At 47.9% G+C, this 117,245-nt stretch overlaps 30 protein-coding genes and 1 non-coding gene across 31 annotated transcripts; 14 read left to right on the top strand and 17 right to left on the bottom strand.

The window, feature by feature from the left end:
• Positions 1-10,848: 10,848 nt before the first annotated feature.
• F5J12DRAFT_781659 (uncharacterized protein) lies at positions 10,849-11,927 on the bottom strand (the record flags this gene model as incomplete). The annotated part of the gene is made up of 4 exons (XM_051742580.1): positions 10,849-11,088; positions 11,178-11,215; positions 11,321-11,782; positions 11,900-11,927. The coding sequence occupies 4 exons, from the start codon at positions 11,925-11,927 to the stop codon at positions 10,849-10,851; spliced, it is 768 nt and encodes a 255-aa protein (XP_051601991.1).
• Positions 11,928-22,513: 10,586 nt separating this feature from the next.
• On the bottom strand, positions 22,514-23,348 carry F5J12DRAFT_820836 (uncharacterized protein). The gene is made up of 3 exons (XM_051745278.1): positions 23,209-23,348; positions 23,025-23,099; positions 22,514-22,964 (listed from the first exon to the last, which is right to left on the bottom strand). Exons 2-3 carry the CDS (start codon positions 23,054-23,056, stop codon positions 22,745-22,747), a joined length of 252 nt encoding a protein of 83 aa, XP_051601990.1. The 5' UTR covers positions 23,057-23,099; positions 23,209-23,348; the 3' UTR covers positions 22,514-22,744.
• Positions 23,349-27,044: 3,696 nt separating this feature from the next.
• Positions 27,045-28,940, bottom strand: F5J12DRAFT_740372 (uncharacterized protein). The gene is made up of 10 exons (XM_051742016.1): positions 28,674-28,940; positions 28,426-28,602; positions 28,203-28,369; positions 28,128-28,145; positions 27,903-28,075; positions 27,758-27,840; positions 27,504-27,701; positions 27,309-27,447; positions 27,179-27,263; positions 27,045-27,104 (listed from the first exon to the last, which is right to left on the bottom strand). Exons 1-10 carry the CDS (start codon positions 28,789-28,791, stop codon positions 27,051-27,053), a joined length of 1,212 nt encoding a protein of 403 aa, XP_051601989.1. The 5' UTR covers positions 28,792-28,940; the 3' UTR covers positions 27,045-27,050.
• A 110-nt stretch (positions 28,941-29,050) lies between these two features.
• F5J12DRAFT_552242 (uncharacterized protein) lies at positions 29,051-30,325 on the top strand. The gene is made up of 4 exons (XM_051740032.1): positions 29,051-29,241; positions 29,294-29,632; positions 29,669-29,690; positions 29,753-30,325. Exons 2-4 carry the CDS (start codon positions 29,494-29,496, stop codon positions 30,201-30,203), a joined length of 612 nt encoding a protein of 203 aa, XP_051601988.1. The 5' UTR covers positions 29,051-29,241; positions 29,294-29,493; the 3' UTR covers positions 30,204-30,325.
• Positions 30,326-30,781: 456 nt separating this feature from the next.
• Positions 30,782-31,463, bottom strand: F5J12DRAFT_891110 (uncharacterized protein; the record flags this gene model as incomplete). Its single annotated transcript, XM_051747454.1, has 4 exons — positions 30,782-30,928; positions 30,978-31,209; positions 31,261-31,348; positions 31,415-31,463. The coding sequence occupies 4 exons, from the start codon at positions 31,461-31,463 to the stop codon at positions 30,782-30,784; spliced, it is 516 nt and encodes a 171-aa protein (XP_051601987.1).
• A 956-nt stretch (positions 31,464-32,419) lies between these two features.
• F5J12DRAFT_683938 (uncharacterized protein) lies at positions 32,420-32,742 on the bottom strand (the record flags this gene model as incomplete). The annotated part of the gene is made up of 2 exons (XM_051740283.1): positions 32,420-32,578; positions 32,647-32,742. Coding segments are annotated over 2 exons (255 nt in total), but the record flags the coding sequence as incomplete, so codon positions are not given.
• A 987-nt stretch (positions 32,743-33,729) lies between these two features.
• Positions 33,730-35,752, bottom strand: F5J12DRAFT_552366 (uncharacterized protein). Its single transcript, XM_051740033.1, has 9 exons — positions 35,388-35,752; positions 35,206-35,328; positions 35,047-35,148; positions 34,904-34,996; positions 34,765-34,848; positions 34,613-34,705; positions 34,468-34,554; positions 33,827-34,414; positions 33,730-33,773 (listed from the first exon to the last, which is right to left on the bottom strand). The coding sequence occupies exons 1-8, from the start codon at positions 35,490-35,492 to the stop codon at positions 34,043-34,045; spliced, it is 1,059 nt and encodes a 352-aa protein (XP_051601985.1). The 5' UTR covers positions 35,493-35,752; the 3' UTR covers positions 33,730-33,773; positions 33,827-34,042.
• Positions 35,753-38,114: 2,362 nt separating this feature from the next.
• Positions 38,115-38,589, bottom strand: F5J12DRAFT_891107 (uncharacterized protein; the record flags this gene model as incomplete). Its single annotated transcript, XM_051747453.1, has 2 exons — positions 38,115-38,283; positions 38,396-38,589. 2 exons carry the CDS (start codon positions 38,587-38,589, stop codon positions 38,115-38,117), a joined length of 363 nt encoding a protein of 120 aa, XP_051601984.1.
• A 591-nt stretch (positions 38,590-39,180) lies between these two features.
• F5J12DRAFT_781654 (uncharacterized protein) lies at positions 39,181-44,291 on the bottom strand (the record flags this gene model as incomplete). The annotated part of the gene is made up of 18 exons (XM_051742579.1): positions 39,181-39,230; positions 39,418-39,511; positions 39,581-40,294; positions 40,347-41,343; positions 41,453-41,858; positions 41,899-42,155; positions 42,211-42,321; positions 42,391-42,415; positions 42,478-42,596; positions 42,940-43,064; positions 43,133-43,207; positions 43,262-43,339; positions 43,393-43,455; positions 43,510-43,704; positions 43,761-43,853; positions 43,911-44,002; positions 44,071-44,153; positions 44,209-44,291. 18 exons carry the CDS (start codon positions 44,289-44,291, stop codon positions 39,181-39,183), a joined length of 3,660 nt encoding a protein of 1,219 aa, XP_051601983.1.
• A 507-nt stretch (positions 44,292-44,798) lies between these two features.
• Positions 44,799-45,758, bottom strand: F5J12DRAFT_820768 (signal recognition particle, SRP9/SRP14 subunit). Its single transcript, XM_051745277.1, has 4 exons — positions 45,699-45,758; positions 45,575-45,647; positions 45,397-45,506; positions 44,799-45,319 (listed from the first exon to the last, which is right to left on the bottom strand). Exons 1-4 carry the CDS (start codon positions 45,720-45,722, stop codon positions 45,032-45,034), a joined length of 495 nt encoding a protein of 164 aa, XP_051601982.1. The 5' UTR covers positions 45,723-45,758; the 3' UTR covers positions 44,799-45,031.
• Positions 45,759-45,800: 42 nt separating this feature from the next.
• On the top strand, positions 45,801-48,082 carry F5J12DRAFT_820766 (uroporphyrin-III C-methyltransferase). The gene is made up of 6 exons (XM_051745276.1): positions 45,801-46,242; positions 46,304-46,417; positions 46,440-46,617; positions 46,640-47,298; positions 47,350-47,494; positions 47,520-48,082. The coding sequence occupies exons 1-6, from the start codon at positions 45,949-45,951 to the stop codon at positions 47,993-47,995; spliced, it is 1,866 nt and encodes a 621-aa protein (XP_051601981.1). The 5' UTR covers positions 45,801-45,948; the 3' UTR covers positions 47,996-48,082.
• Positions 48,083-48,138: 56 nt separating this feature from the next.
• F5J12DRAFT_820764 (RecF/RecN/SMC N terminal domain-containing protein) lies at positions 48,139-54,243 on the top strand. Its single transcript, XM_051745275.1, has 24 exons — positions 48,139-48,340; positions 48,444-49,213; positions 49,281-49,400; positions 49,452-49,643; positions 49,696-49,875; positions 49,934-50,269; positions 50,324-50,431; positions 50,490-50,618; positions 50,677-50,719; positions 50,882-51,087; positions 51,173-51,217; positions 51,266-51,424; positions 51,476-52,155; positions 52,233-52,491; positions 52,553-52,618; positions 52,644-52,727; positions 52,780-52,889; positions 52,940-53,178; positions 53,234-53,445; positions 53,510-53,644; positions 53,695-53,739; positions 53,792-53,913; positions 53,970-54,034; positions 54,094-54,243. Exons 1-24 carry the CDS (start codon positions 48,247-48,249, stop codon positions 54,150-54,152), a joined length of 4,458 nt encoding a protein of 1,485 aa, XP_051601980.1. The 5' UTR covers positions 48,139-48,246; the 3' UTR covers positions 54,153-54,243.
• On the bottom strand, positions 54,244-55,964 carry F5J12DRAFT_820763 (kinase-like protein). Its single transcript, XM_051745274.1, has 6 exons — positions 55,807-55,964; positions 55,579-55,752; positions 55,109-55,518; positions 54,865-55,055; positions 54,706-54,833; positions 54,244-54,646 (listed from the first exon to the last, which is right to left on the bottom strand). Exons 1-6 carry the CDS (start codon positions 55,819-55,821, stop codon positions 54,263-54,265), a joined length of 1,302 nt encoding a protein of 433 aa, XP_051601979.1. The 5' UTR covers positions 55,822-55,964; the 3' UTR covers positions 54,244-54,262.
• On the top strand, positions 55,965-56,999 carry F5J12DRAFT_820761 (uncharacterized protein). Its single transcript, XM_051745273.1, has 5 exons — positions 55,965-56,040; positions 56,093-56,213; positions 56,420-56,596; positions 56,664-56,800; positions 56,857-56,999. The coding sequence occupies exons 1-5, from the start codon at positions 56,010-56,012 to the stop codon at positions 56,889-56,891; spliced, it is 501 nt and encodes a 166-aa protein (XP_051601978.1). The 5' UTR covers positions 55,965-56,009; the 3' UTR covers positions 56,892-56,999.
• Positions 56,981-60,716, top strand: F5J12DRAFT_740363 (uncharacterized protein). Its single transcript, XM_051742015.1, has 6 exons — positions 56,981-57,591; positions 57,663-58,259; positions 58,308-58,578; positions 58,638-58,855; positions 58,910-59,427; positions 59,493-60,716. Exons 1-6 carry the CDS (start codon positions 56,997-56,999, stop codon positions 60,450-60,452), a joined length of 3,159 nt encoding a protein of 1,052 aa, XP_051601977.1. The 5' UTR covers positions 56,981-56,996; the 3' UTR covers positions 60,453-60,716.
• A 1,517-nt stretch (positions 60,717-62,233) lies between these two features.
• On the bottom strand, positions 62,234-62,548 carry F5J12DRAFT_891100 (uncharacterized protein; the record flags this gene model as incomplete). Its single annotated transcript, XM_051747452.1, has 1 exon — positions 62,234-62,548. One exon carries the CDS (start codon positions 62,546-62,548, stop codon positions 62,234-62,236), a length of 315 nt encoding a protein of 104 aa, XP_051601976.1.
• Positions 62,549-63,051: 503 nt separating this feature from the next.
• Positions 63,052-63,847, top strand: F5J12DRAFT_820722 (uncharacterized protein). Its single transcript, XM_051745272.1, has 4 exons — positions 63,052-63,073; positions 63,150-63,265; positions 63,324-63,544; positions 63,599-63,847. Exons 2-4 carry the CDS (start codon positions 63,234-63,236, stop codon positions 63,811-63,813), a joined length of 468 nt encoding a protein of 155 aa, XP_051601975.1. The 5' UTR covers positions 63,052-63,073; positions 63,150-63,233; the 3' UTR covers positions 63,814-63,847.
• Positions 63,848-64,020: 173 nt separating this feature from the next.
• F5J12DRAFT_781649 (uncharacterized protein) lies at positions 64,021-64,734 on the bottom strand (the record flags this gene model as incomplete). Its single annotated transcript, XM_051742578.1, has 1 exon — positions 64,021-64,734. One exon carries the CDS (start codon positions 64,732-64,734, stop codon positions 64,021-64,023), a length of 714 nt encoding a protein of 237 aa, XP_051601974.1.
• Positions 64,735-66,209: 1,475 nt separating this feature from the next.
• Positions 66,210-67,020, top strand: F5J12DRAFT_707440 (uncharacterized protein; the record flags this gene model as incomplete). The annotated part of the gene is made up of 2 exons (XM_051740584.1): positions 66,210-66,382; positions 66,429-67,020. Coding segments are annotated over 2 exons (765 nt in total), but the record flags the coding sequence as incomplete, so codon positions are not given.
• Positions 67,021-69,203: 2,183 nt separating this feature from the next.
• Positions 69,204-70,556, top strand: F5J12DRAFT_820697 (histone H3). The gene is made up of 7 exons (XM_051745271.1): positions 69,204-69,363; positions 69,425-69,449; positions 69,508-69,563; positions 69,624-69,773; positions 69,841-69,949; positions 70,012-70,021; positions 70,094-70,556. Exons 1-7 carry the CDS (start codon positions 69,349-69,351, stop codon positions 70,143-70,145), a joined length of 417 nt encoding a protein of 138 aa, XP_051601972.1. The 5' UTR covers positions 69,204-69,348; the 3' UTR covers positions 70,146-70,556.
• Positions 70,557-71,874: 1,318 nt separating this feature from the next.
• On the top strand, positions 71,875-73,744 carry F5J12DRAFT_820680 (uncharacterized protein). Its single transcript, XM_051745270.1, has 8 exons — positions 71,875-71,937; positions 72,003-72,029; positions 72,091-72,163; positions 72,215-72,370; positions 72,439-72,546; positions 72,606-72,844; positions 72,911-73,316; positions 73,376-73,744. Exons 1-8 carry the CDS (start codon positions 71,901-71,903, stop codon positions 73,524-73,526), a joined length of 1,197 nt encoding a protein of 398 aa, XP_051601971.1. The 5' UTR covers positions 71,875-71,900; the 3' UTR covers positions 73,527-73,744.
• Positions 73,745-74,366: 622 nt separating this feature from the next.
• Positions 74,367-75,883, bottom strand: F5J12DRAFT_781646 (uncharacterized protein; the record flags this gene model as incomplete). The annotated part of the gene is given in 10 exon segments (XM_051742577.1): positions 74,367-74,502; positions 74,576-74,746; positions 74,831-74,988; positions 75,046-75,057; positions 75,108-75,232; positions 75,252-75,348; positions 75,415-75,492; positions 75,535-75,718; positions 75,766-75,845; positions 75,869-75,883. The coding sequence occupies 10 exon segments, from the start codon at positions 75,881-75,883 to the stop codon at positions 74,367-74,369; spliced, it is 1,056 nt and encodes a 351-aa protein (XP_051601970.1).
• A 1,917-nt stretch (positions 75,884-77,800) lies between these two features.
• Positions 77,801-79,574, top strand: F5J12DRAFT_820655 (uncharacterized protein). The gene is made up of 9 exons (XM_051745269.1): positions 77,801-77,867; positions 77,954-78,033; positions 78,054-78,087; positions 78,136-78,291; positions 78,360-78,467; positions 78,526-78,681; positions 78,704-78,765; positions 78,832-79,246; positions 79,298-79,574. The coding sequence occupies exons 1-9, from the start codon at positions 77,827-77,829 to the stop codon at positions 79,446-79,448; spliced, it is 1,203 nt and encodes a 400-aa protein (XP_051601969.1). The 5' UTR covers positions 77,801-77,826; the 3' UTR covers positions 79,449-79,574.
• Positions 79,575-80,209: 635 nt separating this feature from the next.
• F5J12DRAFT_781644 (uncharacterized protein) lies at positions 80,210-82,649 on the bottom strand (the record flags this gene model as incomplete). Its single annotated transcript, XM_051742576.1, has 12 exons — positions 80,210-80,363; positions 80,437-80,851; positions 80,934-81,160; positions 81,407-81,574; positions 81,616-81,688; positions 81,744-81,770; positions 81,837-81,888; positions 81,948-82,019; positions 82,078-82,188; positions 82,361-82,377; positions 82,431-82,441; positions 82,543-82,649. The coding sequence occupies 12 exons, from the start codon at positions 82,647-82,649 to the stop codon at positions 80,210-80,212; spliced, it is 1,434 nt and encodes a 477-aa protein (XP_051601968.1).
• A 70-nt stretch (positions 82,650-82,719) lies between these two features.
• On the top strand, positions 82,720-85,224 carry F5J12DRAFT_551287 (heterokaryon incompatibility protein-domain-containing protein). Its single transcript, XM_051740030.1, has 5 exons — positions 82,720-82,876; positions 82,961-82,972; positions 83,035-84,769; positions 84,826-85,052; positions 85,161-85,224. The coding sequence occupies exon 3, from the start codon at positions 83,038-83,040 to the stop codon at positions 84,760-84,762; it is 1,725 nt and encodes a 574-aa protein (XP_051601967.1). The 5' UTR covers positions 82,720-82,876; positions 82,961-82,972; positions 83,035-83,037; the 3' UTR covers positions 84,763-84,769; positions 84,826-85,052; positions 85,161-85,224.
• Positions 84,938-86,580, top strand: F5J12DRAFT_551200 (uncharacterized protein). Its single transcript, XM_051740029.1, has 11 exons — positions 84,938-85,052; positions 85,161-85,227; positions 85,278-85,362; positions 85,412-85,662; positions 85,713-85,753; positions 85,812-85,829; positions 85,883-85,994; positions 86,050-86,106; positions 86,152-86,187; positions 86,238-86,311; positions 86,371-86,580. Exons 2-11 carry the CDS (start codon positions 85,165-85,167, stop codon positions 86,546-86,548), a joined length of 915 nt encoding a protein of 304 aa, XP_051601966.1. The 5' UTR covers positions 84,938-85,052; positions 85,161-85,164; the 3' UTR covers positions 86,549-86,580.
• An 861-nt stretch (positions 86,581-87,441) lies between these two features.
• On the bottom strand, positions 87,442-90,388 carry F5J12DRAFT_820628 (uncharacterized protein). The gene is made up of 10 exons (XM_051745268.1): positions 89,877-90,388; positions 89,746-89,817; positions 89,579-89,687; positions 89,491-89,517; positions 89,346-89,418; positions 89,135-89,290; positions 88,951-89,058; positions 88,640-88,890; positions 88,165-88,582; positions 87,442-88,091 (listed from the first exon to the last, which is right to left on the bottom strand). Exons 1-10 carry the CDS (start codon positions 90,087-90,089, stop codon positions 87,941-87,943), a joined length of 1,578 nt encoding a protein of 525 aa, XP_051601965.1. The 5' UTR covers positions 90,090-90,388; the 3' UTR covers positions 87,442-87,940.
• A 4,498-nt stretch (positions 90,389-94,886) lies between these two features.
• F5J12DRAFT_820615 (uncharacterized protein) lies at positions 94,887-95,672 on the top strand (the record flags this gene model as incomplete). Its single annotated transcript, XM_051745267.1, has 1 exon — positions 94,887-95,672. A coding segment is annotated over one exon (783 nt), but the record flags the coding sequence as incomplete, so codon positions are not given.
• A 2,489-nt stretch (positions 95,673-98,161) lies between these two features.
• On the bottom strand, positions 98,162-100,496 carry F5J12DRAFT_912106 (uncharacterized protein). The gene is made up of 12 exons (XM_051749057.1): positions 100,269-100,496; positions 100,105-100,194; positions 99,946-100,047; positions 99,836-99,895; positions 99,691-99,777; positions 99,553-99,633; positions 99,320-99,501; positions 99,227-99,259; positions 99,002-99,174; positions 98,860-98,942; positions 98,603-98,800; positions 98,162-98,546 (listed from the first exon to the last, which is right to left on the bottom strand). The coding sequence occupies exons 1-12, from the start codon at positions 100,384-100,386 to the stop codon at positions 98,404-98,406; spliced, it is 1,350 nt and encodes a 449-aa protein (XP_051601963.1). The 5' UTR covers positions 100,387-100,496; the 3' UTR covers positions 98,162-98,403.
• Positions 100,497-101,738: 1,242 nt separating this feature from the next.
• Positions 101,739-102,945, bottom strand: F5J12DRAFT_551025 (uncharacterized protein; the record flags this gene model as incomplete). The annotated part of the gene is made up of 2 exons (XM_051740027.1): positions 101,739-102,326; positions 102,379-102,945. Coding segments are annotated over 2 exons (897 nt in total), but the record flags the coding sequence as incomplete, so codon positions are not given.
• A 6,497-nt stretch (positions 102,946-109,442) lies between these two features.
• F5J12DRAFT_t84 lies at positions 109,443-109,515 on the top strand. The gene has a single exon. It is a non-coding gene; the product is annotated as a tRNA-OTHER (tRNA).
• Positions 109,516-117,245: the final 7,730 nt, after the last annotated feature.

The raw sequence follows: 117,245 nt of genomic DNA, 5'->3' as shown, positions 1-117,245 counted from the left end.
GTCTGTAACTCTTCTTGGTTACTCTGTTGATACCTTTTCTGCATTGATCAATTCTGGCTCTTCTCATTGTTTTGTAGACCTGTCCATAATCAAAAAATATGCTATTCCTGTTTCCTCCATTTCTCCACCAGTTCCACTCCACTTGTTTGATGGTAGTACAAATGCTGTCATTTCCCAAGAAGTAGATCTTTCCCTCCACTTTCCTTCTGGTGATGTCAACTCTGTTTTGTTTTATGTTACTCCATTGGATTCTTCATGTTCACTGGTATTAGGACACAACTGGCTCACCTGCTTCAATCTGTTGATTGACTGGGTACTGGGCAGTATATTGTTCAAACCATTGTTACAGGGAATGCTGACACCCCAGGTGCCTTTGTCTCCTTCCACTGTGACCTCTGCTCTGGATCTGACACCCCCTGCTCTGTCTGCAGTTCTGTCTGCACCTCCAACAGACTTGCTGTGCTCCACTCTGCTCATCTCACTCATCAATGCTGCTGCATATGTCAGAGCCTGTGCTCTCCCTGGCTCTAGACAGTTCTGCTTGCAGCTCTCCACTGATGATGTGAAGCTTTGTGCATCCTCTACTTCTTCTCTGCCTCCTGACCTCTCCTTGGTCCCTCCTGAGTATCACAAGTTTGCCAATGTCTTTAGTAAAGACAAGGCTACTGAACTTCCACCACACCACTTGTTCAATCTCAAGATCAACCTTGAGGAAGGAGCTTCTCCACCCATTGGCACAATCTACTCTCTGTCTCTGCCAGAGGTTGAAGCTCTCTGCACCTTCATTGACAAGCACCTTGGCTACAGTTTCATCAAGCAGTCCACTTCTGCTCACAGTGCCCCTGTCCTCTTCGTAAAGAAGAAGGACAGTTCACTCCACCTCTGTGTAGACTATCAAGGAATGTCTAAGAGGTTCCATCAACTCCAGTTTTAGCAGAATGAGACCATCCCACTATCTCATTTTTTAAGTTTCAAGTTAACTATTCTACATTGCAAAGCCATGCATTTGTTAAGCTTCCACCCATCAGGATACATCAGTGGTTATTTTAGTAGAATGAGATTATCCTTTGCAATTCTGTTGGCTGTCTAGCCATTATTTTCTTTTGCTCACTCTGAAATAATGGTTGAATATACAATGTGGCAGGAGTGGTCAATTAAAATGGAAATATAAAATCACATCATATATACCATGGAGGAGTAAAATGATAGATGGCCTTGTTCACCCTGCTGTCCTATCTGCCAGAGGCCCAAAGAGATTGATGAGGTCATCACCCAATGGTTGACCATATACCCAAATACACAGAGCCTCCAGCTCACAAGCCATCCTGTCCAACATCTGTGTGGTCTCATCATGTTGTATTTGGAAATCATCCATTTGATCCTCATAGTATTGGCAGTGGGCCTCAGCATCATGGAGTTGATGTTCCAAATCTTGGATTTCTTCTTTGAATGTGTTGGACATTTGCAACACCTTGGCAATTGGGGCATAGATGGGTGATGGTGCACTGGGAGTTGCAGCAGTTGTGAGTTGGACAGGTGCTGCTGTTGTTGATGGGTGAGTGTCTGCTTTGAATACAAGGGTTAACAACAATACTTAGTGTAAATGTGCAGTGATTAAACATACCTGCTACCATAGATTCCCCTGCCTCCTGCACAACAGATGGGCCAGCCTCAATGATTGAATCCACTTGTACAGTGGCTGGGATTGGGCAGGAATCCCTGCATTTGAATGCAGGCATACAAATCTCTGAATAAAATTTGAGTCAGTGGTAAATACATGGAAATTGAGAACATACTGAGTGAAGATCCCTCAGGGATCATCTCTCCCTGGTTGGAGGGCCCAACCCCAGCATTGATGGAACATGTCACTTTGGGGGACATTCCTTTGGGCTTTGGGATTCTTGGGCCTCCATCATCAGGGACAGACTTTGAGCTCACTTTTTTCCCCTGGCTTGCAATGGATTCTGTTGAGTTGGAGCAGCAATGCCACCTTTGGCATGGCTGCATCAAATCTTGTGACCATCACATGGGAAGCAGGACTTCCTGGGGTTCCTGTAGCATTGGACCTTGCATCTGTGGCATGACTCACAGGAATGGGGGTTGGGGGAAGGCATCCTTCTGGCAGCTATGGCAGCACAACTGTATAGTCCATCTGATGGTGAATGAGGCTTGCATTTCAATTGGCCTTGAGTTGGAACATTGTCTTCATCATTGGTTTCCACTGTTGCCTTCCTAGAGTGGGATTGACCTCTGGATTGATGGGACATCATTTTTGTGGCAGCTTTGTGCTTCTACCTGCCTCATGCTGGTTCTTCCTCATTGTCCTCCTTTTCTGGCACCTCATCTTCACCCTCATCATCCACCTCCATCCTGTGCAAGCTCTCCACTATCACTTGCTCCACCTCTGCCTCAGTCACTTTCTGTTTTCCTTTGTCACTCCTAGGCATTTCAGTCTCCTGAGCAGGTGGTGATGGTGTTGGCACAACACAGGGCATAGGGAGGCACAACCAGTGGTAGTCATATCATTGCTCAATGATGTCAAGCCACTTGTGGTTGGCATCATTGGTTTTGGAAGGGGATAGGGTGGTCTTCCACTCAGGCCACAGGTGGTCAATTGAGCCAAGGTCTTCATGCCACTTTAAGAATGTGTCAACACTGATGAGGGTCATCAGAATCTCATCTGTCCTAGCAATGAGGTCACATATGGCATCCTGAATACATCAGTTAGTGAAAAAATGTGATGACACTATGATGCACTAGTTCATCATTTATTGCCTTAATGGCACCTCTCCACTTCACAATCTTTTCCACCTTTCCCAGCTTGCTGCTTTCCACAATATCCTTGAAGTAAATTTGAAGGATGCACTTGGCCACAGCATCAAGCTCAGGTGATTTCTTGAAGAGCTTGTGAGATGATGATGAGGACATGTTTCTGATGATGAGACAATGGAGTAGTTCAATGGTGAGAGTGATGATGGTGATTGGAGAGTGGAAGAGTCAGAGGTTAAAGATGGACAATGAGATATGTAGATGTCACATTTTTTATTCCACCTATGAATGATTCCCATGACATGATGGCAATACTGGTACAAGTCCATAACCCTGAATGCATATATGAAGCAGAGGCTCAGATAAAAATATTATGCATTGTTCTGGAATAACATTGCCATCTGTTTTGCATGTTTCCTGTCTGCCCCAATGGCAGAGTGCTGGCTCACAGCTACATAGACCAGCACCTGAGATTCCAACTGAATAGGCAAATTGTCCAATGCAAAACACAATTTATAGTGGGAAATTCAAATACTCTATAGTGCAAGAGGTTCCACTTTCTTCATTTCTTGTCTTCCTGGGCCCATCTTATATTGTGACAGGGGGATAACCCAATATGGATTGGCCTGTCCATTTGTGGTGAGCTATCTATGATATGACAGATTGGCCCACCTTTTGTGGTGCCAAGGGTTTGTAATCCTGCAATGGACAGATCAGCCTGTCTTATGCTGTAACACTGGTTTTTGTTTTCCCTTATCTGCTGCCTGAGAATACCATGGATGGGCCTGTCCTTATGTAGATCCCTTTGATCTCCCTTTCTGCTGCCTGAGAATGCCTTACACAGGCTGTCCTTATGTAGATAGCTTGGATCTCCCTTTCTGCTGGCTAAGAATACCATACACAGACTCATCCTTATGTTGCAACAGGGGTGCATCTTGCTAGATGGGCCCATCCATGTGTTGTGATGCTATTAAATGATATTACTGACAGGCCTGTCCATATGTTGCAACAATATAAATAATACTACTGAAGGGCCCATGATTATGTTGTGATGCTATTAAACAACATTACTGACAGGCCCATCTTTATGTTTCATCAGAGGTACATCTTACTATGGATGGGCCCATCCATATGTTGTGACAATATAAATAATACTACTGGAGGGCCCATCCATATGTTGTGACACTATTAAACAATATCACTGATGGGCCTGTCTTTATGTTTTGACAGGGTACACCTTACTAGGGCAGGGCCCATCCATATGTTGTGACAATATAAATAATACTGCTGAAGGGCCCATCCATATGTTGTGATGATATAATTGATGGTGATGAAGGGCCTGTCCATGTGTTGTGATGATGTACATGAAATTACTGATGGGCCCATCTTTATGTTTTGTCAGAGGTACATCTTACTGTGGACAGGCCTGTCCATATGTTGTGACACTATTAAACAATATCACTGACAGGCCCATCTTTATGTTTTGACAGGGTACATCTTACTGGGGCCAGGCCCACCCATATGTTGTGACAATATAAATAATACTACTGAAGGGCCCATCCATATGTTGTGATGTTATACATGAGATTACTGATGGGCCCATTGTCACACACCAAAGGTGTTTGGTGAGGTGGACATGGATACAGCTGATGAGTGGAGGTGGAGACCATAGCCCTCATGCAAAGAAGGACAGCCAGAAATGTCAGCAGTCATCCCTTGCACAAGAACAAGTCATCAGTGCCAAAGAAAAAGAAAGGGAGCAAGTTAAGCACTGGTTAAAATTCTTAAGTGCCTGTGTACAGCATTCCAGTTTTTGACATATCTCTGCCATTTCTGCAGATATGGAGACCATTCCCACACTCGCTTGTAGTGCTTGGCCATGCAATCTTACCTTCCAAAATTGGAAAGGATTTGTGCACTCCACACATTTCTACAGTACTCCCTCCAAAAGATGCTCATTTCACTAAATTCTTCTGATATGGCTGCCTCCACATCAGTCATTTCACTTGTCCCCTTTGCTAGGGACCATGGCTACATATATCTACCAGGAGTTCCTACCAGCTTCTGTCCTGAAGCATCCTGGTACATCCCACCCTTGTCTGTGCCCTCTCAGCCCATCCAGCTTGGACAGTGTGTTCTTTTTGTCAGTATGACCTCTAGGAGGACATTCTTTGGTCACCTCAGGTCTGTCATTCACTTGGAAAGGTCTGATGTGGTCATTTCAGTCTCTCCAGTCCAAGAAGCATATGGATCCTTCCTCCCTACTCCCTGCAATGTCTTCATACCAGTCTCATCCATCATTCTTCCAAGATTGTGACAGCTACAGTATAATCTACTGTTCTCCACTCTCCCTGATCGCATCCATGATGAGTATGATGCACATCTTGCCTCCTTGTTGCAAGATACGGCAGAAGACATTCCCCCTTCATCCTCTCTTCCAACAGAGCCACATTCATGAAGTTTTTGTTTGCTTCACTGAGAGGATGGTTTGGGGGGGAAAGTTGCAATCCCCTATGCTCCTGTCACCCCACAGACCCCCAAAGCTTGACCCCTGTTGACATCTGACTCACCCTGTCCACTTTTGGATGTACTACATTGGCATTAGATTGGCACTGCCTCTCTGTCATCCTGCCTTGGCCTAGAAGTGATCTCTTCAAGATGTTACATGCACAGCTTCCCCCTAATGCAATTCCAGTGCGCTTTCCCAGTTCCTGACATTACTTGACTCATACTTTGACATTCTGACTGTCTCTGACTCACCTATTGCCAATACTTACCAATCTTTTGACTTTGCTTACTGATTCTTTGCCTTTTGGCTTGCTAATCCTTACCAATGCTTTCCAAGATGATTACCCATTGCTTACATTCCTTACTCATCAGTTACCAATCACTTACCAAGTGTTTGCACCTTGTTTTCCAAGGGCAACACCCCTGTACTGTATATAAATCACTGTACTTAGATAGCAAAAAAAAAAGAAGACATCAGAGAGCCCCTCTTGCTCACATTTTATCATCACTCAGTAATTCATTCAGCAGCTTTGATAGTTGAGACTTAATTAAGGGTCTAACTATCATCTACTTGGCTTATCCTTGTCTATCATCAATATACTTCACTCCAGGCCCTCTCTGAGCTCAGTGCAGCTTAGAACATCAAATTAAGTTGCCATCCATCCTTCTGTAGGCTGACAGCAGTCTACCCTATCACTTTCTATTGCATTCTTGCTCCCTCTTCATCAGGAGCACCCCCAACCCTCAGCACTCGTCCTTGAGTGTTGTAGCTTGCAAAAACCCACCCAAGTCAAAGGTTCTACCATCTAGGTACCACATAGGCACACCACCACTTGCTCTTTTTGTCTTTTGTGTTGGTGTTGGTTGGTTTTCACCACTGAACCACACTTTGACTCACACTGTCTTTATGTTTCATCAGAGGTACATCTTACTGTGGACAGGCCTGACCATATGTTGTGACAATATAAATAATACTACTGGAGGGCCTGTTGTAGGAATAGGTAATTGATGAACCTAGAAATAGAAATTAGTCAGTAAATGGGCAAATATGCACTCAACCCAAAAGGGAGATCCTGTTTTGGAGACACAAAGTGTAGTAAAGGTGTAAAAAATGCAAACTGGAAAGACTACTTAGCTTTGTCCATCCAATACCTCTTGCCAGTCCTCCTGGCCCTTTGGGTACTCCCCAAAGTAATAATTCTAACTTCAAAAACTTGCTGAATTGTGAGATGAAATCACCCTGCTACTGAGGGCCTGTGACATGAACTGCTTGTATAGTAAACTGAACTTGCATGAACACAGCACATGTGCTTAGTCAGCAACATGGCCACTTGCCACTAAGTCCAGTGGTACAAACATGAAAACAAAAGCAAGAAATAAACAAGTCCCTCAACCCCTAAACTCCTGACCAAGATTTCTCCTAGGGAACTTGAACTTATTCCCTACATCTGAGGGGTGGTTTAGAATTTGACCATCCTCAGTTGCTCTTCTCCTTGTGCAAACACCCTTGCCCTTTGCATTTACTTCCCTTGACCTTGCCCCATATCCTCACCCTCAAACTTCGCACTACCCAGGCATAACCCCCTTCTTTCCAAAGATCTGCTCCTGACCTCGCAGAACAACCCTCTCAACCCTCAAAACTCCTTGCCTCCAAATACAGCTCCTTCCACCCAGAACCACCACCTGGCCTCTTGAACATGCACCCTGCCTCTCGAACTCCTCACTCTCCTTGCAGATGACCCCTTCAACCCTCAGTCACTCCTCAGCCCCCAAGTTTCTTGAACTGAATGACCCCAGAAGTAACTCTGAGCACACAAACAAGCAAGTAATAAATCAAGTGCAGAACAGAGCAGCTGCTGCTCCTTGAGGCACAGTTTTCAGCCCTCTATGAAGCACCTCAAATACATATATGTACCTAAAAAGACTCCCAATCAGTTGCATATTTACTATCCTTGTACACATGTGGCCTTGACTCCTTTTTGTCCTTAAGATGATCTAGTACAAGGAAAAGCAACAAAACTTGAAAATATACATCAGGGTGAGCTGAATCACCTGAGGACTAGTGCAACTCAGTTGAGCAATGTCGCTTGAAGCAAAACTCATTTTAAAAGAAAACTATATATTGACACACTCACCAGGACTTTTTCTATACTGTCCTTCTCATTCCCATACTACTGACTCTTGGCATGCACACATGGTTGACTTCTCATACTTTGTCTGGTACTCCATCAGGTGGCCAAAGCCCTTGCACCAAGAGTCACTGAGTGACTTTGAGTCACCCATCTTCATTTACTACTTGTTCACTGCTAGAAACAAAATATCTCAAAGCAGCACATGTTTGAACTATAATAAAAGCTGTCACCTTAAGTCTGTGGATCCTCAAACCCTCCTCAATGATAGGTCTTCGACCCTGACAGGTGTGGGCACTAAGTTCACTCAATCTTAGTTGCTGGCCTTCAACCCCACAGTTGGGCAGATGGAGTCTTGATACTAAGTGCCAATGAATGGCTTCGAGCATCCACCCCTGTTGATTGCCTTCACCTTTGCACCAGGGTACCTGTACCTCGCAGTAGATAATGTTCAAATCAAAACCAAAAAGGGCACCTTGGCTTTGAATTTCCCCTTGCTGAGTTTCATCAATAGCTCTTTACACTCTACCTGTGAACTCACACCATCTTCTTTTCCTTCGGATATCAGTGGCCACACTTCAACTTTGTTGAGTACCTTAGTCTTGGGCTCGGTGCATGAACCCAAGTCACTTCAAACATATTGAGTGCTACTTTGTTTACCTGGCAGTTGATCTGCATCAAGGTGACTTAAAACTACTAGAAGGAGAACATGTGGTAGGAGTGAGGTGAGATAAGAGATTAGATAGGATGAAAAGAAAAGGAAAGGAAAGGAGAAAGAGTATGTATTGTAACAAGGAGGCACACAAAGACATAAGTAGTATTCTTGCAATCATGGTGATCACAGTCAGCATTGAAGAATACATGGTAGTGTTGGTCCTCAACATTGAATGATTTAGAAATGATCACAGTGCCAGCTGGAAAAACAACTTGATCTTTGGTGATGCTTATATCATAGTTTCTCTCAGGATGGATCCACAAAGCTCCTTCTTGTTGTGGCCCACCAGTCTCTCAGTCAAAGTAGATGACAATGATGGGGGTAAGTTGCCTGAGTTTTTGTCACTGAAAAGAATCCTGCAGTTAGCAGGATGGCTAAGAAGCCACTGGACAAGTATTTCAGTACAAGGAGTATCCCAATTGATGTTTTTCAGCTGGATACTTTCCATCGAGGAGTCAGCCACTGGCTGCTTGTTGGATGCTGGGCCCTTCCCTTTACTCCCACTCCCAGGTACTTGTGAGGACAATCTACCACCAGTAGTTGCAGTTACAGAAGACCTTCATTGACGAGCTTGTCCGCTTGATGAAGCCATGGGTTTTGATAAGAGTGACTGCAGGTGAGCAGACTGTTGAGGGTGTCGTCAATAGGGAGGCATAATTTTCAAACTCTGTCATGGCATTGTTCTCAAATTTGCCACTTCCAGAGTGCTTCCAAAGCCACCTTGAGTGCCACTATAGTTTGCCATAGGTTCTTGAACCACAATTGCATAGATATAGGTTGCACTTCATTGTGTACAGTTGTTTTCCCTTGAGCCATTGGGCTCAGTATTCATGCTCATTGCATATCATATCCTCAAAACTTGCTGTTGCAGTTCAAACTGTACCCCACACTTGACTTGTGGTACTTCCACACAATTTTTGATTAAAGATTGTCATAGAGTCTTGCATCATGATTGCTTGGTTGTCAGTCACTCCTTGTCACATGTACAAGCTTTCCCTAGAATGGCATAGATGTAAGTCAAGTGTTTCGGAATCAAAATGAACTTCTGAGCCATTGAGCTCAGTACCCATGCTCCTTGCACCTTGTCTCCATAGAACAGCTCTTCCAGCCTTGCACAACCTTCAATCCTGTAGAACTTTGTATTCCCTAAAATGTGGTAACTGTAAGTAAAATGCTTCAACAAAAAGAGTAAACTCTGGGCCATCAAGCCCAACCAATGTGACTTCGACACTGCTCACATGTTGCACATCTTGCTGTGATTCTGACACTTGTTGTCATGCTACCCTTGGTAGCTGTCCTCAGGTGTAAGTCCACAAAATCCCTTTGAATGTCTCTCTTTGGGCACTTTGTAGTTGCCATAGTTGTCATGCTGTATATTTCATAGCTTCTGTACTAGACAAAAAGAAAAATACCACCTTTGAGGCTTCAGCTTGCTCTGACCACTCACCCCATTCATATTAGCTTTGTCAGATCACTTTGCATAGCTTCTCCTCAACAGTCCACTGACTTTCCTTGTAGGTCATCACAGTCCATTGTATCACAGCTGCATGGATGTGGCTTGAGCATCATCTCACACATCTGTTTTTCCTAGAATAAGGTAGTTGTAAGTAAAATGTTCTGAAATCAAAACAAACTGATGAGCCATTGAGCTCAGTGTCTGCACTCTTTGCACCCCATCTCCATCAAACAGCACTTCCACTCTCACATGGCTGTTGATCTGTACCAAGTCTAATCATCATCTTCATTCCTTGTATTGAGATCATCTGGATGTCAGATGCTCTTCATCATATATAGCCATGTCCCCTAGAACAAGGAAATTGTAAGTAAAATGCTATGGAAAGTAAATGAAACCTTGGGCTGTCAAGCCCAGTACCCACACTTGTAGTGCCTTGTTCCCATCGAATGGCACAGTCAATCTCAACTGGCCATTGACCTGTGTTAGGTCTAGTCATCATCATTGTTGCTACTGCTTGAGTCACTGCCATTGTCACCTGTGTCCTTGTCTTTGTTGCTATTGCTTGTAATCCCAGTAGCTTCTGTACAATATTCTGTAGAACTTTGAATTTCTCCTCACATGGCCATCATCCTGTGCCAAGCATCATTGTCATCATTCTTTGTATCATGATTGTCTGGACATTGCTCACACATTGTCATATATAGCCATTTTCACTAGAATAATGTAGATGTAAGTAAAGCATTCCAAAGTCAAAATGAACCTCTGAGCCATCGAGCTCAGTACCTGCACTCCTTGCACTCCATTTCCATAGCATGGCACTTCCTATCTTGTATGTTTATTCCAAAAAATTTGCAGGTGGCTGTGCTTACAGCCACTGCAAATTCACTGACTAAGTGGAAGGTGCACATGCAAGAAAGTGAGGGTTGGGAGACTTGTGGGCTGTGCACAACCCTTGCCTGTACATCTGTACTCAATTCAATGCTACTGGAAGCCACTCTATGTTGGCCATGTAATTATTCATGACATAAATGGGTATTCTGCAAAGAGACCTGCCCAAATTTGCTAGATGAGTGGTGTTTGGGCATGGGAAGTGGTCACATGATCATGCCTCATGTGTGGTGCTTGTGCTTCAGGCTCAGCTGTGTGTGTGTGAATGTGCACTTGCAAAAAAATTGGCATGGGCTGCCCTTCCACCTGGGAAAATTTGCTTATCTGGCTGCAAATTTCCCAGTGCTAAGTGACTCAGCACACTTTACAATGGATTTTGCACTTTACAACCCATTCCTGATGCAAATTTCCCACTTTTTGTTGGTTAAGAGCATATATAAACACATGTAGGATGTGAACAGAGTTCCTTGGCACCCTCCCAAGCCATCCCACCCAAGCCCTGACAGTGTGATGCCCTGCAGGGCCCACTCAAATGCCCAAACCCCCTCCCTGCCCACCTGCCTGAGGGTGGTCTTTCCTTTTAAGGAAGTTCCCACAGCATCGCCACATGCAAATTTTTCGAACTAAGTAACATTGTCATCATTGTTGCTGTCACTCTGTTTGATGCTGCTGTTGCCCTCGCTCTGGTTGCCATCACTCATAACTGCAGTACCTCATGCACAGTACACCTTTTGCCCCATTCTTCATATCCTGCAATTGTAGTGGTCTTGAGTAGTCAGTCTATAACACTAGAGTCATCAGTATGTAGTGTTACTTGCATGTGTGTGGCATTGACATGCAGAGCAATCACATGACTTTGCTTAGTCAACATTGCAGGACTTTCTGCACAAGTCCTAATACTGAGTGTGCACATCAATACTCTCAATGGGTTCTCAAATAAAACATCTATTGCCAACACTGCATGGCCATGGAATTCTTCAGGTGCAAGGGCATTCCTCACTACATGCTTCAATATTTCAACTTGCAAAACCTCTTCTGGTGGCTTCCTTTGTATGTCTGATGTCAACAGCCTTTCAATCTTGATCCTTCTTGCTATAACCTTTGCCTTTGTATGATTCATGTGCTTCAGCACCCTGTGTGAGTCAGTGGTTTCTCCATACACCAACCTCTCTGCCTCAAGGCTGCTTGCAAGCATTTCAAGCTGCTTGACTTCAACTCCTGTGGGCTTCATGTGTTCTTTGAGCCTCTCTGCTTCAAACTCGAGCAGAATCTTCAATACAAGTGACTTGTCTGCCAATTGCTGAGCCTCTTCACTGACTGTGGGAACCTTGATGGTGTTTTCTTTGAGACTTCAACATCTTAAACTGAAAGCATCAGTAGCTAGTTGAGAAATTTGGTGAGAATGAAATGAAAAACCCCCTTGAGCATGCTCACTTGCCTCAAATTCAATTGGCACCTTCATTGTGAGTAGTTCTTCCACTACTACAGGTTCAACTTGCTGGAGTTTTGGTGCTACCTGTAACTTGGTAGTCAGTATTTCATTTGTGCTCGAAGACAACTCTTTTGTCTTGAAACAGGCTGCTGCCACTGCTTTGATGAGCCTGCCTGGGCTTCAGTCTTCACTCTTTGACTTCTCAGATGGACTGTGTGGCTGTGCACAACTTGTTGAAGCCATTTTTGGCACTTTCTCACATTCTATGTATCTTGATAATTCTGTAGATCCCTGCATATTGGCTGTCAGCAAGTCATGTGTAGCTGTAGATGAAAAACACTTCATAGGTAGATGTTGCTTGTCCGAACTCAATTCCTGGTCACTTTGTGACCAAATGTACTGTTCTGTGCCTCTCTGAGGTCGCTCTGAGTGGATCCTTTCTGTAGCAATTTTGTAGCCACAGCTGTTACTTGGTCCATGGGCCATGGGTTGTCAGAATGTCACTGTTGATCGTCACATCGCATTTTCAACACAATTTCATGCCAAAATTCTTTGTCAAAACCCTGTAAATAGAGGTCTTCAAGTTCATCAGCCTCAAGTTGCTTTGAAACCTGTAGATATGTTGCCAAATCTAGAAAATAAAGTCTGTAGTTCATCAGCTCCTCCTCTGTATGAATCTCTCTCCCCACTCAGCTGTCAACAAGGCTGTAAAGGTCACTTCTTGAATGCTGTTGATCCAATTTCCAGGACCCAGTATACAAACATGCAATGGCCACCATGAATTTGGGCCAATTCAAAAAACCATACCATGAGTCAGCAACTTCACTGCCTGCATACCAGCAAGCCCATTTTGCCCATTCTTGGTCATTGAAGCATTTCTCATGCTTGCAAAGACTTTGAACCTCTTCAAAATACATAAAAAGGTCAGATGCACACCCTGAGAACCATGGTGCATCCCTCAAATGCCTTGGTGGCATTCCCTCGAGTTCCTCTGGCACATTCTCATGGCTTCTTCACAGAAAATCGACTATTAATTTGCCTTCATATTTGTTTCTTGACTCAAGGGATCTTCAACTTAGACACTTGCTCAACATTTGCTGCTCAAAAAATAGCTCCGAAAATTTCCTAAATTCCTGAGTGTAGACTGTAACTAGAATCAAAATTCTGAACACTTAGCTTGTCCAAGCCTAATCCAGAAAAATTTTTGTGCAGTGATAAAGTGGTGGCTGTTATGCCTGTGTTAGTGGTCTTTCCTTTTTCAACTTCTCATGGTCACATGTGTCATGTGCCTTGTCATGTCCCTAATAATCATCACCATTCTAGGGGTTCATATGCTTCAAGGCTCTCTCAGATCTCCCGCTGTCAAGGTATTTCCAATACCTGTCAAGACTGGGTCTATGCTTTGATCCAGTGTTCCACTGCCCTCTCTGATGGATGACATGTTGTCTTCTTACTTTTTGACTTGCCTCTGACTCATTTATATTGCTCTTATGTTGTATTATAGCTCCAGTGTCTGGCTCCTCACTGCACATTGATGGTGCAGTCAGTATAGCCTTTGTTCCCTTGACTATCCCCATCATCTGACACCATATGACTCTGCCTGACTTATTTATTTGACTGATCGTTCTGTTGATTACTGCAGATATGCATCACATCATGTCTGGGCATGACTGGTATGGTACTCATACTTACAGGTATATAGTCTGGAGTACTTCATCCTGTATCCTCAGTTGTTTGATAGCTTGCAACTCAGCTTCATCCCTTTGCTTTCATCCTTGTTCCTTCCTCCATGTGACAACCTTAGGGACCACCAGAAGGATCAAACCTTTGTTGGACTTCAGCAATAACTGAGCCATAGGGGTAATGACAAGTTCAGCCTGTAGACTCCCCCTCATGCACTTTGTGCCTATTCCATTTGAAGAAGTCACTGTGCTTGGGCATAACAAAATCAAGAAACTCAGCACAGCTTTCAGGACTCGTTGACCTCTTCACAAAAGTCTACTCATCCCTGGTTACTGAACTTCAACAAACCATTCTATCCATTTACAAGGCTCGCTGGTTTCCCTACATGTAAAAACTGACTCACCTTTGTCTGCTTATCAGATGAGATTGAGAAGCACCCCTCTACCCTTAACCAAGTTCACTGCTCTACAGGCAGCCACTAGGCTTTAATAGATCACCTCCCTAGAGCCAGTGCTCATGTCTCCCTATGTGTAAAGTCACTCACACACCATCAAACACCCTTATGCTGACAGGTTTCTTTTGAGAAATAAATCCTCCCTCAGCCTTCATTGTCACTATCTGTAAAAGTGTCTAACTCTCAGAAATTGAGACCACCAGTCCCTCCTCATCCTAATCCACTTGGGTTCAGTAGAAATCCACCATTACCACCCATCCCACTAGGAAGACTCAGTCCTTCAGTACCTGCCACTAACCCCCAGTTATCTTATCTATCCCAGTTTAGGGATTCAGAAGTCACACATAGTTCAGAAGAAGAAGACAATCAGAAGTCCAAGACTTCTTTCAGATCAGTCCTCAAAGAAGAACAAGAAGCTCACAATCAAGAAGAAATGTCCATGGCAATTGGTCACAGAGATTTGGTTCCTGAAATGCCCCTGAGGACCATTTTGGAAGAGGAACTGAGACAGAGGTTGGAAGAACAAAGAGTCATAATGGTGGAGGAGCTTCACTGGGCAATGCATGCAACTACAAGCGACCCATTCCCAACAAGTACGCCTACTGACTTGGCTTTGTGAGAATGGTATCATAGGAACTTTGGAAAGGCTGTACCCCCAGAGCTATCCACTGGTGGTAGCAGTAAGGGAAAAGCCAAAGCCAATGAAGATGATGACTACTCAAGCCACCCACCCAACAGAGGTCAGGAGTTTAATGTCAGGTGTCCCAGAGAATATGATGGAAGCCACAATGGGCTTCAGACCTGGATTATGCAGGTCGAAGGATACTTGAACCTTAACAAGCACATCTACAACACAGAGTCCCTCAAGATTTTGTTCACACTCACATACATGACCAAGGGTGCCACCATGTCATTCACCAAGAACTATCAAAATGAAAACAAGATGCTTGACAGCACTATCTATTACACTGACACCTTTCAAAGGTTTGTTGAAAGACTGAAGGCTACCTTTGAGTTGGGAGATCAAACTGCCCTCGCAATCTTATGTCTCTCAGACATCCAACAAGGCAAATGAGAACTTGAAGTGTATATTGCTGAGTTTACAGGGCTTGTCAACAAGGCTCAACTGAAGGAAGAATCACATGAAGCAGGGATCCTCTTCAGAAAAGGATTAAATAAGGAGTATCACAACTGGGTTCTCAATTCTGGATGTGCCCCTTCCACAGTCATAGAGTGGATACAGTGTGCAGGAGAAGCTTGAACCATGATCACAACAAAGCATATCCTAGAAGGGAAGGAATCATGGTATGAATGCAAATTTTTTCATTGCTGCAGAGGTTCCTGAGATCCTGATGCAATGGATGTCGATAAATGCAAATGGAACGTTAGATGTTCTGGCTTGGAAATTAAGTGCTTCAACTGTGGAGCCAAGGGTCACATCAAATGTGACTGTAAAATCAAGGTCAAGACTCGACTGTCTAATGTCCGCATTGTATTAGCCAAAGATGGCACGAAGACTGCTTATGTCAGAGATCATGAGGCTAATGCAGAAGAGAAGAAATTGTTGGGTTTTTAAAGGGGACTGATGAATCTCCTGCATCAGTCAGTCCCATTTCAATTTTGTCTGCTAAATGTACTTCTATAGATGATGAATCAAATATGCAAATTCATTCTCCTCTTGGGTTGGTCATTTTACCGGACTTCAAGGCAGGAATATGGGCCTGTATTGACTGAGGCACTGAAGTTTCCCTCATCTCAGAGAAAATGGTCCAGAAACTCAAGATTCCAACCTCTCAGGTTGAAAAGAAGTTCAAGACAACCTTGTTCACTGGCAAGGATGAAGAATGGGTAACTCACAAGGTAACCCTTCAGATGGAAATCAAGGAGCACACAGTTAGGGTCAAGTGTTATGTGGGGCCCCTTGTAGGAAAGGAACACATTCTTCTCAGAATGCTGTTCCTGAAGGAGTTCAAACCAAGAATGAACTGGGAAACTGGCAAGATTACTTGTTGGGATGATGGGTATGTACCCCTAAAAGGAAGCTCATGCTTGGTTGGACAGGTATTGTTAAATCCTATGGATTTGGGTTGTATGAAGGAATCTTCCAATCCTCCCTTGGAAGTGGTAAAACTGGTTTCAGGTGAAACCCCTGAAGTAAAAATTAACAAGACTACTTTGTCTACAGAACTCAAGGCTGCCTTGGTGGCAGGAAAAGAGGAAGTCAAGCTTCCAGAAATCTACAAGGAGTTCACCAAGGTGTTCGCAGAAGACAACATACCACTCCTGGCACATTGGCCAGGATTAGATCATGAGATCAGACTCCATGAAGACTTCAAGCTGAAGAAAGCAATGGTATATCTGATGTCTCCTGATGAACTTGAAGTTTTAGATGAGTTCTTGGATGAAAACCTCAAATGCAAAAAGATTCAACCATCAACATCACCTCAAGTGGCACCAGTATTCTTTGTGGTGAAGAAGGATGAGAAGAAGTGGTTAATTCAAGACTACTGCTACCTCAATTTGTTCACCATCCCAGACACACACCCATTGCCTAATGCACAGGCTCTGTTTGACAAGCTAGTGGAGTTGAAGTATTATGCTAAGTTCAACATTCGATGGGGTTTTACTAACCTACAGGTCAAAGAGGGTGATGAATGGAAAGGAGAATTTATAACACCAAGAGGGCTGTTTGAGCCCATGGTAATGTTCTTTGGTCAATGCAACTCACCACCCTCTTTTCAAAGGTACATGGATAAGACCTTTGAATCTCAACAAGGAAAACAGGTCAGTTACATGGATGATGTAGCTATCCATGTGAAGACAAAAGAAGAACTTTGGGAACAGGTTTGCAAGTTCCTGAAGATCTGTGAAAAGGAAGGTTTGTGCCTCAAGATCAGCAAGTGTTGCTTTGAGGCTGAAGAAATAGAATTCCTCAGAATGATAATAGGAAAAGGGTGTATGGAGACTTTGCCAACAAAGACCAATGCCATCAGTACTTGGGAAGCCCCTGACAATCTTATGGGACTTTGCTGCTTCCTCAGATTCTGTAACTTCTACTGAAAATTCATCCCCTCCTTTTCAAGTGTCACTAGACCCCTTCACAATCTTACCAAGAAAGGGGTTTCCTACCAATGGACTCCAGAATGCAATGCCACATTTGAAAGGTTGAAATCTTTGTTATGCTCCTCTCTGGTCCTCACCATCCCCGACTTCTTGAAGCCATTCACACTGTTCACTGATGCTTCGAAGCTCGGAACTGGGGCCATTTTAGCCCAGAAGGGAGTTGACAATGAGTGGCACCCATGTTCCTACCTTTCTCAGTCCTTGGTAGGTGCCAAACAACATTAACAGGTCTATGACTTGGAAATGCTGGCTGTCATCCAGGCCCTCAAGGCCTTCCACCCCTACCTGCTTTCCCCAGTCAAACCTACAGTGGTCTTTACTGACCACAAGAACCTCAAGTACTACCACAAGCCTCAACAGCTCACCCCTTGGCAGGCCCACTGGGCTGCCACTATCCAGTCCTATCCCATCTGGTTTTCCTGGCAGGCTGGTTGCCTGCAGGTGCCGGCTGACACTCTTTCTCAGAAGGGAACTGCTGAGGAGCCTGCCCCAGTGGCCATGGTCCTTCCCCCGAACCTTTGGCTTTTGGAGGGGGTGGATTCCTGGGTTCACCTTGTTTCTCCCACCTTTTCCCTTACAAAAATACAAAAACATCTAAAAATTAACCACCTCATGTGAATAGGACATCTTCTGGCATGGATACAGCACTCCAAAAACAACTCAAAGCTGTACTCTCACCTGTCTGAGGAAATGTCAAAGGAGGATCAGCTGCCTGATGCTCACCCTTTGAGGAAATTAGCCAAAGGAGCATGGGGAGTTTACGCTGTGTCTGTGGAACTGTATGAACGTGTCAAGAACAACACAAAAAAGGATTCTACAGATCCAGAACCAAAAGATAATGTTACTATCACAGAAGATGGAACAAAATGATTTGGAACCATGCATCTGTACATTCCCCCCAAAGATCACCACCACTGTATGCGCTTGTATCACAATCACAAGTCAGCAGGACACCCCGGACAGAAGGCAATGTTCACAAAGATGCAAAAAGAGGTCTGGTGGGAAGGTATGGGTAAGGATATATGAGCTTACATGGCAGGATGCCCCATTTGTCAGACCACTAAGGTCATGACTCATCCACCTACACCACCTGTCATCCTCCATGATATGCCCAAGGCCACATTCCCATTCCAACAAATCTCCATGGATCTCATCACCAATCTCCCAGTCTCAGGAGAACAAAAATACAACTTGATTCTCATGGTTGTCAATCAGGGGCTGACAAAAGCTGCCCTGTTTGTTCCATGTCATAAAACAATTGACTCTGTTGGAATTGCCCAGCTGTTTCATCAACACATCTATTCCCAGTTCAGTGTCCCTGAATCAGTAATCTCCAATCGTGGACCACAGTTCGCATCTTCCTTTACCAAGGAACTGTACAAAGTGATAGGGGTAAAAGCTAAACTCTCAACAGGTTACCATCCCCAGACTAATGGAGAAAGCAAGCACATCAACCAAGAGGTTGAAGGATATCTATGCCTGTACTTTGCCAAGGCCCCAAACTCTTGGGCTGCCAGGCTCCCTTCGGCAGAGTTTGCCCACAACTCACAGGTACACTCTGTCCATCAAATGATGCCATTCTTGTTGCTCCTGGGATATGACCCCTCCCCCTATCTGGAAGTTTGACTCACTGCAGTCCCCTCAGTAGATGAAAGGTTGGAAAGACTGGCCTCAAACCACAATGTCACCATTCTTGCACATAAAAAGGCACAGGATCTGATGCGTTTGCACTCAAAAGGGTCTTATGTCATGCCCAAGGTAGGAGACCAAGTTCTCCTGGATACCAGGCATCTTCGCATCAAGAACCAGTGTGACAAAATTGTGCCCCAACATCTTGGCCCCTTTGAGGTGACTCAGGTCATGTCACCTGTGGCCTTCCAATTGGACCTTCTGTCCACCTGGAAAGTTCACCCCATCTTCCATGCCTCTCAGATCTTCCCCTTCACCAAAAATGATACTTATGGTGCTGCACCCACAATGCCTCTACCAGGACTTGTGGATGATGAAATTGAATGGGAGGTCAAGTCCATAATTAATCACAAGATTGATGGTCACAGCAGTAAGTGGAAGTATTTGGTCAAGTGGAAAGGGTTCCCTCATTCATCAAATACCTGGGAGCTGGAGGAACATATAAAGGACCATGCCTCTGAAGCACTCAACCAATACAAACTTGCCTGCCATCTTCAAAACTAATGGACTCCCCTCACTCCATAAACACTGAAAATGACTATGCTGGCCTCCCCCTCACAGAATCCATTTATGACCCTGCAGCCAACAGGGACAACTTGTTCATCCCTCCCATCACTGTCTATGCCCCAGCCTCACCTCCAACAACCACTGCCAGCTTTCCTGACTTGTACCCCTTGTCCCCCATCTTGCAGCCTTGCCTGACATCACCCCCTGTCGCCTGCCCTCTCTGACCATGTCCACATGTGTCCCTCTTGGTTAAGAGGGTCCCTGCCCCCAAGGCCAGAGTCTCCCCTAGAGGGGACAGTAACCAGCAGGGAAAGGGAAAGGGTAAGGAGAGAGCTGACAATGACACTGATAGTTGAGCAGCCAAGGCTGGTCCCTCTGATGCTCCTGAATCTGCCAACTTACACACTGCCTTCTCCACCTACTCTGACAGAACACACCACACCACCCTTGATCTCCTTGTGTCCACAGCCCTTGCCAGGAATGATGAGCCAAGACTACCAGTCTCAGCAGCTGACTACCTGGATGTTGTTAGGGCACTTGACCTCTTCAACAATGGGGACCACATTGACAGGTGCACACCAGAACAGGTTACATATTTTGGGATGTTGTCTGAAATCTACAGAGCAACAGATGTAATCAACTGTGCTGTCTCAAAGATACATACTAGGAAACTCAGTGGCACCACCCCACTTTCAGAGGTCATCATGATCAACATGCTAGAATGAGGATCTTTGGAGCTTTTAGAAGCCATCATGGGTGGAGCATATCATCATCTTCTTCATCAACAGATCAGCAAGTTCCTTGCCCCACCTGCTTCCCAACTTCTTGATTGGATTTGCCCAAAACAAGAGGAACCATTGGTTTCTTGTGAAGAAAGGCAGGTGGAACAAGAGAAGATTGACAACTGGAGGAAGGTCAAGTTGCATTTCATCAACTCAGGAGACTTGTATAAGGAGGTTGGTTCTTGTCTTGGGACTGGTACTCACAACTCTGCTTGGGAGGTATTATTGCAGGATGCATCATGGGCCAGACTTCACAAACAGTATCATAATGCTGTCCACTCTACCAACCCTCTCCCTGCTACTCCCTTTGTCCCCATCCCTCTCAACCAACTTTGGTTTTACCTTGGAGGGCAGTCCCCCATTCCCACAGACCATGTCCTCTATCAACATGCATGCTTCCAGTGCCATTACTTGGGACATTGGTCATGCTGCAATGGACATGGCTCCCACTTTACTCTGGCCCTCGAGGAACTGCCTACTCCATCACCATCATTGCCCATCTCCTCACACACTTGTTCCTGCATCTATACTACTCATCGACCCCTTTCCACACACCCCACCAACATGCCCAGTCCGTCCTCAAGGGTCTGAGGACCTTAGAGGGGGGGTGATGTTATGCCTGCATTAGGGGTCTTTCCTTTTTCGACTTCTCATGGTCATGTGTGTCACATGCCTTGTCATGTCCCTAATAATTGTTGCCATTCTAGGGGTTCATATGCTTCAAGGCTCTCTTGGATCTCCTGCTGTCAAGGTATTTCCAATACCTGTCAAGACCAGGTCTATGCTTTGATCCAGTGTTCCACTGCCCTCTCTGATGGATGACATGTTGTCTTCTTACTTTTTGACTTGCCTCTGACTCGTTTATATTGCTCTTTTGTTGTATTATAGCTCTGGTGTCTGGCTCCTCACTGCACATTGATGGCACAGTCAGTATAGCCTTTGTTCCCTTGACTATCCCCATCATCTGACACCATATGACTCTGCCTGACTTATTTATTTGACTGATCATTCTGTTGATTACTGTGGATATGCATCATGTCATGTCTGGGCATGACTGGTATGGTACTCATACTTACAGGTATATAGTCTGGAGTACTTCGTCCTGTATCCTCAGTTTTTCAATAGCTTGCAACTCAGCTTCATCCCTTTGCTTTCATCCTTGTTCCTTCCTCCATGTGACAACCTTAGGGACCACCAAAAGGATCAAACCTTTGTTGGACTTCAGCAATAACTGAGCCATAGGGGTAATGACAAGTTTGCCCTGTAGACTCCCCCTTGTGCACTTCATGCCTATTCCATTTGAAGAAGTCACTGCACTCAGGCATAACAGTGGCTTCTTTCCCCAAAATGAACAGAACCCCCCTTGTGGTGGGCTCCAGATGTAGGAATTGGTAATCAAAGGTACCTATAAATAGTAATTAGTCAGTAATGGGCAAGTATGTGCTCAACCCAAAAGGGAGATCCTGTTTTGGAGAAACAAATTGTAGTAAAAAGTGTAAAAATGCGAAAAAGAACCAAATACTTAGCTCTGCTTGCTGTCTGCTATACTAAACCTCTTGCCAGTCCTCCTGGCCCTTTGGGTACTCCCCAAAGTAATAAAACTATCCTCAAAAACTCACCAAAATGTGAGACAATATCACCCTGCTGCTGAGGGCCTCTGACATGAACTGCTTGTATGGTAAACTGAACTTGTGCAAACACAGCATGTGTGCTTAGTCAGCAATGTGGCTGCTTGCCACCAAGTCCAGTGGTACAAACATGAAAACAAAAGCAAGAAACAAAACAAGTCCCTCAACCCCTAAACTCCTGACCAAGATGAATTCTCCTAGGGGACTCAAACTTGTTCCCTACACCATCCATATGTTGCAACAATATAAATAATACTACTGAAGGGCCTGACCTTATGTTGTGACTCTATTAAATGATATTAGTGATGGGCCCATCTTTATGTTGCAACAGGGGTATGGCTTATTATGAATGGGCCTGTCTATATGTTGTGACACCATAAATGATATTACCCTGGGCCCATCCATATGTTGCCAACTTTGTATTCTAATCATAGATGGGCCCATCCTTACCCACCACAGGCCCTCCCATATGTTGTGGTAATGCACTTATGGGCCCATACATATGTTGCTCTCACTCTAGTCCCTTGGGCCTGTCCACATGTACCAGCTAATCTATTTAGGCAGGCCCATCTCATGGTCTATATAAGTGTTGGTGTTTTGGCACACAGGCTGCCCATGTGTTGTGACTAAGTGTGACTACACTATGTGGTGTATGTTGGGAGGTGCTGGAGCCTTGGCTGATGGAAAGGGTCATTTTGCTGATGTACTGAAAGACTAAGGTAAAATTTATTACAACTAAGTGTACTCTAACTGCTTATTAAGCAAAGTGGTCACATGCCCAAATCCACCAAGGACTGGGACTGTTTCACTCCAACATACTTGAGCCATCAGACTATATATCATAAGGGACCAGACCATGAGGCATCTGTATGTATGGAATATGCCATTGGTTGAACAATGACTACACATGTCAACAGTGAGACAAGAGACAGTAACACTACTGGTGGAAGTAAAGAGCCATCAGAGCAAAGAGAAGATGGCTCAAAAAAAGAAGAAACAGTCCAACAATTCAACATATGGTAGAAATGAATGGAAATAGGGGGTAACAACACATGCTGTCACAAGAGGACACATCAAGATGAATAGCCACAAAAGAGGGTGAGTCAGAGTCCAGAAATGGAAACATACAGGGGTGCTGTGATGGAAGACTAAGGTGAAAATCAGACACAAAAGCTGTGCACCATGTAACACAGTGCAAGAGCTAAATCAACATACCAATTGAGGAAACAACGAATGGAATTCTGCAACAATATGAACTCACAATACATGGCCCCTATCAAGTAGTTGATACATTAAACTCTGTCATTTTTTTTCCACTATTTTGGCAGCTGCTTTGCTGAAAAAACTAATTGAGCATGTCTAACTTACAAAGAAATGATAGCTTCACATCTGATTTGCCTTGGCAATATCCACAAGTATAGGGCACAAAACTTCTACATTCTCACCATGTGCTTGAAGAGCTGCTGCAATGTCATCAACAACTCTTTTTTGGATACCTGACTTCTGATACTCCTTGACAGCCAATGACAAGTATTGTTTGAGGTCATCTTGATTTCCCTCATTGGCTTGCAACAAGAAGTACAAATACTCAACCACCAAAATTGATCCTGTAATGATAAGTATATGTATGTGTATGTCTTTGAATGGGAAAATATGAGTCACCAATGCCATGCTCCACAATATATCTCATTGAAGGTGGCAAGGCTGTTGACAACATGGGCATTGACACAGAAGCTGATTCAAGTGATACATGAGGCTATCAAGTATTTGAAACTTTGTCAGAGTAAATAGCTAACAGACAGATCATGGAACCTACCACCTGGGATATATATCATGACCATCATGGCTTGCAATGTGGATGAGAAACAATAGATACAAACCAACTAAAATGTCATTAGTAACCATTGGCCATTAAGATTGAATGAAGGACTCATACATGCTGTAAGAGGTAATTAGAAGCAGCAGTAGCCCAAAGTTAGAGCAACTGACATACTGATGGTTGTATGGAGAAGGATAAAGTTGAAGCCAGAATCCACAAGGGGCTACTTACATCCTGAAGGCAGATCATTGGCATGCTTGGCATGCTTACATGAAATGAACTTACAAACTATACAAGGTTATAAAATAAACATCAATCACACACAGGAAAACAAACCTTCTATCAAACCAAACCCAGGACATAGTGGCAACTATGGTCAGGACATATCCATCACTGCCTATCTTGATTTCACTCACATCCTATACACCCATATCCACAAGGATGGGAGGAAAAATGATGAGCATGCACCCAGACCTACTTGCCATGATTCCACTTACTTCCTACCAACCCATAATGTGATGTCCACAGTGGTGGGAGAAACTACAGTCACCAGTCATCCACCACCAATGACCATGATGCAACTCACAAACTATGATTGACCCATATCCAGAAGAGTGGGAGCAAAGATAGTTAGCATACATCCACTACCACATGCCATGACTCCACTCACTCGCTATCAACCCAAGTCCACAAGTGTCAGAACAAACACAGTCATCATACATCCACCACCTCCTGCTATAATTGCTGCACTTACCACCTGTTAACCCAAGTCCACAAGGGTGGAAGCAAACATCATGAGCATGAATCTACCACCACCTATCAGCCATTACTGCACTCACACACTATCAGCACAAGTCCATGAGAATGTGGTCAGCATACATCCTCCTCCACCTGTTGCAACTCCACTTACTGGGTATCAAGCCATGTCCACAAGGGTGGGGGCAAACATAGTCAGCATGCATCTATTACATACCACCATGGCCACACTCACATCCTATCAATACATGAGCACAAGGGTGGGAGAAATATGATGAGCATGCATCCACCACATCCTGCCTGACTCCACTCACCTTCTATCAACCCATGTCCACAAGAGTATGAAAAAAATGGTCATCATTCATCCACTGCTTCCTACCATAAGTCCACTCACTGGCTATTTACCCAAGTTTACAAGGGTGTGAAAAAACATGGTCATCATGCATCCACCAGCTGTCATGACTCCACTCACTTCCTGGAAAGCCATGTCCACAAGAGTGGGAGTAAACACAATGAGCAAGCATCCACCACCACCTGTGACAACCCCACTCACTTCCTGGCAACCCATATGCACAAGGGTTGTAGTAAATATGGTCAGCATGCATCCCACCACCACTTGCAATGACTCCTCTCACAAACTATCAACCCAAGTCCACAAGTGTGGGAATAACCATGGTCAGCATACATCCATCACCAACTGCCATGACTCCTCACTTTCTATCAACCCATGGCCACAGGGGTTGGAGTAAATATGGTCAGCAATGCAACCTTGGCCAACTGTCTCCCATAACTCCACTTACAAACTATCAACCCAAGTCCACAATTGTGGGAACAAACATGGTCATCATGCATTCACCAATAGCTGACATGACTCCACTCACTTCCTATCAACCCATATCCACAAGCATGGGAGTAAACATGTTCATCATGCATCCTTCATCACCTTCCATGACACCACTCACTTCCTATCCACCCATGTTTACAAGGACAAGAATAAACATGGTCAGCATGCATCCACCACCTCCTGCTATGATTGCACTAACCAGCTATACCCATGTCCACACAGGTTGGTGTAAATATGGTCAGCACAAATCCACCACCAGCTGCCATGACTTCACTCACAAACTATCAACCCAAGTCCACAAGGGTTGAAGCAATCATGGTCAGCATGCATCCACTACCTACCATGATTCTGCTCACATCCTACCAATCCATGCCACCAAAGTGCAAGAAAACATGGTCATCATCTATCTACTACCACACTGCAAGGTCACTCACTTCCTATCAACCCATGTCCACAAGCATGGGGTTAAACATGGTCAGCATGTACCCATACCTGCCATGGCCCCACTCACAAACTATCAAGCAGTGTTCAAAAGGGTGGGAGCAAACATGGTCATCATTCATCCACCACAGCCTGCCATAATGTCACTTGCTTCCTATTAACCCATGTCCACAAGGGTGAGAGAAGACATGGTCAGCATCCACCACCTCTTGCCAGGACTCTGCTCACTTTCTGTCACCCCATGGTGGGACCAAACATAGTCAGCATGAATCCAGTACCACCTGCCAGGACACCACTCACAAACTATTCCCCCCATGTCAAACAGGTGGGAAAAAACATGGTTAGCATGCATCTTCCTCCACCTGCCATAACTCCACTTACCATCTATTAGCCCATGTCCACATGGGTCAGAGCAAACAGGTCAACATGAATCCACCTGCCATGACTCCACTCACTCCCTATCAGCCAATGTCAAGAAGAGGAGGAAGAATACATGGTCATCATACATCCTCCACTGCCTGCCATGACTCCACTCACATACTATTCACCAGGTTCACAAGTGTTGGAGTACACATGATCAGCATGCATCTTCCTCCACCTGGCACAACTCCACTCACTTGCTGTCACCCCATGTCCAAAAGGGGTGATAGCAAACATGGTTAGCATATTCACCACCTCCTATCATCACTCCACTTACAAACTGTCATCCATGTTCACATGGGTAGGACCAAACACCATCAACATGTATCCACCACCTGCCATGATTCCACTTACATACTGATAACCCACATGTATGTGCAAGGGTGGGAGCAAACATGGTCAGCATGAATTCACTATCTACCATTGCTCCACTCACTGCCTATCAATTGATGTTCACAAGGGGTAAGAGTAAACATGGCCATCAAACATCCACCACCTCCTGTCATGACTCCACTCACTTGCTATCAACCCATGTCCATATGGATAGGATTGAACATGGTCAGCCTGTATCCACCACCTACCATGACCACTCTCACCTGCTATTAACCCATGTCCACAAGGGTGGGAGCCAACATAGTCAGCATGAATCCAGTACCACCTACCATCATAGCACTCACTTGCTATCATCCCCAAGTCCACAAGGGTGGGTGCAAATATGTCAGCATGCATCCACCACCACCCACAATGACTGCACTCACTTGCTATCAACCCAGATCCACAAGGGCAGGAGCAAATATGGTCAGCATGCATCCTCTACCACCTTCTACTACCCACTCACTAACTATCAACCCATGTTTACCAGGGTGGGACCAAACATAGTCAGCACTTATCCATCACCATTTGCCATGACCCCACTCACTTTCTATCAACCCATGGTACACAAGGGTGGGAGGACACATGGTCATCATACACCTGCCACCTACTGCTGTGATTCCACTTACTCGCTATCAGAAAACACAGTTAGCATACATCCACCACCCCACCATGCCTTTGCTCACTTGCTATTATCCCCCAGAAGACAGAAATTGGCAAGTCAGTGTATGCTCATCACCTCCATTCATGAAATCCTTCATACATATGGAAACCATATTGCCAGAGCAGCTGCTAGTCTTGTTGGCTCCCAATGGTATAATCTCTGCTCTATGCATCCCTTCAATGCCCTTCATGTTGTCAGTACATGTCAGAGTTTCAGCTGTAGAACTTACTTCATTACAGCAAATTCAATGCACAGTTCTAAGTTGGACTGCTGTGTTGATATAAGAAGTATTTGCAGGTTTTCCTCATTGAGGGCTTCTGCTGTACACTTCAGTAGGGCAGTACAATCTGCATGTTCTTGTTGCATCCCTGAAGTGACCTCTGATTAAGTCTGCTATACATCAAGGCAATGACAAAGCACTTCCCTGTCAATGGCAAGATGGCACAGGGTGGAAACTGGAAATCATACAACCACCCCCTAACCTTAGTAATATTCTCTTTCAACTTCCTTCCTTCTATCTCAGCAATCCATGCCTTATCCATCCCTAATCCACACTCCTCAAGCTCCTTAATAGCCTCAAGCTCCAATGTGTCTGCCTTTGTTAACAACACAATCACAGGCACTATGAAAACATCAATTCCACACAGGCAAGCATAACAAGACATAGTGTAGACATACCACCACCTGTGTCACATCCATCAAAAAACCTCCTTTCAGCAGTTGTGACCATCCTGTGGTTGTCAGTCAATGGGATGCAAAACCTGACCAATCACTTCATGAGGAACATATCACTCTATTCAGGTGTCAGCTATGAAACTCTTACCAGATAGCATGTACCCGCTCCTCTAGCTTGGGAGTCTTGGCACGATCCATTACGAATTCCTTCATTTTCTCGAACTGTGCCTCGCTTCCAGCTTCGAAACCACAGGAGTCATGAAACACAAAACCAGGGTTACTCTCGAACACCAGCTCATACTCGATGTTGTGGTATCCACGCTGAATGCCATCAATACCATCTTCTATACAATCTAGCGATGGAAGATCTCACCCCCTCTGAACCTTCAACCTAGACATGGTCAACTATACTGATAAGGTACAGGGAACTACAGCACGTTCCACATACCTTCCTTCCTTCACCATCGAAAACTTCCGGCTGATCTTTTGTGTTACAGAGCCTCTGCAAGATAGTTGTTTTACCTGCATTTGCTCTGCCCATCAAGAGGACACGGAAACGATTAATGCGCTTTACATGGCTTCTAGCTTCAGTGGGATCCATGCGATAAGTAAAGGCTGTCACCAGTTAACGATATCAGACTTCACCCCACTATCGCACATAAAATACTTGCCCTTGGGTGTCCCTGCAGTTGATGGAGGGACAGCATCATCCGCACTGCCCTGGGGAGAATGTGCACGGGAAGTAACATCCGTTAGGGCAGGAAATCCCACAGTGGCTACAGGAGAATTCGGATAGGTAGTTCTGGTAGGCGCAGGAACAGCCACGGTTGGTGCAAGAGCATGACCACCTGCATTGGCGGGGCAGAACATGGGCAAGTTAACGCCGACCAGTAAATATTCTCCTAGCTAGTAGGCGCACCTGTTTGAGTGTCGCCAGTGGAAACGATACCCGTTTGTGGAGTAACCACGCCGCTGTTCAGAGATCGATGAGGGCGCTGCAGTAGGCGCCGCAATATGCCGCAACACCCAGGAGCCATGAATAATGCAGTAATGAAAATCCAACTGAAAAGGAAGCTTTCAAACGTCCTGCGAGGTAGTGGGCGTCGTATGACTGAAGAGAATAATGAGTAGACGATTGGGAAGGGTTGGTAGAGCTGTAGACTCCGCAAACACGCGATCAACGCACCTGCTAGGTGTGTTCAGCGGGCACTGCCACAGTGTCAGCAGTGCTGAGTCAGTGACAGGTGAGTATCCCGAACTGAATCGAGTTCATTGCATAGCTATAGCTTGTTCATTGTTCGGTGCGCCTATGACTGTCCCCCCATCGCCGTGCTGGCACATCCTATGCTATCCCATCCTCCTGCGGATATACCAGACGGGAAACACCATGTACGAATGCAAGATTCAGAGTAGCAGAGTTCGCTCTCGATGAAATACAAGAGATCGATGGCATTGCATTTTATCAAAGAGATTATGCACTGGGAAAAGTACGTCCGTCATAAATCGTGATTTCAGTGTACGAGACGCATTTGTCTCCAGTTTTGATCAAGAACATAGAATGCAGGAAGGAGAGAGACGGGACAGAGGGGAAGATCTGGTCCCTCTTCATCCCAGAGCGGCATCACACGTCTGCCCTATCACGTTACGTCGGACAGAGAAGCCGTGGACTCCCTTTCTCAAGACGCTGTGTATCGCGATGACTGGTCGTTGACGCTGAGTCGCAGGTCACCCAGGGCGGAATGGGTGGGGCGATGCCTACGACGACAGCGTCAAAAGACAATATAGGCGGCACTCAGTTCCGAAGACCACAGCAGCCACCAGTTAGTCGGAGAGAACGGTTGTTTTCCATCGGATTTGGTCTACCCCGTGTTGCGTTGGATCTGTAAGAAAGAACCAACGCCGCCGTGAACTCACGTAGTTCAAGCATCCATCAGGGGTATTGGTGCAATACTTATCATCGGTGGTGATATGACACGAGTGTAACGGGCATCTTCGCAGGGAACAAGTGGCGTACCTTTCTTCTCCACAGGGGGAGCTATGCAACTTCGAATCATACGGTGATTTTAACCCTGTGGATGGTATTTCTAAGAACTCAAGCCTGGGCATGAATGTAGCGGCCACCACGCGATCAGGGCAGTCAGGTACTCCACCTCCGTCGTCCATCCTAGCCACCCGTTCGACTCCTGCTCAGGCTACTCTTTATTCTGCGCAGTCGCGTTCTCGATCTCGTGGTCACTCACATTCTCTATCTACTTCACACCCACCTACATCTTTGCGAAACCCGCGAGACCCATTTCAACACACATGCTCTTGTTGGGCTGATTATCTGGGCTCCGGTAAGCCAGGATGTTTTCTCGTTGCGGAGTCGATTAGCAGGCGTACAGCTGCGTCTCCATCGCTGGGGCCACAACACGGAGTCAAGGGGATGAGGAATATGAGTGCATCGTGAAAGAGCGTGGTGACATTCTGTCTCCGCGGCTGATTATATATGCATATGCATCCTCGTCGCCAGGGGATGCAATATTCCAAGGCACCGTCAGGTTGTCTTGGCATCCGGAGTGATTATTAGATCACGCAGACTGCAATCTTTCTCCTACGAGACATGTAATTGCGGTCTTGGACAGGGTTCCATAGAGTTGGTTGTACCTGGTCGTTACTTGAGTGGAGGCTCAATTGTCCGAAAGTTGTCAAATCATGTGGTCGTTGCCTTGAACACCCAAAAAAAATAACAAAAATAACAGCGGGTTGCTACGACGGTTACCAGACCTTTACCACCTCGCTCCGTAACGTAGTCCGCAGGACCTACTACAATATCCCTTCGTACGTACAAAGCACCAACGTCCGATGTTGTCGCACAGTACATACCAATAAACCGAAGGAATAACTTCAACGGAAGAAGAAAGGGTATAAGACGAGAATAAAAAGTTGAATAAAAAGAAGTAACAACCGGCTCCAATATAACCCGGGCAACAAGAGGAGCCGGAAAAAAATGCCGTACGAAGTTAGAGGGTGAGGGCCTTAGCGCACTTAATCGCACCATGGGAGATCGTCATCGTCACCACCGTCGCCTGAAGGGTTGGCAGGAACCGCTGTTGGAGGAGGTTGAACAACAGATGGAACGGGAGAACCACCTGGAGCAGGGGGAACCTCGACCGTACAGGCGGTACACAACACCTGTTTCAAGAATCTAACACCCGAAAATACCGCGAAAAAAGCAACGTACCTCTCCAACGTAAATATTGGAACAGTCCTCGTTGATCTGGGGGTTGTTCATGTATAAAATGGTGGTATTGACGCCGTAAGCAGAGGAGATATCATCGCAGGTGTCCCCGAGTTGCACCACGTAGGTGGTCTGACAGTCTTCGCCGGCAAAGCCCAGGCAAATCGACTCTCCGGGAGTGAGATTGTCACACTGGGGGTCGACGTTCCCGTAGTTTACAACAGCAACCTGGTACCTGGGATCGTCGTGAGACAACAACTATGTGAAGTGGATGGGGATGGCATACGTGGAAGCGTTGTTGGCGGCAGAGATACTGTCGCACGTGTCGCCCTCTTGAACGGTGTAAGTGCGACTGCAGCTTTGTGCGGCGGCGACTACAAGTTAGGGCGTCGATGGGTCAACAGGACTGAGAATGTATGGGACAGATAACGGACACGTACTCTGAGCAGCAAGAAGGACAGCAAAAGAAACGACAGATTTGAAGAACATGACTGTGAGTTGGAAAGAGTGCGTTGTTTCGAACGAGCGAGAAGGAGACGGGGCGGGGGAAGAAGACAAGTTGAACTGCCAGCTGAGACACTCCATCGGATTTATATAAGCCGACACCTATTTTGGCGCGTGGAAATATCCGAGAAGCACTAATGATCAGTTGCCAGCGCCCGTCACTACGTGGTCTTACATCTTGTCAACGTCCTACCAGACAGTGAGGCGGACTCGCGAAGCCCCAGGACTCAGAGAAGCTTCTGTTTCTCGTTCTGGAAGTGGAAAAAGGTAAATCTCTTGAGGAACACCGTGAACTCCTGTCAAACCTTGGGAGGTAAGTAACAAGCTTTCAGGCGTTCCAATTATTGTTGGTTGACAGCTGGGGACCACTGGCAAGTTCAACATTCAACAGGTACAGCCTGTGGCATATCTTTGATGTAAGTCAATTCCTCGTGGAAGATCACCGGTTTTGGCGTCCTCGTGTTGCCATAAGTCACGAAGTCTTCGCAGATCTCACTTAGGGTATCATGAAGTATAACTTTATTGTAAGGGACGCAACGACCATATTCTACACGTGTCTTCCCGCAACTTCCCACTCAAACTCAACTGGTCCAAAGGTGTAAACGACCTACCACGACGGCTAGGTGCATGTGCGTGGTTATGGAGTATCATACTTCATCATTACGTTCCAGTTCTCTGCGACGTTCAAGTTCCCCACCTCTGCTCTTACTGCGATCCGTTACTTCCAGTCCAAAACCCTCGGAATGATCCAACACATTCACATCAATGATGAAATTGACTACGCATCACAATGAGGTCCCCCTATACACGCTAAGTTGACCTTTACCCAGGCGTACCATGCCTGTCCACTGGTTTAGCTTGCGTGTCCGGAGGAAGCTTAGAACTCGCCCACTTTGGTTATCTATGATGATTGCAAAGTTGGCTGAAAACATCTGACCGCCACGTTCGAAGTTCTTCATGGACTCGGCCCCGACAGTCTTGCGGTACTCCTCGCTCGTGAAGACCTCCATGAGGGTTTCGGAAGTAGTCATCCCATCGAATGACGCGACGATGAAACCAGAATCGACAAGAGCGTTGGAGACGACCTCATGAGCATGAGCCTGCGTGGACGTGCCGAAGCCACCAGTTCGGCGTCGATCGATGATACCCATATCGAACACGTTCCTACTTGCTCATACTTGAGGATCTTGATGATCTCAGGCGGGTTAAACAGCTTCGGGCGCTCGCTGAGCCAGAAGTCCTCAACGTCCTCTTTGGAAACACCTTGAGGCTGCCGGTGATGAGGACGTGGTCCGTGCGGAGAGACATTGTGGGTACGAAGGTCGCAAGAAGACTATCAGAGTATATGCAAGTATACGATGCAGAAGGGACGATAGTCCTCCACTCACGAAACTCAAGTAAAGAGTATGAACAGTGCTTTGAGGCCTTCTGGAGAACAGCGGGAGAACATGCTGGGGTACATATGCTCCCTCGGATACCTGTGCGGTGTACTAGGCACGGGGAGGGGTATCGTCAAGATTGTTGTCATCAATGGCGACAGTTATTTATCGTTGTTGGACAACCCACGGCGAGGTTTGCACAGGATCACTGGGTGAACGACCAAGCGGGCACCGTCGTTGTACATGTTCAGCTGTCTCATATAGACGGCGGATGGACAGGGGGGGACAGACGGAGTTGACTGCACTAGAGTTGAAGGGATTAAGCCATCAAGCTGTAAACCTCGGGTTCTTCATCGTAGGTAGTGTGGGCTGATTCCTGAAGCTCTCAACTATGACATCGTGCTCAGCACTCACATCTGTTAATTTGACGGAACGATCAAAACCTGTGTATATCGTGTATATCACATCAAAGCAAAGCAAGCATAGCGAGGAATATCCAGATAACTGTGTGACGCTCTTTATATCTCTACAAAGAGCTTGATATATGTATGGTATATGCATGATGGGGTATGGTTGTTATAGATAGCATAGTTTATGACAGGGAACGGAATGCAGGAGCCGGTGAAGTCGGCGATGGAACGAAGTTGGAAATATCACATATAGTTGTGCGGATCACTGCAGCGAATGGCACGCGGTCCTCGTGCGTAGTCGCACGATATTGAAGCCGGTTACGCCTAGTTGTCACCTTTGTCGAACTCGACGGGATCGCAACGCTGTTGCGCGCAATCAGCAGAGGAGTACAAGAGAAAAATAAGACAGACTTGCGTTTGAAATAGCACACATAACAGCATCCGCCATGTTCTCCGTCATTTGTTTGTCCACTTCTGTTGTCCGCCGTAAATGTTGCGGTGTCCGACTACAAACGTGTAAAAAATCTACGAAAAGCAAACCGAATGCAGAGCCGCCTACCCGATATAGTGATGTGTCGATGCTATTCCGACTATCTCTGTGTCTAATCGAATGCCGGCTCCCGTCTCCCATAGACGTTACGTGGCGGCCCTAAGAAGACCTTAGAGAACTACAAACAGTAAGTAGAGTGCAGAGCAACTTACCCGGCCCATATTGCTTGGCTGCCTTTCGCGTCTGTCTTCTTTAATAGGTGCAACTACCAGCGGCTATATACGACTATCCTCCAGCCGTATGATGTTGAGGACTCACATTTTTGAATTTCGCAGCTTGCATGATCTCCGGCGAAACCCGTTTTTGCTCTTGGGTACCCCGAGGAGATTTTCGTCTCCGAAAAAGTTTTGATAACTTTGAAAATAGACCAGTCTTGCGGGGTTCAAGGTTTGTGCCCGGAAATACTGGTAAAGGGCCTTTAATGTCAAGCTTCCGAACGGAAGATTCTGATACGGAAGCTGATGCCACAGAAGGGGGATCTGTGCAGGCGTGAATCACACATGTATTCAGTTCTGACTCTCCGCTTTCCATATGGAAAGTATGACTCTGCGGAACAGTGTCTTCTCGTCCCCGCACTACGTCTTCTGACCGGAAAACCTGCCCATGGATGGTTACAAGCGGTAATTTAACATGGAGTGAATGACACATACTTCTAATTCCGACTCGTTGCTTGCTATCTGGGGGATGTACGCTTTAGCGTCTTCTCGCTCGTCCCCTGCCTCGCCCTTCTGGAAAACCTACGAAACCGCGGAAGGTTATGAAGTATGGCCTAATTATGGCACAAATCACGCGCACTTGCGATCCAAACACATTTTCTTCTGTTTGGGGGGGATAACAGTCCGGAGCAGGTTCTTCTCTCTCTGCCCCTACCTTGATGGGAGACGAAACCTGACGTATCATACAAGGTCAGAACGGGAGGACGATCGTGTCAGAATCATCCGTATTACCGATATCAATTCGTCTCCTTCCGCATGGGGAGAATTCTGATGCTCAGCGTCTTCTTGCTCGGTCTCTCCTTCATGCCGGAAAGACTGTGTCGTCAAGACGGTTATAAAGGGTGGGTCGCAATGGTATAAATCGACCCACATCTGATTCTTGCCCGTTCCTTTCTGCATGAACAGAATCCCTGTGCGAGTCAGCGTCCTCTCGTTCCTCTCCGATCTCTCCCTGTCGGAAAATCTGTGGCATAGTGAAAGGATCATAAAAGAGAGGATTATTGTGGTACGAACTGCACGTATATACGATCCCGAGTCGCTTCTCTCTATTTGCAGGTTATCGCTCTGCTCACCAGGGTCTTTTCGGCTCGTCTCCGCTTCATCTGGGGGCGAAACCTGTGATGCCATTCAAGGTCAGAATGGGAAGATTATCGTGGCGTGGATCATGCGTACCACCGATGCTGATTCGCGTCTGTCTGGATGGACGGTATCACTGTGTGAGTCAGCGTCTTCTCGCTCCTTTGTTGACTCTCCACTCTGGACGACTGCTCCCCCTACCTCGCTCTGCCGGAGAACCTGCGAAACCACGGAAGGTTATAAAGGTGAGGCCTAATTATAGCACGAATCACGCGTACTTGTGATCCCAACACGTTTTCTTCTGTTGAGAGGGAATAGCTCTCTGGATTAGGTTGTTCTTGCTCTGTTCCTATCTCGCCTGAAGATAAAACCTGTCGTGTCATACAAGATCACAATGGGAGGAATATCGTGGTTGGCAGGATTATCCGTATTACTAATTCCAACTGGTCTCCTTCTGTATGGAGAGAATCATTCTGAGGATCAGGCCGCCTCTCCATCTTGCGGGAAAGCCCGCGTCGTCAAGACGGTTATAATGGGAGAGCTAGGATGGTGCAAATCAACTCACATCTAATTCTTGCTTGTTTCTCTCTGTATAGACAGAATATTTGTGTGGGTCAGCGTCCTCTCTCACCTCTCCTACCTCTCCCTGTCGGGACATTTGGAACCAGGAATATTCTGGGGAAAGCACAACCTACTGAGAGGACATGAAGTATGGAGAGTTAGCCAATTACATCATTTGTGGAAACACGCTAGAACCACAGTAATCCAGAGTAATCCCATACATACTACTGCATTCTGGTTACTTGATTTTTAAATAACCTCCCATAGACCTCTCGAGTGCCCATGCTTCCTCATAATGTATACTACCCCATGGCCTATCCTGAAAGGGTACAGACAGGGTACCTAGATTTTTCCGACATAGGAATAGCACATGTAACAGATGACACACATGGCCGGTGCAACGTAGTTCCAGCCATTTTGATCTTTAGTATCCTTATCGCCTTCAGAATCTGCATGCGGCAACAGCCAGGTGTCAACCAAACGTATCCCTAACTGTCTGGTTACGAGACCAGGTACAGCATGCTGGCAGTTGGCACAGCAGTGCTGGCGACTATATCGTCGTGTAAATCGAAGGAAATAACACATGTAACAAATGACACACTTCACTGTTACACCACCAAAAATTTCAGCCACTGGCCCATCCTAGGAAGAAGGCACTATCCAGATATCAGTAGGTTGCTAATTAGTCATGCTCATATGTGCTCACTACGAGTCAGAAAACACCGAGAGGAGAGAGTTAATGTGTTGTCAAGATCCAGGGCTGAAACTCTCAGGATTGCACGTACAGGTCTCTCAGCACCGGGTAAAACATAGGGCCTGCTGTATTATCCACTAAGCCAGAGGAAATGGTACACGAAATGAAAATGACGCACTGATTTATAGGTCCAAAATAACGCGGCAGCGGTAAGTTGCCTTGGAAGGAATTCATTATTGTTTATCTACGGCCGGGTAACAGCTTGTTAGGGATGTTCGATGATCACCTCATGGAAACTCACAAGTGAACGAGAGGGGCAAGGCAAGGAAGTGTTTGTGTGAACGAGGCATGCACCGCCAGACTAGTTACATATATAATGACCCTCGTAGCACAGCAAACACAGCAAGTCTTATCATAGTAGTCTGGATACAGTTCAGCAGGTATACGTAGGTACCTGCCTGTCTACGAAGCATGTCAAACTGTCAACACTAGTGCAGGGGGGCAGAATTGTTTTCGGTCAATATGTGCCAGTACGATAGCACAACGGCATCTGGCGAAATGTCACAAGGTGGCAGAATTACTTTTATGGTTTTCCTGTTCACCATGTCTAGAACCATTGTAACTGAGTGATGCGTGATACTAGAGACCCTTCGATGATATCAGTGAGCCAATGTCCCAAGCTGCGGTGCCTTCTGATTGGTTTTCTTGAGTGCAGTAATCTATAATGTTGCAAGGGACGCAAGCATATTCTACACGTGTCTTCCCGCAACTTCCCGCTCAAGCTCAACTGGTCCAAAGGTTTAATAGCGCAAGGCGAAGCTAACTGTGCGCACCTGCTCGGGGTAGAACGGCGAGTCTATCTCCACACGAATATCTTCCCTCTTTTGACCTCCGCATTAGAAGCTGTCCATCGTGGGGTGGTTGTTGACAGAAGGCCAACTAAGATCAATCGGCGTCGGCCACAAGCATGGATGTTGGTGGGTGCTGTTCACGTTGGACGTCATGCAGATCCTGAGTGAATAGCGCTGATTATCATGGTCCAAATATTGGCTCTCCTATTGCTGATCTGAGTATGCTTGGTTATGGCATGGAATTGTTATGGTAAGGTCCGTTGAGTCATTTAATTTAGGTTGCAGACGTACAGGGGGACGATGCAGGGTCCAAGTCGAAAGAGTCGAGCCTTCAAGTTGGAAACGGCAATTCGTCATTGCACGCAGACAGTGAGCTGATTCTGAACAGTGAGATCATGCATAAGTTAGACGTTACATTTACCAGTGTTTTCCGTAAATCGCGCGGCACGAGCAGAAGCCTTGGGAACGATCGATTGACAAAAACCTTGTCGTCATCCCATCGCAGCAAAGCGACCATAGCTATAAGTAACCACGAACGAAGGGCCGGAGGCTCTTTCTTTGTGAAGAGCTTAGCCCAGTCCTCGCAGGCAGTCATGGTACTCTGAAATCAGTTGCACTTAGCTATCACTGTATCGGGTTTGGCTGCCTCGCAACGCTGTTGCAAGCAGTCGGCGGAGAAGCACAACAGAAATAGTAGAATTCGCGTGTGAAAAGCATACAACAGTATCCATCGTGTTCACCGTCCCTTGTCCGTCCATCTCTGGTACGAGTGGTAGATGTTATGGTGTCAGGCTGTAGAGACATTAGGAATGTACTGAAAAGCAAGCGTGGGAAGTGTGTTCGCATTTCATTCAGAGTCTTTAGAGGCAAGCCGTCAAAACCTGTCGCAATATACAGTATCATACTGCCCTCGCAAACCTATCCTTGATCTGTTTCACGATATCACGAAGTTGTGCCTCTCCAGCGGCTTCCATGACGTCAAGGTTCCAACGGTTAGCAGGTGCAGTATCACTGACTCCTAAGATGGGAGCAGGGACAATCTCCGCACGGCTGCCCTGCGTATCGAGGCTGTAGAAACATAATGTCGTTCCCAGAACGCTGATAGCGTAGAGAGTATCCTAGGGGGCAGGCGGCTGCAAACACATGTTTAGATGACGGACGACATCTGAGTACAGATTACCTACCAGCAGTGTCGGTCATGCGACTTCTGATCTGCTCATCTGCCTTCTCACGTTCTGATGGGATATCGAGGTAGCTTGGATGCCTCAACTCCAAGATTAAAACCGGTTTGTTCTTCAGAAGAATCTGGAACACGAAGACAATGGGGTGTTGAGACCCCTTCGGCTGACAGGAACCCGACTGTGAAAGGTCCATCTGGGGGAAAGAGGAAGTTGAGAAGCTTGTTATAGGGGCCAAAATAGTCCCCTTCGTTTGTATGCGGTGCGAAGGATGTTAAACAGGTAGGCAATTTGTTCCGGCCACATGGTGGTTGGATGGCAGACGTTTGCAGGTGCAGCGGGAGAAAGGTGGCAGTGCCAAAGTTCCAATGTGAGTGCAGAGTTCGGGCTCTGGGCAGAAATGAAGGTGCGACCACGAAAACAGACAGTGCGGTCACAGCTGACTCAGTGCCCCGTCACAGTGAGGCTGACCCGAAATGGTAGAACGGGGGAGCGCTGCCAGCGACCTAAACAGCCATGGCGCAGGCCTACGGACATGCAGACACCCTGTGAGCAATCGTGCACCTCCCCCCCCCCTCGCTGCACTTGTTGCTTCCTAATATGTAAGTATTACTAAACTGAACCATTACGTGACCTGTGAAGTCGACGAAGGCTTCACAACCTAAAGCGGCCAATCACACGTTGAGTCTGTTACACATGGCAGCAACTTTTGCAATAATACTTTCATGCGGAATCATTAATCAGCTTCCATGCGACAGAATGGACTGCCAGAGACCCACGACAATCTTCAATTGACCATGCACTTCTCTGTGTCGTTAAAGGGGAAACCGGACCTCCCTGGAGCAGTTGAGTAGGCATCATGTGACAATAAGTATAGGCCCCACGAAACCAAGCCAGAGGAAAGCCAACGGAAAGTCAAGGGATATCAAACTATCCTACCGGTCGTGATGTGGAATGGTGCAACACTAAATGTGACCATGGACATGTGGCCTCATGCAATGGTAGGGGAAGACTTCCCACCCACTTTTAACAGAAAGTCGCGCTGTCCCAGAAGTCCAGTAGCCGGTACGGAAAAGTGGGATAGGGATCGAGTCGATGGAGGGTCGAAACAGTTGTAACTTGCGACACGCAAGCAGGTAATGGTCTTGATATCATAATGCCATGACTGTCTACACAATTTCAAATACCTTTGCTTCGCTTTGCAGAATGCTGGCTGAGTCTATGGGCTGAGCGGTAATTAGGGTGGACGAAGCGATCCTTTTGTACTCGTATTGAAGTAATTGGGTCAACAAAAGAGCGTTAAAGGGCCTTCCCAGTGTGGAAAACAGCTGCTCTTTGGATGTGGTGTACAGCTCGGCGGGTGAACCAAGCAACTTCGGATGCCAAGGACGAACGAGCTGCAGAGCACCTGACAATATTGTCGCATTTTCTAGCTCGCTTGGCAGTGTGATCTCGAATGGCCTCAGACCGGAGGCCTGTATTTCATACGTGTAGCTCGGGGCATGTGGATCTGCCGTTTTCAGCTGAATCGCAGTAACACGATGAGCTATACATGGCAGTATAAGGCGGTGGTTGAGAAATCGTGGAAGGGGCAGCTCAGTGAGCGAGCGATGCAGCTTTTGCAGTGCTGTGGAGGATGGCATGGGCTGCTGACCCATCATCAACATATGCTCTTCCGCACTAGCTTGACATGGAGAAAATGGTAGCGTTTGATACGAGGTGATGTCGGCAGGGAAACAGCTATGATAGGGTGATGCGTATCCGACCCAATCCAGAATTGAGATATCCCCAGATTGTGATATGATTTCTGCTAGGAGACGGCCGAGGGCATTTTCAGCAGATTCGCCATACAGGATGGGTAGGCGGAGATTAAAGATTCCGGAAGAGTGCATAGGCGATGTCTTCAGGCCGCGTAGTACGACACAACGATGCCCATCGGAGTCTCGAGCGTACATCTTCCATACCCGGAGAAAAGTTGGTGAGGAACCGGGCCTCTATTCCGGTTGCTCTTTCCAGCTCTTCCAATACAGAGACTTCTGTTTTATGATTCGAAGACTTGAGGTTCTTGTAAAGGGACCAGTCTTGAGTGTAGAAAAGTATATTCTGGGAAGCCAGTAGTTCTTGAAGAGTCCACCCACGTGCGAACCATATGCTACTCTCGAGCGAACCAGTGTTGGGAACGTCAGAAAGATAAACGATGGTCAGGGCGGACCGTCGATACCATGCGAACATTGATCCTATTGCTTCTTGGAACTCGACACTACTGTCTTTGTCTACACAGCATGTGTCGCTCCATGCCCATAAGTAATCCCGCTCCAAAGCAACACGACAGAAGGCTTGGAGCTTTCCAAGGCCCCCGTTTGTCGGTATGCCATCTATCGGGTGGTCTTCGATGTCACGCAATAATGGCTCGCTTTCACCCCAGTGGTGAGAAAGCATGATGTACTGGAAGTATTTTGGAATATTAGCACGAATGATTTCCATTCGCAAATCCGGGTCGCACGTTGTGCAACAAGACAGCAACTGATCATACAGTTCACTGCTCATAAAATGCGACATCTGTGCCTCCCGGTCGCACAGAACACCAGTACTTGTATGTAGCAGCCTAGTTGGCATGGTTTTGAGGGTCTCAGAGATGATATTGTGAATGGCATGCTTGACCGTAGCATGTCCTGCAAGTATGAGAGTTGCATCATGGTCAGGATGCCCCAGTGGACAGAGCTCCAGTGCTGCATGTCCGAACGCAACAGCTTCTTCCAAGTCGGCAACTACTCGCTGGTTATCGTATTTCTTCAGAAGGCAGCGAGAAAAATTGTGGAGTGACGAAGACCGATCGGGATGTCCAGAGGGACATAGCTCCAATACTGCACGGTGCAGCTCAATGACCTCCTCCAAGTCGCACATTTCAGCTTGTTTCAGGAACCTCTTGCAGAGGTCACAAGCGAGACTTCTGAGAGATATGTGATGATCAGGATGCCCTGGGGGACGGAGCTCTAGAGCTAAACGTCCGAGTGCGACTAGCTTCCTCCAAGTCGGCAGCTACTCCCAGATTGTCGTACCTATTCGAAAGAGACAGGGCAAGATTATAGAGCGATGAAGACCGGTCAGGATGCTTGATGGGGCGTAGTTCCAATGCTGCACGGTGCAGCTCAATAGCCTCCTCCAGGTCACACATCGCAGCATGTGTCTGAAACCTCTTCATGAGGCTGCAAGCAAGATTACTAAGAGATGCACCGCGATCGGGATGCCCTGGGGGACGGAGCTCTAACGTTGCCTGTCTAAGTGTAACAGATTCTTCCAAGTGGGCAACTACTCCTCCATTGTCATATTTATTCGAAAGACAGAAGGCAAGATTGTGGAGCGATGAAGACCGGTCAGGATCTCCAGGGGGGGCATAGAACCAATGCTGCACGGAATACCTCAATCGCTTCATCCAAGTCAGGTACTGTGGCTTGTTTCTGGAACCTGCTCATGAGGCAACAAGCAAGATTGTTAAGAGATACACTGCGATCAGGATGCCCTGGTGGGCGGAGCTCTAGCACTGCACGATCGAGTGTGATGGCTTCCTCCAAGTCGGCGACTATTTCCTCTTTCTGGAATCTGTCGTAGAGAGCCGTCACCAGGTTGGAGAGGGCGGCACCGCGGCCATTATGTCCTGGAGGACAGCGTTCCAACGTTGCCTCGCTTGCGGGAAATGACGACTGTCGGATCCATTGAATGCCGTTGTGCTGAGAGGATATACAGGATAAGAAATGGTTCTGCCTTTGGGGCAGGTTCAGTAACGAGCCGCAATCAGACAGGTATAATAGAACCACACCTTGCCCTTGGCAACGAGAAAGCAATGGGGTCAAGCAACCTTGTATGCCAAAATGCAGCGCGATGATGGTTCTGTCGGAACTTCACCGATTGATGCGGGGGTGAGGGTTGACTGGAGAGAAGAGAGAAAATTTGCTGCTTGAGTAGGTCACGTAGATTGAAGAACTTGGGGGCAACTTACCAGTGGCCCAACGGTTGATCGTCGTCTATAAGTGAGAGTGGCCGTTGAACGCAGAGCACAGGATTGCCGCCCATAGCTCAGCCTCACCCTGCTTGGCCAACACGTTTCTGGCATCCGTATTGAAAGCTCCACAGTGAACATGCCGGGTTATATATACTCGTTCCGATAGGTATCCTGCGTGTTGGGCATCCCAGGGAGGGGTAATACTTGGTAATACGCCCAGCCTCGTCGTTATCATCAATGTCAACATTACCGGCGACGAGCCTTGTACAGGATCACTGGGCGAACAACCAACATCACTGCACTTGTTGGGTTGCATCGTTAGATCACGGGTGATGCGAGGTCTTGGGGGGTTGAAGTTGAGGGAGCCATCCTGAGAGGGCTTTCACAAATCAAGAAAGTATATGCAACTACAAGTAGAGAAAAGCATCCAGATCGCTGCAAGGCATTCTTTCTCTACAGAAAAGCGTCGATATGGATACATGACGGGGTATGGTTGTATGTAGATAGCATGATTTACAACCGGAATGGGTGTTGGAGTATGCGCACCAATAGTCTGCGAGCTGCGAAACCGCGACGCGGTGCATAGGCCGCCCACAGTCGCAGTCGCACCCCTCTGAGATCGTCTCGTAATGCCTAGTTGCCACTGCATCGAGCTTGACTCGATCGCAACGCTGTTGCATGCAATTAGCAAAGAAGCGCAGCAGAAAAAGTAGGACGACTCGCGTTTGAAACGGCACACATAACAGCCTGATTCGTGTTCACCATCACTTGTCTGTCCAACTCTGGAGTCAGCCGTGGATGTTACGGTGTCGGACTATAGACACGTTAGAGGTCCGCGAAAAAGCAAACGGAATGAAGAGCCACTTACTCGATGCAATGATGTGTCAACGCTACTCTGACGGCCTCTGTGTTGACTGGAGTGCTCGCTTTCATTAGTCGTGCGGCGCTATGAAGACATTAGAGAACTACGAACAGCGAGGAAAATTTTCAACAAGCTACCCGATCTGTCTCGCTTCGCTGCCGCGCCCACCGATCTGCTTTCCAAGGTAAAACAATCAGGAGCTATACGTATCATCTCAAGATGTGGGCAGTACTAAGGCTATATTGAAGACACACCTCCTTGCATCGCGCAGCGTATACAGTTTCTCGTGAAGTCCGTGTCTTCTCTTGGGTACAATGAGACGATTCTCGCCTCCACCACGAAAGCTTTGATAGTTTTGATATCAAGCTGGCCTTTTGTGGTTTGAGGCGTGTGACGGGAGGTAAAGGGTTGGCTTCAAAATCCCAAAAGGCAGGCCCTGGCCTGAAGACCTGTGATGCACCAAAGGTTACAAATAGGAGTCCGTAGTGGTGTGAGTCACGCATACATGGGGTTCTGGTTCTCTACTTTCTGGGTAGAAAAAATCAACCTGCTGGTCAGCGTCTTCTCGCCCTGTCTCTTCCTCGTCTGGCGGCAAATTCTGTGATGCCATCTAATGTCACGATGAGAGGACTATCGTGACGTGGATCATGCGTACCACTGATTCCGACTCGTTTCTTTCCGTATGGGAAAAATCACTGTGTCCTTCGGCGTCTTCTTGCTCCTCCCTGGCTCTCGTTGCCAGATAACCTGGTATCATTGAAGATTAAAAAGAGAAGACTGTCGTGACCTGAATCATGCATACTCCTGATTCTGACACTTTTCTGCCAATATCGAGAAAATCGCCGTGTGCTTCTCGCTTCCTCTCTGCCTCTTCCGTTTGGCTTGTGGCTGCATGCTGCTGGAGAGTGGACATCCAAAACGCGAAGGACAGAATATCAAAAACTAATACTTACACGCGAAGCCCGGAGATGCCGTAAGTGACATTCCCTGATGTGTCGAATAAAATTATGTCGACCGATTTCCACTCCACAGTCATGCCATTCACAGCGAAGGATGGCAGATCGGGACATGTTCTTGATTCTATGCACAGAACGGAAGTGTTCAGGAGCAGTCGCGCAGTTGATTATTTGCAAGCATTGATTGCAGTTTGGATCCGCATAGCGGCAGACACTTGGCGGACAACTAGTATAAGAGTTGCTGTATTATCATGTAAATCAGACGAAAGGGAGACTGAAATGCAGATCCATACCCATGTGCTACCGGTAGTATGTCAGCCTCGGACGAAGACATCGTTTAGCTGCAACTGGATATGAGCCTGTTAGAGATGTTCAAAGATCATCTTGTCCAAACTCACAAGCGAAAGAAGCCCAGAGAGGAAACGGGAAACACAAAGCGTCAGACCAGAGTGGCACGTGTGGATAAGGCAAATTGGATGGCCTGTGCTGGAGGTGAGTGGATGGACGACCTCGACCTATATACTTTCCCAAGTGGCACAGCAACTACAGCGCGTGTCTTGCCATGAGGCAGACAGCGAGAATCTGGACCCAAGTGATGAGCTTAGCCTAATGTGTAACGGCATTTCTCTTCGGGCAGTACTTATGATTGAGTGCAGGTCCAACAAGTTGAATGTGAACGTCGGCTGCGAGTAACAACACGTTGGGAGTGCACAAGTTGCGGAGGACAGAAGTGAGATACTAAAGTCTGATCAATAGTGTCACGACGGGCGTAGTGCTCCTGTACATGTCTACAAACACAAGCATTACCGTGAGTTGGAAGCTATGCTGGAAACTGTACTTTGCTTCTCGTCTCTTCCTTCTTAGCTGCCCGTTCCTTCGCGGCCTCTAGTTTGATGGCAGCCTTGACTTGTCGTTGCCTCTTCTTTCGTCCATTGCCCCTCTTTGGACCCTTGATGATGACAGGCTCCGCCATACGTTGTTTCCGTCGCGCAACTTGTTCGGCGCGATGTTTTTCTCGCTTTTTGTCTCGTTTGCGAAGAGTGGTGAAGGACGCTTTGAGGAGCGATCCATAGGCAGCGTGAAATTTCATTAAATCTGCGGGTTTCACCTGGAATAGTTAGCCGCAAACGGGACAGACCGATCGCCTCTATATATCACGATCGCAATGGTGGGGGATGGACATACATGTGTGGAAAACTGCGTTTTGTTGCCATCTGTGACCCGCACGAGACAGAGGTATTCCTTGTTGGATTTATCCACATCATGCATCACTACGTCTTCCCCATCATATGTCACTGTATGCAGACCACGCGAACGCATCAGAATGCATGATCACGGTGGTGAACGAGACTCGAATACTCACGTCGCTTATGGGTGAGCCATACAGTCCCCTTGTCCTTGGTCGCTTCGAATAGCTCTTCAAGCCGCTTTATGAACTATCGGAATCGTTGATGGTTGGAAAAGTAAGTGATTGCGGATATGCTCACAGTGTTGTTGTCGACGAGGTGCATCAGACGGCTTGCAGCGGAGCGAGCAGCTAAGACAGATGATATGCTGACTAAGCGCTTAGCAGCATTGCTCATGATGACGCTGCAAATGTCCTATCTGCTTGACGTGGAGGTGTTCAATGATAATGACGCCGCAGGGGCGACTCAAAGATAACGAACGGCCAAGCCTATCTTTCTGCCATAAAACCTGACCTCTTTTTCTTGCTGATAGTCAAACGACCCTGTCGAGATGGAACCATTCTCACCATTCACAGGCGGGGCCTCACTACTTCTGTCGTTCCGGGTTCAGAAGAAGACGGTGCTGGTCATCGGCGGGGATGCACTTGCTGCATCCCGTGCTTACGTGTCTCTCGAGGCAGACGCGAATGTTGTCGTGCTCGTCCGAGGGGGTTTACAGGCCGTTTGTGACGAGTTGCAATGGCGGGCCCGGCAGGGCCAGGTGTCTGTGCTCGACTGGGGTACACTTTTGTCTGACAGCCGTATGGACAACGTCGGTGCACTAGAGGGCGTATCCTCCCCCAGAGTCGAGGCGGACCTTGACTTGAAGGCGGGATATCACTGCGCTCGACGCATATCTATCCAAGACACCCTCTATTTCCCTTGTCTGTGTAACCGGTACACTATCCCCCTCATTCTCGTCCCGCACTCGGATCCTCGCACCGCATATTGCTCGAGTATGTCGAGCCTACCGTATACCCGTCAACGTCGCGGATATGCCAGCACTCTGCGACTTTTACTTCGCTATCCACGCATCGCTTCGTTGATCCAACCACGGGCGCTAAGAGTTCGATGCAACTCGGTGTCACAGCTAATGGGGAGGGTTGTCGCCTCGTTAGTCGTATACGAAGAGAAGCTGTTGCAGCCCTACCAAAGGAACTTGGAGGTGCGGTCACTGCGTGTCGGCCGACTCAGGAGACTAGCGCGTGAGCAGGAACGCAAGGCAGAAGGAGCCGGCGCGGTAGATGAGAAAAATGACGTTGATTTGGATACGGAAGGGGAGAATGGTGATGCAGAGGATACGAGTGTGAACACTCCTAATCAGCCGGTGCCGATTCGGCGAGCAGATGAACCGGAGAGCGTAGCCGAAGCAGTCAAACGCAGGATGCGGTGGGTCGCGCAAGTCAGCGAGTACTGGCCTATCTCCCGACTTTCTGCTCTCAAGGAGCCCGAGATGCGGGTGGTGCTAAGCGGTAGTATTGGGCTACCGTCCGTAGGACAAAACAATCACGGAGAATCGTCGTCTTCGCAGTCCCTGCCTCCTTTACAGATGGAACTACGATCGCAACACGGATTGAAATCCATTTCACCCATTTCATCCAAGAAGGAAGGGCGTATCCTACTCGTCGGCTCTGGCCCTGGTCATCCGTCATTGCTGACACTTGCTACACATAATGCCCTAACCAAACACGCAGACCTTGTCTTGTCCGACAAGCTTGTACCCTCGGCTGTTCTGGAATTGATACCACAACATGTCGAGCTACGGATTGCACGCAAGTTCCCCGGCAATGCAGACGGCGCGCAAACGGAGATGATGGAGGCTGCTGTAGAAGCTGCCAGGCGTGGATTGACAGTCGTTCGAGTACGTATATGCTACTACGTCACGTGGAAGTCGTCTCAGTCGCCAATGTAGCTAAAACAAGGGGATCCAGTTGTATATGGTCGCGCAGGCGAGGAGGTACTCTACTTCCGTTCACACGGGTTTGAGCCCCTTGTCGTACCGGGCGTATCTTCGGCGCTCGCAGCCCCGACATTTGCGGGGATCCCCGTGACACAACGTGGCGTCGCGGAGACATTTTGTAGTCTGTACTGGTGTTGGGCGACAAGGCAAAGAAGTGCGGTTACCGGGATACGAGCGCTCTCGGACATTGCTGATTTTGATGGGGGTCGCTCGTCTTACGGAGGTAGTCGGTGCACTTCTCGGATGTTCCCCGTTCAACACAACTTCTGAGGGTGATTCAAAAGGCGATGGTAGAAGAGATGGCTCGCCCTACCCTCCGACTACCCCGATTGCCATCATCGAGCGTGGGTCGATGCCGGACCAGCGGGTGCTCGTGTCCACGCTTGCTGATGTGTGTACAGCATTGGAGAGTTTGGGGGCGCAGCGTCCTCCTGGGATGATCGTAGTGGGTTGGGCTGTTCTTGCTTTGCATGGGCACGGAGACGTTCGTGTATTGGAAGAAGGGGAAGGAGGTGATGAGGAGAGGGTGAAGCGGTGGCTGGGTGGACGAAGGTGGAATGTGATAGAGGGCATTTCGGAAGGCTGGGCAGCGCTGTGAGGGTTGTACTTGACCTGATTTCGATTTTATGTATCTCGCTTGGATATCATGTTTTTCAAAATCTTATCTAATCTTGTCAATGTCGCGACCCACGTGATCGTATCTCGTGACTTGGGACAAGCATCGCGCGTCATCAAACACAGACCGCAAAGTTCAAACGCTGTCCGGGCCAGGACTCAGTCCGGTCAAGGCTATCAGAATCACTCGTGTTACACTAGCTGATTTGGCAAGAACGTAGTACATTGTCACCGATGCCTCCCCGAAGGTCTTCACGTTCGACTCGTGCATCCGCTGAGCCTGCGCCAGCTGTGGTACCTACATCCAGTGGTTCCAAACGCAAACGCGGTCAATCAGCAGCACTAAACGAAACCGAAAACGAGCCAGAGAAGGAGAACGTATCGAAGCCTGGGTACGAGACCGTCATCGTCGTCGAGAACGTCGAACGTAGGCGTACCGTCAAGAGCATCCCGGAGTACGCGTGCATCCGCTCGAGGAGGGAATTTGCGGGAGGTTGAGGAGGAAGAAGGTGAAGAGGAAGAAGGGCGCGAGGAGGACCAGGCAACTGAGGAAAGTGAGGCACCCAGGGCGCGTAAGAAGTCGCGAAATTCTACAGAGAAAGACGAAGAGGATGAGGAGGAAGTCGTGAGGGAGGAGGAAGATGAAGAACCACCGAAGAAGCCTGGACGGGGAAAGAGAGGTAAAGCAGTCGCGGAAGTGAAGGAGGAGGAGGAAGAGGTGAAACCAGCGTCCAGATCACGTCGGACATCTGCCAAGCCCCCTTCCTCGAGAGCAACTACGCGCGCAAGTCGGAAACCTGTGCAACTTGAGAGTGACGTCGAAGAAGTTATCCCTCCCTCGGAAGACGACTCGGATGACGATGTTCTTCCTGTCCCAAAGGGTCGAAAGCAAACTGCTGGGAAGTCCCAATCCAGACGTGGCCGACCTCGTCAATCGTCTGGAAATGCACCCAGTGATCAGGAGGAGCCCACTGCTCAACAGTCAAATGCCGATGATGCAGGCGATGCATCAACTCCTCGACCACGGAATTCTTTCCCCAGTACTCACACCCGGAAGCTCTCGCACTCGGCATCTCGTGGTTATGATGGCGACGATTTGGATGGATTTGACCAGACGTTTAAAGGATCGCCGATGCGTTCTAGACGACAGGACGCGAAGGGCAATCCTCCAAGTCAATCAACCAAGCGTGCCGCACTAGCCGTCACCGATGAGGAGGAAAAATCGCTTTTGGAACCTAGAGAACCGAGACCTAAACCATCAATCGCAGATACAAATATCCCCCGCCGAGGAGCCCAGCGGACCAAGGTCCCGCTTGGTGATCCACAAGATGGCGTTGGTTAACTTCAAGAGTTACGCAGGCCGTCAGGAAATCGGGCCCTTCCACAAGGTGAGTATGAATATATTGGATGTAAGTTGTAAAATGCTGAATATCTGGCAGTCTTTTTCTGCAATCGTAGGTCCGAACGGTTCGGGCAAGTCGAACACCATCGATGCTCTGTTGTTCGTGTTTGGATACCGTGCATCAAAGATGCGACAAGGTAAACTCTCAGAGCTGATTCATAACTCGGCGCGATATCCGGACCTTGATGAGTGTAGCGTGGAAGTTCACTTCCGTGATATCATTGATTTGGTGTGCTACAACTGTTCTTTCACTGAGGGTATCGCTCAAAGGTATTCCTTAGCCTGGACCGGATGCATACAAAGTTGTGCCAGATTCCAACCTTGTCGTGGCACGGATTGCAAACAAAAACAACCAAAGCAAGTATACCATCAACGGCCGTCATAGTAGCTTCACAGAAGTGCAAGCGCTGCTGAAGGGGCGCGGGATTGATCTTGACCACAAGCGGTTCCTTATCCTTCAGGTAAATACACACCCCCTCGTTCCCTCTTCCTCGTCTGCAACGTGTTCACGTTTTTCAGGGGGAAGTCGAATCCATTGCACAGATGAAACCCAAAGCACAGAACGAGCATGAGGATGGATTACTCGAATACCTCGAAGACATCATTGGTACATCAGCATACAAAGCCCCAATCGAAGAAGCTCTCGCGGCTATGGAAGCTCTTTCGGAGGATCGTGCAGAGAAACTGAATCGCCTACGCATTGTAGAGCGCGAGAAGAGTGCGCTGGAAGCACAGAGGCGCGAGGCTCTCGATTATCTGCGTTTATACAACGACTCGGTTCGCGCAAAAAGTCGACTGTGGCAATGGTATCTGTGGAAATGTCTAGACAACGAAGAGAAATATAATGAGCAGATTGTGAGATTCTTTTGTCTGGATTATTTCATCAACTAATAGCTGTGGGGTGTGCAGGAACGGATCGAAAAGGAGCTCGCGACTGAACGGGAGCAAAATAAAGGTGACATAGAGCATCTGAACATGCTCGAACAGCACTTCGTCGACCGACAGAAGGCGTATGAGGTCTGATGGTTTCTCTCAGTTTCTGGAAACCTTGCGTTGACTTACCATCTTGTTGTAGGAAGTCAAAGCTGCTGCCGAAGAAGCCATCAAGGATCAAACTGCCCATGAAAAGCAGGTTGTTAGTTTGGAGGAGCGGCGGAAACATACGAGTACAAAGGCCAAGAAGTTGAAGAAGTCTTTGCAAGATGTAAGTTTTTCCACTGCGGTGATCCGTTATTTCTCGACTCACAATTTTTTCTATACAGGACGAGCATGCTCAAACTGAGGCTCAACGGACCATCAAAGAATGTGCCTCGAAAATGGAAAAGAAGAGAGCCGAAATCGAGGAACTCGAGGCCTAACCTCAGAAAAGAGGAAGGACGTGCTCGAGAGCATCCGTGATAGTCTCAAAGGTGCGTCTTGTTCCCCCCTATTGTCTTGCACTACCCTCACTTATTACCACCATCGTAGACAAGACGCAGGTATTCCACGACCAAATTGAAATCAAGCAGAAAGAACTGCAACCATGGACCGCCAAGATCAATGCAAAGAAAGCTAGCATCGACGTGGCTACGAGCGAGCGGGAGGCTCTACTCAAGAAGGTTACCGGTCTCAAGGACGCAGTTAAAGATGCGGAGGCTGACCTAGAGACTAAGCGAGCGAATCTGGAGGAGAAGGTCGGCGTTATTTAGTCAGGTGCTACACTTCGTATTGACTCGCAGGATTAGCTCAATAGCCTACAAGATCTGAAAGCCAAGGAAGGCTGCCATGCAGGGCGAGCTACAGGCTCATGCCAAGACGTTCAGGGTACGACTCTCTGGAAGTTGACCTTCCGGTGGCTAACCTCGCCTGTAGGATGCACAAGCTCGTGTGCAAGAACTACGATCTAAGGCGAATTCCCTTCGTCAAAGAACGGATGATGCGAGAGCATCGCAAGCAGCTAACACATCCCAGAACCGAGTACTTGATCATCTTACTCGACTTAAGCAAACAGGACGCATCGACGGTTTTCACGTATGTCCTAGTTTTTTTTTTGGTCCCTGTTTACCACAAATGTCTCCTTAGGGACGACTAGGTAGCCTCGGAACTATCCCTGACAAATACGATGTTGCGGTGTCCACGGCGTGCGGTGCCCTCCATAACATGGTCGTAGATACCGTCGAGCAAGGTCAAGCATGCATCAATTCCCTGCGCACACAGAACGTGGGACGGGCATCATTCATGGTGCTTGAAAAGCTCGCTACAGACAAGGTGAACCGAAAGGATATCCACGCCCGAGAATGTACCGCGTCTGTTCGACTTGATCACACCCAAGGAACCCAAGTTTACCCCGGCGTTCTACAAAGCTGTCGGAACACGCTTGTTGCGAATGACCTCGACCAGGCGAACAGGATAGCGTTTGGTGGTGCGAAGCGCTGGCGCGTGGTCACACTTGCTGGTCAACTTATAGATGCCTCGGGTACAATGTCCGGTGGAGGAACCCACGTTGCACGCGGTGGAATGAGCTCGAAGCTTGCCCCAGAAACAGTGAGGCCGGAGGTGCTGCGTGCCTGGGAACAAGAGAGTGAAGAAGCCGCGCGTAGCCTGGAAGAAGCACAGAAGGACCTACGTTCGCTAGAAGCAGAGGCGGAGCGGTTGACGCAGGCTGGGCCGAAACTTGATATGGACATCGAGAAGTCGTCGCTCGATATCAAGAATGGTCGCAAGCGTGTCGAAGAAGCGGAGCAACGTGTTCGTGATCTGAAGTAAGTAAAATCGTCCCTCTTGATTACTTATGAGCGGATTGAAGCATCTCTGAACCTGTCATAGAGCCCAAAGTAAGCCCTGACGCACGGGACGTGGCACGCATCGATGCGCTGGAGAGGGAAATTAGCTCGAGTACCAAGGAATTCGAACAGCTGCAGGCAAAGTCTGGAACTATCGAGTCAGCCATCAAAGACCTCGAGAAGAAAATCCTCGAAATTGGAGGCTCAAGACTTCTGAAACAAAAGTCGACGGTCGATGGGATCAAGCTGCACATCAACCTTGCCAACGACGAGATTACGAAAGCTGAGGTTGCGAAAGCAAAAGCTGAGAAGGATGTTAACAAGCTCGCTTCTACTATCAAGAGCAACACCGATGCCTGTACAAGAAGTTGACAAGGAACTAGACGAACTGACCCAGCAGCTCGCTGAGGTCGCTGAGTATTTAACAGAACTCAAGTCCAAGGTCGAGGCCGCTCAAACGGCCGCAGGAACATTCGAAGGATGATCTAGAGGACCTTAAGACTCAGCTGGAGACGAAACGGGAAGAAATAAAAAAGTTTAGGGAGAAGGAGGTTTGCATAGTTTTATTCTGCTCTTATCGTAGCTCCACTTACGGTGTCGCAGATGGAATTGAATCAGAGTCTGAATGACGTCAAGAAGGAAGCTGCAGCTAACGAAGAAGCGCTCAATCACTGGCAAACCGAGCACGATAAACTTAAAATCGAAGAGATTGAGTGAGCACTTTCGCGGTTTACAAGACATTCTGACTGATTTGTAACACAAGTGACGATGATGAGGACGACGAAGAGGCAGAAGCCGACGCCGAAGGTCAAGAAACTGCGGCAGCCGAAAATGCGGAACCGAAGGAACCTCAAGTAAAGGATGAACCTGAGGAACACGCACCACCACCTCCGAAGAAATCGCGGCAACGGCAATCTTCCACAGAGCTGCATATTTACAGTTCCCCCGAACTAGCCCAGTTCAGGAGGCGTGACCTGGTTGCAGACTCCGAGTACCTAGACGGTATGCCGACCTCCAACCCGCCGAAATTCACTACTGACAGACCTTGTCTTGACAGAAAAAATAAAGAATGCAAAGCCAAACCTCGGAGTGCTGAAAGACTACAAGAAGCGCGAAGAGGAGTTCATGAGACGTGCCAAGGATCTTGAGCAGATCACGGAAGCTCGTGACGCGCAAAAGCTTAAGTACGATACTCTTCGGAAACAGCGTCTGGACGAATTCATGGCTGGCTTCAATTTGATCTCGCTTAAACTGAAAGAGATGTATCAGGTGCGTTATTCCTCACCGAGAGAAACTATGCGGACCGTGTCCTTGTGTTCTGATCATGGTCCAGATGATTACACTGGGTGGCAATGCCGAGCTTGAGCTGGTGGATAGTATGGACCCCTTCTCGGAAGGCATTATATTTAGTGTTATGCCCCCTAAAAAGAGTTGGAAAAACATCTCAAATCTCTCGGGTGGCGAGAAGGTCAGCACAGTCAGCAAATACGCTGACAATAGTGCTAAACGCTGTTCCAGACACTGAGTTCTTTGGCACTCGTATTCGCTCTGCACGTATTCAAAGTACGTTGTCACCAATTGTTCGAGGGTCAGCGCACTGAAATGCAGTTTACAGCCAACCCCGTTGTATTTCATGGACGAGATTGATGCTGCCCTCGACTTCCGGAATGTGTCGATCGTTGCCAATTATATCAAAGACCGGACGAAGAACGCTCAGTTTATCATCATCTCACTGCGGTATGCGTATCCCATGAACCTGTACCGCATACCTTTTCGTTTATGATTTCTCGCAGGAACGACATGTTCGAGCTGAGCCATCGTCTGATCGGAATCTACAAGACTGCAAACGCAACACAAAGTAAATTTCATCTCTTCCGTCTGATTTGTAAAATGCTCACCTAAATGCACCCGCACAAGGTATCGCCATAGACAACCAAGCTCTTACTGTCGTCCGGCCGCCAATGGCAGCCGCATGAAGTTACTTACTTCTCCTTCATTGCTTCCCTATTTACATAGTCCAGACTGCATGTAGTGTCGTGATTCCCTGTACACCTAAGAAATGTCGTGTTTCAATTATACTGTGTATTCAATCTCCATGTCCTGGAAGGTTCGCCATTATCATGTCCCCAAGGGATTTAGATTCCCAGCTAGTCAGTAACGTTATGCCTTCCAACTGTTCTAGTTGAGTAGATCCCACATAATCCTGAGGTAAAAGCAGCGACGGCTCAGCGAAAAACCATGGATGGCGTAGTGCTTCCTGGGCATGAAGCCGACGTGAAGGTTCGTAGACAAGGAAACGATGTACGAGATCGAGAGGAATGGCCAACTTTTCCGCTGAAGGTGTGTGCGTTTTGGTGTCCAGTTGTATGTGACGTAACGAAGGGGGCAAGTTAGGTAAAAGCGGGGCGAGGTCGACTGCATTGGTTTCGAGAAATGACAGCTTTCCTGCGTCTGGTAGCTGCGCGAACGACTATGATGTGGGACAGCGCGTGAGCATGCATTGCATTCCAACAAGGTAACAAGACATACAGGCCAGTTGGTATCGTTCGGAGACCCGCGAACCTTGAAGACGCTCCAAGCTAACACAATCTCACCGCGCTCACCCTCGAAAAGACTATCCCTGACCCATCTGGCAGTGGGATCCGTTGGACGCACGCCTTTCGTCAAGATGAACGGTTCGAGGGGCACTTGGGGGCTCCTCGGCATGCGACTCTGAATCCGAATCTGTGGCTGTGAAGGTGTCCATATCATCTTGCTCATCGCTGCGTAAGCGGGAGGGCGTAAAGAATTCAGCGAACGTTACGCCGAGACTCCAGCGGTCGATGGCAAACGCGTCGTACGACCGCGGTCCAAAAAGTAACTCTGGGGCGCGATAAGCACTAAAGCATGATTGAGTTTTACGCCGGGGTGCATATACTCTGTGCAGACGTACCCCGTAGAGACCTCAAAGTACATGTCGTGTAGTTGCTCCGGCCATAAATCTCTCGTAGTCGTATGCTTGTCGTCTTCCTGCTTCCATGCAATGCCAAAGTCGATGAGTCTGACGCATCCCGTGGCGGTCAGGAGTATATTGCTCGGTTTGATATCCCGGTGTGCAATCATGGCTATCTGGTGCAGGTAGTCGACAGCACAGAGGACCTGGAACATGATTGACTTTGCAAGAACCACGAACCGCTGTTCCCGGGGACTAGCGACAGAGGTGTCTCCATTTCCAAACGACACTCTGGGATGCGGGGAGAATAACGCCGACGACAGGAGGTCGTGGACGGAATACGGCATATAGGGCATCCATAGGCTTAGCCACTGTGGTCTCTCGGCCACCTGCTTGATCAAAGGATTGACCTAGACAAAATGTTCGTGAGATACGAGAACACCCAGCAGAATCGCTGGCATTTAGCATACGTTGGGGTGACAGGTCGACGCGATGAGTCTCGCCTCCTTGATGATGTCGTGTGGTTTTCTCGCCAGGTCTCGGTTTGTGGTGGACGATTTTATGGCTATCCATCTCGTTGGCTGGCCCGGAAGGCTGGTTTTAACACGGGTCACTATGGAGAAAGGACCTTCGGATACGACTTCCTGGACGGATGGTCAGTCACTAGCACTCGACAAGCTCGTCGTCGGTGCACTCACAGACTCGGGATTCATGATGATGATGACCGCGAAGAACTGCGTTCGACGTTTGTCTAGTGTTCAGCCCCGGTGGTGGGCAGAAACGGTCATGTCGCTGAGAAGAGTCATCACGGCGGTGAACTGATTCCGTCGATGTGTAAAAGGAAAGGAGCATAACGTCAGTTTTGGACCGTCGTCGTACATCTTCAGGGCTACAGATCACCATGACCGACGTGGAGAAGCGCGCAATACTCAGTAAGTCGAATGGAATGCGTCTCCGGGGACGAATGCTAACTGTGATCGGTAGATAAACGGCTGCTGACTGCTGCAAGAGGGAGCGGAGACATTGAGGAATTGTTCACCGACCCCATGTATAGAGATCCTGATGACGACGAGGACTACTTGTTCGATATCAACTGCAGAGACATGTAAGCTCCCTCCTTGCCATCTGCGATGTAGTGTGGAGGTTGAGCTGATGATAGTCTAGGAAACACTCGTTCGTCGTGCATTTCTCGCTGCTTTGAACACTCTCCCGCTAACATCGCCGGGTGGATCTGTTAGCCCTACATCTGGCGTAAGTACGTCGATCTATCCTGGAATACCCCTCGTCTAAGGAAATCATGTTCCCCGACAGGGTGAGCGGTGGGTGGGTAAACTACGTCGATCTCATCCTCGGTGCACCACTCTGTGATGTCGATATCCAAAACAACAGGGGGGATACACCATTACACCTGGCTGTACAGATTCGGGATCCTGAGGCCCGGAAAGCTATCGTGACTTTACTCATCAAAGAGGCGGAAGCATATGAATCGTAAGTCTAGTTCCGAAGTGGAGGATCTGCGCGTAAACTGATTGCTGGGACGAAACACGAACTGTAGCACAAGGTTGAAGAACAAGGCTAACCAGACACCGAAAGACCTGTGTGACATATACTGCCCGAACGATAAGGAGGTCATCAGGTTAGCAAGCCCACCGGCTCGGAAGCTCAGTCAGATGTTGGACAGCAGCGACTGTTGTGAGAGGTACGTCACTCAATGCATTCTCAAGTCAGGTACTAATGTAATATCAAAGACAATGACGACGACGACGAACCTGAGTCGGAATGAACTACGTACTTTCCTCGAGGTATACAAAGTACTAGATGTTCTGTAATTAGCAGCATTGTAGTGTGAGAACGGAGCTCCTCCCGCGCTTGGTTAGGAGCCAGCTTGATGTCACTGATCTCGCTTGGATCGAAATGTCGATGTCGACCTAGAGTCCATTCGTCTCAAAATCATAACTGGCTCGACGACGACGGAGATGACGAGGGATGGCAGGACATGCCTGTCGTGAAGGAAGATGACCTGGCGTGTGCGCTCGACGAGGAGGACCAGAAGAAATACCACTATGTACAGCCTGCAAAGAAGAACGCTACGGGTACCACTGGAAACGCCACGGGCAACCTCATCGATTTCGACGACACAGGCGTCGAGTGGCGTTCCAAGGCAGAGCAGAACGAGAACGAATATACACGCCTGCGGATAGAAGAGGAGGACGACGCCGACGAGGTCAACCTGCGCACGCGATACCTCTTTGACGAAGACAAGGCCATGACACCTCTCAGCCAGATGCAGACCACCAAGAATATGCTCACAGAAGCCCAGCGTATCGCTTATGTCGGGTTGTGTGCTCTTACCGCCAAGGAAATGGTCAAGCAACTGAAGAGGTCCAACAGGAAAGAGCTCAAGCCTGCCGCACAGAACATGGAATTATGGATGATGAAGATCTTGGGCAGACTGTACTACCACATGGAACTTGAGACTGCAGGTACATTGGCTACCGTTCTCCATTGACAGCCCCTGTATCAACTTCACATACTCAACCCATCTTTTTTGCAGAGCAAAAGATGATTGACAGCTTGGATTTGCATGGTGTGCAAGCAAGCGATCTCGTGCCTTCACTAATGACCACGCATACCGTCGCCAATCCTGAGTACGACCCTGCGGAGGCCAAAAGGCAAGCGGACGCTCAACAACTGAAGCAGGATGTTCCGGGCGGTGGTAGCCAGCTCACAGAGCCGTCGAAATCCCCACAGCCATTGCAGTCGCCAACTCCGACGAGGTCTGCCTTCCAGACCACATCGCGTGTACTCGAAGGAACTGCTATTGCATCTACCTCTCTCCCTGGAGTAACTACCTCGCTCTCGGCTGTCGACAAGGATGTCACGCTTGATATCCGGTGGACAGTTCTGTGCGATCTATTCCTCATCTCAATTGCAGACAGTGTTTATGACGCACGCTCTCGGGTACTGCTAGAGAATGTTGCTCTGAAGCTTGGACTCGGATGGATCGATGTTGCCAAGTTTGAGCGTCGAGTAACTGAAGCACTCGAGATTCAGGAAGATGTAGAGAAGATGGAGAACCAGGAGATTATCGACGATGCATCGAAAACTCTTCGGAAAAGAAGATACATGATGATGGGTCTGGCAACTCTCGGTGCGTTGTTCTCTGTTCTATTCAGACATCAATTCAAAACGTACATAGGCGGTGGTCTCGTCATCGGGCTTTCGGCGGGCCTACTTGCCCCTGTCATTGGTGCAGGTCTCGGGGCTGCCTTTGCTACGATTGGTGTGTCAGGTACAACGGGTTTTCTTGCAGGGGCGGGAGGTGCAGCGGTCATTACGACTGGTGGTGTCCTCACTGGCTCTGGCATTGCAGCCCGTGGAATGGCTAGACGGACTCGGCAGGTCAAAACGTTTGAGGTATTGCCTTTGCATAACAACAAGCGAGTTAGCTGTATATTAACTGTTCCCGGGTGCGTCTGTTACCACGTTGCAATCCAGTAGTTTTTCGACTAACGTATACTTGGCACAGTTTTATGAACGGCAAATTAGACGACGTGCGTCTTCCGTTCAGCGTTCTCGATCCAATCGTTGGGGACGTTTTCAGCGTGCTCTGGGAACCGGAAATGATTATGGAAACGGGTAGTGCAATTAAGATTCTGACTACGGAAATCTTGACCCAAATCGGCCAGACGGTATTACAGCATACCGTGATGACAGCACTGATGGGTGCTCTCCAATGGCCAATCAGTACGTTGCTTTGAATGGATGTCAACTAAAGAGAAGCTGATCTGTATTTCCAAGTATTAACCAAGTTGGGGTACTTGATTGATAATCCCTGGAATAATGCTCTCGACCGTGCGAGAGCCGCTGGTTCTGTGTTGGCACAGCTACTCATTCAACGTCATCTTGGCGTCCGACCGATCACATTGATTGGATTCTCTCTTGGAGCCCGTGTTATATTCTACGCGCTCTTGGAGCTTGCCAAGTCTAAAGCTTTTGGTATCGTACAGGACGTTTTCCTCCTCGGAGGCACCCTTACTGCGTCACAAAGTGCATGGTATGAGGTTCGCAGCGTTGTCTCTGGACGGTTTGTGAACGCATACGCGAGGAACGATTGGGTTTTAAATTATCTGTTTCGTGCCACGAGTGCTGGCCTCAGTTCCGTCGCAGGACTAAGGCCCGTTGAAGACGTCCCGGGTGTGGAGAACGTTGATGTGACGGATAAGATATCGGGACATATGAGTTACAGAACGTTCATGCCACTGATTCTTGATCAACTTGGTTTCCCGGTGTCTGCCGATTTCTTTGATGAACCCGTGGTACGTAGTGGGGTCTTTTTGTTTCTTGCATTTTGTTCGTGTTAACTCGAGATTTCTTTTACCAGGAACCTGAATTCAAAGAGGAAAGAGTAGTTATACGAGATGAAGAGTTGGACTCGCAGAAGAAGGGATGGTTCTCGAGAAAGAAGAAACAACCTCCTCCCAAGGCTTCGCACGTGTCACGACCGCCTTCTGCTGCTACTATAGAGACCTTCACCAAGACTTCTTCATCGTCCAGGCCATCCGAAGATGACTTGCCACCTCGAATAGATGTTACAGACGCACCTGAATGTGTGGCCGCCACAGACGCCACCGCCACCGGCCCTGAACGGGAGTCAATTGACTCCACACCAGAAATACCCATCCCCGCTGGTTTTGATCTAGGCGCCATCAGGAGAGTGATTGGAGAATCACAGCATCACCCTGAAGACATCCGTATACCGCAACCTGGACAAGTATGTGTACAGGCCAAATCCACGCCACCGCCAGCAGCATGGCCAACGATATCAGCTTCACAGCCGCCACCGCCCCTTCTCGAAGATTTGACGCCGCCATGTGATGATGTTTCAAATAGGAGCCAAAATGTACTCGGCTCCTTAAACACCCGGTTCGCCTCTACGTTGTCCCTACGGGATGAGGGCACTGGTGACGATAACAAGGTCGGTGTCTCAGAAGACGATGGTGATGTATCCCGATCAACTTCGACATTCAATTCCCCGCGAAATTCTCCCGGGATACCATTTTCTGCCGCTGACGGACCCATTTGGACTTCGAATGGTCCGGTAAACTCGACCGGTACGGCTCTCGCGTTCGGAAACCCATTTGGGATGTCGAGCAAGGTGCTTTCGCGTGTGGCGCCTAGCCAGTCCAATAGGACTTACGCAACGGTACCTGATCCGTCCGCGTCTCTCTCCTTTGGGTCGTTGGATGGGACAATAACGTTGCAGAGCGTGGAGCAAGATCCGTGGAACATGCCGGAAGCGGGCAAGTCCTCGAGTTATCTCTCCAATCCGTGGTCGACCTAGTGTTGTGGAGTGGATCCCTACCATTTTGACTTTTTTTTTTCACTCCCTCATGAAAGTGCATACCCATTCGCCTTACTTTTGTCCACTGCCGCCGCATCTCCTGAACCTTAAGGTTTGCATATTTTCCATTATACTAGACCTGTTACTATACACATGTTGTATCAAACTCCATCACCATAGCGATATATCAGAGGACACCAAGGAACACAAAGCACGGCTATGATACACAGATGGTGACACCCGTTCGGTCAGAGTGAATTGTTGTGACAGAATCAAGAAGTCTCCAAAATGCATTATTCATCAGTGATTGTCTTATATGCATTTATACACAAGCCCTCCGGGCGCCCCTGAATGCTACAAGTACAAACAAGAGTAGGGAAGAGTTCAAGTATGGTGGATGACCAGTACACATATGCATGCAACTACCCAAAAAATTCAAGTCCAAATGCCCTAATGCCATAAAAATGGGGTGGTTCACACTGCTTTCCTCCAAGTTCACATGCTAGAAAGCTACCATACTAATTGCTCCACCACCACTTGCACCAGAACTACTATTAAGTACCAAACACTAAAATGCCTTGCCCAAACTCATTTATCTGTTTAATAGTACAAAGCCTCTCCCTTCAGTCTAACCCAGAGGTGTCATTGAGAAGTGTAAGAACCTCCTCCACACACAACTTGGCAGAACACTCACAAATATGCTCCCCAAGCATCCTCACCTCTTTGGAGATATTTGCAGTTGCACATGTTTCAATCAAATTTCCTATGCCCCAAATGTCAACTTCTTCCGAACAACTGTCTTTAAAAACAGCTGGCAAGTGCTCCTCTTTCATAAATGACAACCGAGCTGTTGTCAGGGGTATGCCTGCATGTTCCCAATCAGTTAAGAACCATTTGACTTATTGTCCCTATTGCAGATAACATTGGGCCAACAAATGTCACAATGATAGAGTGGAATTGAATGCAGAACCTGGAGTCAATGAGCTTATGCAGGAGAATCAAAAGAAAATCATACAATGAGTGTATCCAGAATGCAAGTCAAGCATTGCCACAATTCCCTGTCATTGCATGGCTCGTCAGTAATCCCACATGACTTCAAGACCACACTGTTCTTCTCCACACAGACAAGCTTTTCTGTATTAGGGATCAAACAATTTTTCAGGATCTTGTAGATCCTTCTGAGGTGTTTGATCCTCCACCCAGCATCTCCATACTAATAGGACTTGATGACCTGGGAGGAATTTGGCCTGTGATCATGTCACTTCAAGCAGTCATATATTCCAAGTAAAGCTCTTACCCGCACAGTTCTTGAAATTCATTGACCCCCCACAGCACAAGGTTTGCTAGGAGGGGAAGAAGTGCTGAGAGATTAATCAGGTGCCATATAATGGCAATGTGATCCTCCCTTGACTTCAGATCAACATGGATTATATCATGGTGCCTTGGCTTCCTTCCTGAGGCTGGGGCTGTAAGAGCAGTGAAAGTCATATCAGCCCCAACACAGTAGTAGGCTAAGGAGGCAGTTCAGACAACTACATAACTGAACGCAGAACACTCACCAAGTATATAAGGGGCGGGGTCGTATAACCATACAAGTTTGCCTATCAGCTGCACCTCAGGTTGTTTTTGTACTTCTGGTCCACTTTCCTCGCCTCGGAACAGGCATATTTGTTTCAACAGGAAAGCGGAGTCGGGGCGGCATGATGTCGCCGAGGAGAACAGACTGCGGTTCCGCATAGCTCGGCCATTCAGCAGGGCGGTCTCGAGGATGCAACGAATATTCAGGTTCCAAAGAAAACGAAGTCATACTCGTCACCACGGTCATCGGGTGTAGATTTCAAAACTGCGTGATAGATATTCGTAAAATCTGGATCAAAATCGCCAATTCTACTTCTGGCGGCACCCTCGCGACACCCGCCATGACCAAGCTTGCCAACGAACCTTTCAAACATGTCTTGTGTAAGAGGAATCTTCTCCGACTCGTCTAGGGGCGTCTCGGGCAGTGCTTTGAGGTGTTCAACGGGAGGAACAACAATCCTGCATCGATTGTCCGCCCACACACGGACAAGATCGACGTAGTCAGTTATATGACACATGGAGAATCAGTGTGGTTCGGAGGCACACGGGCATTGGCTTACTTCGGCATCGCTTCGCAGACGCACTGAATAAGATGACAACTTGCAGCTTCTGGACATTTACCTCGAGGAGGGCTAGGTCAGGAAATAAGCTAACACCTCTTCTTCCGAAAAACTCGTCGTCTATTGGACCAATCTTGTTCATAACATCGTCGACCAGCCGCCTATACCAAATGACAGGATTCGACAGCTGAATAAAGGTGAGTAGTGGTAGGTATTGTAAATGCGAGCATATATGCGTGCCTGGTATGCATCGACAGTAACTGCTTGAGCGGAGCCCTAGACTTGAGAGGCAATCCCAGAGGCGTGATCAAGCAACTCCCGGATGTCTGAAATCTCGTGGGTGATCTGAACCCTGGCATAGCACGCGTCAGATGATCTCTGCGGACGGACCGTCGTACAGACTCAGTACGATACAGACGGGCTGTCATAGCTGCTAGTCGTTCTCATTCAACAGAGAACTCCTCAGACTGGTCCAGCGCTTTAGTGGGTGACAGCCAAGCTCGTGAGAAGCCCTATTACCAAAAGTGTTGTTACTTTTACGTACGTTTATGTGCATCATTGTGCACGGTCCTTCATCATAACTACGTAGCATCACATTACAGCGCACTAAGTGGACGGGCAGCCCCAGCTTCAAGGACCTCCTATGTGGCATACTTGCGGTACTAACTGTCCCGGGTGCGTCTATTACCACGTTCCGATCCCGTGATTTTCGACTAAAGTATGCTTGGCATAGTTTTATGAACGGCAAATTAGCGTGCCGACGTGCGTCTTCCGTTCAGCGTTCTCGATCCAATCGTTGGGGACGTTTTCAACGTACTCTGGGAATCGGAAATGATTATAGAAACGGCCGTGCGATTAAGATTTTGACTACGGGAATCTTGACCCAAATCGGCCAGACGGTATTACAGCATACCGTGATGACAGCACTGATGGGTGCTCTCCAATGGCCAATCACTACGTTGTTTTGGATGGATGTCAACTAAAGAGAGGCTGATCTGTATTTCCAAGTGTTAACCAAGTTGGGGCACTTGATTGATAGCCCGTGGAATAATGCCCTCGACCCTCCGAGCACTCTGCTGGCGCGCCTACTGATTCAACGTCATCTCTTCCGACCAATCACGTTTATTGGATTCTCTCTTAGAGCTCGCGTTATATTCCACACGCTCCTGGAGCTTGCCAAATCCAAAGCTTTTGGCATCGTACAGGACGTTTTCCTCTGTTGAGAGCGTTGACGTGACAGATAAGATATCGGGGCATGTGAGTTACAGAACGTTCATGCCACTAATTCTTCATCAACTTGATTTTCCGGTGTCTGCCAATTTCTTTAATGAACCCGTGGTGCGTAGTGGGGTCTTCTCGTTTCTTGCATTTTGTTCGCGTTGACTCGAAATTTGCTTACCAGGAACCTGAATTCAAAGAGGAAAGAGTGGTTATACGAGATGAAGAGTTGGACCCCAGAAGAGGGGATGGTTCTCGAGAAAGAGGAAACAACCTCCTCCCAAGGCTTTACACGTGTCACGACCACCTTCCGCTGCTACTATAGGGTCGTTCACCAAGACTTCTCCACCATCTAGACCGTCAGAAGATGGCTTGCCACCTCGAATAGATGTTACAGAGGCACCTAAATGTGAGGCCGCCGCAGACGCCACCGCCACCGGCCCTGAACGGGAGTCAATTGACTCCACACCAGAAATACCCATCCCTGCTAGTTTTGATCTAGGTGCCATCAGGAGGGTGATTGGAGAATCACAGCATCGCCCTGAAGACCTCCATATACCGCAACCTGGATAAGTACAAGTACAGGCCAAATCCACGCCACCGCCAGTAGCATGGCCAACGATATCAGCTCCACAGTCACCATTCCCCCTTTCCGAAGATTTGACACCGCCACATGATGGGGCGGTTTCAAATAGGAGCCAAAATATACTCGGTTCCCTGAACACCCGGTTCGCCTCTACGTTATCCCTACGGGGTGGGGGCGCTGGTGATGATAATGACAAAGCTGGTATCGCAGAAGACGACGACGCGGTCCGATCAACTTCGACTTTCAATTCCCCGCGAAATTCTCCCGGGATATCATTGTCTGCGGCCGATGGACCCATTTGGATTTCGAACGAAAAGTCCGGTAAACTCGGCCGGTACATCTCGCGTTCGGAAACCCATTTGGGATATCGAGCGACGTGCTTCCGCGTGCGGCGTCTGACCAGTCTAATAGGACTTGCGCAACGATACGTGATCGCATCCGCGTCTCTCTCCTTTGGTCGTTGGATGGGACAATAACGTTGCGGATCGTGGAGTAAGATCCGTGGAACATGCCAGAAGTGGGCAAGTCCTCGAGTTATCTCTCCAATCCACGGTCAACCTACCGTTGCGGAGTGAATCACAGTACGTTGAATCCACTTTGACACTTTGTTTTCTCCCTCATGAATGTGCATACCCATTTGTTCTTCTTTTGTCCACTGCCGCCTCATCCCCTGAACCTTAACTTTTTGCATATTTTCCATTACACTAGACCTGTTACTACACACACGTTGTATTAAAACTCCCATCACGATAGCGATACATCAAAGGGCACCAAGGAACACAAAGCACGACGACAGTATATAGATGTGACACCTGTCCCGTCGGAGTGAAATGCCGCGACAGAATCATGAAGTCTCGAAAACGCAATACTGACGCGTTCCTCTTATATTTAATATATCTTCCGCCGACAATGCCAGGTTCGTCGGTCCCGGTGATCATTGGCGAAGGGCTTCTTCGGGTATTTGATGGCAACGTTTTCTCTCACTGAGCGTTGAGAGAGCGGTCGATGGCTGCGAAGCGGACACCGGGCAGGTACCGGTGAAAATTTCCTTACTTAAGGTTGCCAACCAGCTGGGCCGGTTGACCTGAGTCTTTTGTGCCATTGAGCAAGATGATGTTTATGGGGGGCGACGACCAACTGTTATTTGCACCCATTTGAGTTTTTTGGTCCACCTGCTTGCATGGTCATGGCCACCTTCAACTCATGAACTGTGTAGTTGCGCCGCAAGAGAGACAGACAGTTGGGGGGTGGCAATGTGTCACGATGATAACATGGCAGCACGTTCGTCATGTCAGGTAACGCATGTCGTTACTGAATGTGAGCGGTGGCAGCACTGGCAGGTTTTTTTTGTAGATAAAAAGTGACTTAATTAGCCGAATAGGTTTTTGTTATCCCTCGCGTGACAAAAAAGCTCAGCTGTGTTGTCAAAGTGAGTTTATTCGTTGGTGTGTGGTGGACAGCAACGGGAGCTGACATGCCGGCTCCACGAAAAAAGACATCGGCGTTGGGCTCCAATCCTGTGGTTATTGGGACCTGTACTGACCCGGCAACACGTTCCGCATTCCCCCTGGTAATAAGCCTGTGATAGCCCCCCTCTCCCCCTCTTCGATAAATTGGCTGCGTGTTCCTCATCTCATCATCTCCCCTCTCTCCCTCTCTGCCACTTGGGGCTACGCGTCTCCTCTCCTCCCTCCCTTGCGTGTGCAGACACCCATCATCCCAAGAGCCCTTCCTGTGTACCTGGCCCCGTACATGTCTCCGCGACCCATTCTCAAACCTCGCTTAGAACTTCCTACCGAAGAGCCACTTGTAGAACCATTCCCGTTTGCCACATGTCCGTCTCTCTTGCTCACTCGCCACGTCCACTTCCCACCCACGCCGACGCTTACGTCGACATTCACGACCCACTCTTCGTCCGCGTACGACCGCACTCCTGTCGTTGTCGCCCCGAACACCTGTGCGCTCCCAGGTCGTCACGAACGAGAGTTGTTCATAGACAATAACACTTCTGGTTATGAGAGGCGCGAATCTGAGTCGTCCTCTGATACCGCCTACTCACAGGACACGAAAATCGGCTCCCAAAGGGAGCTACTTCCACCCTCGCGCTTATGAAGCATGCGCGCCTGAGCCTTGTCCTTCGCCTTTATGGTCATCGCCAGGTCATTCCGCCTCTCCCTGGTTTCCTCCTCGTCCACTCATACTTGATACTTTACATGACTTCCCTCCAGACTCAGATAGCTCGTCGTCGGATAGTCCAATCTCGACGCCGACGGACGACGAGCTCGATGTTGCTTCGCATCGTTCCATGTCAATGCTTTACGCTCCGACTAACCCCGCATCGTGTACATCTCCACCGTCACGCCATAATATGAACGCACCAATGATACCCCCCAATTCGTACCTGTCCCCCGAAGGCCCAACATTGTCATATTCAAATTACCATCACCCCCAGTCCTCGCCTTCCACGAAGGAGAGGAAAGCCGGGAAGAGATCCAGCAACGAAAATAATCAACCGCGGAATCCGAAGGGTTCTCGCAAAGAGGCCGTTTTCAAACTCGATCATCAACAACGCAGCAGTTTCACGTTTCCCTCCCTCGATTTTGAGGGTTGTCTTGGAGGATTCTAAACTACCCATGGTCGCATTCCTAACAAGACACGCGTGTCCCGATAGTCTGGTGCTGGATTTCTTTTTTCCCCTTGTCCCCACTTTTCACGTTAATCCATCACTGATATTGGATATTATCGGATATACGGATACAGATAATCTGTGTTTTCGTGTCCTCTCCACCCAGCGTTCACCCTCCGAGGGCTCGCTCGGGTGTACTACGGGGATTATTCTGGGACGATGACGAGCTCATGACACTTTACCCCACAGTAAGAAGTCAATACCCAATCCTGCGATGTACACTCCTGTACACTCCACATGCAGTAGCCCAATGTATTACCACCCATTCGGCGTTCGTTCTGATATAATTTTAGTTTTATTTGTTGAGTTGTGATATTGTCACATCCACATACGTCTGACAGACATGCGACACGGACTGACACGGGACTTTGAAAAGACATGATTTGACAGATCGCCGTAGATACGAATTCCCCGTGTAGTCACAGGTGATGCGTGGTTGTAATTGATCGATTTGCAAGTTGTTGTGACGCGTGATGGACGGACAGAATTCTAGTCAGTGTTGTTAGGCGCAAAAAGGCGCAAAACCGCGCAGATCTAGAGTCTCACTCCTTGTAGGGAGTTGATATACGTGGAGAGCTGCCTGTCGCATGCAGTCTGAGATGGCAGTATTGCACGTCGGGGGTAAACGGGAGGAATTGTCACTCTGTCATAGGACACTTGCTAGGTGCAATAGGGTTTAGTGCAAACGGCCATTACTGGTATCATGAAGAGCTGCCTAGCAGGAGTTAATAGGCTGTTCAGCCATCGGCCCCATTATCGGTTAGATGAACAGAAACCGCCTGATCCAAGGACACAGTGAGGAGACTTACCCATGACAATTGTCACCGAATATGCACATACACCCACATGTCGGCACCGATCGGGTTTCGCAGCTCTGGGCACTCTCCACGTTCCATTACTTCGAGTCCGAAAACCTACCCCTTGTATTTCGGAGTGCGGCACAACTAGGCGAGGCTCCCGGACTCCAAAAGTACAAATCCAGGGGTGTCGTAGAATTCTGGGTTCCTGATGCCAGTCAGTGGTCGAGAGTCGTCCGCCCTCGTCCGCGGGTAAGATGCTTACTACGTGTTGCCCAGCGAAGCGACCTCTGTTGGGTGTAATAGCTGCGACGCACCGTTTTTGAGATCGTAGCTCCTTGAGGATATATCCGCTACGCGTTCTTGGTGGAATTTTGGTCGATAGCCGAGTATGACACGCACCTCGAGGCCGCACCGGAGACAGAACGTGGACAACCAGGCTAGGGCGGACGCTGGACCGCACACCGCCCTGGTTCGTGATCGATGCTTATAAAGTACCACTCTCGTGAGATAGTATGGAACGTTTTGAAGGCGAGATTGGTAATGTGATGCGGACGGTGTGCATACATAGTCCGCAGAGCGGGAAACGCACACTTCATGCGTAGTCACCTAAACCTAGTAGGAAGGTTCAGTTCCGGTGGACCCGCTCACCTTTCTAGATGGTGCCCTTTTGAAATACCAGTGATATGAGAGCCAAGAACAGAGATCTGAGTTACGTAGATGAATTGGTCACTCGGAAAAAAGGCCTTCCGTCGGATTGGTCGCCGCCCCCGAACATGCAAGCGCAAAAATCGCTTAGATGGTTGCGCCCAACCCACCCACCTCCAGAGGACTGTGGATTCAAAGATGAAAGTTTATTCGGGGGATGGAAGCGGAAAGTTTCGCTTTCATGTCACAGGGTCCCTACACGCTTACCCGCGATGGAACTTTGGTAACATGGGACAGAGAACACGTTTGCCCCACGGGTGGGAGAGAGACGAAAGGTTTAGATAGATTGAGTGGGAAGGGGACCCAGCCTTTATGAAGACTTCTAGGACATTTCATGATGCAATAGTGAAGTCATGACTCGACGCGCAGCGCCACCGACGACACAACATAAGGCACTTTGTACACTTGTGTACAGCATCGATTACCCACATAGACAACTACTGTCCACAAGACGACGCATGTTTCGTCGTCACGGACCATTTATGATGTGTGTTATTTTGGTGTAGAAATGTAGCGCTAGTGAGATGATTGAGGATGGGCAGTGTACTCACCGGGGCGGCCCAGCTGAATCTTCCGAAGGTCAGTGCGCAGGTTTCGACCTCAGAGCGGCGTGGGAATTTGAATCTTCGGAGTGGTGAATCAACAGAACTGCCCCCCGTTTCCCCCCTTCTCTGCAACCACCACCCAACCGACATCCTCCTGTCGTCGTCGTTCATCACAACACAACACAAATCAACTTCAACGCCGATAATCGCATCTTTCAATGGCTCGCACCAAGGTAATGCATCGTCTATGGTGTTGTTTCAATTTTTTATAGTAGTAATACCAACCCCATGCAGCAAACCGCCCGTAAGACTACCGGAGGTGAGATAAGCGCGACATCACACAACAACCTGTCATGGCTAACCAACACCACTTCTAGGCAAAGCCCCCCGCAAGCAACTTGCCACCAAGGCTGCTAGGAAGACCGCAACAACGGTAGGCTCCCCTTACTTCCAGTGACGTGGCAGCTGATCATTGGTGGCTGCTATCCTTCAGGCTCCTACTGGTGGTGTGAAGAAACCTCACCGCTTCCGCCCCGGAACGGTGGCCCTTCGTGAAATCAGAAGGTACCAAAAGTCTACCGAGCTTCTGATCAGGAAGCTCCCCTTCCAACGCCTCGTCCGCGAGATTGCACAGGACTTCAAGGTTTGTTCTCCCATTCCCCTTCTCACATTTGATTTCTCTTCGAATGACACTGACCTCCATATCACAGACCGACTTGCGCTTCCAGTCCTCCGCTGTCATGGCACTGCAGGAAGCCGCTGAGGCTTACCTTGTCTCACTCTTCGAAGACACCAATTTGGCGGCCATCCATGCCAAGCGTGAGTCATCTTGTCTTGCTGCGTACAAATTTAAAATTCACACGCACTGCTTTTTTCTCCAGGTGTTACCATGTATGTCTCGCTCTGCCCGTTTTCCGTTCCGCTGCGGATCTGCGATTTATATCACTGACTTCTCATTTGCAGTCAACCCAAGGACCTTGCGTTGGCTCGCCGTCTCAGAGGCGAGAGGTCTTAAAGGGCTTTCCCCCTGAAGAACATCCGAAATCGACTACATTTCACCAAGGTCTCCCCAGTTGTGTCTGTGCCACTCTCCTATTGTATTACGATAAAGTTTCCACATTTCTAGTATGTATGAGTGGGATGGTGTGAAGTGTGGGTTCGTCCGCTTTTGTTCTTTTTCTCCCCTTTTGCGTAGCCATTCCATCGACCTGTTGATGGGGCTTTTGTTTTTGTCGCTCTGGGAGCCTATGACTGGACACGAGTGCGGAATGTAGAGGCAAACGCTTGTATTAGCTGTGTATTTACGGTACATGTAGGCTAATGCAGACAACCAACTCGTTCGCCGCTACCATTTGGGCGATGCAGCTGATCGGTGGTGAAACAGTTCCAAGGTACGTGATGGAAGTTGCTGATTTAAGGTGGCGACATTCGCTGTGCTATTTCTCCCCCTGCTCCTGCTACTACCTACAGTGGGATGAACACGCACTGATTGTTCGAGGCATTTGTGCTTCATTCCTGCGGGTTCGGCGGCACCACGCGAGTCCGATAGAGCTAAGCGTATCAGCGTCTACATGTGTTTAAACTCGCGAGTTAGGAGCATTGGGTTTACGCGTGTATTGCAGTTACTAAAACTCGTTAACGAGTTTCCGGTGCGTTTTCCACGTGTTGGACTGAAGCTCACGCAAACGCGATAAATTCGTGTTAAACTTCTCGGTGATTGTCTGCATCTATTAATTTTCACGCAAAGACGGGGTCCTCTTGCCATAAGGTCTGGCACTTCTAGGAGGCTACCGAATTACGAACCCGATGATGACGGGGGAGGTCGCCGATTAGTCAACAGTTTGAGTCTCTGGCCAATGGCCATGCTCATTTGGGACCCAATCGAGTCGGCGTGTGCATAATAATAAGTTAAGTATTACGCCTGTGGGATCCAGGCTGGAACGTATGTGTGTGTCCCTGAACACGCGCTTCTCCGGCGCTAAGGAAGCTTCCAAGCTGTACGCTAACATTCATTTCTACATGCCCCCGAGCTATAGACCACCTATGTGGTATTTGCAGTGCGTTGGGGCCTTGCTGGGGACACTTTCCTACTCATCCGGTGCTCTTACGAAGTCGTTAAATTTCAATCTTCTCAGCACTTCAGCGCCTAGCATCTGTCATGAGCGCATCAGCATTACTCGGAGGGGAAGCACCGGTCCACGCAGGTGACTCCTTTTATCAAGAGGCGCCAAGGTGCTTTTAATACTTTCACCCCTGGCTTCGCGATTATAAGATTGAGTGGGTTCTGACAATGTGGCCTTGCCCCATAACCCGTTTGCTCATCCATGTCAGAGTCCTCATCTCCCTCGCAGAGTCTTCACCCTTTTCCGTCTCATGGAGCTCGACCTGCTGGTTTTGCTTCGTTACATGCCACCGACACTTCGGGTTCGACTGTTCACATGTCGGGATACATGGAAGACGTGATACCTCCTGCTCACGACAACCGTACTCTCGTTCTCTGCTTTGATGGGACTGGCTCCGAGTTCAATATGAAGGTAGAGAATTTTATTCCTACTGATCCCTGAAGCATAGAGTCGATCGCATTCGTTGCCAGAACTCGAATATTGGTCAGTTTTTCACAATGCTGAAGAAGGACAGTCCTCAACACCAGATGGTTTACTACCACGTATGTTCAGTGCACTAGACCGCCTCTTCTGCCGTTAACGGCCAGGTTCCGCTATAGGCTGGAATGGGTACCAATACTATTCCTAAGCTATCCAACATCATCGATATGATGATCGGAACACATTTTGATGCGCATGTAATGGGTGCGTAATCAATATGCCCACATTCACATTTCAATTAATGAACGCCTTTGTCTTTGGTTCCACAGAGGGCTACGAGTTTCTAATGGAGAGCTGCACGTCTCTATCTGCTTTCTCGTCTGATGTGGGGACTAATGTAGCGTGGTTTGTACACAGACCAGGCAGGTGACAAGATATGTCTTTTCGGATTCTCGAGTGGGGCCTACACGGCGCGTGCTCTAGCTGGCATGTAAGAATTTGGTGCGTGATGCGCTACCACGGGCATGTTAACTGGATCCAGGCTCCACAAAATAGGGCTTCTGCCACGATGCAACCACCAACAAGTCCCGTTCGCATATAAGATGTACAGTCAGGATGACCGGGAAGGGTGGAGGCAAAGTCGGGCGTTCAAGAAGGCATTTTCGATTGACGTCAGTGTCGAGTTTGTCGGCGTTTGGTGAGTTTTCGGATTGGTCCAGACCTTGTTGTTGTAGCCCGTCGCCATTGACGCTTCTGGACCTTCAGGGACACAGTTAATTGTGTAGGCATTGTACCACGTAGATTGCCGTTTACCAGGGCGAATAATAAGATTCGCTACTTCAGGCATGCACTCTCACTTGACGAACACCGAGTGTATGTATTTTTTCGTGTACAGTCTTCAGTTCCCGACGGAGAACCATCTTTCCATACAGGCGATTTATACCCAGTTTCTGTCATCAACCAATAGAAACGAACAATGATAAACAAGCAGTTCGCCAAGGCGAGACGCCGCACACCTGCGAGAAGAAATCTTACGCTCTCCATATCACACATCACGCAAAAAGTGGTGTGGACGTACATCACCGAGGGTGCGAGGAGCTAGAATATCGTTTCCAGCAATCGACGACTCCCACCGATGCGCAGGAAGTGTGGTTTGCAGGTTGCCATCGAGGTGTGTACCTGTCCTTACGACAAATGGCCATAAAACGATGAGATCTGATTTTTCCCGGAATTTTAGATGTGGGAGGTGGAGCTGAGAATAACGGTACCCGGCATAGTCTATCACGCATATCCTTGCGGTGGATGATTAGGGAATGTTTTAAAGCCAGGACTGGCATCCTCTTCCAGCGGTCAATGTTCCAACAAATTGGGATGGATCCTGAAACATTGTATCCTCATGTGCTGGAACGCCCACCGGCCTTGACGAATACGCCCACAGCTTCCCCTGTATCGCGCAAATTCGAAGGAGACTCGTCAAACCAGGACACCGATTTCACAAGCGAAGAGCAAGAGGACCTCGCTGATGCATCAAGTCCCATACATGACAGGCTCAAGATGAGGCCTATCTGGTGGATACTTGAGTGTCTTCCGCAAAAGCTGCGCTACCAGAGAGATAAGGACAATGCTTGGGTGACTAAGATCAGGTGCGTCATGAACATTCTCTCGTCGTATTACCATTCACTGTTCTTCCTTTCAACATTAGTGTGAACAGGGGTAGGGGTCGCCGCGTTCCAAGACAAGACGCGGGCGTTCAGGTGCATCGGACGGTCAAGATACGAATGGAAGCAGAGGGGTTTCCAGAGAAGTATCAGCCTAAGGCGAAAGTCAAGGTCAAGCCTACCTGGGTCGACTAAGGCGCCTAGATGGAGGGAACTGGAAGGTCTTTATTTCGCCTGCTTCAACTGGATGATGATACTAGGCTAGAGTATCATATGTCGGTTGATCAAGAGCGAAATCGAATGAAATCCCGTTCTGCCTCAGTAATGACGGGTTACAGTGGGTGGGTGGAGGTCCCGAATATGAGACGCTACATAAGAGAGTGAAGGAATCTGTATCTTGCTCCAAGAGGTGGGCTGCGCCCACTGAATAAACTGATTTTGTCAATGCACTACATGCAAGCCGAATGCAAAGCCCGCATGGTATGACCGTACGCTGCATATGACATGCACGTGGTGAACGGCCGCTCTGCCGGATTGGAGCGTTTTGAATCTCTGCTACTAGCCCGAAATCGTGTATTCCCCTCTGATGCCATCTGCCGTCTTATGATAGTTACCGAATATCTCCTGTAAACGTTTGAAACTGCGGAGCTAGAGCAGGTCATTTCATGCGACCGGAAATTGGTATAACTCACCTTGAGCTCACCTCTGCATTCTGTTGTTGACCTTGGAAACCCTATAATAGGGAACGGAAAGATAGAGACACCTGCGAAGGACATATAAGAGACACGATACGTGTGCGATTGGCGGGAATGCACTCGGAGCGGAGGAAAAGAAAGAAAAAGAATTGACAATACATATTGAATGGATCCAGGAAAGTATGTAGGGTCGCACTACAGGGTTGGCATGACGAGACGAGTAGTAATCAAGAAAATTGAGGTAACGCCTGCGATGTTTGTAGAGGCGCGAAGTGCTTGAGATTGGTGAATCTGCCTGGTCCTGAGCTTGGCACGCAACTATTAATCCACCCATTCTGGTTCAACCTCGAATCTCGCTCTCGGAGTTCTTTCCTTCCTGCAGTCCGTCCGTGTCCATCCGTATCTTAACCGTTCCATATACCCTGAGGGTTTCTCGTCCTTGTGCAGGGATATGTCGCCCCTTTCCCATGTTCAGTCTGATCTCAGATAGAAACGAAGAAAAACCAGCTCAATACACGGATTTCCAGACGGAATATGGGAGTTACATACCTGATATGCGTGACCCACTTGTCATCCTCCTCTCTCCGGTACCACAGCTTTTGCGGCAGCATTTCAGGTATCCACCAGCACGGGGCAATCTTGAGTTGATCGTAGATAGGACTCAGCGCGTCATTGAGGTCTTCCAATTCCTCGCTCTGCGAATTTGCTGCAAAGCTCACACTGGATTACTGCATGATCATCACAAGGTGCGTTAGGGTCAGCGTCTATCGGGCCGTTATAAATGGGCGGTGCGCGGGAAACTACGAGAGGAACAATGTTGAGGGGTCCATGCCAATCTGCTGGAACATCGAGCGGTGGAAGAGAATGCCTACTTCGGTTTTGAAAATCTCCTGAGTCATCCACCGGAGAGGGATACTTTTAACTGTTTCGAGTACTATTCTTGACGGAACCATCATCAACGCCTGAAATGGAGTTGCGAATATTAAGACCCTGTCAATTCCTGGACTGTCCGAGCTTACCGCAGTGACATCCTGCGGACCATACTTCATCGACATCAGTTTGCAAGATTGACTGGGCGTACCGACGCTCCAGATCCTGAAGACTTGATTTCTGGTGGTGCCTGTTCGAGCTGCTTTTCGATGCAGAAGCTGGACGTGGGGAATATGAGTGGAGGGATATCCCCTGGTGCTTCGAGGCATTTCCCATCTCTGAATGCCAAGCTTACAGCGGTTTACGAAAATAATGTTGGTAGCAAAATGTTTGTAAGCGCGTCGTGAGCTCTGCCTGATATGGAAATGTAGGAATTCGTCGCCTTCGTTTGTCTACGTAACCAGCGCATATGACCAAACTACATGATGTGCTCACGAGATGGCGCAGTAAACACACACCACTGCTTCTGCAATGACTGTAGAACTACTCTGCATTGAAGGAGCTCTCAATAACATGTACTGCAATGTACCCATCCACTGTCATTGCGGCACAAAGTATCCATCACCTCGAACAAACACGTCCTTTAGCTGTGCATGGTGACTATATGCTGCTCTTCCATGGTGCTGAGCGAGCGTGTGCTCGTTCTTGCTCGTTTCGTTGACGACCGCGAGTTCTGACCCGTCGCCAGTGAGATTTTGGTGAGTCGGGGTGACGTGGTAGTTAGTCCCACTAGTATTTTCATGCCAGCTTGGTACAGTTTCCCTATTGGGCAGAGCTCACGACACGCTCACAAATATTTTGCTACTGACATTATTTTCGCAAACCGCTGTAAGTAATGTCGACTGCTATTGTAGTTCTGCATGAAGCGTCTGTACAAGGATTCAGATGTCTAAGCATTAGCATATCATAAACATATGTCCAGTACATGATTGTCCTACTCGTACTTCCATCTGCCACAGGTCTACTTGAGGTAGTCAGGTCTCTGAGCTGTATGGTATCTCCAAATTATGATAAAACCTTTCACCTTGTTTACAAGGTCACTGCACCCCGAAAATTGAGACGCTTTTCTCGACATCTGCATTTGCCTCAACAACAAGTCCGTGCAGGCAAATCCCACCAGCCACCTCACAACTGTAGCATGCTCGGGCGTGGTAAACAAGGTGCCTGCCGGCGACGGCCCTGTTCTAGTTTTATTGGTCCGCTCTGGAAAGAAAAAGAAAAAACATGGAAGAGTGACTGAAGGGTGACTGCAAAAGTCGCGCAATCACCCGTTTTATTTTGTTTGTTTAATGTTACAGATGCAGCGTCATAGGGTCCGTCCACTTTTTGTTCTTTTTCCCCCCTTCTTTTACGTAGCCATTCCATCGACCTGTTGATGGGGGCTTTCTTTGTTTTTGTCGCGCTGGGAACCTATGGCTAGACGTGCGTGCGGGATGTAGAGGCAACCGCTTGTATTGGCTGTGTATTTACGGTACCTGTAGGCTAATGCGTCGCTAACGCAGACAACCAACTCGTTCGCCGCTACCGCCTGGGTGATGGAAACAGTTCGAAGCTCCTGCCTAAGTACGTGATGAAGTGGTCTGAAGTGGCAACATCTGCTAAGCTATTTCTCCCTCTGCTCCCACTACTCACAGAGGAAGGAATACGCACTGATTGTCCAAGATATTTGTGCTTCATTATTGAGGGTTCGGCGGCATCTCGCGAGTTCGATAGAGCGAAGTATACCAGCGTCTAGATTGCAATGTTGTGTTTAAACTCACGAGTTGGATAGAGCTCACGCAAACGCGATAAATTCGTGTTAAGCTTCTCGGCAAGTGATTGTCTGCATCTATAATTTTCGCACAAAGAGGGCGTCTTCTTGCCGTAAGGTTTGGCATTTCCAGGAGGCTACTGCATTACGAAGCCGATAATGACAGGAGGTCGCTGATGAGTCAACAGTTTGTGGGTCCTCTGGCCAATTATTAGCCATGCTCATTTGGCATTCCATCGAGACGGTGTGTATACAATAACAGGTTCGATAAGCCTGTAGGATGCAGGCTGGAATGTATGTGTCCCTCAACACGCGCTTCTGCGGCGCTCAGGAAGCTTCCAAGCTGTACGCTAACATTCAGTTCTGCATGCCCCCAAGCTATAGAGCATCTATGTGGTTTTTGCAGTGCGTTGGGGCCTTACTGGGGACACTTTCCTACTCATCCGGTGCAAGATTATGATACGGAGTCATAAATTTCTTCTCAGCACTTCAGCGCCTAACGTCTATCATGAGCGAAACAACATTACTTCAGAGGGGAAGTACTGGTCCACGCAGGTGACTTCTTTTATCTAGAAGCGGCAAGGTGCTTTTAGTACTTTACCCCTGTCTTTGCGATTATAAGATTGAGTGGGTTCTGACAATGTGGTCTTGCCCCATAACCCATTTACTCATCCATGTCAGAGCCCTCATCTGCATCGCAGACTCTTCATCCTTTTCCATCTCACGGAGCTCGACCTGCCGATCTTGCTTCATTACACGCCACCGACGCTTCGGGTTCGACTCTTCAGATGTCAGAATCCATGGAAGACGCGGTACCTCCTGCTCATGACAACCGCACTCTCGTTCTCTGCTTTGATGGGACTGGCTCCGAATTCAATATGAAGGTAGATAATTTTATTCCTACTGATCCCTGAAGCATAGAGTCGATCGCATTCGTTGCCAGAACTCGAATATTAGCCAGTTTTTCGCAATGCTAAAGAAGGACAGTCCTCGACACCAGATGGTATATTACCACGTATGTTCAGTGCACTAGACCGTGTGTTCTGCCGTTAACGGCCAGGTTCCGCCATAGGCTGGAATGGGTACCAATACTGTTCCTAAGTTATCCAACATCATCGATATGATGGTCGGAACACATTTTGATGCGCATGTAATGGGTGCGTAATCAATATGCCCACATTCACATTTCAATTAATGAACGCCTTTGTCTTTGGTTCCACAGAGGGCTACGAGTTTTTAATGGAGAGCTGCACGTCTTTATTTGCTTTCCCGCCTGATGTGGGGACTGACGTGGGCTTGCACACAGACCAGGCGGGTGACAAGATATGTCTTTTTCGGATTCTCGAGTGGGGCCTACACAGGCGCGTGCTCTAGCTGGCATGTAAGAGTTTGGCGTGATGCGCACCACGGGCATGTTAACTGGATCCAGGCTCCACAAAATAGGGCTTCTGCCACGATGCAACCACCAACAAGTCCAGTTTGCGTATGAGATGTACAGTCGGGATGACCGGGAAGGGTGGAGGCAAAGTCGGGCGTTCAAGAAGGCATTTTCGATCGACGTCAATGTCGAGTTTGTCGGCGTTTGGTGAGTTTTCGGATTGGTCCAGACCTTGTTGTTGTAGCCCGTCGCCATTGACGCTTCTGAACCTTCAGGGACACGGTTAATTGCATAGGCATCGTACCACGTAGATTGCCGTTCACGAGGTCGAATAATAAGATTCGCTACTTCAGGCATGCACTCTCACTTGACGAACAGCGAGCGTATGTATTTTTTCTGTACAGTCCTCAGTTCCCAACGGAGAACCATCTTTCCATACAGGCGATTTATACCCAGTTTCTGGAATCAAACGATAGAAACGAACAATGATACACAGGCAGTTCGCCAAGGCGAGACGCCGCACACCTGTGAGAAAAAATCTTACGCTCTCCATATCACACATCACGAAGAAAGTGGCCTGGACGTACATCATCGAGGGTGCGAGGACCTAGAGTATCAGTTTCTCGCAATCGACGACTCCCACCGATGCGCAGGAAGTGTGGTTTGCAGGTTGCCATCGGGGTGTGTGCCTGGCATTACGACAAGTGGCCATAAAACGATGAGATCTGATTTTTCCCGGAATTTTAGATGTGGGAGGTGGAGCTGTGAAGAACGGTGCCAGGCATAGTCTATCACGCATATCTTTGCGGTGGATGATTAGGGAGTGTTTTAAAGCCAGGACTGGCATCCTCTTCCAGCGGTCAATGTTCCAACAAATTGGGATGGATCCTGAAACATTGTATCCTCACGTGCTGGAACGCCCACCGGCTTTGACGAACACGCCCACAGCTTCCCCTGTATCGTGCAAACTCGAAGGAGACTCGTCAAACAGGGACACCGAGGACACCGATTTCTCGAGCGAAGAGCAAGAGGACCTCGCTGATGCATTAAGTCCCATACATGACAGGCTCAAGATGACGCCTATCTGGTGGATACTTGAGGGTCTTCCGCAACAGCTGTGCTACCAGAGAGACAAGGACAATGCTTGGGTGACTAAGATCAGGTCCGTCACGAACGTTTTCTCGCTGTATTAAAATTCACTGTTCTTCCTTAGTGTGAACAGGGGTAGGGGTCGCCGCGTTCCAAGACAAAGCGCGGGCGTTCAGGTGCATCGGACGGTCAGGATACGAATGGAAGCAGAGGGGTTTCCAGAGAAATATCAGCCTAAGGCGGAGGTCGAGGTCGAACCTACCTGGGTCGACTAAGGCGCCTAGATGGAGGGAAATAGAGGGTCATTTGGTTCGCCTGCTACAATTGGATGATGATACTAGGCTAGAGTATCATATGTCAGGTGATCAAGAGTGAAATCGAATGAAATCCCGTTGTGTCTCGTAGTAATGACTGGCCACAATGGGTGGGCGAAGGTCCCAAATGTATGAGATACTACATAAGCGAGTAATGGAATCTGGATCTTGCTCCTGGGGGGGGGCTCTGGATGGAGCAGCGCGCACTGAATAAAGTGATTTTGTCAATGCACGACATGCAAGCCGAATGCAAAGCCCACATAGTGCGACCGTTTCCCTCTGATGCCATCTGCTGTCTTATGGTAGTTACTAAATGCCTCGTGTAGAAGTTTGAAATTGCGGAGCTAGAACAGGTTATTTTATGCGACCCGCAGTTGGTACAATTCACCTTGAACTCACTTCTACAATCCTGTTGAGCTTAGAATTCCTACAAAAGATAGAGGCACGTGCCGAGGGCATGTAAGATATACAACACATGTGAAAGTGGCGGGCACACTCGGAACAGAGGAAAAGAAAAGAAAGAGAATTGGCAATACTAAATGTCTCCAGAAAAGTATTAAGTGTCGCACTGAAGGGTTGGTATAACGTTGCTTGAGACAATGAAAAAGTCTGGTAGGACCGTACGAGACGAGTAGTACAAGGTAACGATGGTATGTTTGTAGAGGCGCGAAGTGCTTGACATTGAGGGATCTGCCTTGATCCCAGGCTTGGCACAGCAATTGTTAATCCATCCATATTGGTTCAACCTTGAGTTTCGCTCTCGGAAAATATTTCCCTTCCGGAAGTGCCTCTGCTTGCATCCGGATCTTGACCGATCGATGTATCTTTAGGCCCCGCCGTTGATTGGGGATATGGCGTCCCCTACCCATGTTCACCCTAAAGTCAAATCAAGAGAAATTCAAGCCAGTTCAGCTCACGGACTCCCAAACGGAAGACGAGAGTTACACACTTGATAATCCTGGCCCACATGTCATCCTCATCTCTCTGGTAGTGCTGCTTTTGCGGCAGCATTTCGAGTATCCACCAATACGGCGTAATCTTGAGTTGATCGTACATGGGGCTGAGCGCATCATAGAGATCCTCCATTTCCTCGCTCACAAATTTGCCGTCAGGATCACGCTGGATTACTGCATGGTCATCACAAGGTGCGTTAGGGTCAGCGTTTGCAGGGCTGTTATAAATGGGCGGTGGACGGGAAACCACGTGAGGGTACAATGTTGAAGGGTCCATGCCAATCTGCTGGAACATCGAGCGGTGGAAGAGAATTCCCACTTCGGTTTTGAAAATCTCTCGAATCATCCAGCGGAGAGGGATACGTGCTACACTGTTTCGAGTACCATTCTTGACGGAACCACCACCGACGTCTGAAACAGAGTTGCAAGTATTAAGACCATGTCAATTCCTGGACTGTTCGAGCTTACCGCAGTGACATCCTGCGAACCATACTTCGTCGAAAGCGGTCTGCAAGGATTGATTCGGTGTAGCGACGCTCCAGATCCTGAAGACTTGATTCCTGATGGTGTCCATTCGAGCTGCTTTTCTCATGCAGAAGCTTGTCGTAGGGAATATGAATGGAGGAGAACTTCTTGGTGCTTCGAGGCATTTCTCCTTTCTGGACGCCAAGTGTATTGTCGGCGTCTGTGGACCAGTTGTAGAAGTTCGGCATAAAGCGCCTGTACAAGGATTCAGATATATGAACATTAGCCTACGCAAAACATCAGTTGGGTACATACACTCGGTGTTCATCAAGTGCAAGAGCATGTCTGAAGTAGCGAATCTTGTTGTTTGCTCCTTGTGAAAGGCAGCCTGCGAGGGATGATGCCCACAGACTTAACAGTATCCCTATCCGAAGCACCCACATGATATAGAAGTTAGTGGAACCAAACCCTACGACGTCCCAATTGGTTCAAGAAGCTTACCAAACCCCCACGAATTCGACATCAACGTCGATAGAAAACCCCTTCTTGAGTGCCGTACTCTGCTTCCAGCCTTCTTCATCATCTTTGCGATACATTTTGTACGCAAACAGAAGATGCCTGGTGGTTGCAGCGTGGTAAGAGACCCACTTTGTGAAGCCTACAGTGGGGCTGAAGCAAGATCTGGCATTTTGCACCCTACGAAGCCTTACATGCCTGCCAGCGCGCGCGCGGTGTAGGCGCCTGTGGAAAATCCAAACAGACATATCCTATTCCCAACCTCATCTGTACAGTTGACGTATCAGTATCGAAGTCATGCGGAGGTGTGAGGAAAGCTCACAATTTTGCATCAAGAACTCGTAACCACCTGTCGAAAGCAAACGTAGTCGTTAGCGCCGCAACGAGAGGGGGATGCGGAGGCTCTGCGGCATACCCAAAATGTGAGCATCGAGGTCCCTCCCCTTCACAGTCAGGGGCATCCCGGCCTTATATTGCGGCCGGACATGAATGGTAATAAACGCAGGTCGAATGTGGCCAAGCCTACCTGGTAGTACACGACTTGCTGAGAGGGGTCATCCTTTTTCAACATATCGAATAACTGAACGACGTTCGAGTTCTAGCGGCGAGTGGAAGTCAACAAGCTTTGTGGAACGAACAGGACGGCGACCACCCACATCTTCGTGGAACTGGTTATATGTGCCATCAAAGCAGAGCACGAGAGTGCGATGGGCGTGGGCAGGGGGAATCACGTCGTCCGAAGACTTCGACATCATGATAATGGAACCCTAAGCTAGGCCCGTCAACAACGTTAAGCGCTCAAAACTCGCGATTTTGAGCGCTTACAGCGGTTTGCGAAAATAATGTCAGTTAGCAAAATATTTGTGAGCGCGTCGTGAGCCCTTCCCGATATGGGAATGTAGGAATGTGTGCGTTCATCCCATTCATTTGTCTACATACTACTAGCGATGGCCGAACTACATCATGTACTCACGAGATGGCGCAGTAAACAACATGTGCTGCAACGTACTTACCCATTCACTGTTATTGCGGCACATAGTATCTATCATCTCGAACAAACGCGTCCTTTAGCTGTGCACAGTGACTATATCCTGGTCTTCTGTGGTGTTGGGCGAGCGTACCGCTCGTTCTTACTCGTTTCGTCAACGACCGCGAGTTCCGACCCGTCGCCAGTGAGATTTTCGTGAGTCGGAGTGACGCCAGTAGTTAGTCTCACTAGTGTTTTCATGCCAGCTTGGTACGTTTCCTTGTTGGGCGGAGCTCACGACGCGCTCACAAATATTTTGCTAACTGACATTATTTCCGCAAACCGCTGTAATGTTTGCCAAGTGTGCATGCCGTAATTAGTAGCGTGGGCACACTGACGACGTTACGTGGTTAACGAAGGCGACCGAATAACCTACTTCCCGTGATGTGACATGATCTGCGGAGCCCTGCAACGAGGCTTGAGTCGAGGTTTGTTTCAAGTCTTCCATTGTCCTTCTACCAGAAGCATATAAGCTACCCATCGCATCTGAAGATACCACCTTACACTCTTAGGTACCCGAAGAAGTACGTGCGATGACCTAGACTAAACGTCGCCCCAGTGCTGAGCTGTTTGTCCACCTTTTAAGGAGATGCGGCTATTGGATGTAGACGCCGTTCTCGGCCGGGAAAAGGACATCCAACGAGCTGATCCCAACGTCGAGGTTCTGAAAGAAGCCGATAGCAAGAGTACAAGTTATGCGATACTCTCACATCGGTGGGGAACCGAGGTCAGTTATGAAGAGATGATAGGGCTAATGGAGATGGACGACGGAAAGAGGGAGAAGGTTAGAAACCGTGATGGCTACAAGAAGATCATCAAGAGCTGCGAGAAAGCTATGAGCGATGGCCACAAGTTCTTGTGGGTTGATACATGTTGTATCAACAAACAAAGCAGCGCCGAGCTATCAGAGGCCATCAATTCGATGTATCAGTGGTATCGAGACGCACAGGTGTGCTATGCGTACCTCCATGACATTGACGAGCCAGCCTTTCCTGCTGAACCAGACTATGGCAAGTTCAATTCTTCCAACGGTTGGCCGGAGTGGTTTTTGCGGGGCTGGACGCTCCAGGAACTCATCGCTCCGAAAGAAGTCCAATTCTTCAACAAGGGCTGGATGTGTATTGGTGACAAGCGGAACCTGGCACACAAGTTAGAGCGCATCACACAAATTCCTGACCGTGTGTTAAGGGGTGGTCTGGTGTCAGCATCTTCCAGTGTCGCCCAAATTATGTCGTGGGCAGCTGACCGGAAGACAACGCGGGTGGAAGATCGGGCGTATTCGTTGTTAGGGTTGTTCGGAGTGAGTATGCCGATGTTGTATGGAGAGGGGGAGAGAGCATTCCGACGACTGCAACTGGAAATCATCCGGGAATCCAACGATTGCAGCATATTTGCATGGGATCCCTATGCAAGGGTGCCGCGGTATGGCAGCGTCCTTGCAGATGACCCGAGCTACTTCAGGGCTTGTCGCTGCATCCAGAAGGACCTTGATACATCATTCGTCGACAAGTTGATCATGTATATCGACAAACACAAACTCGGCCGCCTCAAGAACGAAGCCGAATCGCGCAAAGATGCCAAAAAACTTTCTGTTTTCCTCGCTACCAATGCAGGTATCCAGATTTGCTTGCCCGTCATACCTTATTCCGAACCCAATCCCGGGCCCTATGAATTTCGTTATCTCGACTCTCCCAGGCCTACCACCCTGAAGGCTATACTGGCATGTAGCGACCAACATGGAGACCTAATCACAATCGATTTAACCTCCCGTGGATCTAGCTTCGACAGAACTCTTAGCGATAACGAGCTCAAACGGACATCTCCAGAGTTCATGGAACTCTATCTTACACATCATCAAGTTGACGAGCCAGCCTGTGGTCTTACGCTCGTCGACGCGAATGCGTCGCACTATGGTTTCATACGCTGTGGCACCTTCCCTCGCGAGATGACCAGCAATGCTTTCACCCTTTCGTCTCGCGCGAGCGATCTCATCCTCATAATCTATGCCAACTACAGTGCCAAATCTCGTTTTGCAGTTGGGCTTGGAAAACACTTTGGCCGGGAATGGATGCACGTCACTTGTGATGAATGCGTTGCAAATCAACAGGACGACTGCAAACCATGGTCGAGCTTTGCTGAGAAAGCATATGACATGATGTGGAGTGCACGGGCGCGACTTGCTCAGAAGTATCACAACGACAAGCTGCACGCCCACCTTTCCCAATCTATTTGGGCTGCAGCGGTTGTTTGGGAAAGTGACCTTGTGACGGTAGACATCAAAAAATGTGCTGGTTGTTGTGTTGGGACCACATGAGTGGACGGTTGGTTCTTTCGTCTGCATACACGTGCGGGTCTGAACTATCCAGTGTGACCCTAGATTAATCGTGCATTTCATTCGAAACTGGATGGAACAAGTCGGCAGGTTCGGGAGGACGAGTCAGCTTCCATGGAGAGAAGGAAGCAATTTGAGGATATCCGGTGAGCTCACGCTGCAGAGCGCTATGTGGTGTCTCTGAAGCTACGTTCCGGAGAATAGGAAGCGCTTTTACACCCAAGTGAACATGGTACCCATCTCCTATCATCTTTACTCAAGTAGCTAATCATGTGAGTTGCAGCATCAACCTACAGGAACCGAAGTTCATCGCAGTCATGGGGTGCGTTGAGGAACTGCATGAAATCTACAAGCACATACTGATTACGGCGACAGAACAGCCAGATGGCGGATGAAGTAATCACGTCCCTCTCAAATATGTTTGGGCTCAAGGACTTGACAAATTATGTGCGCATTCTTTCTTTCGACACCTCAGCCTGCTCACCCTCGAAGTATAGGTCGGCGAGATAACATTCTTCAAAAAGCTCCCCCTTATGGTGGGAACTAAGCCAGCCGGTGAAGGTGCTGCAGGCGTGGCAGAAGGTTAGCCTGCCACATTGAATATACTCGTCTACAAAGCTAAATTTTTCAGTCCCCGGAGACGGTTTACAATCATGCGCGCCGAAATCGTCGCCGGGGGCTCTGGTGGCGATAGGTAATCCATCCAAACTCAGGCAACAATCGATAACCATACAGGACCCACGCCTTGAGGTAGCGTTACCTCTTTTACTCAAGGAGTGCCAGACTCTTGGCATGTGGTATCGCACATCGAGCCGGAATTCTACTACAAAGCAAAAAATAAAGCACGAGGCGAGGTGCATATCGCAAACTCTGGGTGCTGGGGTAAGTATTCCCATCAATCTAAAAGAATTGGGATAACACTAGTTACAAAGATACTTCAGCATATCAGTATGGCCTTCACGTGTGGGCACTTGTGAGTATTCCACCTAGGTCATCTCGTTGTAGTACAATTCATTGTGCATTGATCCTAGATGTATTGATTACGACGGGTCAGTACCATCCCTTTTGATATTCAGTACTCCAGGTCTCGAACACTACATAGGCAACTCAGCACTGGTTCTATATTGCAAGAGATAAATGCACTCCAAACGAAACTCGATGCAACAGAAAACGAAGCCGAACAACGAGTACTGGAGGAGGACATCACGGGAAAGGCAGGGAAAGCATCCGGTTGCTATCTTTTGAGACTAATAATGCGGGTGTGTGCAGATCCTGTGGTTCTGTTGGCATGGAATCTGCTTAGAAGTGCACGAGCTATTGTCAGAGGCAAGCTGACTCCGATTTCTGTCAACGGTATTTGACATCACCCAGGTCTTGAACTACATTCGGAAAGCAGGAGAGGTGTATGTGAGTGGTAACGTGAGCACCGCAACATCCATCGTAATCATTGTCACTAGGGTTTACTCAAGATTGGACAAATTATTGAACAAGTCATGCCAGACTTGAATGGCGACCAAGCTCACTTGCAACGGTAAGCGACACCATTCGGTTTATAATGTTGATACGAATAGCTGAACTATACCGGGCCAGCATCATGGCTGATGCAAGAGCAGGCACGTCGAAGCATCAGTTGTGGCTTGCTGCGACAGCTCCGCAGCACACCAACTTGCGAGATAAAACTATTTCTAGGGACAAACCCACTCGAAACACGGAGGAAACCAACCTGGGTACAAGCTCCCAAATGTCCCCTACATCAGCGGATTTGTGAATTCTGGGCGCTGGCAAATGTACTTTTGGCTGTACCCGAGCGAGTTCGAGGCGTTCACGAGGATCACAGTGGCGTCGATGGGAATCGCGTAGTCACCACATACACGTTGGTTCCTCGATGTGACCAGTCTTCTGTAACGATGTCCAATGCTTTGAACATGAGAACAATCCCTATGGCTGTGAACAACTGTGCAACATACACATAGCATTTTTTACGGGAATGCAATCTCCGCAAGAGCAGGTGACGGGCCACAAACACGATAATTGGGTTGAAATCTGAGGTACTACAGCAGGGTCCAAATCGATAGACCAGAATTGACCAACACCCACAAAAAGCGCTTTTGTTTAGTTCTGAAATGTAGCCAAATAATGACGTTAGATCATGCGAAATTACCAAAAATGAACCAGAAAGAGCGCATGCTGTGCTCCAGTCGCCTCCCACCCACCGTGCCCAACGCCCGTTCCCTTGTGACCTATGCAGTTCCGGCATGCCACAATGTTTGAGTCACTATAGTACTTTTAGTAGTACATGAAGTGTAGAGTCTGAGTACAGACTTCAAAGGGTTTCAAGACTCGTAAAATAGCTACTATTAGTTGTACACTTGTAATTCTACACTAGTATGATTCAACACTGTAGCGGTATGGTGTAGTTCGCGCCAATGTTTGGCCACCAAACAAAAAGTGCTCATGTGAGCATCGCAAACGAAGTATAGTGCGCGCCATTGTTTGGCTGCATTCCAAGACTAAAGGAAAGCGCTTATGTGTGCGTTGGTCGATTCTGGTCTATCGATATGGAACCTGCTGTAAATGGCCAAACATTTTCTCGAGGACAGACTCTGCATAGACTAATGGGTATATTTCCCATTTTACTTTCGCTATGGACACCGTAAAATGCGGGTCGGCTGGCTAAAGCTATCTATAAGAGTATGTAATACTCCCGCGGGTCACCTGGTGCAACTAATTGAAATGGTGGAGCTCCTAACCTGAAATCGTACGGTAACTCCGCAACTTCTTTGATCTCGGTCTTGAAAACCTTAAAGATAAGGAGACAGGAACACGTGCCAAAGCATGTAAGATTCATAGAACACGCAAATGACTGGCAAGGGAGGCGGGCATAATTGCGCTCGCGGCGCGGTACGTACTATGGTACATTCCGGCAAAAAAAGGTGGACGAAGAATTACCAATACTAAATGTATTCAGTAAATGATGCTTCAGCGTAGAGGGCAGTGTGTAGTGTTGCACTATACGTTTGATATGACGTTGCATGGTACAGAGTGAGAAGGCGCGGGAGGAGTAACCAAAAAAAAAAAAATCAAGGTAACGCTAGCATGTCTCCGGAGGCACGAAGTGATAGAAATGAGGCTCGTCTTGCCTCCGTACTTGGCGTAACCTTTAATCCACCCATGTGGGCGCAACCTTGATCTTCGCGTTCGGCCAGTATTTCCCTTCCGCAAGTTTGTCTGCTTCCATCCGGATCTTGACCGATCGATGTATCCTCAGGGTCTCTCGGTTGGGGACATGGCGTCCCTTACCCATGTTTATCCTGAGGTCGGATCAAGAAAAATTCAAACTGGTTCAGCATGCGGACTCCCAAACGGAAGACGAGAGTTACACACTTGATATCCTTGACCCAAATGTCATCCTCATCTCTCTGGTAGTGCTGCTTTTGCGGCAGCATTTCGAGTATCCACCAATATCGCGCAATCTTGAGTTGATCGTAGATGGGGCTGAGCGCATCGTCGAGGTCCTCCATTTCCTCGCTCACAAATTTGCCATCGGGGTCACACTGGATTGCTGCATCGTCATCATCGCACGGTACGCCAGGGTCGGCGTTTGCAGGGCTGTTAAAGATGGCTGGTGGGCGGGGGGTCACGTGGGGGTACAATGTTGAGGGGTCCATGCCAATCTGCTTGAACATTGAGCGGTGGAAGAGAATGCCTACTTCGGTTTTGAAAATCTCCCGAATCATCCACCGGAGAGGGATACGTGCTAAACTGTTTCGAGTACCATTCTTGACGGAACCGCCACCGACGTCTGAAACGGAGTTGCAAGTATCAAGACCATGTTAATTCCCGGACTGTTCGAGCTTACCGCAGTGACATCCTGCGAACCATACTTCGTCGAAATCGGTCTGCAGGATTGATTCGGTGTAGCGACGCTCCAGATCCTGAAGACTTGATTCCTGATGGTGTCCATTCGAGCTGCTTTTCTCATGCAGAAGCTTGTCGTAGGGAATATGAATGGAGGAGAACTTCTTGGTGCTTCGAGGCATTTCTCCTTTCTGGACGCCAAGTTTATTGTCGGCGTCTGTGGACCGGTTGTAGAAGTTCGGCATAAAGCGCCTGTACAAGGATTCAGATATATGAACATTAGCCTACGCAAAACATCAGTTGGGTACATACACTCGGTGTTCATCAAGTGCAAGAGCATGTCTGAAGTAGCGAATCTTGTTGTTTGCTCTTGTGAAAGGCAGCCTGCGAGGGATGACGCCCACAGAGTTAACAGTATCCCTGTCCAAAGCGCCCACATGATACGGAAGTCAGTGGAACCAAACCCCATAATGTCCTATTAGCTCAAAAAGCTTACCAAACCCCGACGAATTCGACATCAACGTCGATAGAAAACGCCTTCTTAAATGCCTTACTCTGTTCCCAGCCTTCATCGTCATCCTTGCTATACATTTTGTACGCGAACGGAACCTGCTGGTGGTTGCAGCGTGGTAAGAGACCCACTTTGTGAAGCCTGTAGTGGGGCTAAGCAAGTGTTCCGGTATATAATACTGTTACGGAAGCCTTACATGCCAGCCAGCGCACGGGCAGTGTAGGCGCCTCGCGAAAACCCAAACAGACATATCCTATCTCCTGCGTCATCTGTAGAGTCGAGGTATCAATCATCATTGTTAGTATCAAATGAAGAAATGGAAATGTCGAAAAAAAACTCGCAGTTTTGCATCAAGAACTCGTAGCCACCTGCAGAAAACACGTGTTTGTTAGGCGCCGCGATAAGAGGATGCGGGTACCGGTGGCGTACCCATGACGTGAGCATCCAGGTTGTTCCCCACCATCGCATCGATGGTCTTGGAAAGCTTGGCGTAAAAGGGCGTGGCGATTTGAGGGATAGTGTATGTACCTATCCCCGCCTTATGTTGCGCCAGTCGTGAGTGGTAATGGACTCCGCCCCAATGTGAGCAAGCGCACCTGATAGTACACCATTTGTTGGGAGGGATCATCCTTTTTCAGCATCGAGAAAAACTGAACGATGTTCGAGTTCTAGCGGTAAGCGGAGGTCAATAAGTTGTGCAAGAGGATCAAAGACAACGACCACCTACATCAGCATCGAACTGGTCGCCTGTACCATCAAAGCAGAGCACGAGAGTGCGACAGGCATGTGCGGGAGGAATCACGTCGTCCGAACATTCTGACATCTTGATGGTCGAACCACCAGCAGTGGGAGAATGGGCTACGTTTGGGAAGTCGGGATAGGCGTCAGCGAAATGAGATGCATTGAGAAACTGAGAGAGTGGGGAAGAGTTGTCCGACATGCCTGACGGCTACCTAGCTGGCAGTTGCACGTTGGCAGAGCAGAACCCCTGTGAACTCATCTTACTTATATAAGGACCGGATGATATGAGATATGAATAGCATCCGGCTTCCCTTGCGACCCGAATAACGTCCATCAAGCTCAAGGGCCAAACGTGTGCTTAAGTTCAGGCGCATCATGTAACTTCTCTGGTCCTGTGTCACTTGCCGTCTCACGTGCGTCGCTCCACCGGCTTCAAATCTTTGTCTCCCCCGAAAGGAACGAGGGTCAAAGGAATGAATCGTGTCAGTGTGATTGGTGGCCATACGTGAAAACGAACTCACCTGGTGGAGCCTTGGAAGGCAATGCAGTCTTCTCTTCGGGAACTTGGACTTCCGGTTATTGGCAATTGCACCACCCGACACTGCAGATTGGCACCCACATGCAAGAGCGCCCACCCAGTCGATCGGACCCTGTATGTTCATAAGCGGTTCGTCGTGAGATGAACAATTGATTGACAGACAGTAATCCAGCCGTACATATTATTATGCGTATTATTACAAGTGGGGATTCCTATCAATAGTATTCGGTTCAGAACATGGATGTATTCCTGCTAAGCCAAACTCAGCATAGAAGGAACAATTGCGAACTTCTACCCCAGCGGCACTGGGGAGCACAGATCACATCTACAGCTAATGTACTATCCCACTTATGGATAAGCAGTATCCCGTGTATCATGAAACGGCAGTTCATGTATTATCCAGGGTTGTGACCAGTGTTTCTAGTGCCAGCGGCGTGCCGCTGGATCGCGGCGGCGGCTTCTCCCGGCTGAAAAGCATGGAGTGATTGGCCTGTCGTGATTACATAAGTCATTTGTGCATGCACCTATCAATGTGAGTTATGTTCACAAAATGGCCTCATGTACACAACACGAAAAGGGCTAACAGTTGCAAGTCAGCTGTTTACACAAGTAGTAGTACATGATAGTGTTGTAAAACCTGACCAGACATGCTCAGCATTGTAGACACAAGTGCTAACATTGATAATACCTGACTGGACATGCTGCAAGGAGTAAGTATACACATGTGTCCTCAGGGGCTACCATACCCACCTCACATCTGGGAAACAGCTACACAACACAGTTGTTAACAGCTCTTCCACACTTGAGTGAGCTCTCTCATTGGCCAACAAGTGTCTTAGTGAGTCATATGACAAGTCACTTCCAAACAGAGGCAGGTATAACCTGCTCACTCCCTTGGGTAGTTTTGCAGATGCAGCATTGTAGACACAAGTGCTGAGGTGTAAACTAATGTAAACAACTTTATAAGTACAACTGTGTACAGCATGTGACTGTTGATGCCAATGCACCCCCACAACAGGACATGTACAAATGAACAAGAGAGAGAGAATACACTGTAAGCTGAAAGAAGAAAAACACCTGAGTCCCATGCATAGAGAAAAGAAAAAGGAAAAACAGAAGTGAGCAAAGTGACTGTTGAAAAACCTGAACCCCAATGCCCCCTCAATGGGACATGAGAGACTGGTGATATGATGAGAGAAGCACAGGTGAGGTAGAGCCTTGGTGAGGACATCAGCAGTGTTGCAGGAGGACACAATCCACTCAAGGAGAAAAGTCCCAGCCTTGATGTGAGAGTGACAAAAGTGGTACTGTGCATCAATATGTTTGGTGCAATGGTTATTTGCAGCTTCTTGTGAAAGTGTGATCACTCTGGCATTGTTGGCATAGAGACAGATGGGAGGCAGTACAGAGTGTCAAGAATGTGTTCTGGAGTTATGGCAGCCTCTTGAAGTTTCACCCAGAGGGCTCAGAGTTTCTCCCTGACCCTTGGAATTAAATTCTGATGTCACTACACTTCCTAATTACCATACTATAAATTTTCTGCACTGTTGTTTTCCACCTCAGTGACTACTTTGTACACTGAGGTGAGTATAGCTAGATTCCTGCTTGTTTACTTGGTATTGACATAGTGTAGAAACTCATATCTTCATTAGGTACTAATACAGTGACTACTTTGTACACTGAGAAACTCATACCTTCATTAGGTTATGAGCCCCACTCTCATGCTCTAATTCCAAAAGAGTTATTACACAGCAAGAATACCCACTATGGCAAAAGACAATCATTCCTTACAAGTCCCAACCCTAAATGCAGATGGAAGCAACTGGTTATATTACAAGGCTTGGGTTGAGTGGGCCATCAGCTTGAAAGGGCTGATTGGACACCTGACTGGCTTGGATGCAAAACCAGAGGACCCTTCAGTGGGAAAAGACTCCTCCTGGAAGCCCACAGCCACAGAGCAAAAACTTGTCAGCAAATACCCAGAAAAACTCCAGCAATGGGCAAAGGACAACAGATATGTCAAGCAAGTGATTGCTGTGTCACTCCCAGAATCATTGTTCCTTTGAGTTCTGAAGGAAGAGACTGAAGAGTGTGTGGGGTGTCCTCACTGATCTTTTCCAAAACTGCTCTCACATTGTTGCAATCAATCTTTGGAGAAAACTCCAAGAATCCCACTGTGCAGAAAAAGGTGATGTCTGTGCTAACTTTGACAAGATGTGTGCACTGTGTGAACAACTTGCTGCACTTGGACAATCTATCACAGATGACAACTTTGCAGCAATCATTCTCAGTTCACTTCCCACTTCATATGACTCCAACCTTGCAGCTATGACATCTTTGGCCCTGGTCATGCAAAAGGACCTATTTCTGGACTTTATAATCAAAGTAATTTCTGATGAATAGCTATAGTCCCACTACAATTGCATTGCAGTTGTGCAGTGGTGGCAGGTTTGGTGGTTTTTTGGGCATAAGCTTATCCCATGCAGGTTCTGAGGAAGGATATTAGTTTGGTTGATTGAATGGTAATGGAATGTAACCAAAAGTTGCCCTGAGGCATTTTGTATTGTTGATATATTTAATCAGCAGCCCTTTTGCCCTTGGGTGTGCAAGGAGGGTGGCTGTGGCAAACAAGCCATACCCTAGGGTGTTGAACAGTATGTGTCACACTCTATCATACTTTTCTAATACACATGCACATTTTCTTGCTCATAAGGCCTGGATGAAGTTTACTGATCTTCCAGCTTTCAGTGGATGATGAGCAATTGAGATCTCCACCACAGCTACCAGTTTCTAGTTCAGTTCACAGTGCACTGGATCATTTCCAGGTCCCTGCACACAGGGCATACACAGTGAATCCCATCCAATGCACACAGAAAATGATGGATCATTAGGACAAGCCCTGCAGACAACATGCAACATGTCAATGACCCAAAATATTTAATCTCTTTCTTGGTAATGGTTCACCCTTGGACTCATGTGCATTCATCTTGGGGAAGGGGAACTTGACATGATTGATCAGCATGCTACTTCACTGATGCTGATCTGGACAGTGAGCATGAAGTTTGGAGATGATGCAAGGCTCACTGTGATCACTGCCCACATTAACCAGAAAAATGCTTAGTAAGCCAAAGCCAAAGCATAATAAATCATTCTGTAACAATTCCATGACATGGTGAAGGCTATGTCAATAACATGAACAACATGTGAGGTATCTGTACAACTTGGGACATTCACTCCAACTGATCCTCCCTTATTATGGGTGTGTGTGTGTTTTTGGATGATTTTGCCACAATGTAAGAAATTCAAAAAGACACATCAACCAGCATGCTGGAAATAATATCATCAAAAGACTACAAACATAAGAAACTGGAGAACTTACAATCTCAGCCTAGCACTGTAAAGACAAATTGCCAATCATTCCCTATTCCCCCTCTTTACTGCACAAGATACATGTTAAGATGTTGATGACAAGTGTGGAGGAAATAGTGTCATACACATCTGGTTGTTCCTTGCAATATCCACAAGGATAGGGCATAAAATGTCAATGTTATGACCATGTTCCATAAAGGCTGCTTTGATGAGTTGGTGAACATTAGCTTTGACATTTGATGTTTGATATTTGTTGACAGCAAATGCCAAGCACCGCCGCAAAGACCTCCCTGTCTTTTCCTGCAACAAGAAGTATAAATATTCAAACACAAGTAAGGCACCTGAAGCAATGAGATACATCTGGGATGGAATACAAAGATGTCATTTACCAATGCCATGCTCCACAACACGTTGCATTGATGATTGTTGAGTGGTGGCCAAGGAGGGCATTGCAGGGAGTGAAGTACGATGATGAATGAGAGGCTATGACATTGCACCTTAGCTTTTCTGAACATGATGAAAGGAAGAAGGAACTGAAACATACAACCTACAGAACAACCATGAAAGGATATGTGAGGTAAGGTGAGGTATTCACAAACCAACTGTCAATCTAGTTAGCTTTCATTGCATGAGAAATGCAGATTAAAATGATTACATCCTACATGAAATGTGTCAGCATTGGTCAAAATGCAGAATGGTGGTGACTACTAACATGCTGTAGTGTATAGCTCAGGATAAAAGCATCAAAATAATATGCATAAAAGGGGCACCCACATCCTGAAAGATCAGTTTAAACTTGACACTTGAACCACATGCATTGATGAACCTCACCAACTGTGCAATATTCAGAAACTGGTGACTGAATACTAAGAGCAACCAAAACCTACTTGCTATGATTGCAACAGGAGAACATGAGAAATAGTAAACATGCACCACTGCCAGCTTCCATGGCTTCACTCACTTTCTATGGACCAAGCAAACTTGATCAGTGTCAGTCCACCATCAACATCCAAAGTTCCCCTCACATGCTATGAACCCAAGTTCAACAGAGTGGTGGAGAAGATAGTCAGCATGGATCCATCACAACCTGCCATGACTCCACTCACATGCTATAAACCCAAGTCCAACAGAGTGGCAGTGAAGATGGTCAGCATGCATCCAACACCACCTGTCATGACCCCACTCACTGGCTATGAACCCAAGCCCAGCAGAGTGGCAGCAAAGATGGTCAGCATGAATCCAACACCACCTGCCATGTCTCAACTCACTTCCTATGCACCCAATTACAACAGAGCAGCAGTGAAGATGGTCAGCATGCATCTACCACCACCTGCTGTGACTCCACTCACTTTCTATGCACCCAAGTCCAACAGAGTGGCAGTGAAGATGGTCAGCATGCATCCTCCTCCACCTGCCATGACCCCACTCACATACTATGAACCCAAGTCCAGCAGAGTGGCAGTGAAGATGGTCAGCATGCATCCAACACCACCTGACATGACCCCACTCACATTCTATGAACCCCAGTCCAACAGAGTGGCAGTGAAGATGGTCAGCATGCATCCACCACCACCTGCCATGACTTCACTCACTGGCTATGAACCCAAGTCCAACAGAGTGACAGTAAAGATGGTCAGTGTGCATCCACCACCACCAGCCAGGACTCCACTCACTGTCTATGGACCCAAGTCCAACAAAGTGGCAGGGAAGATGGTCAGCATGCATCCACCACCACCTGCCATGACTCCACTCACTCGCTATGAACCCAAGTCCAACAGAGTGGCAGTGAAGATGGTCAGTATGCATCTACCACCACCTGTCATGACTCCACTCACTAACTATGAACCCAAGTCCAACAGAGTGGCAGTGAAGATGGTCAGCATGCATCCACCACCATCTGCCATGACTCCACTCACTGGCTATGAAACCAATTCCAGCAGAGTGGCAGTGATGATGGTCAGTGTGCATCCAACACCACCTGTCATGACTCCACTCACTAACTATGAGCCCAAGACCAACAGAGCCACAAGGAAGAAGGTCAGCATGCATCCATCACCACCTGCCATGCCTCCACTCACTTCCTATGCACCCAAATCCAACAGAGTGGCAGTGAAGATGGTCAGCATGCATCTACCACCACCTGCTATGACTCCACTCACTTTCTGTGAACCCAAATCCAACAGAGTGGCAGGGAAGATGGTCAGCATGCATCCTCCACCACCTGCCATGAATCCACCCACTGGCTATGAACCCAAGTCCAACCAAGTGACAGTGAAGATGGTCAGCATGCATCCAACACCACCTGCCATGACTCCACTCACATCCTATGGACCCAAGTCCAACAGAGTGGCAGAAAAGATGGTCAGCATGCATCCAACACCACCTGCCATGATTCCACTCACCCACTATGAACCCAAGTCCAACAGAGTGGCAGTGAAAATGGTCAGCATGCATCCAACACCACCAGCCAGGACTCTACTTACTCCCTATGAACCCAAGTCCAACAGAGTGGCAGTGATGATGGTCAGCATGCATCCACCACCACCTGCCATGACTCCACTCACTGGCTATGAACCCAAGTCCAACAGAGTGGCAGTGAAGATGGTCAGCATGCATCCACCACCACCAGCCATGACTCCACTCACTAACTATGAACCCAAGTCCAACAGAGTAGCAGTGAAAATGGTCAGCATGCATCCAACACCACCTGCCATGACTCCACTCACTCTCTGTAGACCCAAATCCAACAGAGTGGCATTGAAGATGGTCAGCATGCATCCAACACCACCTGCCATGACTCCACTCACTAACTAAGACCCCAAGTCCAACAGAGCAGCAGTGAAGATGGTCAGTATGCATCCACCACCACCTGCCATGACTCCACTTACTCCCTATGAACCCCAGTCCAACAGAGTGGCAGGGAAGATGGTCAGCATGCATCCACCACCACCTGCCATGACTCTACTCACATCCTATGATCCCAAGTCCAACAGAGTCATGGTGAAGATGGTCAGCATGCATCCAACACCACCTGCCATGTCTCAACCCACTTGCTATGCACCCAAGTCCAACCAAGTGGCAGTGAAGATGGTCAGCATGCATCCAACACCACCTGCCATGACTCCACTCACCTTCTATGGACTCAAGTCCAACAGAGTGGCAGTGAAGATGGTCAGCATGCATCTACCACCACCTGCCATGACTCCACTCACATACTATGAACTCAAGTCCAACAGAGTGGCAGTGAAGATGGTCAGCATGCATCCAACACCACCTTCCATGACTCCACTCACATGCTATGAACCCAAGTCCAACAGAGTGGTGGTGAAGATGGTCAGCATGCATCCAACACCACCTACCATGACTCCACTTACAAACTATGCACCCAAGTCCAACATTGTGGCAGTGAAGATGGTCAGCATGCATCCACCACCACCTGCCATGTCTCCACTCACATACTATGAACCCAAGTCCAACAGCATGGCAGGGAAGATGGTCAGCATGTATCCATCACCACCTGCCATGACTCCACTCACATACTATGAACCCAAGTCCAACAGAGTAGCAGTGAAGATGGTCAGCATGCATCCACCACTACCTGCCATGACTACACTCACTCCCTATGAACCCAATTCCAACAGAGTGGCAGGGAAGATGGTCAGCATGCATCCAACACCACTTGCCATGACTCCACTCACATACTATGAACCCCAGTCCAACAGAGTGGCAGTGAAGATGGTCAGCATGCATCCACCACCACCTGCCATGATTCCACTCACATACTATGGAACCCAAGTCCAACAGAGTGGCAGTGAAGATGGTCAGCATGCATCCAACACCACCTGCCATGACTCCACTCACATACTATGAACCCAGGTCCAACAGTATAGCAGGGAAGATGGTCAGCATGCATCCTCCACCACCTGCCATGACTCCACTCACTTGCTATGAACCCATGTCCAACAGAGTGGCAGTGAAGATGGTCAACATGCATCCACCACCACCTGCTGTGACTCCACTCACTCCCTATGAACCCAAGTCCAACAGATTGGCAGTGAAGATGGTCAGCATGCATCTACCACCACCTGTCATGACTCCACTCACCATCTATGAACCCAATTCCAACAGAGTGGCAGTGATGATGGTCAGCATACTTTCACCACCACCTGCCATGACTCCACTCACTTGCTATGAACCCAAGTCCAACAGAGTGGTGGTGAAGATGGTCAGCATGCATCCATCACCATCTGCCATGACTCCACTCACATTCTGTGAACCCAAATCCAACAGAGCAGCATTGAAAGATGGTCAGTATGCATCCACCATCACCTGCCATGACTCCACTCACATACTATCCAATAAAGGCCAGCAGCAACACAAACACATTGAGCATAAATTCCACACAACAATATACTCCATTTGACACACATTCTGATCATCAATTAGTATTACATTCATTTAAGACCCTTTTTCCTTACATATGGAAACCATTTGGACAACTCCAATGCCAGCTTTGTAGTATTCAACTTCCCCTTTTTTATGTATACCTTCAATGTTCTGGCTGCTCTCAGTACTTTCCCAATGGAAAACTAGTAAGCTTCACCACTTACTCTAATATAGCAAATTCAATACACAGTCCCAGGTTAGTCTGCTGTGTTGACATCAGGAGTGCTTGTAGCCCATCCACAGTCAAAGCATTTGCTGTGCATTTTAATAGGGATGTACAATCTCCACCTTCTTCATGCATCCCTGCAGAGATTTCTCACCTGCTTAACTGCCCTCCATGGAATATATTCAGTACTTACCACCAAGTGACAAGTAGTGCTGAGGTGCAAATTTGAACCCATTCAACCAATCCTTGAGCTTTGCAATATTGTTCTCCAAAATCTCTTTTTCCAGTGCTGCTACATTTGTTGCATCTATAGTCAATTCCTGGTCCTCAAGCTGTTCAATTGCCTCTAGCTCCAAGGTATCTGCCTTTGTTAGCAGTAAAATCACAGGAACTATGGAATCCCAAAAAGGTATTCATAAAAGCAATAAGTCTATGCAAATATATACATACCATTCCCTGTATCACACTCTTGGAAAAACTTTTTTTCAGCTGCTGTAACCATCCTGTGGATGTCAGTCATTGCAATGCAAAACCTAAGTCAACCACCAGGATCACATCAGTATGGCAGTCACATCACTTCTGATGTTCTTACCAAATGGCATGTATTCTCTGGTTTAGTTTTGGTGTCCTCGCACGACCCATCACAAATTTCTTCATCATGTCAAACTGCCCTTTGCTTCCAGCCTCAAATCCACATGAATCATGGAATACAAAACGTGGATTACTCCGGAAGACCAGCTCATCCTCAATGTTGTGGTAGCCACGCTGGATACATTCAACACTGTGTTGCATGAGTGTCCAGAGACAAGCCTCTCACCTTTATTGAATCCTGCACTATGGTGGGTGCTACCTGAATACAACCCAACTTACTGTTATGTAATCTGAAGTATGGATCATGCATATTGCATACCTTCTGTCCTTCTGCATTGAAAATCTCTGGTTGATCTGTAGTGTTACAGACCCTCTGCAGGATTGTCGTTTTACCTGCATTTGCTCTGCCCATGACAAGAATGCGAAAGCGATGGATGCGATCGACATGCTCCTTAGCTTTTGCAGGGTCCAGACGATTGAGAGGCCGGAAAGAGGGTGATGCTAGTTATTATTGTTATGCTTGTCCCACTCGTTCACAAGTAAAATACGCACTCGAAGATTCTTCCCCCGTGCTCGCAGGAACAGGAATATCCACATCACCTTCGGGGGGAGCGATACAGCTCGGTAGAGAACCTGGTCACGCAACTTCAGCAGATATATCTCACAGTGCATAGGCGTGTGTGCAACCACCTTGAGTATCCTCTGAAATGGGATTGTTCGTGAGGCTGTAGACAGACTGAGAACGTGAGCGAATATCTTCATTGCCTGGAGGAGTATCTAGACAGTATTTCCGTCAATACATGAATGTGAATGTATGTATAACTGGGTGACGTACCAGGTTGATAAGCTTCAGCGCGATCCTCTCGTCCATCGGCAAGCTGGGAAGAGGGTAACTCTGGTTACTGATGTTAGACTTCTCTCAATCATCACCAGCACCACACTCGCCCGTGAGTATTTCTCCAGCATGTACAGTAAGTGAACGTGAACTCGTAGTTTGATCATCAGTCAGCACAGGAGTAGGAGTGCTTGTACTATTTGGCAAACAATCTGGGCAAACAATTTCAGCGGACATGTGAACGATCATGAAAGAGGATGTGCGACCACCTTGAGGGGGGGCGGGAGCAGCAACATCCGAATCCGTGCTGCATGGACGATCGGTTTCAATTGGCGCAGGAATGTCGGGATCCGTGTTACCTGCAGGAGAATGTCGACAGTAATAAGTTCAGCCTACCCAAGAACGCGACCATCGTGAAAAGCGTAGGACGTACTTGGTTGGGTTTCCACAGTGGAAGTGGGAGCTCGTTCAACCATTGCATGGTTGCTCCGTGCCCGAGAACGTGGTCGCCATAACGTTGGCCATAATCCGCTACAACACCCAAGAGCCATGAACAATGTAAAGACGAGATTCTTGAAGTTTTCTGGAAAGCAGTAAGCGTATAGTTGCGGGAGGATGGAAATAGTCGAGTGGTAAGGGCGTGGAGCTGCGGACTCGTGTTGATCGATAAGAAGAGCGCTCGTGGAATGCACACTGCCAATCCGTAAGAGCCATGCGTCACGCTGAGACCATTGCAACCATAGAACACCGTACTTATGCAGAACGACTCTTTCGGAATCCCCTCTTCAAGCAAACGACAAGGGTTACTGCGGTGTTCTGCGGTCTCCCCACTGCGTTTTAGCAGCAGGCTTGAGACACTTATATCTTCAACAATTGAAACAGTCTAGAGACGAAACTTGCTACGTGTCCTAGGCTACAGTAGGCGATCGGTTTGCACGAACAAGTGTCCTTTCGTGTTGACCCGTTTCACGATCCAAAAGACGCCATCCTCCTCCAAACGCTTGTCCTCCGATCGGTTGAGACCATTTTGACAAGGCAGCCTCCCTAGCGACGCGGCGACCCTGAACACTCCCATCGAGATATGGATTGGTTACCTCTCCAGTAAGTAGTACTTGTTAGACCATGCTGGACGACTGCAAGCACACTAAGATATCCTACAGCATCCGATCCCATTCCCCTCCATCCGCCCGATTTATGGCTTCCTCTTCGAGAACTAGTACGCTCTTATGCGCTGGGAAGTATTGGGCGCAAATCCGAGAGGCTTGGTCTCGCCCACCTGCTGGCAGTCCCGGGTTGTTATCGATCGCATCTCGAATGAGAAGCATTTCACTCTGCAAGCAATAGACGCCAGGTCTATGCACCTCCGCTCTTCGCGGTGTCGGCCAGCCATCCTCGGATTGTTTTCACGGGGCCTGTTAGGAAGCCACGCGACGTATGAACTTCTGGTTTGACTGTTGTGTCGCAATTGAAGCAATGGTGCCCATAGTCGTCGCCCGTGCCCGCTGCCCTCTCAACCATAGACATCCTCCCATCTTTGTTTCACACTCTTCTGATATATAGCTCTTCACGGTGTCGCAGGGAACAGGACGCTCGTACCCCGAAAGATCCCTGAACAACAGGTCGTGCTTAGAAGTAGATGGTCGCATTTTTTTGCGGCTAGATTACTCCAGACTTTCAATCAGTCCACCGACCCGCGCTTCTGAAGGTGTGGGTACCCATACCCAATCTCCGTTGTCCTCGGGCTATGTTGGCAGTTCGAGATACCGCACGTCCAATGGAGAGGTGTACAAGATGATTCTACATGCAGGATACACACCCACATCATGGCCACCTGATTGCGTGTTCAACTCACGCCTAATGTCCAACGCTGAGGGCCTCCAAATACCAAGGCCGGGGGGTCCCAAGCTCCACGGGGAAGTCATTTGGCTCCGGCTTACATCTCTTCAATACTGTCATCCTTTCCACCCTCGCCCATTGACCACACCCACCAGATACGATTAAACATCGGCGTTGAAGATGCCAGACATGTAGGCCATCTTAGTCTAATAGTGGCTAGCAAGCAGACGAATGTCATTCCAGACTATACAGTACAACACACGACCTAGATACAGCATATGTATGTGACAAGAAGCGAAGGTCAATCTAAATGGTATCTCACAACCTATCCTAACAACTTGCTCTGCCTTTCCAAAAACATTACTTTGGGCCTGTCTTCCTCATACGTCAACTCTTTGCTTATCATGACAATTTCCAGATCCATCAGTCCTTCTCGCAGAATACCTCCACCCGAGTCTGAAAGTACATGTTCGTACCACATGTGGAGGTTGTACGACCTTCTCAGTGTCTGCACCATCATGACCTCGACCGAACACCATGCGCGCGTGTGGTAAGCGTCGTCCACGAGGCTGATCAAGGCGTTGCATTGGGCGATGATCATGGGAAGAGCGGCAACGCCGGGTGCAGGATTGTCTTGGTCAACGCATGCATGATCCTATGTACAAAGATGTCACGTCAGCTGCTTACTGAAACCAGATTTGACTCACGACCCATATTCCCAGTCGCTCTTTGTCCACGGACGGATGAAGCAATAGGAAGTTCTCGATGGCATTCACCATTCGGTTGTACTGCATGTTGCTACTGTCATCCGGTGTATCCCGTGCTGTCCCGGGGCCTTTATTGATCCAGCGGTATGAGAAAAAGATGACAACGTCGGCCGTGTCCCTGGGCTGACCGTCATTCTGAATGTTCGATCTGTACAACTGCACCAAAGGGTCGCCCGTTCCTGGTAACTTGTCACTTGATCGCGGTATCTTTCCGAATCCCAGGAAGTCTGAAAAGCGCACAAACTTGAGCGCATCGAACAGACGAGCCTTCTCCGTGTCCGTAGCGAGTGCATCAGCATACACACGTCGCAGGTCTTGTAGAGCGTTCTTGTTGCTACTACTACTGAGCAGTACCGGGCGCAGTTTTTCCTGGAAGAGTACTCGGTAGCCTTTCCGAAGCTTTGCCTCATCCTGTCGACGAGCAACTTCCTTCTTCACATCACCGTCCAATTGCCAGAGGTGCCAAATGTGGACAAAGAGAGGGAATTCCAGAAACTCCAGAAATTCCAAAGACACAGCCTATTCAGCAAAGGACAGAAAGAAGTCTACTTGTGAAAATTGCAGAAAGAAAGGTCATACAAGAGACCAATGGGGTGGTGGAAAAGCTGGGCAAGCACCCAAGTGGTTCCAGAACAAGGGAAAAGGGAAAAAGAAGGAGAAAGGCTCTGGAAAAGCAGCCACTGCAGCCAGTGCATCAGCCAGCTTGAGTGCACAGGCCAGCACTGACTCTGAACCCAATGGAGTTTGGCTAGTGCACCTGCAGGATGATGATTGGCTAATGGAAATCATGGAGGAAGAAATTCAAAACCCCCAGGATATTGTTATTGACAAAGAAGATGCATATACAAACACCTTCAATCATGCTCTGCTCACAGGTGAAAGCCTAAATTCTGCAGAGGAGACCATCCTGTTCAACTCTGGTGCTTCACATCATATGTCCTCCTACTGCAGCAAATTCCTAGACTACAAGCCAATTATTCCCAAAGCTATTACTGCTGCCACCAATCACACCTTCCATGCCATTGGGAAAGGTGATCTTGCAATCTCACTCCCAAACAGCACTGTGCAAACCCACATTCAACTCAAGGATGTGCTCTATGCCCCCAAGATGGGAATTATGCTTGTTTCTGTTAGCAAACTTGACATCACTGGGTATGCAGCATTATTCTGAGATAAGTGTTGTCAAATTTTTGACACTTGGAAAAAGAAAGTAGCCAAAATTCCAATGCAAAAAGGGCTCTACTGCCTCAAACAAGCTCATTGTGCCTTTGCAGGCCTAGCTAAGGCCATGGAATCCCTCACCATGGAGGAGATACATGTCAGGCTCGGCCATATCACTCCTGAGGCCATCTGGTGCATGCTCAAGGATGGCACAATCACCAGAATTAAACTGGACGAAGTGCATTCCACCATGGGTGCATGCAATTCATGTGAATATGCCAAAATGACTTGGAAGCCCATTGGGAAGGAGTGCGACCCACCCCACCATGAACACCTTGATGACAAGATCCATACAGACCTTTGGGGACCTTCTCCAGTCCAAACCCCAGGCCACAGTCAGTACTACATGTCATTCATGGACAACCACACTCATTACACCACCCTATTTTTGCAAAAGATGAAGGCTGAAACCTTCAAGTCCTGCAAAGCTTATGAAGCATGGCTGAACATGCAATTCAACACCAAAGTCAAGTGACTTTGCTCAGATCATGGGGGAGAATACCTTAGTGCAGAATTTTCAGAATATCTGAAATCCTGAGGCACAGAACAACACATAACTGTCCATGATACCCCCAAACACAATGGAGTTGCAGAATGGCTCAACAGAACACTTGTTGAGCATGTGTGAGCAATGATTCATGCCAGTGGCTTACCCAAGAACCTCTGGGGGGAGGCCATTATGCACACAACTTGGCTCAAAAACCACTTGTCAACTCATCATCTAGGCACCAAGACTCCCTATGAAATGCTTTACAAGAGACCACCTGACCTCTCAAAAATCCCAGTCTGGGGATGTCATGTCAAGGTCCATGACACCTCTGGCTCCAGGCTAGACATGCAAGCCTGAGATGGACACTGGGTAGGTTTTGACCTTGAGAGTGATGGCCACTGCATCTACTGGCCTGACACATGAGCAATCAGAATTAAACAAAGTGTCATTTTTGAGTGCCAAGATGTGTCCATACCACATGGTGTGCCATTTGAGGGGGAGCAGGGGAATTCTGAAGCCTCAGGAAGCAACTCCAAAGCCTCAAAACAAAATTCCACAGCTTCAAAAGGAAATTCTGAGCCCTCACAGATAGTCAAGTGACCTACCGAAGCAACTTTGGAAATTCCAAGACCAATTCCAGACCCACTCAGAGAAAATTTCAAAACATCTCCTCATTGTTCCACTCACCAGTGCTTCGAATCAGACTATATGAGGCGCCTACATGCAGGGGAAGGCACTTGTGATGGGCACATCCCTCTTGACTTTGTAAAAGAACTCCAAGAGAGTGATAGCAACCCAAATGGCCCAAAATCCCAAGAGAATGCTACCTATGTATTCAATGATGAACTAGCTGCTGATGAAGATGACACCAACATGGTGTATGCTATGGTGGCAGGGATGGCTGAAGCTGAAGGGCTGGACCCATCAACAGTTCATGAGGCAACATCCTGAGCTGACTGGCCAAAGTGGCAAAATGCCATAAATGTGGAATTACAGAGCCTAGAGGAAGCACACACCTGGGACACTGTTGAGTGCCTGAAAGGTGCAAATGTCATAGGATGCAAATGGGTTTTCAAGATCAAATGCAATGCTGCTGGAGAAATCAAGAAGTACAAGGCCTGCCTAGTTGTTAAGGGCTACTCTCAGATACAGGGTGTCAACTATGACAAAACATATGCTCCCATCACAAGACTCACATCTCTCTGCACCATACTAGCAATCACTGCACACAATGACTGGGATATCAATGTATTTGATTTCCACTCAGCATTCCTCAATGGCAAACTTGGAGATGGCAAAGACATTTACATGGAACTCCCTGAGGGCTATGCTGTAGGGTGGAATTTTTCCCATCCAGTTGGGAAGTTAAATGTCACATTATATGGCTCAAAACAAGGCACACTTCAGTGGTACCAGAAGCTATGTGCTACCCTAGCAGATCTTGGACTCACCAGGGCACATGCAGACTGGGGAGTATTCTATGGTTGCATAGGATTGGAAATTCTCATCCTCACCAGCCATGTCAACAACTGCACTATAACAGGCAGTTCCCCATCATTAATTTGCTCATTTAAACAGGAGATAAGCACTCATTTCAAAATCTCTGACCTAGGGCCCATCAGTTGGCTACTTGGAATGAAGGTGATGCAGAATAGAGAAGCCTGCACCATATCCCTGTTGCAGCAGTCATACATCAAGGCCATCCTAATGAAATACAACCTCACCAACTGCAAGCCAGCTGCAATTCTGATGGACCCCAGCATAAAACTCTCCTGTGGAGAAATTCTGCAGCCAGCCAAAGAAGCTGCACACATGAAAAATGTACCCTACCATGCCACTGTTGGCTCCCTCATGCACCTTGCCATTGGAATGTGCCCTGACATTGCATTTGCTGTCTCCACAGTTGTGCAGTTCGACAACACACCCAACATGACTCACTGGGAGGCTGTGAAATGAATCTATGGGTATATCTCAGGCACAAAAGTGCTTGTTTTGACATTTGGAAACTCAGAACAAGGCCTCAAGGGCTATACCAATGCAGATGGAGCTTCACAGGAGCATTGATGGGCTGTCAGTGGATATACATATCTATTGGATGGAGGAGCTATTAGTTGGGTTTCACAGAAACAAGAACTCATCATGCTCTCAACCACAGAAGCAGAGTATGTCACAGCAACACATGCAGCAAAGAGGGCTTGTGGCTTTGACAACTCATTGGGGAAGTTTTCTGACTACTCAAACATCCTATCCCACTGTATTCTGACAGCCAATCTGCCATTGCTCTCACCAAGGATGGCAGCTACCATACTCAAACCAAGCACATTGATATACAATACCACTTCATTAGTTTTGCTGTGGAAAATCATTCCTTTCATTTAATTTATTGCCCTACTGATGACATGGTCACTGATACCCTTACCAAACCCTTACCAAGCATCAAGGCAAAACACTTTGTATCTGCACTCAGACTTCATTCTGGTTGAGGGGGAGTGTTGAGAATGCATTCTGGAGTTATGATAGCTTCTCAGAGTTTCACCCAGAGGGCTTGGAGTTTCTCCCTGACCCTCAGAATTAAATTCCAATGTCACTACACTTACTAATTACCATACTATAAATTTTCTGCACTGTTGTTTTCCACCTCAGTGACTACTTTGTACACTGAGGTGAGTATAGCTAGATTCCCACTCATTTACCTGGTACTGACACAGTGTAGAAACTCATACCTTTGTTAGGTACTAATACAGTCACTACTTTGTATGCTGAGAAACTCATACCTTTGTTACAGAGAACCCTACAGACAGGAGGAATGATTGAATCCACAAACCCTCCTGGATAGCTGTGGTAATGGCCATGTACTTGGCTTTGGTTGAAGACAAAGCCTGCATAGTCTGCTTTTTGGAGGAGTGAGCCACCATGCCCCCATAATAAAACCAATAGTATCCTGTTACTGAAATGCAATCCTCAGGGTTTGTTGCCCAGTCAGCATTGCTGAACCCATGCAAAAGAGGACTGCAGGTGCACTCTCCATAGTGAAGATGAAGGTTGACCATGCCTGCAAGGTAGCAAAGGATGTGTTTTGCTGCCTTGGTGTCAGTGAGAAAAGGATGAGTGGGGTCCATGGGAAGATGTACCAGGTGGCAGTTGATGAGATCATACTCTTGGAGAAGATGAATTATGTACTCACTCTGGTGTAGCCATAGTTCATGGGTGTGATGATCATGTTCAAACTGGATGTCAAGATACTTTGTGACAGGTCCCATGTCTGAGATGCCAAAACAGAGGTGCAGATGATGCTTGACCTCAGAGAGGAAATGCTCATTATTGCTTCCACCAAGACCATCATCAACACACCAGGCAGCCATGCAGATGACCTCTAGCTGATGAAAAAATGAACACCTTCTCCTTGACCTTCCCATGGAGGAACACTCTCTTTATATCAAGTGAATGTAACTCCCAGTCCTCCCTAGTGGCAATAGCAGCAAGAAGTCAGATGGAGCTCTGCCTCATGACAGGTGCAAACATCTGTCCAAAATCCTTGCCTGGTATCTGAGTGAACCCCTTGGCAACAAAACATGCCTTCTTGACAGGCCCCCCTTACTGTCCCCTCCTTGTACTCCAACACCCAAGGACTCCCTATCACATGGCCTCCTGGGGGAAGAGGGACAAGGCTATAGACATTCATCATCCTCAACTGTTCCATCTCTTTATCCATAGCTGCTCTCCACTGGGATGCATCACTGTGATGGACCACCTCATCATAAGTGGCAGGGGGGGATCAAGAGATCATATGTGGGATCAGCTGGATCATGGCAAGTATTGCTTCATATGGTTAGATGAGCATGTTCAGAGATGACCAGGTCAACAACCACAGAGGAAAGTGGGCTGATGGAGGTGTTGGAAGGCAAGAGAGCAGACTCAGACTCCTTGGTCAGTGGGGACAAAGGGTCATCCAGGTAAGTGTTATGACCAGAAGAGGTTGTGATGGAAGGGGTAGTTGCAATGGGAGGGACAGAACAGGCATGACATGCTGCCAAATGCTCTCACATTGCCTGAAGAGACTCTGTAAATGCCTTACCTGCCTCAGTCTGCACCCTGACCCTGCCAGAATGATGTAAAGGAGCAGTGGGAAGAGTAGAAGGCTGGCTGACAGCTGACGGTACAAGAGGTACAACAGGCTGAGACAGTGGGGGTGATGGAGATGAGGGTCATGAGTCTTCATCCAAGTCTGAGTCATCATCAGCAGCAGGTGACAGTCCACCAGTCAACACTACCTCAAAGGGCAGTTTCTGAATGTTTTCATTGAAGATAACATCCCTGGAATTAAAAAACTGTCCAGTACTGACATCATGCACCCTGTATGCCTTGACCCCTGGTGGATAATGTACAAAGCATACCAGTCTGGACCTGGGTCCTAACTTCTGCTGGAGTTCTAAAGGGATATGCATGTAAGCTCAACAGCCCCAAACTCACAAGTGGCTGAGATTGGGTCATGTATGATGCAACATTTCATAGGGTGTGATCCCATTCAGTAAGACATGTGACCCTGTGTGATTGTGCAGATAGGAGGCAGTAAGCATTGCCTCACCCCAGTAAATGAGTGGGAGCCAAGTGAGGTGTAACATGGCCAAGACACATCCCTCCAATGTATGGATAACCCATTCAGCAACCCCATTCTGCTGATGCATGTATGGCATGGACAAGTGATGAACAATACCTTGTGAGTTCAGAGACTGGATGAATGCATTACTGAGGGACTCTCCTCCATTGTCTGACTGTAGGGCCTTAACCTTTGCACTGTGCTGTCATTCCCAGCAGGTTCAGGTGACCTCCCAGGCTTCAAGGGCCTGGTCTTTGTGAGCAAGCAGGTGTATGTCTAGGACATGGGTATAGTTATTGAGTATGACCATGAAGTACAGCTTGCTGTGAAAGGTCTGGACTGGCATCAGTCCCCCAAGATCAGTGTGCACAAGTTCAAGGAAGGCAGTGGTGCAAGTCTTAGAAGGTTTGAACAGTGAGCCTGCATGCTTCCCAACCATGCAGGACTTCAAAGTGACTGTGGGGTGGAGGAGCCAACAGTGACACTGGATGTGATTGAAGAGAGCTGACTCACCACCTTGTCACCAACATGGCCAATTCTAGCATGCCACAAGTCATAGGTGACAGGAACCTGAGCAAAGGCAGTGAGGATTGAAGTAGTGGTGAGGGGTGGGGGTGCATCAAAGCAAATGAACTAAAGGTCTAGGTGTTGGAGTAGTAATCTGCACTAATCCTACAAGCACCATTGAGTACCCAAGGCCAGGTAGCTCAGTGGTTAAAGCACCTGGGTATATGCCAGGGGGTCCTGGGTTCAAATCCCAGCTTGGTCATATTTTCCTTTAGTTGTTCACTGCTTGGCAAGCAGTAGGGTAGTTGGCCCTGAGGTCACATGATCTCAAATTCAACACTAGGAAGCAAAGGTTGTTTGACTGGAGCTGCACACTGCCTGATGGTCATCTATGGTAGGAGAGCTTGCAGCACATAGGGTCCCCCTGAAAATTGCAACCCCAGCCTGATGGAGCATCCACCTGACTGAGACAAGATGTAGTGCAGCTTGTGGTGCATGCAAGCAATTGGTGAGCCAAACCTGGTACTTGTCACCACCAACAGACAGAAAAGCCAGGCACTCACCATGTCCAGTAGTGGGTAAGTGTCCATGATTGGCCATTTGAACATTGACAGAAGTGTCTGGGACATAGGTGCAGAAGAATGCATGGTCACAAACCAAAGTGCAAGATGTGCCAGAGTCCAACAGACTGGAGGCCAAGAGAGTGCTGAGGCATGCCTTTAGGGCTGGTGATGGTGGAAAGGTGGGTGCATCCCCATTGTCACTGAGTTCAGTAATGACTGCACAAGTGAGATCCCCAGGGTGTGTAGTCCAAGGAGAGACCATGGAAGGATCAAGTGCCACCACAGCCACTGGAGTCAATGTAGAAGTGGGAGAGGCAGGTGTGGACACAGGTTGTGTAGTTGCTGCTGCTGAAGTGGGTTTGTCCTTATCCTTATCTTCCTTGCCCTTCCACCAGGAAGGTCATTGACCAGCCATGCCACCCCCAGGTTGACCTTCACCAATGGGGGTATCACAGTAGGTACCTGACAGATTATTTCATGTCTTTTGGAGACCTGTTGCCAGGTTCACATTGGGCAGACCAACAGGAGGTGAAGTCACAGCATTGGTGTACTTGGATCCCACTGAAGAGAGGGAAAGTTGTTGAATCAAGCAGTGAACCTCAGCTGCAATTTTGACTGAGACACTTTCAAAGGTCACTGAGCTCATGGACAGTGCTGCAGAGATGGATGAGTGAGCCACAGAGGCAGAGGCTGATGCAGAGGAAACAGAAGTGCCCACAGAGGTGGTACTCACAATGGTGTAGGTTAGGTATAAAGCAAAGCTTGAACTCCTAGGGATCAATAGAAATGGGTCTAGTTTGACCCAAAGGGACTCTGAGCTTGAATCAGTGAAAAAGAGACAAAGGAGTGGATTTGAGTTGGGCAGAATGAATGGAATAGTGAAAGGAGTGAGTAATGGCATCTGGAGGTTATCTGGGAGTGCCTCAATGAGGGCTTGTTGCAGTCTCACAGTCTGGTTCTTCTTTTTTTTTGTGTACTGTAGACCTACACTAGTGCACAAAAGTGCTGACTAAGCTACCAAAAATGCGCCACAAAGGTAGGCTAAGTACATTTATTCTGAAAAATTTGCAGGTGGCTGTGCTCACAGCCACTGCAAGTTCACTGACTAAGTGGAAGGCATGTGTGTGAGAAAGTGAGGGTTGGGAGACTTGCAGGCTGTGCACTGTAGAAATATCTGTAAGCTACCTCAGTAGTGAACAAACTACTGATATATTAGATATACCTGTAGGCTACTACAGGATGTCAGTATAGTAGAATACTTGTAATATGAATGGACTTACCCTCAGTAGTGAACAAACTACTGAGGGAATACTAGTAGGAAATACTACAAGTATGTGCGCTATTTCAGCTTATGTAAGCAGCCAAAACATCGCACAGTGGTCAAGTACTACAGGGGCACTTTATGTTCCAACATGCACAACCCTTGCCTGTACATCTGTACTCAATTCAATGCTACTGGAAGCCACTCTATGTTGGCCATGTAATTATTCATGAAATGAATGGGTATTCTGTGAAGAGACCTGCCCAAATTTGCTAGATGAGTGGTGTTCAGGCATGGGAAGTGGTTACATGATCATGCCTCGCATGTGGTGCTTGTGCTTTGGGCTCAGCTGCATGTGTGCAAGCATGTGCTTGCAAAAAAATTGGCATGGGCTGCCCTCCCACCTGGAAAAATTTGCTTATCTGGCTGCAAATTTCCCAGTGCTAAGTCACTTAGCACACTTTACAATGAATTTTGCACCTTACAACCCATTCCCAATGCAAATTTCCCACTTTTCATTGGTTAAGAGCATAGATAAACATGTGTAGGATGTGAACAGAGTTCCTCAGCACCCTCCTGAGCCATCCTGCTTGAGCCCTGACATTGTGATGCCTGGCAGGGCCCACTCAAATGCTTGAACCTCCTCCCCACCCACCCACCTGAGGGTGGCCTTTCCTTTTAAGGAAGTTCCCATGGTATTGCCACCTGCAAATTTTTCATGCTAAGTATCACTAATGTGAATCAAAGCAAAAACACAGTAGAAAAGATAAAATAATTAAATCTCCTTAGTAGGGAGTACTTATTCCCTACATCCAAGGGGGACTTGAGAAAAGAACTGTCCCCAGTCAACAAAAAGAGGGATTCAAATGAAGGAACAGGTATCATATCAAAAACAAGTCCAGAAAATGAGGGGCATCAAGCTTCAAAACAGAAACAAGGAGACCATATCAAGAAAAAGCAAAAAGTCTGTATGACTCACTTCACCAACCCACAAGGGATGTGACCAGAATCAGGAAGCAAGCTGGCACAGGCACATGGCTGGGGAGAAGGTTCAGCCAGAGGGGGGCTACAAACTTGAACTGAGGGCAGAGGGGACAGGTGAGGTTGTTTGAAGTCAGTTCTTCAAACTTGAGTATGATTTGAAGTCAGGAGGAGGGGATGAAGTCAAAATGACTGAGCTACTGGTGCCCTAGAGCATGGGGAGAGATGGTGAGCAGGAGGTCAAGGGGTGCTCAATGAACCTCAAGCCTGGGTCAGCTACTTTGATTTGGGCACCTTGACTTTGAGCAGGGGATTGGTGCAAACATGATGAGGGGGAGAGAGTCCTGGAGAGGACCAAGGTGAAGTGGGGGAAAGTACCTGTGAACTTGAACTATCATGACCATGAGCCAGGGCCCAGAAGCCAAGCCACTCCCTGAGAGTTCACCTGAGAGCCTCTTGAGGGATCTCCTGACCTGTAGGTAGTACAACCTGGCCATGAATAATCCTACACCTGCCTGACACCAGATACAAAGTGCACACACTGCACTGAGCTTGAACATGACCTTCTTGACCACAGAAGAAGCAGAAACTGAACCTCTTGAGGGCAGAAGGTTGCTTCAAGGCTCCCTGATGAACAGGGGAGTCATTCAAGCAAGGGTTGAGTCAAGGGGGACTTGTTGAAGTAGAACTAGGCTGTGGGGAGGGCTTACTCATGTTATGCCATGCTTACATTGTTTCCTTTTATAGACTTTGTACTGTACTGCCTGCACCTGTTGCTGCCTCAGAGCAATGTTCCCTTCACCTGCAAGCTGCTGTCTATGCAGTTGGGCTTGCATTCCATAAGTTTCCTTTCATGTCCTGCCCCTGTTCACCCCACAATGTACTATAGCTGGATTATGTCTGTTTACCTTTCCTTCCATGATCCACTGGTGGCCCTGATCCACATGGTCACATGACATGTGTACCCCCAGTATATGTTTACCCTTGTATGTCATATGTGCAGGTGTTGGAGCACAGTATGCTGTCCAGTCTACACTGAGTTGATTGCATAATATGTTAGGTACTTAGTTTACACTTCATCTTACCTTACACCTCAGACTTTGTCATTTCAAGTCTGAGTTCTGTGTCTTGGCTAACTTGAGTAGCCTTCTGCTCTCACCCTACCCACAAAAGTGGGTTCCCCTTCTTTGTCATAGGTTCACCCCTGGGCTCCTCCACTATGGAGACTCAGTTATACATGTAGTCCTGCTGTGCAGTGACTTGCTGTGACTCAATGATGTCATAATGGGGACTTGGGTGTACAGTTAAACATTTTTGAATGTTTGTTACACAGTACTTCATAGACATATATAAACTGTTGTGCCCGAGTGGAGTGACTTTGTCAAATGGATTAGGCATGATGTGCACAAGGGGGAGACTACAGGCCAAACTTATCATAACCCCTATGGCTCAGTTATTGCAAAGGTCTGACAGAGGTTTGCTCCTTCTGGTGAGTTCTTCTGAGATCACACAGTGGAGGGAACAAGGATGAAAGCAAAGGGATGAAGCTGAGTTGCAAGCTATCAAAAAACTGAGGATACAGGTCAAAGTACAAGGAACTATATACTCCTAAGTACAAGCACCATACCAGTCATGATGAGATGTGTCATGACACATATCCACAGCAATCAATGAAACAATCAGTCAAATAGATAAGTCAAAGGGAGTCATATGGTGTCATATGATGGGGAGAGTCAAGGAAACAAAGGCTATACTGGCTGCACAATCAATGCACAGTGAGGAGCCTGACACTGGAGCAAGAAGTAAACATATAAGCAACATACATGAGTCAGAAAGGAGTCATAAGGAAGAAATGTAACATGTTGTCCATCAGAGAGGGTGGTGGAACACTGGATCTTCCAAGGCAGTGTGATTGATAGGTATTGGAAATACCTTGACAGCAGGAGATCTGAGGGTTCCCTGTAGCATGTGAACCCCTAGGATGGTGATGATTATGAGAGATGTGACAAGGCATGTGATGCACGTGACCATGAGAAGTCGAAAAAGGAAAGACCCCTGATGCAGGTGTAACATCACCCCCCCCTAAGGTCCTCAGACCCATGAGGATGAGGCAGGTGCATTAGTGGGGTGAGAGGAAAGGGGTCTGCAAGTAGTGTAGACATGGGAATGTGTGTGGTTGGCAATGGGCAATGATGGCAATGGAGTTGGCAGTTCCTCAAGGGCTGGAGTGAAATGGGAGCCATGTCTGTTGCAGCATGACCAATGTCCCAGGTAATGACACTGGAAGCATGCATGCTGATGGAGAACATGCTTGGCAGGGATGGGGGACTGGCCTCCAAGGTAGAACCAAAGCTGATTGAGAGGGATGGGGACAAAGGGAGTCACAGGGAGAGGGTTGGTGGTGTGGATGGCATTATGATAGTGCTTGTGTGAACCAGCCAAAGCAGCATCCTGAAGCAAGACCTCCCAAGTGGAGTTATGAGTCCCAGTACCCAAATGAGCACCAACCTCTTTATAAAGTGCTGCTCTGTTGACATATGCTAACTCAAGTTCCCTCCAGGCATTGACTTTTTCTTTCTCAGAAGCCATGGGTTCCCGAAGTGGGGTATCTGGAACTGATGATTCCTCTTGTTGTGGACATATGCAATCAAGAAGTCAAGAAGCAGGTGGCACAAGGAACTCTCCAATTTGTTGATGGAGAAGGTGATGGTAAGTGCCACCAGTGATGGCTTCTAAAACTTCCAAAGAACCCCATTCCAGCATATTGACCATTATGACTTTGGACAGGGGTGTGGTGCCATTAAGCTTTTGGGTGCAGATCTTGGAGACAGCATGGTTGATTATGTCTGTCACTCTGTAGATTTCAGACAGCAGCCCAAAATACTTAACCTGTTCTGGTGTGCACCCATCAATGTTGTCCCCATTGTGGAAGATGTCAAGCACCCTAACAATGTCCAGGTAGTCACTTGCTGAGACTGGTAGTCAAGGCTCATCATCCCAGGCAAGGGTGGCTGAGGTGAGGAGGTTGAGGGCAGCATGATGGGCACTGTCAGAGTAGGTGGAGAAGGCAGAGCATATGTGGGGAGATTTGGGAGCATTGGGGTGACTGCTTGTGGCTGGCTGACTATTGGGGTCATTGTCAACTCTTGCCTTACCCTTTCCTTTTCCCTGCTGGTTACTGTCCCCTCTAATGGGGACTCTGGCCTTGGGGGTGGGGACCCTCTTAACTGAGAAGGACACATATGGATGTGGTTGGAGAGGGCGGGTGAGAGGCAGGGATGTTGCACAAGACTGTGAGATGGGAGATGAGGGGTACAAGTCAGAAATGCCAGTGGTGGTTGTTGGAGGTGAAGCCAGGGCATAGACAGTGATGGGGGGGATGAAAAGGTCATCCCTGTTGGCTGCAGGGTCATAAATGGATTCTGCAAGGGGGAGGTTGGCATAGCCATTTTCAGTATTGACAGAGCAGGGAGAATTCATTAATTACAAAGGTGATGGGCAAGTTTGTACTGGTCAAGGGCTTCTGAAGCATGGTCCTTTATATGTTCTTTGGGTTCCCAGGTGTTCGACAAATGGGGAAACCCTTTCCACTTGACCAGATATTTTCATTTTCCTCTGTGCCTGTCAACCTTATGATTGATTATTGATTTGACCTCCCACTCAATTTCATCATCTACAAGCTCTGGTAGCAGTGCTGCAGGAACCATGCCATAAGTATCATTTTCAGTGAAGGGAAAGATCTGAGAGGCATGAAACACAGGGTGAACCTTCCAAGTCAATGGGAGTTCAAATTGGAATGTGACTGGGGACACTAACTGAGTCACTTTGAAAGGCCCAAGATGTTGGGGCACAATCTTATTGCACTGGTTTTTGATACAAAGGGATCCAGTATCCAGGAGAACCTGATCCCCAACCTTGGGTGGCACATAAGACCCTTTTGAGCATGAATGCATCAGGTCCTGTGCTTTCTTGTGCACTAGAATGGCAACATCATGACTTGAGGCCAACCTTTCAAGTCTTTCATCTACTGAGGGGACCATGGTAAGTCATTTTTCTGGATAGGGGGAAGGGTCATATCCCAAGAGGAGCAAAAAGGGGGTCATTTGATGGATGGAGTGGGCTCAGGAATTGTGAGCAAACTCAGTGGATGGTAGTTTTGCAGCCCATGAGTTTGGTGCTTTGACACAGTACAACCAAAGGTATCCTTCCACTTCTTGATTGACATATTCACTTTCTCCATTGGTCTGGGGATGGTACCCTGTAGAAAGTTTCAAAGTTACCCCTATAGCCTTGTACAGTTCCTTCATAAAGGAAGATGCAAACTGCAGTCCACAATCTGAGATAACCAATTCAGGTACACCAAAATGGGAATAGATGACTTGATGGAATAGCCAGGTGATCTTGACAGAATCTATTGTTTTATGACACAGAACAAACAGCATGGCCTGTGTTAGCCCCTGATCAACAACCATGAGAATAGAGTCATATTTTTGTTCTCCTGAGATCAGGAGATCTGTGATGAGGTCCATGGATATTTGTTGGAATGGGAATGTGGTCTTGGGCATATTGTGAGGAACAATGGGCAGTGTTAGCAGATGAGTCACCACTTTGGTGGTCTGACATGTGGGGCATCCTGCGATGTAAGCCTTTATGTCCTTTCCCATACCTTCCCACCATACTTCCTTTCATATCTTGGTGAACCTTGCTTTTTGACCAGGATGTCCTGCTGACTCATGGTTGTGATATGAGCACATGCAATGTTGGCAATTTTCTGGGGGAATATAGAGATGTGTAGTTCCAAACTGTTTTGTCCCATCCTCTGTGATAGTTACATTATCTTTGGGTTCCAGCCTTGTAGAGTCCTTTGGCATATTGTTCTTGATGTGCTCATACAGTTCTGCAGACACAGTGTAAACTCCCTGCACTCCTTTGTCAAATTTCCTCAAAGGGCAAGCATCAGGCAGCCTGTTCTTCTTTGGTTTTTCCTCATTCAGGCAAGAATATGGCTTTGAGTTGTTTTTTGAATGCTGAACCCATGTGGGAAGATGTCCTATTCATGTTAGATGGTTGATTTTATATTGTTTTAGTATTTTTATAAGTGAAAAAGTGGGGGAAATGAGGCGAATTTGGGAGTCCACCCCCTCTGAAAGCCAAAGGTCTGGGGGAAGGACTGTGGCCACAGGAGCA

Source organism: Pisolithus orientalis, assembly GCF_024613125.1.
Source record: "Pisolithus orientalis strain OTSU chromosome Unknown F5J12scaffold_8, whole genome shotgun sequence".
NCBI classification, from domain to species: Eukaryota; Fungi; Basidiomycota; class Agaricomycetes; order Boletales; family Pisolithaceae; genus Pisolithus; species Pisolithus orientalis.
The sequence above is the reverse complement of the archived record's forward strand: the minus strand, read 5'-3'. Positions and strand labels throughout refer to the sequence as shown.

Coding starts and splice junctions, on each gene's coding strand:
- F5J12DRAFT_551287 (XM_051740030.1), top strand. CDS start 83,038: ATGCGGCTATTGGATGTAGACGCCGTTCTCGGCCGGGAAAAGGACATC.
- F5J12DRAFT_820628 (XM_051745268.1), bottom strand. CDS start 90,089: ATGTCGGACAACTCTTCCCCACTCTCTCAGTTTCTCAATGCATCTCAT. Junction 89,818..89,876: donor GCGACCAGTTCGATGCTGAT/GTAGGTGGTCGT, acceptor GCTTACCGCTAG/AACTCGAACATCGTTCAGTT. Junction 89,291..89,345: donor GCCCGTGCGCTGGCTGGCAT/GTAAGGCTTCCG, acceptor GCCCCACTACAG/GCTTCACAAAGTGGGTCTCT.
- F5J12DRAFT_820764 (XM_051745275.1), top strand. CDS start 48,247: ATGCCTCCCCGAAGGTCTTCACGTTCGACTCGTGCATCCGCTGAGCCT. Junction 52,619..52,643: donor TAACAGAACTCAAGTCCAAG/GTCGAGGCCGCT, acceptor AAACGGCCGCAG/GAACATTCGAAGGATGATCT. Junction 53,446..53,509: donor AACTGAAAGAGATGTATCAG/GTGCGTTATTCC, acceptor ATCATGGTCCAG/ATGATTACACTGGGTGGCAA.
- F5J12DRAFT_820836 (XM_051745278.1), bottom strand. CDS start 23,056: ATGTATCAACTACTTGATAGGGGCCATGTATT. Junction 22,965..23,024: donor CTTGATAGGGGCCATGTATT/GTGAGTTCATAT, acceptor ATGTTGATTTAG/CTCTTGCACTGTGTTACATG.
- F5J12DRAFT_552366 (XM_051740033.1), bottom strand. CDS start 35,492: ATGACACGACAGGTTTTATCTTCAGGCGAGATAGGAACAGAGCAAGAA. Junction 34,997..35,046: donor CGGGATCGTATATACGTGCA/GTTCGTACCACA, acceptor ACTATGCCACAG/ATTTTCCGACAGGGAGAGAT. Junction 34,849..34,903: donor GGAACGGGCAAGAATCAGAT/GTGGGTCGATTT, acceptor TTGACGACACAG/TCTTTCCGGCATGAAGGAGA.
- F5J12DRAFT_740372 (XM_051742016.1), bottom strand. CDS start 28,791: ATGGCTCCTGGGTGTTGCGGCATATTGCGGCGCCTACTGCAGCGCCCT. Junction 27,264..27,308: donor ATTGAATTTGCTGTAATGAA/GTAAGTTCTACA, acceptor GACAACATGAAG/GGCATTGAAGGGATGCATAG. Junction 27,105..27,178: donor TGGCAATATGGTTTCCATAT/GTATGAAGGATT, acceptor GGGGGATAATAG/CAAGTGAGCAAAGGCATGGT.
- F5J12DRAFT_820680 (XM_051745270.1), top strand. CDS start 71,901: ATGATGATCGGAACACATTTTGATGCGCATGTAATGG. Junction 72,371..72,438: donor GTCGAGTTTGTCGGCGTTTG/GTGAGTTTTCGG, acceptor CTGGACCTTCAG/GGACACAGTTAATTGTGTAG. Junction 72,547..72,605: donor TCACTTGACGAACACCGAGT/GTATGTATTTTT, acceptor CTTTCCATACAG/GCGATTTATACCCAGTTTCT.
- F5J12DRAFT_820763 (XM_051745274.1), bottom strand. Junction 55,519..55,578: donor CGTCGACCTGTCACCCCAAC/GTATGCTAAATG, acceptor CATTTTGTCTAG/GTCAATCCTTTGATCAAGCA. Junction 54,647..54,705: donor CGAACGATACCAACTGGCCT/GTATGTCTTGTT, acceptor CCCACATCATAG/TCGTTCGCGCAGCTACCAGA.
- F5J12DRAFT_912106 (XM_051749057.1), bottom strand. CDS start 100,386: ATGGCTCTTGGGTGTTGTAGCGGATTATGGCCAACGTTATGGCGACCA. Junction 99,502..99,552: donor CACGGGGGAAGAATCTTCGA/GTGCGTATTTTA, acceptor AATAATAACTAG/CATCACCCTCTTTCCGGCCT. Junction 98,801..98,859: donor AGAGTGTGATACAGGGAATG/GTATGTATATAT, acceptor GGGATTCCATAG/TTCCTGTGATTTTACTGCTA.
- F5J12DRAFT_552242 (XM_051740032.1), top strand. CDS start 29,494: ATGGGTGGGGCGATGCCTACGACGACAGCGTCAAAAGACAATATAGGC. Junction 29,633..29,668: donor TCTACCCCGTGTTGCGTTGG/ATCTGTAAGAAA, acceptor CCGTGAACTCAC/GTAGTTCAAGCATCCATCAG. Junction 29,691..29,752: donor AGTTCAAGCATCCATCAGGG/GTATTGGTGCAA, acceptor GCATCTTCGCAG/GGAACAAGTGGCGTACCTTT.
- F5J12DRAFT_820697 (XM_051745271.1), top strand. Junction 69,450..69,507: donor CGCCCGTAAGACTACCGGAG/GTGAGATAAGCG, acceptor CACCACTTCTAG/GCAAAGCCCCCCGCAAGCAA. Junction 69,774..69,840: donor AGATTGCACAGGACTTCAAG/GTTTGTTCTCCC, acceptor TCCATATCACAG/ACCGACTTGCGCTTCCAGTC.
- F5J12DRAFT_551200 (XM_051740029.1), top strand. CDS start 85,165: ATGGCGGATGAAGTAATCACGTCCCTCTCAAATATGTTTGGGCTCAAG. Junction 85,363..85,411: donor TGCTGCAGGCGTGGCAGAAG/GTTAGCCTGCCA, acceptor TAAATTTTTCAG/TCCCCGGAGACGGTTTACAA. Junction 86,188..86,237: donor GGAAAGCAGGAGAGGTGTAT/GTGAGTGGTAAC, acceptor CATTGTCACTAG/GGTTTACTCAAGATTGGACA.
- F5J12DRAFT_740363 (XM_051742015.1), top strand. CDS start 56,997: ATGTCACTGATCTCGCTTGGATCGAAATGTCGATGTCGACCTAGAGTC. Junction 58,260..58,307: donor GATGGGTCTGGCAACTCTCG/GTGCGTTGTTCT, acceptor AAACGTACATAG/GCGGTGGTCTCGTCATCGGG. Junction 59,428..59,492: donor ATTTCTTTGATGAACCCGTG/GTACGTAGTGGG, acceptor TTCTTTTACCAG/GAACCTGAATTCAAAGAGGA.
- F5J12DRAFT_820722 (XM_051745272.1), top strand. CDS start 63,234: ATGTGGCATACTTGCGGTACTAACTGTCCCGG. Junction 63,266..63,323: donor TGCGGTACTAACTGTCCCGG/GTGCGTCTATTA, acceptor TGCTTGGCATAG/TTTTATGAACGGCAAATTAG. Junction 63,545..63,598: donor TGCTCTCCAATGGCCAATCA/CTACGTTGTTTT, acceptor TGTATTTCCAAG/TGTTAACCAAGTTGGGGCAC.
- F5J12DRAFT_820768 (XM_051745277.1), bottom strand. CDS start 45,722: ATGCACCTCGTCGACAACAACACT. Junction 45,507..45,574: donor ATGGCTCACCCATAAGCGAC/GTGAGTATTCGA, acceptor GTCTGCATACAG/TGACATATGATGGGGAAGAC. Junction 45,320..45,396: donor AAACGCAGTTTTCCACACAT/GTATGTCCATCC, acceptor TAACTATTCCAG/GTGAAACCCGCAGATTTAAT.
- F5J12DRAFT_820655 (XM_051745269.1), top strand. CDS start 77,827: ATGATGGTCGGAACACATTTTGATGCGCATGTAATGGGTGC. Junction 78,468..78,525: donor TCACTTGACGAACAGCGAGC/GTATGTATTTTT, acceptor CTTTCCATACAG/GCGATTTATACCCAGTTTCT. Junction 79,247..79,297: donor GCTTGGGTGACTAAGATCAG/GTCCGTCACGAA, acceptor GTTCTTCCTTAG/TGTGAACAGGGGTAGGGGTC.
- F5J12DRAFT_820766 (XM_051745276.1), top strand. CDS start 45,949: ATGGAACCATTCTCACCATTCACAGGCGGGGCCTCACTACTTCTGTCG. Junction 46,243..46,303: donor AGGGCGTATCCTCCCCCAGA/GTCGAGGCGGAC, acceptor TATCTATCCAAG/ACACCCTCTATTTCCCTTGT. Junction 47,495..47,519: donor GGGGATCCCCGTGACACAAC/GTGGCGTCGCGG, acceptor GACATTTTGTAG/TCTGTACTGGTGTTGGGCGA.
- F5J12DRAFT_820761 (XM_051745273.1), top strand. CDS start 56,010: ATGACCGACGTGGAGAAGCGCGCAATACTCA. Junction 56,597..56,663: donor GAGGCGGAAGCATATGAATC/GTAAGTCTAGTT, acceptor CACGAACTGTAG/CACAAGGTTGAAGAACAAGG. Junction 56,801..56,856: donor GTTGGACAGCAGCGACTGTT/GTGAGAGGTACG, acceptor GTAATATCAAAG/ACAATGACGACGACGACGAA.